The following is a 142,730-nucleotide window of genomic DNA, read 5'->3' as shown; positions in this document are numbered from 1 at the left end:
AATTTTACCGCAGACCTCCTAAAACCACAGAAATGCAATAAATAAATAAATAACAATAAAAAAATAGAACAGGTTTTAGACATGCATTATTAGGCTACTGTATGACACTGCAATGCATACATGAGATTCATAATTGTACTTTAAAGTAATATACATAAACAGAGTAAGTACAAATTACATTATGCACAGTGAAATGGAATATATTTCAAACATACCACAAACATTGCCTTTTTTTATACTTTCAGGAAATAAATAAGTAGCCTAACATAGGTAAATGAACCAAAACAAGTCCAAAGTTCACATTATGGTAAATGGTAAATGTATCGCATTTGAGACAAGCATATCTGAACCTCATTGCAGTAAAAAATTTTTTTTTATTTTTTTCAAATCTTATTGTGTTCAATCTCACTTCAGTTATATTTATTTTACCACGAGAACTACATGTAATGTTTCATGTATTATTTATGATACAAATTAATGAAAATATGTGGCAATTTTTTTTTTTAATCGTTTAATTTTTTAAAATTAAATTAGGTTTAAGGACCACATAAAGCTTTCAAATTTAAAAATGTCTGTTTATTATTTCTGGGGTCAGGCATTATACGGTTAACATGATGTTCTTAAAGTGCCTATGACAGGATAAAAAAAAAGTCTTAAACAGCATTATTATGTGAATTAGAATCATATTTCGAGACGATTCGACAATATACAACAATTTGGCAAAGCGCAGATGACAAGAAATTAATCTTTTCATCTGCCGTTTTGCCCCTGCCCTTTCATTATAGCTCTCTAGCGTCCCCAACAGGAAGAGGGCGTCGGCAGGGTCATGGTTTCATCTGATTTAGAATCCAGCCCATTGAGGAGGAATTATTCAGAACGTGTAAAGCGCTTTGAGCGCCTTAAAGTGCCTGTGACACGAAAAAGAATGTTTATTTCATAATACACGCGGTATTTTATGCCCCTGAATGATATGGGCCGCTTGGATGTGTGTGGAAGCGATCGCTATTTTTATTTACTTTTTTGAATCCCGCACCATGAAAATGAGTGACTTCCAGCTTCGGTCTTGCATTGAGGAGGAGGGCGCTGTGACGTGTACGGTAGAAGACGTCCTCTTCACGCTACAGTGTACTGTTGTGTATGAGGACGAAGGATTCAGCTGATTTTGCGGATTAATACGTTTATTTTTCGCATCACGCCAGCCAAACGGCTGCAGAAAAATCATTCTGTATGAGGGAGAGGCGTATGCGCCTTTTTGGAGTTTCAAAAGGTTCCCATTCACCGTGGATATTTACTGTGGGACCATTGGATTTATGAGGAGGTGAGTAAACATCTTGTTTTGTATTATGTCAAATACGAATACAGCGATTACAAAGTAAACACTACAAACTTCCTTTAAATGAAGGACTACTTACGTTTGATCATTGATAGGCAAAAAGCTCTCCTAATGCTCATTAGCAGCAGCACGTTAGCTGCACAACAACTCCAGCCACCCTCCTCCAGGGAACGAACTGTAAATTGCTCTCCGCCAGGCGGTTTGCCGATCCACAAAGACAATCGACAACCGGGTCGTCATGTCAAATAATCCAGGATAGTTATGTGTGATTTTCCGCTTCGAAGACTTTGAAACATCACTCGGTTCGGGTTAGCATGTTGGCTAGCTGTCACGCCTTCTGGTTTGTTTACATTCTCCGAAGCCGGGGAAGGGAAATGACATATGTCCAATTTAGGTGTCATAAAATATCGTTCGGGAGGTGCGACAGTAAAGGTGAAGTCGACAGTTTTGACCATTATGGAGTAATTTTGCCATGTCGTCCTGAATAAATGCATTTTTATTATTTCATATTCCATTCAGCACAAGACTGTTATTTGTCTTGACCGTGCCATTTATTTAGCAATTGGGGGAAAATACTTGGATAAAAAGAATATCCTGTAAAAATATTGGAGTAGAGAGACTGAAACAATGACATTTTGCGGCTCTCTTCGTCGCGTTTTCCTCGTTCTGAATAATTCCCCCTCAATGGGCTGAATAGTAAAACCGATGAGCCCAGTCTACCGCTGTCGTCATCCACCTGTTGGGGACGCTAAAGCCCTATAATGGTAGGCGTGGCTAAAAGGCAGATTAAAAGACTAATTTCTCGTCATCTGCGCTTTGCTTTTTTTCTCGTGTCATATGCTCTTTAAGGTGGAAAAGCGCTATATAAGTATAACACCATAACCATAACGAGGAAAATGCAACAAAGAGAGCTGCAAAATGTCATTGTTTCAATCTCTGTATTCCAATATTTTACAGGATATTCTTTTTATCCAAGTATTTTCCCCCAGTTGCTAAATAAATGGTATGGTCATGACAAATAACAGTCTTGTGCTAAATTGAATATGAAATACTAAAAATGCATTCATTCAGTACGACATGGCAAAATTACTCCATAATGGTCAAAACTGTCGACTTCTTGCACCTCCCGAAAGATATTTTATGCTACCGTAGTTAGTCTGGCTTTTGTCATTTCCCTTTGGAGAGCGTGAACAAACCAGAAGGCGTGACAGTTAGCCGACATGCTAACCCGAACCGAGTGACGTTTCAAAGTCTTATTGTTGCCTTTCGAAACAAAAAGTCACACAAAACTACCCAGATCATGTCACACGGCGGCAGGGCTGTCGATTGTCTTCACCGATCGGCAACTCGCCCGGCAGTGAGCAAGTTACAGCTCGTCGTTCCCCTGCTGCGGGCAGGAGAGCTCGTTTGCTGGGGAAGCTGCTGGAGAATGACCGAAGGACAAACCGGCCTAACGTCAGAGGAGCGCCTGGCTGCCACATGGTCAACACGAATATGGTGTAAATTAATGCTTAACTACACGGCAAAGACGTAAACAGTGAGAGAGCGAGGTGCAGTTGCTGTGCAGCTAACATGGCAGGATGTGTCTGAGGAGAACTTTTCTACATGTCTGTCCATGATCGAACGTAAGTAAATAGTCCTTTATTTAAAGAACACCGGGCACAAGAAGAGGGCAATAAGCCGAGTATAGCGCTCTCCCAGTTGGCGCGCAAAGAACGTGGGTGGGGGAGGGGGGCCGGGGGGTCGTCGGCCGAGTGGCATTCTCAATGGACAAGGAGCATTGTCAGCCACAATCTGGAAGCCACCTCCGTATTAAAACCTGTGCCATGATCCCAGTATTTGACATAATACAAAATACGATGTTTACTCACTTCCTCGTAAGTCCAATGGTCCCATACTTGTCGGACTTGTTTTAGCCATTCTCCAAGGGTGAACGGGACCTTTTTGAAACCCAAAATGGCTCACACACCCCTCCCTGGTGCAGCAACAAATCCCTGTAGCACATTTAGCTGGTGTGATGCGAAAAATAAACAAATTAATCCGCAAAATCAGCTGAATCCGCAGTCCATCTGCATGCTATAAAGCAATGACTTACTGTGAGATGCTGACCCGGGTGACGTCACATTCGCATTCCTCCTCAAAACAGGAAGTTATTCATTTTCATGGCACGGGATAAAAAAATTAATAAATAAAACAATCGCTTCCACACACATCCAAGCGGTCCATTTAATTCTGGAGCATAAAATACTGTGTGAAATAAGAAATAAACATGCATTATGGTGTCATAGGCACTTTAAGCTCCCCATCAGAGAAAATAAAATAAGTCACTTCAACTTTTTCCTTTCTCGTAAAGATCTGATTAATTTTACGTTGCGTTGCCCTTTTAATTCAACAAGCTTGTTCTTTTTTGTTGTCCCAAAAAACATGTGCATTTGAACCATTTAGAGCTAGCTATCCATACTGATCACATGTCAGTATGTCAGCCAATTGAACGGATAACTGATGTCCAGGCCTGGGAAGGTGGTTAGCTAAGCACATGCGCAAATCGGCGCGACTCATCAGACTCAGATATCTGCTGCAGCTGTGGAGTTCCGTGCCGTCCGTGGAATAAATAATAAATATCGGTGGAAACGGATGATGCTACACAAGCACTTTATTAGGCTTGTTGTTAACACTTGTGTATGTAAATCTGATGTTAGTAAATTGTTTTCTTCTTGGAGATCCGTGTGGCAGCCTGGGAGTTTTTTTTAACACGGAGATTTGACATTTGCCGTCATATTTTCGGGATCAAAGCACTGTTCCTCCCCCAAATTTATGCCAGAACTTTGTACCATCCAGTTCGGACCCACTTTCACCCCTGTATAACATTGAGAAGCTAGATAAGACAATGGCAATACAGTCCAACGCAAAGGTTCTGCCAGTATGTAACATTAAAAATATTCAATTCATAGACAAAATAAATGGGAAATTCACAATCATTAAAAGACTAAAATATTTATAACAGTCAATAATGACATTTGAAATGACTAGGTTCTAAAACCATCAGTTTGTTATAAGCCAAACCGTTTGATATTTCGTGACCTTAAGTGACTTAAGAATGTCCCCAAATGAATAGGAAGTGACCCAAAATCAACATTTGCTGTTTGATTTGTGGTCACTTCGTTTTCCAAGCATTTACGGATCACTACAGTTCCTGACAAAAGTCTTGTTGCTTATCTATTTTGTAGAAACAATTGCTAATAACCTGACGTTTAATTATTCATTTGGTTTCAGAAATGGCTAATATGAAAGCTAAGACCCTCCCAAATTATGTTGAATGTACAAAAATATATTTATTTCACTGAAAAAAGATTTATCATTTAATGAAGACATAAACAGGGGTGCACATAATTTTTTGCCCAGGTTCTCAGAGGAGGACCTGGAGATGTGACTTGGTCCTCATTGAGCTTGAGAGCCGACCCGCCTGATGCGATAAATTTATGACAAACTTCACTTAGAGCCAATTAACTTTAATTAATTATATTAACAATTAATGCTTGATTAAAATCAACTGTCACAACAAAATTGCCATTACTTTGAAGTGAAATGTAAAGAAATAAAAAGCACCTATTCAAAATAAAGGGCATTATGCGGCTCCCACATTAACTCCAAGCCTTTTTAAAAGTGGGATGTCCTCCTTATAAGACCTCATTGAACGTGCATGTTTAGCTTTGTAAAATGCGAGCAAAAACACGTTTGTCAGTGCATTTCGCTGTTCATTACCTTTATTCCGCCACTTGTCCATAGGGCGAGCGGGGTCCTGTTTGACATCGATATTTTGCGTAATTGCCACATGCGCTCTGTTTTTTCGTGCTTTTCAAAGTTTGGATGGCTGAAATTCTTTGACCCAACATAAAATGCGCTGCTCCTATCGGCGACATTGGGATTCTCACGGCACATTTTGTACCGCATTTCCGTGCGGGCATCATTTGCTTCTAGCCATGGTACATCCTGTAGCCACTTTTCAGCAAAAGTCCTTTTTTTCGGTAGCTCCGGTGACGTCTCTGTCGTCTGTCTTTTGACGGGGGTGGGGGAACACGGAAGTAATTACTCAGTGTGGCCTGCCTCTTCAACATTTTGAGAACTTATTTTCTCGTGTCCGCTGCAAATACAGTGGTCAGCCATCGGTACGCAAAAGAGTATCTAAGCCGTTGAGGGCCAGCGCGTTTGTCTACGTCCAGTACGCATGCGCGCATGCGGACCACTTATGTGCACCCCTGAGACATAAAGGTCAAATTTTGGCAAGAAATAAGTTTTGGCGCCTACAGAAAGTAGTGTGAAAATTGAACAAAAAATGTACTTCAAATGCAAAAATATGTTACATAACATAAGCGAATTAAGTAGTGGTGCTGTGAGATCCAAATTTAATATTTTGTATGACTTCCATGGGCTTGAAGGACTGCATCCATGCGGTTCGGCAAGGATTCATACAATTTATTGATTAAGTCATCAGGAACATCAAAGAAAGCAATCTTGCATGCCTCCCAGAGTTCATCAACATTCTTGGGTTTCATCTTCCATGCTTCCTCTTTCATCCTGTTCATATCTGGTGACTGGGCTGGCCAGTCCTGGAGGATCTTGATCTTCTTTGCCTTGAGGAACTTTGAGGTAGATATTGAAGTATCCGATGGAGCACCATCCTGCTGCGTCAGTTTTCACATCAGAAACTTTATTCTTGAGGAAAGCGATTTAAACATTAATTTACAAGAATTTTCAACATAAAAAGCGCTTTGTTTTGTGACTGCAGAATTTCTATAGATATGAACATAAAAAAGTCTATACTCTTGGTTAAAAGCAAAAAATGCGCAGTTATCGTTCATTTTACGTAAATATTTCAAGCCAAAGTTACGGTATTGTGTAATCTACCATGGTGGCCGTCACAAAACCAAGAACTTTTTTTTCACGTTTCAAAGTGCATGCATGGTGCCTCGGTCGGCCCCCTACGGCAAGGCGTGGCGCAATGGCTGTGGGAGCTGTCTTGTCAACTGATGGTGGAGTCTATGATTTTTCTCAAAAAGCTACTCAAGTAAATGTAACGGACTACCGGTGATTGTAATGCGTTGCTACCCACTTCGGCATTGGACTGCTATCATTTTGAACATAACTGTCAGTGGCGCAGGAAGTTGGGTGCTGCGGATGCTGAAGCAATCCCTTGGTGTTGGGGAGAAAAAAAAGTAAAATATAATTGAAATAGAAAAGTAAAACATCTTGAAACAATGATGTATTTAACTTTGGGAAATAAATATATATATGGCGGACAACACTCAAGTGACTTGAAGTTCCGCTCTGAGACCCCCAATTTGGCCAAATTTCAAAATTGTCTGATATGCATGTGTGGTACATCATTGGAAAGCTTAAAATCTCAATTTTCTGGGGGATGAAAAATTTTGAACAGGAGGGCATCTTAAAAAAAATTTTTTTAAACCCTAACTGGAGGTGAGGGCATGCGATAGTGTAATTAATAACGCCATTATTTTAACGAGATATTATTGCATATTTACCTCTTTTCGATCCAAAAACTCCATGTAGCATGTATCACCAAGTGTCAAGAAACAGCTGTGAATGGCCACAGCTGGATTTTTGGGGGATTTAATGGGTGAAACATGGTAATATTGCAAGTGTCGCGATGCAGAAATTGCAGACATCAAGGAGTGGTCGAGATTTTGTTTTTCATATATTTACCCTTTTAAACGCTTTGTGTTTGTTTGTTTGTTTGTTTGTTTGGCTGGATTATTTATCATCTATCATATCGGAGAAAATGCGACAGAAAAGAAAAAAAGAACCCACAACTAAACGATAGTTATGAGGTAGATATCCGTGACTTATTTGCAGACACCAATTTTTTTCATTGAAACGTAATTTGTTTATAAGTTTAAAATATGCGAGTGAATAATTTTTTAAAGTCGTTTTTTTTTTAACGGAATATTAGACAATGATTAATGATTCTAAGCTAAAAATAACAGATATTTTGAATAGATGTCCCGATCCGATATTTGGATCGGATCGGACGCCGATATGGACAAAAAAATGCGGATCGGTATCGGATCGGCCGACACGGAAAAATTCCGATCCAGACTTCCGATCCAGTTTTTTTTTAAAAATCCGGTCCGGGTTTTCCGGCGCACCGATATACATAATCCATTCCAGTTTTTGCTTCGGTTTCCCTAAAATGCGGTCCGCATTTTAAGTCACACCTTCAACACACTACATTATAGTGACGGGAAAAGTCGTTCACCTGAGGAAACGAATCAATTCCGGTTCGTTCAGTAAAAAGATTCGTTCAAACAAATTGTTCAACGAATCGTTCAACGAATCGTTCGCCCTCCTCATCCCCCCCACCCACAACCGGCCAAATGAATCATTCGGTCAGTGAACGGGAAGTGACGTTGCCAAACGAATCACCAAAAGACCGCTTAGGATATATAACTGAACAGGAAGGCTTGGTCCCTCCCCCTCTTGCACAGTACACAGGCTTTTCATTGGCCGCTCTCTTCGTAGATTCAGAAGTGAGTGACAGACTGTGTTTTCTTTCTTTTTTTTTCACTGCCTCGTCTTTGCAGCCCAGCCGCTTCAGCAATGAGAATTTCCGCGTCTATCATATTTCTATGGGATCAAAGCCATGGCTTGTGCTTGCTTCACTTTGATATAGAAAACGGTTAAACATTTCCCCTTTTTTTAAGCACAAACTTTTTCAATCATGCTAAATTACGTGTACGCTCCATTCCGTATTCGTAGTTTAAATGCGTGTTTACGTGAGCTGGCTGCTCGTGAAAGCCATTTGATACACCACCAAATCATTTCGGCTGAAGAACAAATAAATGTGGAATTTAAATAAACTGTCTTCGGCTATTTTTTCCGGTTGAGTGGGATTTATTGCACACAAATAAGAAAATATAAAAAATATTAATAAATAATCAATTTATTATGTATATTAATAAATATTAAATCAGCGTTATAAATAAAATGTATTATTATTATTATTATTATTTGGCTTCTCTGACACGAAAATAAATAAATAAAACAACACTCGAAAAAATATTACCTAAAAATCGTGTTGAAATGTCATTTTTGCACTGGTATTAATATACAAATAATCCCATCAACTCCACGCAGTCATCCCCTCCCGATCTCAGATCACCAAATGCTGACGAAAAGAGAATCGTTTGTTCTTTACAATGTAACCATTCCACTCTCATTGGTATGTTAAGAAAATGGAGACATACATGTATATATACATCCTACGTCCCCGCGTTTAATTTTTGGACGCTTTAGTCACACAGGATGGACTGATGGACTTAACGTTAATTAATTTGCGCCCCAACCCGACAAGCTGTGACACGGAAAAAAAAAAAAAAGAAACTCGGAAAAATATGTCATGAAACTACCGTTTCATAGCAAATCAGTATTATGGTGATCATACTAAATAGTCATTTTCCATGGGCACAGATTAGATAAATTTAGCTGCCATGAAGTCCAGCTAGTCTCTTGACAGCTTTCTCGCCCGCCCCCGCGACGTATCCATAGCTCAGCCTTATCGCCTTGTAGCTACTGGCAAAAGTTTTAACGTACTGTAAAGTGGATACAATGTCGTCATATGTAGTCTCGAGTCTGTCGAGAAAAGCACAGTAAACTTTGCTCACTGTGTTTATGTGGTGATTTTTGTGCATTTGAGTAGCATATGGTAGGCTCAACATGAAAGAATATGTGATAAAGCCCTTTCCTTTCAGTCCTTAGCTCGTACACTGCCGCAGCGCTGCTGCGTGACTGCCGGTGTAGGCTGACTATAAATTAGCGTAGCAGTCTAGCAGAACGAATCATCTAAGCATTCTCGGTAGGACGGAGAGTCAGTGAACGGGAAGTGACATAACTCAGTCTTGCCCCCTGCCTGCATGCTGGCTGCTTATTGGCCACACGTGGAAGTGAGTGACAGACGCCCTGATTCTGTTTCCGCTCCCTCCCCTGCCCGCGATGAGGCTGGCGTCTGATTGGTCGTGTGCTATGTCAGTAGACGCTGCCGCTTGCTCAACGCCCTCTCACGCAGATAACAAGGGACCCAACTTCATAGAACAAATCAGTGCAGAAGATGATTAGTTTGGTCTCGTTCACCCAAACAATTCGTTCAAAAAGAACGAATCGTTCACGACCGATACAACACTACTACATTACTGTCTCCCAATTTACCGAGAGACTTTATCTGTAAAAACTGTCAGCTGTGTGGGATCATTTCACCTTAAAGGACGACAAAGACAAAAAGGCAGAGTGCAACATATGCCACAATAAAGTCAAGCGTGGTGGTAAAGCTATAAGAAGTTTTAATACAACCAACCTAATCAAGCATTTAGCGACATACACATGCATTGAAAACTAGGTGCGTTAGTAAACAGCCGCCATCTTAAAACAGGAGACTTCCCTTGTAGGCTGTTGTAGTGAACCTTCCAAGCGAACCTAATAAACTTTTTATCTAAAATACTCCTTGTTCTGCCCTTCATTTCGCGATGTGCATTTTTCGTTCCTGCTTTTATTTTGACAGCCGTCCGACAGGAAGGAAGTAGCGCGGCGGCCATGTTTGTAGTCGTTTCGTCAGTCCGCCGCTTGACGAGAGCTGGGCAGCATTGTTTACTGTGCTCACACTATCCTAAACTTGTCGTGTTGTTTGCGCCTTCGAAGGCATCGTCTGTAAGTACTACATTTTTTATATATAGTATTTAGCGATTTATGTGCCATATTTAGAGCGTTTTAACCACTTTGTAAACTTTGGCACCTGCTGAATGCTTCATTTGCATATTAGAATATAGGGAATGGGACGTACTACGTCATTTTTTGGACGCGCCTCCATGCTGGCAATATGATTCACTTCCGGGCCGGCAGAGTCAATGCGGATTGTTACGTGTGGTAGTGCTAAGCTAACTCTTTCGGTGTTTTAGAAAGAAAATATGGGTGCTTATTGTTGCGTTACCGGGTGCAACAGCGTCTCCTACGACAAAAAAAAGGGGTTAGGAAAAATGGACTCACTTTTCACCGTTTTCCTGCACGGAGGACCAAATATCAGATCACGAAGGTACGACGGATGGCTGGATTGCAGCGGTTCGTCGGAAAAGCATTTATGATCATATTTCTGCTGGAATGAGAGTGTGTTCCTGTCATCTCTACTCTTGTAAGTTGAACGCTTTATCCACTTTTGGTTTCAATACGTTTTTGTTTTTTTACACCGTTGTGTAAATCTGCCTCGGTAGCAATGCTCACCTACTACGACTCACCTACCTGTTGTGTTCCTAGGTAAACCTGCTGACAACACATCCCGATTGGTCACCATCTCTCTTCTTGGATCATTTGACAAAGAAAATTTGTTCAATGGAGTGGTTCCATTTGTCCTGTGTCGGACTCAAACAAGCCCCTGCAGCAGACGCCACCTGGGTCTGCCCTTCTCGTCGATGAACTGCGGGCTTTTAACTTGTGAAAATGCAAGAACTTTAATGCACATATTTATTCTGCCTGGCTATTTAACTATGGCCAGTGACGTTTTTTTTTTTTTTTTTTTTTTTTTTTTTTTTTTTTAAACCACTTTGACAAAGACACGTTTCATTGTAATGTTGAATTTATATATTCTATTATTATTTTTAAATTATAATATTCTTATTTGCACTTATGGAGACTTTAGACTGTCAATTCAAATAGTGTTGGAAAAGTTGCAATACCTAAAATAGAAATGCAAGAACTGTAAAGTACATATTTATACACCTTTATTTACCTAAGGCCACTGGATGTTTAACTGCTTTGAAAAAATACAGGTTTTGTTGTGATCTTGTATTTATATAGTATATAGCTATTTATAATGTATTATGTATTATAATATTTGCTGCCCCCTGCCAGAGTGTGGGCCATTTTGTACTAAAAGGATTTTAAACTGTCAGTTCAAATACTGTGTTGGAGACTAGTACTTGCAATACTTAAAATGGAAATGCAAGAACTTTAAAGCACATATTTATCCTGTCTGGCAATTTACCCAAGGCCAGTAAATAGTGTTTTAAACTGCTTTGACAAAGACACGTTTATTGTGATCTTGTATTTGTGTATTACTTATAATTATATAATATTTGCTGCCACCGTCGGAGGGTGGGCCTTGTTTGCACTAATTTAAAGATTTTAAACTGTCAATTCAAATATCGTATTGGAGAAATTGCATTACTTGAAATAAATCTATTGCAACTTATCAGTCCCAGTTCTTGTCTACAACACTGTCCAAAAATTGTCAATGCATATTCCAAATAGAAAAACAAAATTAAGTCACCTGACTTTGTAATTATTACACCTGTTTATTATGAAGACCTGAAGTAAACAACAAGCAGTTACAGTTTGTCAAGAAGTTGTTCAAGTCATGTTTTGGTATTCATATTTTATTGACTTTTCACAACAACACTTGGGATCGTGTTTGTAAGAGCAGAGCAAACTGAAGTTTCAGCGTGCACTCTTCGCCTTTCCAACCTCTCATAACGCTCCGATGTGGTGCGCTTGACCTCAGAATAACCCAAGAAGAGATATGGTGACCAATTGGGATGTGTTGTCAGCATTTCATTGGCAGGTTTTCCTAGTAACACAACAGGTAGGTGAGGAGGAGGAGAAGGTTAGCATTGCTACCGAGGCAGATTTACACAACAGTAAAAAAAACAAAAAAAAAACGTATTGAAACCAAAACGGATAAATCGTTCAACTTACAAGAGTAGAGATGAGGGGAATACACTCTCATTCCAGCAGAAATATGATCAAGAGAAATGCTTTTCCAACGAACCGCTGCGCCCCAGCCATCCGTCGTGCCTTCGTGATCTGATATTTGGTCCTCCATGCAGGAAAACGGTGAAAAGTGAGTCCAGTTTTCCTTGCCCTTTTTTTAGTCGTAGGAGAAGCTGTTGCACCCGGTAACACAACAATACACACCCATAATTTCTTTCTAAAACACCGAAAGAATTAGCTTAGCACGACCACACGTTACAATCCGCATTGAGTCTGCCGGCCCGGAAGTGAATCATATTGCCAGCATGGAGGCGCGTCCAAACAATGACGTAGTACGTCCCATTCCCTATTGTATGGGAATTGGCTTCGTATATATTTGACATATATAGCATATGGATAGTCAAACTTGTTAATCATTTTCGTTCTGTACATTCTATTTCTTTTAGTTTCACCTGGGTTCATTTTTGGATGTGACAGTGCAGCTAAATAAAAGTACCTGGAGCTTGGATGCTACTTCCTGGCTCCCGCGTTCATTTTTGAATGGAGTTTGGCTTGCTGCGAACTTGTGTCCGCTTACACACACAAGGGGAGCAGTATACTCCTATATCGGCAAAATCTTGACTTGAATCTATCTTCAAAACAGTTTTAAAACTTTCACATGTCAATAGTAGACAGAAGGGAAATTATGGAATAACGGGAACAATTTTAACAACTTAAACAGTTGATTCGCAAAATTAAATTAATAGGGAATGGGACGTACTACGTCATTGTTTGGACGCGCCTCCATGCTGGCAATATGATTCACTTCCGGGCCGGCAGAGTCAATGCGGATTGTAACGTGTGGTAGTGCTAAGCTAACTCTTTCGGTGTTTTAGAAAGAAAATATGGGTGCTTATTGTTGTGTTACCGGGTGCAACAGCTTCTCCTACGACTAAAAAAAGGGCGAGGAAAACTGGACTCACTTTTCACCGTTTTCCTGCATGGAGGACCAAATATCAGCTCATGAAGGCACGACGGATGGCTGGGGCGCAGCGGTTCGTTGGAAAAGCATTTCTCTTGATCATATTTCTGCTGGAATGAGAGTGTATTCCCCTCATCTCTACTCTTGTAAGTTGAACGATTTATCCGTTTTGGTTTCAATACGTTTTTTTTTTTTTTCTTTTACTGTTGTGTAAATCTGCCTCGGTAGCAATGCTAACCTTCTCCTCCTCCTCACCTACCTGTTGTGTTACTAGGAAAACCTGCATATGAAATGCTGACAACACATCCCGATTGGTCACCATATCTCTTCTTGGGTTATTCTGAGGTCAAGCGCACCACATCGGAGCGTTATGAGAGGTTGGAAAGGCGAAGAGTGCACGCTGAAACTTCAGTTTGCTCTGCTCTTACAAACACGATCCCAAGTGTTGTTGTGAAAAGTCAATAAAATATGAATACCAAAACATGACTTGAACAACTTCTTGACAAACTGTAACTGCTTGTTGTTTACTTCAGGTCTTCATAATAAACAGGTGTAATAATTACAAAGTCAGGTGACTTAATTTTGTTTTTCTATTTGGAATATGCATTGACAATTTTTGGACAGTGTTGTAGACAAGAACTGGGACTGATAAGTTGCAATAGATTTATTTCAAGTAATGCAATTTCTCAAATACGATATTTGAATTGACAGTTTAAAATCTTTAAATTAGTGAAAACAAGGCCCACCCTCTGACGGTGGCAGCAAATATTATATAATTATAAATAATACACAAATACAAGATCACAATAAACGTGTTTTTGTCAAAGCAATTTAAAACACTATTTACTGGCCTTGGGTAAATTGCCAGACAGGATAAATATGTGCTTTAAAGTTCTTGCATTTCCATTTTAAGTATTGCAAGTACTAGTCTCCAACACAGTATTTGAACTGACAGTTTAAAATCCTTTTAGTACAAAATGGCCCACACTCTGGCAGGGGGCAGCAAATATTATAATACATAATACATTATAAAAAGCTATATACTATATAAATACAAGATCACAACAAAACCTGTATTTTTCAAAGCAGTTAAAAAACATCCAGTGGCCTTAGGTAAATAAAGGTGTATAAATATGTACTTTACAGTTCTTGCATTTCTATTTTAGGTATTGCAACTTTTCCGACACTATTTGAATTGACAGTCTAAAGTCTACATAAGTGCAAATAAGAATATTATAATTTAAAAATAATAATAGAATATATAAATTCAACATTACAATGAAACGTGTCTTTGTCAAAGTGGTTAAAAAAAAAAAAAAAAAAAAAAACGTCACTGGCCATAGTTAAATAGCCAGGCAGAATAAATATGTGCATTAAAATTCTTGCATTTTCACAAGTTAAAAGCCCGCAGTTCATCGACGAGAAGGGCAGACCCAGATGGCGTCTGCTGCAGGGGCTTGTTTGAGTCCGACACAGGACAAATGGAACCACTCCATTGAACAAATTTTCTTTGTCAAATGATCCAAGAAGAGAGATGGTGACCAATCGGGATGTGTTGTCAGCAGGTTTACCTAGGAACACAACAGGTAGGTGAGTCGTAGTAGGCGAGCATTGCTACCGAGGCAGATTTACACAACGGTGTAAAAAAACAAAAACGTATTGAAACCAAAAGTGGATAAAGCGTTCAACTTACAAGAGTAGAGATGACAGGAACACACTCTCATTCCAGCAGAAATATGATCATAAATGCTTTTCCGACGAACCGCTGCAATCCAGCCATCCGTCGTACCTTCGTGATCTGATATTTGGTCCTCCGTGCAGGAAAACGGTGAAAAGTGAGTCCATTTTTCCTAACCCCTTTTTTTGTCGTAGGAGACGCTGTTGCACCCGGTAACGCAGCAATAAGCACCCATATTTTCTTTCTAAAACACCGAAAGAGTTAGCTTAGCACTACCACACGTTACAATCCGCATTGACTCTGCCGGCCCGGAAGTGAATCATATTGCCAGCATGGAGGCGCGTCCAAACAATGACGTAGTACGTCCCATTCCCTATTGAATGTAGGCAAAGCTGCTGATACAGAATGGGGACTGGAGTATTTTATTTACTGTTTTAAAATGTAAACTTGATACTGAAATAGTCGTTTATTTAAACCTGAGAGGCTTTTAATACAATTTTTGTAACTAATGCACGAAACATTAAAAGCATCTCATAGCTTGGGGGGTTTGTGGGATTTTCCACTGACAGTTTACAATATTATTTGCACGTTTTACTGACTGACTATGCCATTTCTGTTTGTCATTTATAATGTTTTGTGTTTGTCACTGAATAAACAGGTCAATTTCTTGTTACCAACCATTGTGTGTTATTCAAACTCACCTAATTCAGCTGGCTAGTTGTTATCAAGAGTACTAAAACCCTTTTCAACATGAGTCTGACAACTAAGTAAGGAGGCTAAATAACTTTAAATTTTAATACATGCTCAGATAGGCCGGTATCGGTATCGGCCAGTATCGGTATCGGATCGGAAGTGCAAAACAATATCTGTATCGGATCGGAAGTGCAAAAACCTGGATCGGGACAGCCCTAATTTTGAACAATAAATATAATTACTTACCTTCTTTTTATGGCTGGGTTGAAACAAAAGCGGTTGCGAGACATCTGTAAACGGAGGTTTCCAGGGTAAAATGGACAAATCAAAAATAGTTCGGGGGCTTAATGCACCATGAATCTGCTATGGCAGCATACAGACATATTGTCCTATCAAACACAACACTTATGCAGCTTAAAAACAGCAGTTTTTTTTTTTTTTAAGAGGGGTGCAAGAGCAGAAGAATAGAGTAATCAGTTACAATGTTACTCAATACTTGAGTATTCTTTTCAACAAATACTTTTTACTTGTACTTGAGAACATTTTTGGCTGACTACTTTTACTTGAGTTATTTTATCTAGAAGTAACGCCTTTCTTACTTAATTAACAATTTTGGCTACTCTACCCCCCTCTGAATATCAGGATAAAATATGAAATGTACATTTAAATGTAGTGGACTGAATAAAAACCAGGTATTAATTATGAATAAAAATAAACAAGGGTGGTGAGGTACAAGCATTTTAAAGTTCGAAGCAGAGTCGAGAGATTTTCATCGGCGGGGGCTGGTACGGGGCGCTGGAAGTCACTCACAGTAGGGGGTGCTGAGGATGTGTTTTAGTTTTTTTCCATCCAAAAACAGCCGTTGCGGTCAAAATTTGTCATACTTGCACGTTTTCTCCATAGAAGGCGTGCACAAAGGCAAGTAAACACGCATGCTGGATAGTTTACATACTACTACTAGGCTATTACAAAGACAGCGTGATAATATAATATTATGGCTAAAAAACATATCGGTTCTATTTGAAGACACCAAAGATAGATTTCCTTTCTGGACTCCACAGTCTGCTATAATAGTGCCCACTGGGCACTATTATAGCATTATTATAGAACTATCAACATAATCATGTTCATTTTCGACCTCAAATTGAATTTTAGAAAATATCACTGTTTTTGTATAGTTTTAAAAAAAAATTGTTTTTGGGCCATTGTAACGCCTCCTCTGTGAACTTCTCCGTTCCAGTAGCGCCTTACACAACGTGACCCTTGTAGGTGTCAGGTGGTGACCATGTTATTAACAAACAAAAACATTTTCAACACATATTTAATCTGCAAAGTTAAATACACAAATGTTTCAGTGTTTTATTTAGATATTTATTTTTAACAAAATGATATACCAAAACTTTAACTTACGAGAAAAAAAAAATATTGTAGTAAGAATTCTTGACTGTCAGTCCTTTTTTTCTTCTTTTTGTATTTTTAAAAATGATTTATCCATTAATTCCCCCACAAAAAAAACTCATTTGTGAGCCAGATTTTTTTTTAATGATAATTTTTGCAATTTTGAATATATTTTAATTTTCCATATTTATTGAATGACATTATTTATGAATGATTTAGAATTTTTGGAATTTAGGGTCTGATGTTTCAAATATTAAATGTGAAAAATGTAGTTTGAAAGAGTAAGTATTATATAAATAATGCCACTTAACTTTATAATGAAACGGCGAGCCGTATAATGTGGTTGCAACACAGAGGAGGATGCTTGTGTAGAATTTATTACAAAAAACCAAGGGAGCACGCAAGAACACGCGAGAAAAAATACAAACAAAAAGAGGCACGGACCGAGTCGGTGAGAGAACCAAGGGAAAGGCATCGATGGCCAGAAAAGGGAGAAAACAAAGTAAACAAGTCAGGTGAAACAAACTAAGCAATAGTCTGACACTTATTCATTAACGTAAAACACTTAATTCATTAACATCCATGATAATGTCATGCCATCATTATGACGGTCTTACGGCAGTCGAATAAAGTGTTTCTTATTAACCCAATAAATCAACAAATAAGCCGCACTAGACTACAAGACTCAGGATTGAAAATGAGGGAAAAAAGTAGTGGCTTATATTTGTAAAAACACAGTACCTAAATTGTGATATCTACCTACCGTCGTTACCCTAACACTGCTGATTTACAGTCTATTATTGTGCTACAAATCTTAAAATATGACCCAGACCAGTGAGAGTACTCAATGTTTTTTAATGACAAGTTTACAAAATTCTTGATGAAAAATGCCATGAGCGGCAATACAGGTCAGGTGGTTAAAATTAAGACCTCCTAATGAGTAAAAGTGATCAATTTTCTGCACTTTTGACTTTCTTGATAAAATTAATTAAATTCTACTGTTTTTTTTTTTTTTTTTTTTTCTTCACAAAACTGATTAACATGCAGTTAATAAATTATTCAAATTTGGTCAAGTTCAGCTCAGTTCTGTTCCAAATGGCACAGTCTTTTTTATTATGTATCGTAAACTCATATTTATTTTGTAAATATTACTTAACCCTGATCACAGTTTTTACAATGCATTGCGCGTAATATATATTTACATAATGTATTTACTTCAAACAAAGCAAATCATTTACATAGAAGGTAATCTTTCAATTTGTCGATGCAGTGGTGCAACCTTAATGTCGGCTAATGAGTCCAATGCACGGCTACTAAGTAAGCAACACAACGATATAAAAGGAATGAAAACTACTATATTAGACTGAAAAACATGTTTGTACTTATGAGGAAAAAGCAATGACCTTTAATGTGTATGAACTCTTCCTTGATGGATGGCGACTCTTCCTCCTCCTCTTTGATGCCTGCTGGTGACTCCTGGTGCCCAGGATAATGGGCTTTGCTGACATATAGATCTCCAAGACCACAAACAAATCTTATTTCTTTATTTGCAAACTTGTGTTCCCAAAGTGGATTTCTGTTGAAAATTCATCCTTGCCATATTTTTTCTCTATTTGTCTTTTGTTGTCTTCCAAACCAGCGCAAAAGTCATTCAAAGTGCTTGACATCACATTAAATGCGATTAAATCCCCTGACAGCACTACTGTTAACATTAAAAATGAAGAGGAAGTCGGTGTGATGTCACGATGAGGTCACCTCGCTTAGCAACGTGTCACCATTTTGCAAAAGGGGCAAGCACAGCTTAACGTTCCGTAGACAAATGTCTGAAATTCATATATTTCAGGTGTGTTTTGCGTCTTTTTTTCATAAAAACGTCTCAAACATGGCTTACTATTGTCACGAGTTACTGCCGACAGACGCGAGGAGGCGATACAATTTAAAATTACCGTGTATTGGCTTGCAAATTTGCCGATACAAAGTCGCAGCTGATAGCTGGATAAACAAAGGAACGGCCTGCAGTGGAGTTTGGAAACATCGACAACTACCTCATAAAGTCACCCAGTAAGTTGACCTTTATCAATTATGTGGAATATGTACTGTGCGGAACTGAGAAAATTGGTAGTATATACAAAGTGATTATTTCTGCCGTAACCGGTAATTCACCTCCAAGCGTTATTTAGCCGTGAACACGTCACGGCAAAATAACCAATTCCCACCAGGCCAATAATATACCCATTGACTAATCAGAGCAGTTCACGGCAAAAGAAAAATAACGCTTTGCGAGTTGCCGGTTACGGTAATAATAACCACTGCCTAGTCTATTGAATCGTAGCAGCTAATTGGGGCAAAAATTAATCGATTAAACTCACTAGTAATAAAATGTGGCTGCAAACGTAATTGTGCTTGGATTCAGGGTCCAACAGGCGAAAATAGTCCACGGAACGTCTTCTTTACTGTTCCTCGATTAATTGCTTTCAGCCATTTGTTTCTTTTCTTCTCACGAGGAAGAATGAAGAACTTCAAATGCTGCTCCTAACTCTTCCTTGTGTGACAACCCGCAACACAGCAACTTTTAGTCATTCCGACAGAAAAAAGACCGGAAATAAGACGAAAGTTCAACGCGTTTGTATTACAATGCACGACAGAGCAACTGCTTGTGAGTCTTCTTTTACCCCATGTTCAATATGGCGACGCTTCGTTGTTGCTGGGGACGTCATCAAATGCCCGGATGTCCGACTTCCTCTAATAGGCTCCACTTTCACTCCACGAAGATGCTGTCCTTACCCGATCGTGACGGGCGTGTCATTACCCGATAGTGACGGGTTCATCAATTGTGACGGTTTGCTACTGCGCACGCGCAGATCGACGCCATTTTCTCCCGAGAGATGATGGGAGATATAGATTTATGCGTTAGGCTTGGACATTGAGGGTTTTTTATGCGTGTGTGTACGCCGCGATCTTCGATTCGGTTCCTACGAACTTTGATTCGAGTAGTGGATACATCGAATTGTGTGGTAAGTTTAATTCTTAGAGTGGCATGAAATGCTTGAATTTGTCTTAATAGATACTTCGAGTGATCCGAGAAGATGAATGTGCATCTTCTAACATACCTGGTCGACGGAACTCTTCCAACTACTCAAGTAAGGTTCGACGAATGGTGAGTGATTTCATTGTTAAAGGTAAGTAAAACTGATGTTATACTGGCAATTTGTGTTATAAGTCTGAAAAGAGGGTCATGAATATATGAGCCTCTACATTTTTAAAATCCTTTATAGGCCAAGTGACTATTTTTGGTCATTTAAAAAATGCAGCTCCATTAGCTATTTATAAAGATATTTAAATAATTGAAAAAAAAGAGGCACTTTTTCTATTTTTGTTTTTTAAGTAAAAATTAGAAAGATATGAGATGTTAAAATAAAAATAAGAGAAACTGTTGTGAATCTCAGGTGGGAGAAGGTCCTGAGCTGAGTTTTATTTATTTATTTATTGTTATTATTAATCTCTGTCAGGTGGTGGTCATTTTAATCTACTGCATTTTAAGATTCTCTTTGCTTTTTTAATTTTCGACCAAAAGATAAAAGACCCCCCAATAAAATATATGCGCCTGGTCATCAAGTCAAAGGAGAAGCAGACTATCCTCATGGAGTGTCACAATAACTCTGGTACTGGGAACTAGAGCGGCGTCGAGGGCACCCGCAACAGAGCCATTTCGAGCTTCTATTGGCCAACAATGATGCAGGACATCAATGAATGGGTAAATGCCTTAATTAAGCAACTAAGTTAAATCAGAAGCGTTACATGAAATTTATTTCATCTAAAGTAATGATTTATATTGAAGCCCAAATGGATTGTTTTCACTTCTCAACAGACATTACAGTATTAGGCCATCCTGCTTTTCAGAATTGTAGAAATATTGTAAATAAATTTGGTTTTTAATTTCTGAGAAATTATCAAACATTGTCACATTTTTAAACCCTTTTGGTGGTCTGTTTTTCATTTTGTGACACTAAGGTCAAAGAACATTGGGATGTATTGGGCATGGATTTCTTTGCTTTTCTTTTTAAAGGCATGGGCATAGATTTGCCTTCTGGACAGAGAAAGTGTCCCCTCTCCTTCAGGGAACTCTACAGCCTGTCTTCAAGGTTCCAAAGGCAACCCCCTCTATATCTTAGATAATCAATCAATGTTGATAAGGGGAATGGTCATCATTGCAATTGATTGCTTACGTTCACCTACATGTCATGTGTAAATTATGTTTTCTTTGAAAGGTTGAGGATGACACTGACAGTTGCCTAACCCTGACATAATTTCCTTTGATTTAAGTTGAGGAAATAACTGCTATACTAGTAATTATAATTAGAGGCAGGGCTAAATCAGGCAGTATTGCGCAGGGAGTTTAGTACTTGTCATGAGAAGCCAATTACATTTTAAACGTTTGTTGTTTAATAAATTTGATACTTTTTCATTGTCGGCTCACCTATATTTTACAGTTGCCAGAAGTTTTGACTGCCAACATACATGAAGAAGTTGTCCTTTGGGGAGGTGACCGTGCTATATGCACATTGGCTCTTGTGTGCTACAGAATCAGAGACCTTGGTTCTCCAGAGTCCTTCAGGAGACGGGCACATTTTAAATAGCTTAACAGTAAGTACTTCAGGAAAATGCAATGACATGTACTTTTTTTGTGCTGTTGTCACATTTGTCTACAAGCTATATATGTGAATGTGTGTTGTTGTTTTTTAAATCCCACAGGTGTCTGGACATGGGGCAGGTTATCTGCAGAATTCAGGAGAGAGTATTACAACATGTACACCATTGAGATCTGCCATGGGTATGGGGAGCAGTTCAAACAATCTCCACGAGGTGAGTTGCACTGTGTAAGCTTATCTTGATGTCATTAGAGACACTTAAAATCTCAACATAGCATGACATGGTGGAAAAGCCACTGTGCTTGGAAACAGTATTTCTCAGTGTTTTTATGTTCTTTTATAGGATTTGTTGGAAGAGGGGAAAAGGGGTAAAGTAACGGCGTTTTACTGCGAGGAGGAAACACCTACAGGATATTGCAGTCGTTCCTGCTGTCCAATGCATTAAACTTTAATGTTTTTGTTTGAGTTTGTTCTACACATGTACGTTAAAACTGTTTCAGCTTGAGGCATTTTGTTTTCTTCAATCTACGGCGTAATCATTGGATGCTTTCCTATGAAACTTTATATTTTTCCTAAATTTAATACAGCAATAAATGTCACCTTACAGCTTTTGTTTATTCACCTTCTCTACTGTTTATCCTCAAGAGTATTTCTAATTATATTTATGCATTTGTAGGTTTGTATTATGTATTTCTGACTATAAAATGACTGCCACATAGTTTTCAGTGTTATCATAAATTTTCCGTTCTTCTTCCCTAAAGCTGTCAGACTGTTGAACTCTAGCCATGCTCAGTAGACCCCCCCCCCCCCCCCCCCCCCAATATTCCTGGACTCACTTTAATCACTGAAATCACTATAAAAGACAATCTCATCACTTATGATCATATCTATATACCTCACGCACATCTTAGCCCCTAACAAGCCCAAGTCAGCCAACTGCTAAATTGTTTTAGTAGTTACATACTACTACTTGGATGCATTTGGATGATCCAGAAGAGGACTGGGAGAATGTGTTATGGTCAGATGAAACCAAAATAGAACTTTTTGGTAAAAACACAGGTTCTCGTGTTTGGAGGAAAAAGAATACTGAATTGCACCATACCCACTGTGAAGCATGGGGGTGGACACATCATACGTTGGGGCTGTTTTTCTGCAAAGGGACCAGGACGACTGATCTGTGTAAAGGAAAAGAATGAATGGGGCCATGTCTCGAGAGATTTTGAGTGAAAATCTCCTTCCATCAGCAAGGGCATTGAAGATGAGACGTGGCTGGGTCTTTCAGCAAGACAATGATCCCAAACACACAGCCAGGGCAACAAAAGAGTGGCTTCGTATGAAGCATTTCAAGGTCCTGGGTTGGCCTAGCCAGTCTCCAGATCTCAACCCCATAGAAAATCTGTGGAGGGAGTTGAAAGTTCGTGTTGCCCAACAACAGCCCCAAAACATCACTGCTCTAAAGGAGATCTGCATGGAAGAACGGGCCAAAATACCAGCAACAGTGAGTTACAGAAAACGTTTGGCCTCCGTTATTGCCAACAAAGGGTACAGTGCCTTGCAAAAGTATTCGGCCCCCTTGAACCTTGCAACCTTTCGCCACATTTCAGGCTTCAAACATAAAGATATAAAATTTTATTTTTTTTGTCAAGAATCAACAACAAGTGGGACACAGTCGTGAAGTGGAACAAAATCTATTGGATAATTTAAACTTTTTTAACAAATAAAAAACTGAAAAGTGGGGCGTGCAATATTATTCGGCCCCCTTGCGTTAATACTTTGTAGCGCCACCTTTTGCTCCAATTACAGCTGCAAGCCGCTTGGGGTATGTTTCTATCAGTTTTGCACATCGAGAGACTGACATTCTTGCCCATTCTTCCATGCAAAACAGCTCGAGCTCAGTGAGGTAGGATGGAGAGTGTTTGTGAACAGCAGTCTTCAGCTCTTTCCACAGATTCTCGATTGGATTCAGGTCTGGACTTTGACTTGGCCATTCTAACACCTGGATACGTTTATTTTTGAACCATTCCATTGTAGATTTGGCTTCATGTTTTGGATCATTGTCCTGTTGGAAGATAAATCTCCGTCCCAGTCTCAGGTCTTGTGCAGATTACAAAAGGTTTTCTTCTAGAATGTTCCTGTATTTGGCTGCATCCATCTTCCCGTCAATTTTAACCATCTTCCCTGTCCCTGCTGAAGAAAAGCAGGCCCAAACCATGATGCTGCCACCACCATGTTTGACAGTGGGGATGGTGTGTTCAGGGTGATGAGCTGTGTTGCTTTTACGCCAAACATATCGTTTTGCATTGTGGCCAAAAAGTTAAATTTTGGTTTCATCTGACCAGAGCACCTTCTTCCACATGTTTGGTGTGTCTCCCAGGTGGCTTGTGGCAAACTTTAAACGAGACTTTTTATGGATATCTTTGAGAAATGGCTTTCTTTTTGCCACTCTTCCATAAAGGCCAGATTTGCGCAGTGTACGACTGATTGTTGTCCTATGGACAGAGTCTCCCACCTCAGCTGTAGATCTCTGCAGTTCATCCAGAGTGATCATGGGCCTCGTGGCTGCATCTCTGATCAGTTTTTTCCTTGTTTGAGAAGAAAGTTTGGAAGGACGGCCAGGTCTTGGTAGATTTGCAGTAGTCTGATGCTCCTTCCATTTCAATATGATGGCTTGCACAGTGCTCCTTGAGATGTTTAAAGCTTGGAAAATCTTTTTGTATCCAAATCCGGCTTTAAACTTCTCCACAACAGTATCTCGGACCTGCCTGGTGTGTCCTTGGTTTTCATAATGCTCTCTGCACTTTAAACAGAACCCTGAGACTATCACAGAGCAGGTGCATTTATACGGAGACTTGATTACACACAGGTGGATTCTATTTATCATCATCGGTCAATTAGGGCAACATTGGATCATTCAGAGATCCTCACTGAACTTCTGGAGTGAGTTTGCTGCACTGAAAGTAAAGGGGCTGAATAATATTGCACGCCCCACTTTTCAGTTTTTTATTTGTTAAAAAAGTTTAAATTATCCAATAAATGTTGTTCCACTTCACGATTGTGTCCCACTTGTTGTTGATTCTTGACAAAAAAATTGAATTTCATATCTTTATGTTTGAAGCCTGAAATGTGGCGAAAGGTTGCAAGATTCAGGGGGGCCGAATACTTTTGCAAGGCACTGTACCTAACAAAGTATTAAGATGAACTTTTGGTATTGACCAAATACTTATTTTCCACCATGATTTGCAAATAAATTCTTTAAAAATCAAATAATGTGATTTTTTTTTTTTTTTTCCCACATTCTTTCTCTCATGGTTGAGGTTCAGCCATGTTGACAATTACAGGGCTCTCTCATATTTTCAAGTGGGAGAACTTGCACAATTAGTGGTTGACTAAATACTTATTTGCCCCACTGTAAGTACGCGATAATATCTCGTTTAAATCGTGGCATCTTTAATTCTGCTCTCGCGTGTTCTCGCTTCCAATTAGGGTTTTGCTGTTTAATATATATATTTTTTTAAATGCCTTCCTGTTCAAAATTTTTGTTCCCCCAGAAAATTGAGATTTTAAGCTTTATGATGTATCACACAAGCATTTCGGACAATTTTGAAATATGGCCAAATTGAGGGTCTCAGAGCAGAACTTCAAGTGTGTGTTTTCCGCCATATACATGTATGTATATACATTTTTAAATGTATATTCACCTGAGTTTGAATATTTGTTAAAAAATACTACTGGTGGATTCAGCGTAGATTTGCCTTTGACCTAACCAGGATTTTCATGATGACATGAACATTATTATAATGGACAAAACAAAGACAAGAACAGTTTGACTTCAAATAAAGTGTCCACATTTATTTTTTCAAATAAATATAATTTGAGTCAATCACAATCAATCAGTCAATATCACTGACAATGTGTTTCACTGAACAATGAGCACTGAACTAAAACAAATAAAACCCAACAGGTATTGTGCTTTATCAGCACATAAAACATTTGGTGCAACAGGAGAAGAGACTGTTGTGGTCTTGGTCCATGAAACAACTTTCATAACCTGGCAATTATAGGACAGCAAGTCTATCAATAACCAAAAAGCCTCCCAAGAACTTGTTAACATAACACTGTAAAATTTAAACATTTGCTAACTGCCATAGTAAGGTATATCAATCAGTGATGGAAAAATACAGCCTCTAGAACAGTAACAAAACTATGCGCACTGGCATAACAGCAGTGGAAACAAACGCACACATCCCAATCCACCGACACCGTGCCAAAAATATTATACATTATCAGGCCTATTAATGATGTTATCGGATTTATTGGGATGACGTCATAATTCCTATAATCAAACCGATAATTATCGTGCAACTCTAGGTCTTTGTATTGGAAATAAAAGCGCCCGTGTATTATAATGCAAATTCCCGCAGCTAAACGGCGCAATGACACACAAACACTTTTGAAAACTAAAAGGTCCAATAAGCCTCAGTTTCATGCCTCATTTTCACAACACTAAAATAAATTGCACACGAATAACCGACAGCGCTCTGAACCGCGGAAGCAACAGCAACAACAAATAATATTATGGCTACAAAACATATCCTACCTATTTGAAGACACTGAAGATTTCCTTTCTGGACTCCACTCTAAATCTGCAGCTAACTTTCCCACACTGGGCACGATAATAGTCATATCATAATCATCTTCATTTTCGACCTCAAAATTTCACTGTTTTTGTCTTGTAAAAAATCGTTTTTGCTCCACGGTAATGCCTCCTCTGTCAACAGTGAACTTTTCCGTTCCAATAGCGCCTTATTCAATGTGACCCTTGTAGCAAGCAAGGTGTCAGGTGGTGACCATGTTATTAACAAACAAAACGCATTTTTAACATATAAGATATTTAATCTGCAAAGTTAAATGCACAAATGTTTGTGTGTGTTTTTTTTTTTTTAACAAAAATGATATACCGAAGCTTTAACTTACGAGAAAAAAAAATCTTGTCGTAAAAATACGTCTTTACTGTCATACTTTTTTTCTTCATTTTTCTTTATTTAATAATAATAATAATAATAATACATTTTATTTATAGAGCGCTTTTACCGGTGCTCAAAGGCGCTTTACAGTTGAGGGAAAAAATAAATAACGCTCACACAACGTGAGCAGTACAGAACAATAGAGGAAAGAATTACACATTAAAAGCTAGTTTAAAAAGGTGAGTTTTTAAGAATTTTTTGAATGTGGGAAGATCGGAACAGGTGCGGATGGTTTTAGGGAGTGCGTTCCAAAGTGAGGGGGCAGCAATGGAGAAGGCTCGCCAACGGGCTTTCACTCATAAGAGATTCACACGATTACTGGGTTCTAGATCACAGAACTGATTTGTGTACACTCTACCCCTTTCAATCACTTAGTTTATAGTCTTATAGACACCCCCACCCCCATTCTCCTCTTTCACTGGCCAATAGGCCCCCACATGGTGTAAACCGGAAATACATCTCGCTGACGATAGCACCAGCATATTAGTAACTAGTTTAGATGTTCAATGTATTTCTTGTTGTTGTTTGTGTATGTGTTTCTTTTCTTTCTTCTCTTGTATTTCTTTTCTTCTGTCCCCCCATAATCCCTTCCTGTTCGCTGCTTTGTCATAATAAAAAGGTATTTTGAATCATCACAATGGGAGTATGTCAGACTCTCAATGTGAAACATTAAAACTGTTCAGAATCCGGGCACTTAGACTTCCATTCTCTGTGTCAAACAGCTGAACAGGACAGGTTTAAAAAAAAAAAAGAAAAAAAAAAAAAAAAAAGGAGAAGGCTCTGTCCCCCCAAGTACGGTGTGTTATTTGTGGGGGCAGTGCGAGAATGTTTCCATTTGATGAGCGGAGGTGACGGGAGGGGGTGTGGGGACAGAGAAGGTCCGTGAGGTAAGGAGGAGCCAAGTTAGTGAGTGCTTTGTATGTGAGAAGGATGATTTTGAAATTTATCCTGTGTGAGATGGGAAGCCAGTGCAGTTTGTGAAGGACAGGGGTAATGTGATTCCTGTAGGGGGTACGGGTGAGAAGGCGTGCAGCGGAGTTCTGGATATATTGTAGTTTATTGAGGAGTTTGGCTGGAGATCTGAAAAGAATGCTGTTACAATAATCGAGTCTGGAGGTGACGAATGCATGTATGAGGGTTTCTGCAGCAGAGTAGGTGAGGGAGGGGGCGGAGGCGGGCTATGTTCTTAAGGTGGAAGAAGGCGGTTCTGGTGATGTGGTTGATGTGCTGATCGAATCTTAGTTTATTGTCGAAAATGATACCTAAGTTGCGGGAGTGTGTTGAGAGAGGGAGGGTGCAGTTGTCGATGGTAAGGGAGAATTGACTGTTTTTGATGTGAGCTGTAGGGTCTATGATGATTATGTCAGATTTATTGCTGTTGAGTTGAAGGTAGTTAAGTTGCATCCAGGATTTGATTTCGCTGAGGCAGTTGTGAAGTGTAGTTTTGGTGCTGTGTGAGATGGTTTTAGTGGAGATGTATATTTGGATGTCATCGGCGTAGCAGTGAAATTGCAGTCCAAATTTACGGATGATCTGACCAAGGGGGAGGATGTAAAGAATGAAGAGGAGGGGGCCAAGAACGGAACCTTGGGGGACACCATGTGGTAGGGAAACAGCAGGGGACGTGCAGTTGTTAATGCTGATGAATTGTTGTCGGCCAGTGAGGTAGGAGTGGAACCAGGAAAGTGCAGTGCCAGTGATATGTAGTGATTCTAGTCGGGAGAGCAGGATGGTGTGGTTGATTGTGTCAAAAGCAGCAGTGAGGTCCAGGAGGATGAGGATGGTGAGTTGTCCGGAGTCTGAGGAGAGGAGGATGTCGTTGGTTACTTTGAGAAGTGCTGTTTCGGTGCTATGTTGTGAGCGGAAGCCAGATTGGAAAAGTTCAAATAGCTTATTGTCGGTAAGGTGGGTTCGGAGTTGTGACGCAACTGCCCTTTCCAGTATTTTTGATAGAAAAGGCAGATTTGAAATGGGCCGGTAGTTGGTCGGGATGTCGGGGTCTAAACCAGTTTTCTTTATGATCGGCGTGATGGCAGCCAGTTTGAGAAGTTTGGGGACAGAGCCAGAGCGTAGGGAGGTGTTAATGATATCAGTAATAAGTGAGGAGATGACGGGAAGACAGTCTTTTATTAGACCAGAGGGAATGGGATCTAGGGTGCAGGTGGCAGTTTTCATTCCAGACATAATGGTTGCAAGTTGAGTGGATGTTATTGGAGAAAGCTCAGTGAGTTCTTGGATAGTTGTGGGCGTAGAGGCAGATGGTAAAAAAGATGGAGGGGAAGGTGGAGCAGTAGACTGGATCCTGGAGGTGTTTAGGTTACTGTAAATGTTGTCTATTTTTGTTTGGAAAGATGAGAGAAATAATAAACACTTTTCAGGAGTGAATGAAGTAGAGGTGTTGTTATGCGGTTTGAACAATGAGTTGATGGTGGAAAAGAGAACCTTAGAATTGTTGGAGGCAGAACGAATAATGTTGGCATAGTGGGTGGTTCTGGCAGTGTTGATCGCTTCTTTGTATTGCAGTAAGTGGTCTTTGTATGCTAGTAGATGAACTGTTAAGCCGGTTTTCTTATGGAGTCTTTCAAGTTGTCTTTTCCTGGTCTTCATCAGGCGGAGAGTGGGTGTATACCAAGGGTTAGAGTGAGTAAAGGAGACTGTTTTTGTTTTAAGGGGGGCAAGCTGATTTAAGCAGGAAGAAAGTATGGTGTCATAGTATTTTACCAGGATAGTGGGGTCATTAGTTGACGGGGGGGGGGGGGGGGGGGGGGGGGGGGCGAGGTGGATAGATAGTTGGTGAGTGAGGCTGTTAAAGCTGTGGGAGAGATGGATTTAAGATTCCGGAAAATTATCGTGCGGTTTTGTTTGGTAATGGGAATAGGAGTGTCTATGTCCATAGTGATAGCTAAGTGATCAGAGATGTGAAGGTTATAGCTGTTTAACTGCTGGATATTAAGATTAGTGGAGCAGACTAAATCGAGTATGTGACCATGACTGTGTGTGGGGAAATTAATATGCTGAGTGAAATTCAGGCATTGTAGCAGATCAAGAAATTCAGTGGCCAGTTTATTGTTAGTGCTGCCAATGTGCAGATTAAAGTCACCGAGGAGAAGAATTGAGGGAGAGATGGCAAACAACTGGGTTAGTAGATCAGTAAGGTCAGAGATAAAGGAGGGGTGTGGTTTGGGGGGACGGTAAATAGTAGCAGCAACCAGGGGACTAGGGCCGGAGAGTTTGAAGATCAGGTGTTCAAATGAGGGGACGGATGGAATAGAGATGGCAGTTGTCTTGATAGTCTTCCGGTATATGACAGCAATGCCTCCACCTCGGCCAACAGAGCGGGGTTTGTCCAAGTATGTGAATCCAGTGGGAGTGATTTGATTCAGAGAAAGATATTCTAACGGTTTTTGCCATGTTTCAGTAAGGCAGAGGAAGTCTAGGTTCCTATCTGTTATGAATTCATTGAGAATCATTGTTTTGTTATTGAATTATCGGGAGTTCAATAACGCCAATTTCAGAATGTTTTGTTTTATAAGGGGTAGTGGTGATATGCGAATTGGACAGAGGTTGGCTGAATTGATCTGTCTTGATTTGACTACATGGCGCCGCCTGTGGGTGATGACGGTTTTAATTTGATTTACAGGTAGAGATTGTAGCGACAGAGGGGGCCAAACAGGGGCGCTGATGGACGGAAACCGGTACTGTGATGTCATCGGATTTTGTGATGGGAGGGGTCGCAGGAGTTTAACAGTCATGCTGTGAGAACACGTGTGGATGTTTGGATAGCGTAATGGAGATTTCCTGTGAGCATTTCCGATCCCATCCTATTTGGGTGGATACGATCCCGATTGAAGAGGGAAGTGCGGTTCCAGAAGAGATTGAAGTTATCTATGAAGTTAATATTGCGGCTGATACAGGTTGACTGGAGCCAGGTGTGAAGACTGAGAATTCTGCTGAAGCGCTCTACACCACGTGACATGGTAGGAATCGGGCCAGAGATAAAAACGAGTTTTCCACAGTTAGTTAAAAAGTCAAAAAGGGCTAAAAAGTGTTGTTTTGTCACTTCTGAATTTTTGTGGGAAGTATCATTTGAGCCAATGTGAACAACAATCCTGTTGACAGTGGATGGGAGAGAGCATAACAGTGGCGGGAGTTTATTTAGTAGTTCAGGGACTGTGGCGCCAGGATAACATTTTGTGATTGAATTGTAAAACCGTACATTTCGGATTATTGAATCTCCCACTATTAAGGTGTTCGGGGGGAAAAGGGGACGAGGGGGAGTTTGCACGTGGGTCATTTTGGAGGCGGCTGAGTTGGCGTTGTGAGGAGAAGACGTGATGGTGGTGGGGGAGGGTTCCGTGACGTGGATAGGCTTCCCTGCCGTCGACTGTAGGCAGGGGGGTGTTGTAGAGAGGCGAAGCGGAGGTGTTCTCAGGTGTTTCTGGGAGGGAGGATGAGTGGGTAGCTTCGGCTTTGACGTAGGGGGCGGGCAGCCATTTTGAAACACAGTGCCGTTATCCTCGTCGAGAATCTATTATATAGTGTGATTGCGGTGGGTAGCAGAGTACTTTTATGACGAGGTGGAGGTGTATTTTTATGGTGAGTATGTTCCGATTCGTTTCGCCTGTATCCGGAAGCAGGAGTGAAGCTGGCCAGTGTTTTGGGCTTTGCGCCAAGGTGGGACCAGTGAGCAGCTGCTGCAGTGGACGGACTTTTCGGTGAGGTGATTGGAACAGTTGAGTCGAGTTCTGCAGTAGGCGATGAATTTTTTGCGGGGCCTAGAGCGACGACCATCGAATCAAGAAGTTGCTCGTCTTCCCTCAGAAGGTGGAGCAAGGAGATCCTTCCTTCCAACTCTGTAATCTTTTGGCTGAGTCGATGGCAACTATCACAGCCAGGCGAGGTCAGTGGAGCCATTTTTACGTTGTTTAAGAGCTAGTTAGCCCAGCTCCTGGCTAGCTAGCTCTAGCGGTTTGGCAGTTGCGGTGGTGTTTGAGTCCACGTTCTTTTTTTTATCGCGGGTAGAGAGAAAAGCGGAGGCTAGGATAAAAGTTCCAATAGGCAATATCAGCAACAATCTTTGAAAAGGAGAAAAGCCGACAGACGGTGTCAAATGAGAGGACAGCAGTCTGTGGTAGCGACGTGCCTACGCGGCGGCGGCCATTATCTGGCCCTCATACTCTGTTGTAACATGTCTCCGTCAATCACGAGTAGCAATAGTAGTTTTTACAAATTATTTATACATTAATTACCCCAGAAAAAAAATCATATTTAAGATTTTTGTTTTAATTTTTATTTTTGCCATTTTGAACAATATATTCTAATTTCCCATATTTATTGAATGACATTATTTATGAATGATTTAGAATTTTTGAAATTTGGGATGTGCCGTTTTAAATAGTCAATGTAAATTCAATTTCAAATTCAATATAAAATTATAATCTCAATCCTCAACAAGATTTAAGGAAGCTCTACGGAATACAATCATCCTGCGTGCAAAACATCTGATGAAGCCTGCATGGATGACAGGCAAAACAGTCATTGGCCACTGCTTTTTACATCAACACACACGTGTCTCTTCACCCGATCCTTCCAGGCGAATCTTTGACCACAAACGCAGCAGGAAAATGGTTTTTCGCCAGTGTGGGTTCTTGTGTGTCCTTCTAAGGTGCTCTTTTGACTGAATCTTTGACCACAAACTGAGCAGGAAAAAGGTTTTTCGCCAGTGTGGGTTCTTGTGTGTCTTCTCAAGTTTTGCTTTTCAGTGAATCCTTGACCACAAACTGAGCAGATAAAAGGTTTTTCGCCTGTGTGGGTTCTTGTGTGTTCTTTTAATCTGCCCTTGTGACTGAATGTTTGATCACAAACTGAGCAGGAAAAGGGTTTTTCACCAGTGTGAGTTCTAATGTGCGCAGTTAAAGCGCTCTTTTGACTGAATCTTTGACCACAAACAGAGCAGGAAAATGGTTTTTCGCCAGTGTGGGTTCTTGTGTGTTGTTTTAGGGCGTTCTGTTGACTGAATCTTTGTCCACAAATGGAGCAGGAAAACGGTTTTTCGCCAGTGTGGGTTCTGGTGTGTATTTTTAAGCTTTGATTTCCAGTGAATCTTTGACCACAAACTGAGCAGACAAAAGGTTTTTCACCAGTGTGGGTTCTTGTGTGTCTTTTTAAGTTTGGCTTTTCAGTGAATCTTTGACCACAAACGGAGCAGACAAAAGGTTTTTCACCAGTGTGGGTTCTTGTGTGTTGTTTTAAGGTACTTTTTCGACTGAATCTTTTACCACAAACGGTGCAGGAAAAAGGTTTTTCGCCAGTGTGGTTTGTTGTGTGTATATTCAAGTATTGCTTTTGTGTGAATCCTTGACCACAAACTGAGCAGACAAAGGGTTTTTCACCAGTGTGGGTTTTTGTGTGTCTTTTTAAGCCTTTCTTTTCAGTGAATCTTTGACCACAAACTGAGCAAGAAAAAGGTTTTTCGCCAGTGTGCTTCCTCATATGCATACGAAGAGTTTGCTTATGAGCAAAAGTTTTTCCACACTGAGAGCATTTGCAGAGTTTGTCGTCACGGTGAGATTTCTTATGACCATAATCATTGAAAAGTGAGTGTGACGTGGCACCATTTCTGTCTGACAGAACGATGAAAATGTCTGTTTGCAATCCTTCTGTTGAGCTGCTGCTGCCCCTCAGAGGCTCCTCTCCTTTGCTGGCCTCACTCAGACCATCTTCACTCTTTAAGGGCTCACCAGTCAACCTGGTGATATGCTCCTCCTCTTCAACGCATGGCAGCTCTTCCTCCTCCTTTTTGATTGCAAGTTGCATCTGTCGACAGGGCTTTTGCTCCTCCTCTTTGATTTGGGGGCTCTCTTTAACGCAGGGAGATTCTGGCTCCTGCCCGTCAGCACCAAGATATTTTCTGAAACCTGCAAGACACAAGAAAAGCATTGATATATTTTAGTGAGTACCAACGCGTCTTTCCTTTGTGCAAAACTTGGAAAAGACAAGTGCTAGTACGATTTAAAAAAGTAGCCATACAAAAAAATATTGGGGAAAAAATATGCGTTTTCATTTTGAGCCGCAAGAGACATTGTTCCGCTTAGAGATGCGTCTGAAAATTTGGGCCTGAATACGATCAGCCAAAAATAGCTAAAAATGCAATATTCAGCTGAAACTAGGGCTGTAAAAATTATTGCGTTAACGGGCGTTAATTAATTTTTAAAATTAATCACGTTAAAATATTTGACGCATTTAATGCACATGCCCCGCTCAAACATTAAAATGACAGCAAAGTGTCATTTCCACTTGTTACTTGTGTTTTTTGGTGTTTTGCCGCCCTCTGCTGGCGCTTGGGTGCGACTGATTTTATGGGTTTCAGCACCATAATTATTATTGACATCAACAATGGCGAGCTACTAGTTTATTTTTTGATTGAAAATTTTACAAACTTTATTAAAACATTTAGAGGGGTTTTAATATAAAATTTCTATAACTTGTACAAACTTTTATCTTTTAAGAACTACAAGTCTTTCTATCCATGGATCGCTTTGACAGAATGTTAATAATGTTAATGCAATCTTGTTGATTTATTGTTATAATACAGTACTTATGTACAGTTTGTTGAATGTATATATCCGTCTTGTGTCTTATCTTTCCATCCCAACAATAATTTACAGAAAAATATGGCATATTTTATAGATGGTTTGAATTGCGATTAATTACAATTAATTTTTAAACTGTGATTAACTCGATTAAAAATTTTAATCGTTTGACAGCCCTAGTTGAAATGTCTTTGAAGACCGAAAGTTTACCACCGAATTGTGCGAAGAACTTTAGTCCTCTTGTGATGATGTCATTAAAACACATCCTCCGGAAGCTTTGTACTTGTTTACTAGAGATGCAACAATACTTGATTTTGTATTGAACTGTTCGACAGCCCTGTTCGCTTCAATACGCAAAAACATTTGATCCAAATGAAAAGCAACCAAAAATGTATTTTCCGAGCATTTTCTTGTGTGCGCTCGCTCCTCAGCCTTGAAAAAAAGCTTGGAGAAAGCTCCTCCCCGCAAGCAGCCCTTCTCCCATGCTCCCCCAAACTGCCTCGAGGGTGGGATCAACCATGCTGCTTCGCTCCCTTTTGTTTGTGACAGAGAAGATGATCATGGCTAGCGAGAAACGTCGTACAGATCAGCTGTGTGGCAGCATTTTGGGTTAGCTGCTGATTACAATGATCAGGGGAGGAAAATGCTGATTAGAAAAAAAACTATTGCCTCACAACAATATCGTACATCCCGGGCAACACGACTATTATGACCACTCATCCCCGCCGCCATCACCCAGACAGGTCATTTGCAAGTGGGGCAGAGGAAAAGCCGGTAACGCGACACAAGTCTCTGAGAAACATAGCGGACGCCTTTCAAACAAAGTACACTTTTACCTCCAAGAACATAAGAAAATCACATGTGCTGTTGGAACATTTGTTGCCAAACCTTTGCAGCCTAATTCTGTGGTGTAACTTTGTTTCCGACTTGGCTTCTATGAATAACTTCTCTTTGACAACAGACAGCTGGCCACTCCGGGACACTGAGAGCTACCTCACGGTAAGGTTACATTACGTGATGAACATTGAGTGGCAAATTAAGAGCGCTGTACCATAGACTTCCTAATATATTGACATGACACGGGGCGCAGGGCCGATCCGTAGGGGGCCTTTTTTTTTTTTTTTTAAACTTAAAATTCAAGTATTTTCAAAACCAAAGTTGCTACTGACCTAAAACCAAAACAGGCATACAGTGTATCACAAGAGTGAGTACATTCCTCGCATTTCTGCAGATATATAAGTATATCTTTTCATGGGACAACACTGTCAAAATGACACTTTGACACAATGAAAAGTAGTCTGAGTGCAGCTTATATAATAAATTTATTTTCCCCTCAAAATATAGCCATTAATATCTAAACCCCTGGCAACAAAAGTGAGTACATCCCTTAGAAACTACATCCCTAAATGTCCAAATTAAGTACTGTTTGTGGGGGGATCAGTCTGTTAGTGCTCAGACCATACGCCGTACTCTACATCAAAATAGTGTGCTTGGCTATCACCCCAGGAGGAAGCCTCTTCTGAAGACGCAAACAGTTTGCTGCATACATGTCAACAAAGCACATGGATTACTGGAACCATGTCTTATAGTCTGATGAGTAGGGATGGGAATCGAGAACCAGTTCTTATAGAGAACCGGTCCCGCGTGTATCAATTCCATGGAATCGTTTGGCAGATTATCTAACGATTCTCTTACAGGTTCCTAGCTGTACAATCAATGTCACGGAATTGACGCATGATACACACCAACATGCCAGCAAGTATCACAACAAGAATGCTCACAGTGTAACCACCTACCTAAGGTACCAGGAGGTGTCACCACCGAGTGATAAAGCAGTGGTATTCACAGGCCAAGTCATTATTCATGAGACTACTTAAAGAAAGGGTGATTTTTCCCAAAAATTATTAATGGGTCTATCATATTTTCGTCGAATACTCTATAATAAAAGTATAACACATATGCATCTAAAATAATCCTGAACGATTTTATTAGCAATTTTAACACTCCTGTTAGAAAGATTCAATGGGTATGCGTTCGTTCTAATAGCAGCCAGTCAGTTTCCTGTTATTGTCCTACGTCTTGCGCGCAGCATATTCTGGGACCGAGAATAGGCGTAAGGTGCGCATTTTGAGCAGACGGCCACCTGTTAGTGGAATTATTAATTTTTGTGCGTCCATGAACGAATGTAAGTATTTCCTCTTCATGCCATAAAGTTCTTATGATAAATTAGAGCCGTTATCAGCACGACCGTTTCGTGTTTTTACTGTCGGCTGGTCGCTTCGCTCATCCTTGCTGCGTGGAGGACAGGAGAGCGTTGTTTACATTACATTCGTGTTGCACATTTGTGTTAAGAGGGAATGTGTTAGTTTAGCATCTTAAGATGATGTTGTACATCCATGAATGTACAGTGCTTAGTTTTCGCCACTTTTATGGCCAAGATGACCAAACGTGCACGCAGCGTGCTTCCTGCTTGTGTGCGCGTACTCGCCCCCCCATGTTCATTACACTGCGAGTCATGTATGTGTGTTATTAACTGCTTTACAGTCAATTTGCATTGTTTATTGCATCAGCACTAATTTTCTTTCCTTTCAGAACCACACATACTAGTATATCCACACATTCCAGTCTTTCACACACAAATACATCAACATCTTTTCCACGCATTCTCCCACCTGCTCATTGAGTGATTCTCATATCAAGTGCCATTGCCTGTATATATTGTACATGTTGCCAAGTTGTATTAAAAGTGCCAAAGACCAACTCCACTCTCCGCTCCTTGTGTTCTAACCAACACCCTGAGGCGAATGAACCATAAAACATATTGAACCCAGAACCTCATACAGTCCATTAGTCCAAATTAGAATCGATAAGAAAATCAATAAAGAATCGAATCATTAAGCAGTATCGATAATGGAATCGGAATTGTAAAAATCTTATCAATTCCCATCCCTACTGATGAGACGAAGATGAATTTGTTTGGTTCTAATGGTCTCAAGCATGTGTGGCGGCAATCAGGTGAGGAGTACAAAGATAAGTGTGTCATGCCTACAGACAAGAATGGTGGTGAGAATGACCCCCCCCCCCACACACACCTCTTCAATCTCTGTAGCAATGCTGACAGCACTCCTGTAATGAGTCACATGACATTTTGGAGGGAAAATGACAAGCAGTACTCAATTTGAACATTTAGGGATGTACGTAGTTCCCATGCGGTGTACTCACTTTTGTTGCCAGGGGTTTCGATATTAATGGCTATATTTTGAGTTATTTTGAGGGGTAAATAAATTAACTCTATTATATAAGCTGCACACAGACTACTTTTCAATTTGTCGAAGTGTTATTTTGTCAGTGTTGTCCCAAGAAAAGATATACTTAAATATCTGCAGAAATGCGAGGGGTGTACTCACTTTTGTGATACAGTGTATATGAGTCTCCATGAGCAGAAGCATCAAAAAATTAATAGTTTCTCCCTCATAAAATCCTGTTTATCTTTCAATAGCATTATAACAAAACTTAAAATGGCTATAAAATTCTCAGATTTTACACTAGATGCACAAAAATTACCAAATGCAGAGATAATCACCTGTTTTCAGGATCAATAGCAATATTTAACATATTAAAAAAAAAAAAATTGCAACTTATTTTTCATTTAGCACAAATTTGATATGTTTTCAAGTGCTAATAAATTACTCAATTTTCACATCAGAAATGTAATACTTGAGGAAAGCATGCAGAATCAATTATAAATAATATTCAAATAAATTATAAATTCGATATAAAATCACAACCTATTATTTATTGAATTCCGATGGCACTATGGGTCTTGGGGAGAGATGGCCGCTTGAGGACAGCCCAGCTCTCCCCTGTCCACCAGCTCGACCAGCTGGGAATGGGACATTAATATGACCAAAAAGATTGATTGAACGGGGCAAAGGGCCACATTTCTCATGAAAATGAACCTAATTAATTGATAGGCTAACCGCTAAATGATCAATGCAAAATAAATCCGTATCGACTGATACAAACTAGAGATGTCCCGATCGATCGGGTCCGATCACGTCATTTTCAAAGTATCGGAATCTGCAAAAAAATATCGGCCATGCCTTTGTTTAAAAAATATATATTTTAAATAAATCGTTTTCTAATTGTATTTAACGTTACAGACATAATATGTTACACTTATCCAGAGTCTTTGGTTTAGGCTTCATGTAGGGTTATCAAAAACATCCCAATGACGGCGTCAATTAATTGAAAAATTGTCACGTTAAACTTTAACGCTATTAATATCTGCGCTGCACGACCCTTTCACTCATTGACGCACGCGCAATCTGTTGAGACGCCATTTAACCTACATAGAGAAATTAACGGCAGCTCTAAATAAGTGGAGTGAATTTTGGCAGCCTTTGAAGCCAATCCTCGTTTGGCTTAAACCTTGCAGACCCTCTCCCTATGATTACAATTGTCATGGGGAGCAATGTGGGGAAGCAAGGTGGCAATAGACCCTACCCACCGACGTCACAAAATCACGTGATCGCTGTACTGTTCTGCCCCCTTGTCCGTCATTTTGTGTCTGTATTATCAATGGTCTCAATTGATCGAGCAATTTATAATGCATTTCATGGAAGACCCGGTGCTTTCGGATGCCGTAAACTCACTGGATGCGTTGCATAAAAGACATTATGTGGAAAAGCTTCAGTTTATCCATTCGCCAGATCCATATTTGATGCCTAAATCGATGTTTTTCGACCCGCTGTCTTCGCCGTATTTGCCTGACATCTGCTAGCTACCCTGATATTTACAACTATCTTGTCCACACAAAATCAGCCTATTCTCACGAAAGTTTGAAAAACTTTAAGAGCTTGGAGGCTTATAAATACTTCGTTGCTGGTTGGGTGAAACAGGTCCTCGTCCACGAAAATTCGGCAGGAATCTATCTTGTGCTTGGAAAGGTGAGTTACGAAATTTTCAATTCAAAATCTTTTGTTCTTGCTAACATCCACTGTCAAGTCTAATGTATTTCATGTCATTTGTCAATGGAGCTAGGGCTTTTAATGTTTATATGGTTTAGCGATAGCACTCTCACTACATACATACGTGTATGTTGTCGGCGATTAGCCTAGCAGTGATCTTAATTGTGGTTGTCAGCCCAAAACCCTCTAAATATATATTAAATGCATCTTACCAGATATAAAATGACTACTACATAATCTGTGGTAATCGTTTGGAGCCCAGTTTTCTCGTCGAATTGCAGTAGCCCATCTCGCTCTCTCCTCTCCGGGTCTCTTGGAATCCGGTAGAACTTCAAGTCTCTCCGTCTACCTTCTCTGTTATTGCAACCGACCGCCACACACGCCTTCACCATTTTGATTATTAATGTTAACGAGCAGAAAAACACGCCGTAAATAGGAGGAATGTACGTAGCCGTAACAGGTAAACATGATGTGTTGACGGACAATTGGGTGGCACCAGTCAGGAGGGCGGAGTGGTGACGTCACGTGGGTAGGGTCTATAGATTTTTGTCATTACACCTTAACCCTTTAAGGTCTGGGCCTATTTTGTCTGATTTTGCATGCCTTTGAAGTTGCCTTTATATTTCAAAGAAAGAATTGTTTACGATGGCCTGGTTTGGTCCCTTTTTTTGTGACACCTTGAACTTCATGTCCAAACTGTTGTTTCCGTCACTGACCAATTATAAATCATCATTTTGGGCCCAAAAAGACCAAAAATTCCACAATCGTTTTGTCAAAATTTTTAATTTTGATGTCCAATTGACAACCAAACATGCGTAACGAACCGTTTTGAAACTTTGTAATATTTATTCAACATGTTAGGATGAACATTCAACCAAAAAAATTTAGAATAAATAGTCTTATATTTGACAATTCAACATAAACAACAGGTATAGCATAGGCGTTTTTTGCCTTTATACATGCTCTAGTCAAAACAGGTTATATACAGCAGACCGAACAGTGAAAAAATATATACCATCTAACACAAAAAGTGTTTAGAGGCCATCTCTTTATGAGTTTAGGTATTGCGGCCCATCACCTCATGAAAACTATGTACACACAATCAAGCTTCTTGAACACACATTTATATACACAAATTGAGAAGACTGATTGTGGGAAAAAATGTATATATATATAACATTGGGGGGAAAAAAAGTATTTTCAAAAATATTTACAATAAACAAGTTAAATTTTTTTTCAGGCATGCCACTCCGAAAAGCAGTTTCGTCCTGGAATTCGAAACAGGGCGACATCACACAGCCTACACTTCCATGGGGTGTTGGTCCTCTTTCCACCCTTCCATTTTCATTTCACTTTACTTTCATTGTCACTATAAATGTACATGAAAAAAAGTCAGTATTTATGAAAATAATAAAGTATAAAATAAAAATATATACAGCAATAAATAATAATGGAAATCTATATGTATGACAATAGAAAGAATACCATAGCTGAATATGTGCTACATCCCTAATCTTCATATAGAAAGAAGATCACCACAATTATAAATTCCTGCCTTGGATACACACAGTTCGATCTGCTATGCACATTTTATTATTATATACACAAACACACACTTATATTGCATCAAAATTAACTTTGTCATGCAATATCAAAAGAAACTTTCAAAAGAAACTTTTTCCAGCCTAAAAAAAAAAAAAGTGAGTTTGCTTACCTCTGCTCGTCGATGGCGTCACCCACGTGTTCAAATACGTCACTATCTTCACTCGAGGACTCTTCCGAAGAAGACGATGATGACGAATTTGGACCATCCTCTTCCTCAAGTTGATCAAATAGCACAATTGCTTGCGCTAAATTTAGTTTTCCGTTCATTCTCAAAGTCACACAAAGTCGCTGCTTGATCCAAACGGCCGTCGGCTCGCCACCTCGCTGCTTCAGAACACTCCTCCCTCTCGTTCGGTGGAACCTCGCATGGCAGTTATATTTATTTAAAAAACGCATTTTGTGCTTCCACTGTGACTTCGAAAGGGTTCATTTGATTTGTGGTTTTTTCATGGAGCTTCCGTTTTGAAAAAGGACAAGAAATGATGGAAATATAGACACAAACAAGTGATCCATGCAGCGTTTTAATGTTTTTTTGAGAGGACAATAAAACTATAAAACTTAAATGACAATATCTCACGTTTTAATTGGTCGATTGACTTCAAATAATAACGAGAGTAAACCGCAACTTCCGCACTTTAAAACGAGACCAACCAACGGCATGTGGGTGACGTATTTAAAACGTGAGGGCGCTTCAAAGACGACGTGCGCTGAGGACGCGCCGGCGCGTCCTTCGACTCTCAAGGTTAACTTAATTCCCAAAGCAGAGAAGATATATCCATTGTTAGCGCGACAAACAGTTATGGTTTTACTTCCCATCATGGTTCCACTTTCCCATCATGCATTTGGGCAGAACAGTTAAATGGCTGCAGTATCATTGACTGAAAGCTCAACAAATACACTAGATGGCAGTATTTAGTCACAATACACAAAGTCCCAAGTCTTTCTATCCGTGGATCCCTCTCACAGAAAGAATGTTAATAATGTCAGTGCCATCTTGAGGATTTATTGTCATGACAAACAAATACAGTACTTATGTACTGTATGTTGAATGTATATATTCGTCCGAGTTTTATTCATTTTTTTCTTAATGCATTGCCAAAATGTATATGATCGGGAAAAATTATCGGGAATGATTGGAATTGAATCGGGAGCCAAAAAAAGCAATCGGATCGGAAAATATCGGGATCGGCAGTTACTCAAACTAAAACAATCGGGATGGGATCGGGAGCAAAAAAACATGATCGGAACAACCCTAATACAAACTTTTACGTGCATTGGTTCAGGTGATACACTGTTTGGTTCAAACCTTTGTTTTCAAAAACTACTAAAGAAACATTTTGAAAACTTCCAGAATAAATGTCTGTTTTTTTTTATCAACAAACATACACATAATGAAAATAATTCACTTAACAATGTTAGGGTCAATTCTATCCTTACAACATATGGAAAGACAATCTAAATTCCCTATATAACCAAACTCATTATATAATGCAAATAAGGTTGCTTAAAAGTTGGTGGGAACAATTTGAGCATCCTGAAAAGTTGGTAGTGTTATGTCCCGCCGTCCCTATGCAAACCTACGTCCTTGATCTAAACATATCTACCTAAATGAACACGATCAACATTAAATATAAATGAAATGTACCACTCACATAATGCATATAATTACTCATCATGGACAATAATCAGCAAACACATTAAGCATGAAATTAAAATAACAACCTAGATTGACAAGTGAATTGAAAACATAAACCTTTAGCCTTAACAATGTTGTCAACGATTAGCGTTAGCAATTAGAACAGGGCGGCTAGCGATTAGCTCGCGGCAGCTAGCGAATGCAACTGATTATAAAGAGAGGAACTGTCATCAACCAAACGTGTTTATACATTGTTGAGGTGCACTTTAACACTATACTTCTCTCATTTACACACAACTTTCGGGTGGTAAGAAAACATGACGGTAGCTTGGGGACAATCTACACTGCTGTGAAGGGGGGATTGGGGCAAGCTTGGCTCTTCTTAAAAGGCCAGCATCGCAACAATTAAACCAGTGGCTCTTAACCTGGGTTTGAGCGAACCCCAGGGGTTTGGTGAGCAGTGAAGGTTAAGACACGCAGGGGCCTATTTTTGGACGTTGAAATCCAAGCAAAGTGGCGTTTTAGACCAGGTTTTGGAGTGGTCAGACCCTAATTTACAGGCTTCATTCCAATTATTTCAACTGCTAGTCCTCTATCTGATGGGAGAAGAAACTGGTTTGCTCAGTGGAAGTTGACTCTCACATGGGATGAGAAAGTACAGTGGGGCAAATAAGTATTTAGTCAACCACTCATTGTGCAAGTTCTCCCACTTGAAAATATTAGAGAGGCCTGTAATTGTCAGCATGGTTAAACCTCAACCATGAGAGACAGAATGTGGAAAAAAAAACTGAAAATCACATTGTTTGATTTTTAAAGAATTTATTTGCAAATCATGGTGGAAACTAAGTATTTGGTCAATACCAAAAGTTCATCTAAATACAGTGGTACCTCTACATACGATCACTTCGACACACGATCTTTTCGACATCCGACGTAAAATTTGAGCCGCCATTTGTTTCTACATCCGACGAGTTGCTCGAAATACGACGACATGACAGCACTGCAAACGAACGCACGGTGGATTTTCTTGTGTGAGAAATCAACACAGTTTTCAAAAAAAGTTGATACAGTTGGAGAAACAAGGAAAAAAGTGATGCTTACCTTTGAAATGAAGATGCAAGTTATAGAAAAATATGAGCTTGGGGTGCGCGTCCCTGAACTGGCTCAACAATACAGCTCCATGGTCCTCTTCCGACCACCGTTCGCCACTATTTATAAGTTAAGGTGACAATTATTATTGTGGTAACATTGTCAAGGAAATCGCCAGCTTCGTCACGTTTTTATCATTTATTTAAGAACTTATCCAACACAAAACGCCCATTGTCTTAAGCAGTTGACCGCTCTCAAGAAAACGAAAGTATTATCTCTACCGCACCGACCTATCTCACTGAGACGTCACCTTCGCGGTGCGTTCAGGGACAGTAAAAAGTGTCCGCCATATTAGAATCCGATTCGTTACATTATTTACAGGAATAATTATTAATTATTCTTCTTATTATTATATTATTCTGAATTATTTATTTATAACTTATTTGTTTTTCTATGTTTAATTGCCATTTGTAACAGTGCCAGCAGTATTTATTAAGAATTTAGTGTATGTTTTTAGGCTTTGGAACGAATTAATGGAATTATAATGTATTCCTATGGGAAAATCCTGCTCGACATACGACCATTTCGACTTACAAACAAGGTCCTGGAACGAATTAAATTCGTATGTAGAGGTACCACTGTACTTTGTTATGTACCCTTTGTTGACAATAACGGAGGCCAAACATTTTCTGTAACTCTTCACAAGCTTTTCACACACTGTTGCTGGTATTTTGGCCCATTCCTCCATGCAGATGTCCTCTAGAGCACTGATGTTTTGGGGCTGCTGTCTACACGCCAACAAGCTGTTTGGGAGGCATGGACGGAGAAAACCTTTCTTCACTCACAATCATAAACGTAAACGTCTGGAGTTCGCCAAGCGGTATTGGGGCTTCAACTGGGACCGTGTGCTTTGGACAGATGAGACCAAGATTGAGCTTTTTGGCAACAAATACTCTAAGTGGGTCTGGCGTGCCACGAAAGATGCGCATGCTGAAAAGCACCTCATACCCACTGTGAAGTATGGAGATGGGTCAGTGATGCTGTGGGGCTGTTTCGCTTCCAAAGGCCCTGGGAACCTTGTTAGGGTGCATGGCATCATGAATGCTTTGAAATACCAGGACATTTTAAATCAAAATCTGTTGCCCTCTGCCCGAAAGCTGAAGATGGGTCGTCACTGGGTCTTTCAGCAAGACAATGACCCTAAACATATGGCCGAATCTACACAGAAATGGTTCACCTGACACAAAATCAAGCTCCTCCCATGGCCATCTCAGTCCCCAGACCTCAACCCCATTGAAAACCTGTGGGGTGAGCTGAAGAGGAGAGTACAGAGGAGAGGACCCAGGTCTCTGGATGATTTAGAGAGATTCTGCAAAGAGGAATGGCTGAAGATCCCTCTTTCTGTCTTTTCCCATCTTGTGAAACATTATAGGAGAAGATTAGGTGCTGTTTTGTTGGCAAAAGGGGGTTGTACAAAGTATTAAGACCAGGGGTGCTAATAATTGTGACACACATTATTTGATGTCAAATAATTATTTCTTTATGTGGGATTTTTCCCCCCACTGAATAAATGCACTTGTATTGAAGGTTGGATTTTTCTTTTTTTTTTTCATTACGGTCCCATATTATTTAGGAAAAAAAATTATTAGAAGCTAAAAAACACATAATTATTATAAATCCAATAATTATTGAGGGCACTGTAGCTGCTAGGATTCAATAGACTAGGCAGTGGTTATTATTACCGGAACCGACAACTCGCAAAGCGTTTTTTTCTTTTACCGTGAACTGCTCTGATCGGTCAATCGGTATATTATTGGCCTGGTGGGAATTGGTTATTTTGCCATGACATGTTCATGGCTAAATAACGCTTGGAGGCGAATTAAGTTATGGCAGAAGTAATCACTCCGTATATACTACCAGTTTTCTTAGTTCCACACAGTACATATCCCACGTAATTGATAAAGGTTAACTTACTGGGGGACTTTATGAGGTAGTTGTAGATGTTTCCGAACTCCACTGCAGCCAGTTACTTTGGATTGTTTATCCAGCTATCAGCTGTGACTTTGTATGGGCAGATTTGCACTTTTGCAGGCCAATAAACGCTAATTTTAAGTTGTATTGCCTCCTCCCGTCTGTCGGCAGTGACTCGTGATAATAATAAGTCATGTTTAAGACGTTTTTATGATAAAAAAAGACGCAAAACACAGCTGAAATATATACATTTCATACAACGTTTGTCTACGGATGTTTACCTGTGCATGCCCCCCCCTCTCAAAATGGCAACACGTTGCTATGCGAGATGACGTCATCGCGACATCACACCGACTGCGAGAATTTGTCGATGCAGTCCAATGCACGGCTACTAAGTTAGCAATACCACGATATAAAAGGATGGAAAAATACTATATTAGACTGAAAAACATTTCTGTACTTATGAGGAAAAAGCAAGGCTTTGGATGACCTTTAATGTGCACGAACTCTTCTTCTTCCTCTTCCTCCTCGATGCATGCAGACTCCTGGTGCTCAGGACTAGGGGCTCGGTTGACATCTGCAAGACCAAGACCACAAACAAATCTAATTCCTTCATTTGCAAACTTGTGTCCCCAAAGTTGATTTCTTTTGGAGAAAATTCTTTTTTTTTTTTTTTGTTAATTCGTGTATTGTTGTCATTCAAACCAGCACAAAAGTCATCCAAAGTGCCTTGACATGACATTAACTGCGATTAAATCCCCTGACAGCACTACTGTTAACATTAAAAATGAATTCTGCGATCTGTCATGTACAGTGTATTTATCATCGCAAGTGAACCAACCTTCTTGTCTGCGAAAAACAACCTTAGCGTGCATGAGTTTGCACACAGTCGAGTGTCGGTGACGTAGGGGCTCCTCTTTCACTCCACGAAGATGCTCCTGGAAGTCTGCTGAAGCCGGTCTTGCGGACATTTTCCCCACTTGATTTCTGAATGCTGAGACGAAGATTGGCTCATGACTTTTTAGACTATAATGTTGGACACGTCTCTACAAGACAAGGTGCTAAGAGAACCAAGTGGAAATAATGGTGAGTCTTCTTCTTGTTGGTTTTATTGGCAGTTTACCCTTTGTATCGTGGGGCATTACCGCCACCTACTGGGTCGATGGTTTGGCACGAGATCAGAGAAACTTCATTAGTTGCCTTTGAATTTTGGCCGTTTTTACCAGAATATTTTCCATCCTAAATGCCTCTTTTGCCTGTTCCAGCACGGTTTTCAAACGCCCCCCCCATATTTCATACACACCATTAACACATGTTCAACTGTTTCACATACTCGACAAACAGGACCCTAACTAAATGGTGGTTTTTAAGGACAGGACCAATTTTGACGGAAACGTGGTTTGTAGGGTCTTTTTTTTTTTTTTTTTTTAAATTTATGGGGACTTTAAAGGTACAGCTCATTAACATAAATTAACATAAATATTTATTGTAGAATTTAAGTCTTATACATATACTCTTCACCATACAGGGTTCTTGCACCCTTTTAAAAGTCAAATTTAAGGATTTTAAAGACATTTTTATGATCTTAAAAATATCATTAATTACCAAAACATGTCACAACAATTTCTCAAGAAGAAAAGGATTTTTTCTTTTCTCCTCTAATGTGCAATTCGACGGCTTTGACTCCGATCGTCCCAAACAAAAAGTCTTTTTGTAGATTTCACACTAGGGATGGGAACCTCTGATCTAACGAAATGGTGGTGTCCGGCCTTTTCCTTAGAGATTGGGTGAGAAGCTCGGTCATCCTGGAGGGACTCTGTGTCGAGCCGCTACTCCTCCGCGTTGAGAGGAGTCAGTTGAGGTGGCTCGGGCATTTGGTTCGGATCCCTCCTGGACGCCTCACTAGAGAGGTTTTCCAGGCATGTCCCACCGGCGGGAGGCCCCGGGATGACCCATGACACGCTGGAGAGACTATATGTCTCGGCTGGCCTGGAAACGCCTTGGGATCCCACCAGAGGAGCTGGTTGAAGTGGTTGGAGAGAGGTAAGTCTGGGCTTCCTTGCTAAAGCTGCTGCCCCCGTGACCAGACCCCGGATAAAGCGGTAGATAATAGCTGGATGGAGAATCACATACAATATATCAGTAAACCATCTTGCATCCATTTTTGATTCAATTCACTCCTCACCATCTCTGCATATTTCCGCTCACTTCTACAACCACAAATAACCAGGAAATAGCATCATAGCGTCAAGTACCTGACATATACTGAGGTTGCGGACAATGTACTGTATAACATACAGTGCATCACAAAAGTGAGTACACCCCTCACATTTCTGCAGATATTTAAGTATATCTTTTAATAGGACAACACTCACAAAATGACACTTTGACACAATGAAAAGTAGTCTGTGTGCAACTTATATGAGTTAACTTATTTTCCCTTCAAAAGAACTCAGAATATAGCCATTAATATCTTAACCCCTGGCAACAAAAGTGAGTACACCCCTGAGAAACTACATACATCCCTAAATGTCCAAATTGAGTACTGCTTGTCATTTTCCTTCCAAAATGTCATGTCACTCATTACAGGGGTGCTGTCAGCATTGCTGCAGAGATTGACAGGCTTTTGTCATCGAGGAATTGAATCAGTTCAGCGTAGGCTTCGGCATTTTTCTCCTCATCAGGCTTGTTTAAAATTGTGTCTTTAAGCCCCTGCAGGCGGAGGTGGCCGAAAAGCTTCACTTCCCAAAGTTCATAATTTTTCTCGTCTCCATCAAAGACGAGCCTCGCCTAGCGGCTGCTTGTCACCGCTTCTTTCTCCTTTGTACTCATGTTGCCACTTACTTTACAGTCAGTTCACAGGTGCACGCAGTGATCGTCACGACTTTCACCTGGCTTGTCGATGAAACATCTCACTGTGCGTCACAGGCACGGCTTTGATCTGGGCCATAACCTGTTGGCAGGTTCATTTGCACAGCGGATAGATCAGCACAGCAGTGATCCTTTCTTTTTGTCGTGCACTCGACAGCAGGCGTAAATGCATTTTATTCTGTCCAACACAGGTGAAATTCAGTTGTACGTTTGAACATGTGACACAGGCCAAATTGGTTCCCATAGTGATTAATCAACACATTTAACAATGTGAGCACCACACTCAAGCGCTTACACACAATGAGTTGCCACAGCAACTGTTTAACAAGGCAAACAATGATTGACGTATGCGGTGCATTTAGTCTGTTTCCCAGCGTTTCTGGCCAGATCAAACCTTAACGTCTGTCAATCATCGTTAACTTTAATAAGCAACTCCAGTGCACTGTCTGACCAAGAAAATCGGCAGGAGCGAGAGACATGATCGGATCGGGACAGCTCTATAAAAAAACCAGCATTTATTTATTTATTGGAAAAAAAAACTCAGCGATGGACTGAGGGCGCAAAGTTTGAAGTAGCGAGAAATCACTGTACACGGGGGCTTTTATTTCCTCTACAAAAACTCCCAACACACACTGTAGGTGAAATACAACGCTGTCTTAGTAGTAGTACGTAAACTATCCAGCATGCGTGTGTACTGTCATTGTGCACGTCTTGTAGGGAGAAAATGCGCAATCATGACAAATTTTGACCGAATCGTTTTCTGTTTGGGGATGGGAAAAACCGAAACAGATCCTCAGCACCCCCTGCAGTGAGTGACTACCACCGCCCCTGACTGCTGTTTTACAACGTGACCCTGCCACATCGAGGCAAATCATATCAGTGTTGTATTGTCCCATCCCTATAGTAAATTAGCTGCTAAAGCGTTAACATTTAAATACAAATGGTTAATAACTATATCGCATAATATCAGCAGAGGTGGGTAGTAACACGTTACATTTACTCTGTTACAATGAGTAATTAGCAGGAAGCTGCTGCTGGCCTTCTACCACTCATCCATTGAGAGCCTGCTGACATACTTTATTTCCACCTGGTACGGAAGCTGCACTGCCTTCACTGTCAAATCGCTGCTACTTCACTTCCATTATTTGCACTGCCTGAACATAGGACTATTCATACACATTTTATATTCATATTTATTTAGATTTTATACTTTTGTACTTCAAGTCACTTTTGAAATGTTATCCGTTATCTTATCCTGCCTGCACTGTGAAGGGAGATGTTCCACAATTTCACTGTACAACTGCATAATGAAAATAAAGGGCTATTGTACAGTGGAATGAAAAAGTATCTGTACCTTTTGGAATTTCTCACATTTCTGCATAAAGTCACCATTAAATTTGATCTGATGTTTGTCAAAATCACACAGATGTAAAAACAGTGTTTGTTTTAACTAAAAACACCCAAACATTTATTGGCTTTCATATTTTAATGAGGATAGAATGCAAACAATGACAAAAGGGGGAAACATAAGTAAGTGAACCGTCTGCTTAAGGAGACGTATAGAGCAATTGAAACCAATTTTTACCAAACAATTTAATGTAATATGGCAAGGGGATTAGCCCTGAATTCGCCCCCAAAATGGTTCACAAAATTCACAAGAAAGGACTGGTGTAGTAAAAATAACAATTTGTTGAACAAAATAAAATTAAACAAGCGGCTTTAAAGTAATGGCTTCCACAAAAGTCGTCCTGGACCCCCAATAATAGCCCATTCTAGGGCTCAACTTGTCTTTCACAATGTAGGCAAAGATCACTTTACATCAATTAAAACACCTAACTTCAATAAAGTAATTCACTGCACTCCAATAAAACGATTCACGGCACAGCAAACTCAAAACAATGATGTAAACGAAATGATCCGCCACGGAGCCCCCCTTTTTGTAGGCTCTATCGGACACAGACGGTAGGGGCGACCATCGTTTTACCAATACCGTAATTCCCGCTGCCGTACCTATTATAAAAAAATATAAAACCCACAAACGACTTTATAAACTGCTAATCTGGCTTGGAGGTGTGTAATGGAGAAGCAGGAGGAAAAAGCGGCACATACACTCGAGAAAACAGCTGAAATAAACCACAGCAATCCATTAACAAACATTACAAAATAAAACATTAACGTACAAACGTCCTCCAAATTATGGGTTGTTCATCATATGATTTAGCTCAAACGCTATATAGCATTTTTTGTTGTCAGTCATTAAAGGGGAACTTTGAAGTAAGGTTGGCCAACCATATTTTTGAATAATATCAATGGCTAAACAATTATAAGCATATTTTCATTATTTTTTTTAACGCAACCCTTCCAGACTCTTCGTTTAACCCATAGCAACGCCCTTGACAACGAAAATGCTTTTCTTCGGCAATCTTCGGAAATTACGTCACACCTAGACGTGCGAGGGAAGTCCACCATAGAACAGTATTGTTTGTTGCATTGCTTCTCGGTAAGATGCCACAGCGGTGTGTGGCGATGTTTTGTTCTCGCTCAAATGAAAAGTTGTATGAGTGGCCAAAGGATAGCAGAGCACGTGAATGGACATCTTTCGTTCGCACGAAGCGAATGAATTTCACGCCATCATGGAGTAGTGTTCTCTGCTGCAAACACTTCGAATGGTAAATGATGTTATATTATATAGCGCTAAGATGCCTGCTTCCTTAACTAGTCTGCTTATGATCAAGGATTTGCCAAAAAGTAAGTGTAATTTTTGGATAGATGACTGATGACTTTGTCAAAGCATAGCTGCCTACTGTAGCTTATATGAACAGTATAAGCTAGCGACGTTAGCCGAAAGTTAACTCGTGGCGATCCACGATCATAGTTGTTGTTGCGTTCACTAGGTTAAGCGTGTTTAAATTGTGCGTCATCTACGATCGTGTCCGAAAGGGTTAATCCACTGTCAATCGGGAAACGGGTGTGGATGTGCATATAAACAGGTCGGCGTCACGGTAATTCACGGTCACGTTGCAGTAAGAGACAGACACCGCCGGTGAGTTTGTGCACATTTATTTGATTTGTATTATGTATTTCCACCTTCATGCTTCAAGCATTGCATTGCTTTTGGACGGTTCAGCGTTCACGGTGATCGCATGACAGGCTTCTAGTTTGTGTTTTATGAGAGCCGCTGACAGGTGACAGCTGACAAATAGCGTGTTGGTTTAGCGTAGCCATTGAGTCAATCTTGCAGCGAATCAGCGAGCGCGCAGGTCACGCAGTGAATCATGGGAAATGTAGTCTCGGGACAACACTGAAGTGGTGCTATGTAATCTGTTCACTTGTGTGAAAAAACTACATTTCCTCACGCCATTAGACACCAATTCCTGCGGAGAGCTGTGCCAAGCTGTGTTCTAACTTTTCCATAAGAACTGCTCCATGTGTTAATAAAGAGACAAGGTTGTCAGCACGTCGTGTGTACATTTGTAAACAAAAAGCTCATAACAAGACACTATGCGCAATCCGTTTAAGAGACGCTGGAGATGGAGGCGAGGAGGAGATCGGCGAGAAGTAAAACTTCGCGGTCGAATGTGGCGGCAGTCCGCTATTATTTTGTTTTGTTATTGTTGCCACAATAAAGTGGAGAAAGCCATCGACGACTCATCTCCTTCTTTCCCCCCAACGTTTTTATATTATTATTTTATATGCACGAGAGCTGCCGGATCTGCCAAAATGAACATGAAGTCTGATTATTATTTTTTTTAACAATGTCATCAGATAGACAAAAACATAAAATTATGTGAAAATGCCTGCATCTTCAAATCATGAAAATAATAACAGCCTATATTTTACCAATCTTGTAATCTCGATGGGTCTTGTCTCCATTCGATGTCAGGTAGTCTGGGCACATTGTTTGCATTCTGATTAGCGTCTGGCTAATACATGTACGATCCAACATAAAATCCAACCTCCTCCTCCTCTTCCTCCAACTCTTCAAAAACTTGGGTCTCCTCACTTGCACTTGATCTATCACTTATATCACTGTTTGAAGCATTGTTTGAAGGGCTTTGTAGGGCGGCCGTATGGAGCGCTCCCATCGCTGTTCTCGTTGTGACGTATCACTTCCGGGTTCGTCCCCTTTCAGGCTCGAACTTCAGAAACGCGATTATTTTGTCAAATATAGAACATATAAATTATTTTTTCATGCTTTATTTGTTGTTATTTGTTGTTTAATTACTTTAATTGTGACCTTATTTGGCATGAAAGTACTTCACAGTACAGCTTTAAGTATCAGGTGTATCTGATTGTGATGAGTGAGTAGCTTATACGTTGAGCAGTATATTCCTGTTCGTCGTGCTTTGTGATAGTTTGACAACAGACTGCCGTCGCGGACACGGAGATCTGTATCATAAAAAGTAGTGCAACATGGATCACATATAACTGACAAATTGTCACACCTGCCGACCCATTTAAATATGTGCTTACCATTGATTAAACTTGTAATCACACACTCGATGAGTCATCTGCATCCACAGCTCTCACTTAAAATTTACGCGACCGGCGTTGCTGCCAAGATCGCCGTCTTTAATGTCTCTGCACTGCCGTGCACGCAACTTTTCCAAAGCACGCGTCCATTTAAACTCGTGGCATGCTCTTTAATACACTTCCCTTTCTCACCACTCACACACGCTTCCACGGGGGTACTAAATTCAGTCCAAATGGGCTTCTAGCTCCTCCTGTTGGCAGGAGTCAACACTACGCCCCATCACATTAAGTCAGGTGTTAGCCCAATCACTGATTAGAGATTTAAAGCTGTGCTGCCCACTATAAAACACACATCCGGTAAAAAAAAAATGGTCTTGATGAGAAGCATTGTCTGATGTGCATCATGGCGCGATCAAAAGAGCTGTCTGAAGACCTGCGATCAAGGATTATTGATTTGTACAAATCTGGGAAAGGATTCAAAACCATCTCTAAATGTATGGATGTTCATCAATTGACAGTCACAGAAAATGTATACAAATGGAGAGTTTGGCACTGTTGCTAATCTCCCAAGGAGTGGCCATCCACCAAAGACGACGCCCAGAGTTCAGCACAGAATACTCAGAGAGGTAAAAAAGAACCCTAGAGTGTTTGCTAAAGACTTACAGAAATCACTAGCAGAGTCCAATATCTCTGTGCACAGATCAACTATATGTAAAACTATGGCTAAGAATGGTGTACATGGGAGGTCTCCACGGAGAAAGCCACTGCTGTCTAAAAAAAAAGATTGTTGCTCGTTTAATGGTCCTAAAAAGGCACTTGGACACTCCACAGAAGTTTTGGCAAAATGTGTTGTGGACTGATAAAACCAAAGTTTAATTGTTTGGAAGTAACACACAATGTGTGGAGGAAAAATGGAACATCTCACCAATATCAACACCTCATCCCCACCGTCAAGGATGGTGGAGGGAGCATCATGATTTGGGACTGTTTTTCTGCCTCAGAGCCTGGACAAAATGCAATCATTAATGGAAGAATGAACTCAAAGGTTTATCAGCATGTTTTGCAGGAAAACCTGAAGCCGTCTGTCAGACTGTTGAAGCTAAAAAGAGAATGGATGCTGCAACAAAACAATGATCCAAAACACAGACGTACATCAACTTCAGATTGGTTTCGTAAGAACAAAATACACGTTCTGCAGTGGCCAAGTCAAAGTCCAGACTTGAACCCCATTGACATGCTGTGGCATGACCTAAAGACAGTGATTAATGGCAGACATCTCAGACAGTACTACAGCAGTTTGTAGAGAAGAATGGGCCAAGACTAGTCCTGATTGATGTGCCAGACTGATCTGCGCTACAGGAAGCGTTTGGTTGAAGTTACTGCTGCCTAAGGAGGGGGCCACAAAATATTTAAATGTGATGGTTCACTTACTTAATATTTTTCCCCTTTCTGTCATTGTTTGCATACTACCCTCATGAAAGTATGTAAACCTATAAATGTTTGGGTGGTTTTAGTTAAAGCAGACAGTTTTTCCATGTGTGACCAAGATCAGATCACATTTGATCGTGATTCTATGCAGAAATGTGAATAATTCCAAAAGATACTTTTTCATACCACTGCATTCCATTCTAGTTTTTAGAAAAATCTTAAGAGTACTTTAACCATACAGTGCTTTTTACTCGTACTTGAGTAGGTTTGTAAAGAAGCAACACTACTCTTACTCCGCGACTTCGGGCTAAAATAGTCGTTACATTTTTTCTTTATTCTTTATGTTGACTTTATTTTTAGCAGCGATGCCGATGGCTGTCTCAGTTTCACCAATGAGATGTCGCAACAGTACCCACAAGACACCATTATACCAATCAGAAGTATCACAGGTAACAATGTTTTTTCTCCACTAGAGGACACGGGCCAAATTTCATAGTGTTGTTATGTGGTTTGAATTTGATGGTTTTTGTGTTATATTTTTGGACTAATATGGTCATGTATTATTGTTATAGTTTTGTATAAGAATAACAGTACGTGTAAATGAACTTGTGCTGAGACAAAAAAAAAAAAAAAAACATTTACGAGATACCATAAATAAATCGATAAATACCATTATTTACAAAAAAAAAAAAAAAAAAAAAATCTGACATTGAAAGCAGTTAAAATGTTACTCATTACTTGAGTATTTTCAACGAATACTTTTTTACTTGAGTACATTTTTGGATGAGTACTTTTACTTGAGTTATATCATTTAGGAGCAACGCTTCTCTCACTTGATTAAAACATTTTGGCTACTCTACCCTCCTCTGAATATCAGGATAAAATATGAAATGTACATTTAAATGTAGTGGACTGAATAAAAACAAGGTATTAATTATGAATGAAAATTAACAAGGGCGGTGAGGTACAAGCACTTTAAGTACGAAGCAGAGTCGAGAGATTTTCATCGGCGGGGGCTGGTACAAGGCGATGGCAGTCACTCACAGTAGGGGTTGCTGAGGATGTTTTAGTTTTTTTCCCATCCAAAAACAGCCGTTTTGGTCAAAGTTTGTCCACCTTGCGCGTTTTTTCCATACAAGGCGTGCAGGAAGGCAGTACACACGCAAGCCGGATAGTTTCTATTTCACCTACAGTGTGTGTTGGAGTCTTTGTATTTGAAATAAAAGCGCACCTGTGTTATAATGCAAATCCCCACAGCTAGATGGCGCAATGACATACAAACACTTTAGAAAACTAAAAGGGCCAATGAGCCTCGGTTTCATGCCCCCTTTTCACAACACAAAGAAATTGCACACGAATAACCGACAGCAGTCTGCACGGCAGAAGCTCAACAGCAACAACAAATAACATGATGACTACATAACATATCCGACCTATTTGAAGACACAAAAGATTTCCTTTCTGGACTCTACTTTAAATCTACAGCTAACTTTCACTGGGCACTAATATAGAACTATCATGATAATCATCGTCACTTTCGACCTCGAATTGGATTTTAGAAAATTTTACTGTTCTTTTACATCGTAAAAAAATCGCGCCATGGTAACGCCTCCTCTGTCAACAGTGAACTTTCCTGTTCTAATAGCACCCTATTCAACGTGACCCTTGTAGCAAGCAAGGTGGTAGGTGGTGACAATGTTATTAACAAAAACATTTTCAACACAAAGCATATTCTGCAAAGTGAAATACACAAATGTTTCAGTGTTTTATTTATTTAGCAAAAATAAAAAAAATTAAAAAGCAAGAGTAGTTTTTAAAAATTATTGATACATTAATTCCCCCACAAAAATCTCAGAATTTTAGATTTTTTTTTTAATTATAATTTTTGCAGTTTTGAACAATATATTCAAATTTTCCATATTTATTGAATGACATTTATGAATGATCTAATAGTTTCAAATATTCAATACACATTCAGTTTCAAATTCAATATAAAATTATAATATCAAACCTCAACAAATTTAAGGAAGCTCTACGGAATACAAACATCCCGTGTGCAAAACATCTGATGAAGCCAGCATGGATGACAGGCAAACAGTCATTTGTCACTGCTTCTCACATCAACACACACGTGTCTCTTCACCCGTTCCTTCCAGGCGAATCTTTGACCACAAACGCAGCAGGAAAATGGTTTTTCGCCAGTGTGGGTTCTTGTGTGTCCTACTAAGGTGGTCTTTTGACTGAATCTTTGACCACAAACTGAGCAGGAAAAAGGTTTTTCGCCAGTGTGGGTTCTTGTGTGTCTTCTTAAGTTTTGCTTTTCAGTGAATCCTTGACCACAAACTGAGCAGACAAAAGCTTTTTCGCCAGTGTGGGTTCCTGTGTGTTCTTTTAATCTGCCCTTGTGACTGAATCTTTGATCACAAACTGAGCAGGAAAAAGGTTTTTCACCAGTGTGGGTTCTTGTGTGTACATTCAAGGCGCTCTTGTGACTGAATCTTTGGCCACAAACAGAGCAGGAAAATGGTTTTTCGCCAGTGTGGGTTCTTGTGTGTCCTTGTAAGGTGCTCTTTTGACTGAATCCTTGACCACAAACGGAACAGGAAAAAGGTTTTTCACCAGTGTGGGTTCTTGTGTGTCTTCTTAAGTTTTGCTTTTCAGTGAATCCTTGACCACAAACTGCGCAGACAAAAGGGTTTTCGCCAGTGTGGGTTCCTGTGTGTTCTTTTAATCTGCCCTTGTGACTGAATCTTTGATCACAAACCAAGCAGGAAAAAGGTTTTTCACCAGTGTGTGTTCTTGTGTGTACATTTAAGGCGCTCTTGTGACTGAATCTTTGACCACAAACAGAGCAGGAAAATGGTTTTTCGCCAGTGTGGGTTCTTGTGTGTTGTTTTAAGGCGTTCTGTTGTCTGAATCTTTGACCACAAACAGAGCAGGAAAATGGTTTTTCACCAGTGTGGATTCTGGTGTGTATTTTTAAGCTTTGATTTTCAGTGAATCTTTGGCCACAAACAGAGCAGACAAAAGGTTTTTCGCCAGTGTGGGTTCTTATGTGTTGTTTTAAAGTGCTATTTCGACTGAATCTTTTACCACAAACAGAGCAGGAAAAAGGTTTTTCGCCAGTGTGGTTTGTTGCGTGTTGTTTTAAGGCGTTCTGTTGACTGAATCTTTGACCACAAACAGAGCAGACAAAAGGTTTTTCACCAGTGTGGGTTCTTGTGTGTTGTTTTAAGGCGTTCTGTTGACTGAATCTTTGACCACAAACAGTGCAGACAAAAGGTTTTTCGCCAGTGTGGGTTCTTGTGTGTTCTTTTAAGGTGGTATTTCGACTGAATCTTTTACCACAAACAGAGCAGGAAAAAGGTTTTTCGCCAGTGTGCTTCCTCATATGCATACGAAGACTTTGCTTATGAGCAAAGGTTTTCCCACACTGAGAGCATTTGCAGAGTTTGTCGTCACAGTGAGATTTCTTATGACCATCATCATTGCAAGGTGAGTGTGATGTGGCACCATTTCTGTCGGACAGAGCGATGAAAATGTCTGCTTGCAATCCTTCTGTTGAGCTGCTGCTGCTCCCCAGGGGCTCTGCTTCTCTGCTGGCGTCACTTGGACCATCTTCACTCTTTAAGGGCTCACCAGTCGACCTGGTGATATGCTCCTCCTCTTCAACGTATGGCAGCTCTTCCTCCTCCTTTTTGATTTGAAGTTGCATCTGTTGACAGGGCATTGGCTCCTCCGCTTTGATTTGGGGGCGCTCAACATCCTCATTAACGCCAGGAGATTCTGGCTCCTGCCCGTCAGCACCAAGATATATTCTGAAACCTGCAAGACACAAGAAAACCATATTGTACGGACTACCACCACGTCTTTCCTTTGTGCAAAACTTGGAAAAGTTGAGTGGATGGTGCAGGTTTAAAAAGCAGCCATACAAAAAATATTGGGAAAAAGTATGCAGTTTCATTTTGAGCCGCAATAGACATTGCTCCGCGTAGAGATGTGTCTGAAAATTTGGGCCCGAAAACTATCGTCCAAAAATAGCTAAAGATGCTATATTCAGTTGAAATGTTTTGAAGACCGAAGGTTTACCACCGAATTGTGTGAAGAACCTTAGTCGTCTTGTGAGGACGTCATGAAACACGTCGTACGGAAGCTTTGTGCTTCTATTTACTAGGGATGCAACAATACTCGATTTTGTATTGAACCGTGTAAAATGATAATGATTTAATTTTTTTCATTCTCTTTTGTGTTTTTTCATTGCAAGCAAAATAAATAAAGGTATAACTACCAAAGCATCAGTAATTGCAACCATTTTCTGGAAGAAATTGAGCATTATCTGATTAAGAATTGCAGGGGTGCCAATACTTTTGGCCAGCAGTGTAGTAACTTCAATGTGCTACGTTAGACCCCCCCCCCCAAATCCCATGCAATTGACTGCGTGAGCCCAGGGTGATCATGTACACTGCTTAATTTGTAAATCATATGGTGCCGGAACGCAAAGTACATATGACAGCGCAGGGATCACGAGACGGGCAGTGGTCCCGGAACATACGCAGAAAATGGTGGTAAAACAACACGCAAATGCCCACTTGCCATGCTGTGGGACTTAAAAGCCTCAATTTCAGAAAATATCCGTGGTATCAATGTTATGACAATAATTATTTAGGCTATACGCACGGGCAATTGCCCACATAACCACAGGTGGGACTTACAGTACACGGTCAGCAATTAGTTTCTCAACAGGTCTAACTTGTAAAACATAAAAAAAATTCTGAGATTAAAATAACACAAATCTCCCATTATTATTATTTATTATAATAACGGGTGGGTTTGAGGAAGCTCTCTGATTGGTCAGATGCCGTGTATTAATCACAATATACCATGGCTAGATGATTAATACATTGCGAGGGCCTCATCAGCAAATGTATAACTATGCCATTATATTTGTGCCATGAGTCTGTGGTTTACAAACATATTTATCATATCATATTTATGAACACATTTTATGCTGATTTAAATGTGGTGGTCTGTTATATAATCGCAATAGTACACTTGATGCTGTTGTTTAACGTAGTTGGTGGAACTCGAGTACAGCGTACGCAGCACTCTCGTACCACTGAAGACGTTAAACAACAGCATCAAGTGTACTATTGCTTAAAAGATTGGCACAGTTGCCTATTAAGTATGCTTACCATATTAAGTTGTCAAAAAACATTCCACACCGCTAGCATGTCCGGATTCTCTTCTCCGTTTTGGGTTATACTGCGTGTGTCAGTGGCAGTTCTGTGTCCTTTGGTCACCCGCAAACCCACGTAACCGACTGAAATGAATTTCGCCAGTGGAAGTCCAACAAGTTTGAGGAAGACTATATATGATTTGACGGATGTGAGCAGATACGCACGGTTGAAAGTGCAAATCAAGTTCATTTGAGAAAATCCGCGTTCACATTCAGCATTTGCAATGGGAATACTGGTAACAGCCACATGTAACCCCAATTAGTTCAACAGGCGTGTTGTTTCCTTCTGAAGCTCTGTACTTTCTTTAGGCTACAGCGACTCAACCTCCGTCTCTCCATACAGCGCATCTGCATCCTCGGGCCAATACTGTGCGTAAAGCACCTTCAACTCCTCAATAAACTTGTTGTATCCAGTTTTATCTGGCAACCGACCTCCTTAAGGTAACACATGATTTGTTGTTCCAGTTTTTCAGTGCATCAATAAATCTCAGACTCTTTCAAATGACGTTAAATTTTTATAAACAACATGCAATTCTTGGGATTTGTGCCGTAAATGAATTTATACTTCATTTTTACTGTAATGTGCAAAACTATTGTTGCAAATGCTGCCTTGGAACCGACAGGCTCTGTGTGCGCATGCGCTGGCGGGGAGAGAAGGAAGCGCGCGCTGTAGAGAGTGTGTGTGTGTGTGCGTGGGGCGACGTTCGAGGCGGCCAGACGTGTTTGTGTGCTCGAAAATAAACGCACAAGTTAAAAAGTGATCCTGAGCAGTTGTGATTTCCACATGTCACTCCAAGAGTCACATAAGGGAGGTAACTCCCTTTAAAGCCTGAGTTATACTCCCGCGTTGCGGTGACGGCGCAGCGACTACGGCGTCATTCGACATTCGATAGTTCTGCGGTGAGGGAACGCGTTGCTCTGTAATTCACCGCCAAGCCATTACAGGGATGTGGCGTTATGTTTGTACGGTTTTGGGGCATGCTTGTTGATTTCCGCTAGTCGGAGAAAAAATAAACAATGCAAGATGGAACTCTTGAAAGTAAATATTCTGCTCATCAACACTGAATAAATATTGAACATACAAATGTTGAGGAGCAGGCGACGCAGAAGACTGTTTCGAGGCGGTCTGGCCGACTTTTGATGCCACACAGAGAGTTTTAGACTCGGGTGGAGAGAGCTAGCTGTGGCGGCTAGCTTCAAACTGGCGTCAAACACTGCGTTCAAGGTCCGCAAAGCCCTCCAGCCCGATTTGATTGCCGTGTCCTACAACCAGCCAGTGGGAAGCCATAGCAGATTTCTGGCGTCTATGGAACTTCCCAAACTGCGTTGGGAGCCTTGATTTTAACGTTATCATAAATAGCACCGAGGCACTCTCAATCAGTGATGATGTATCGTGTGTCAACTGTGTTATTGAAAATTAAAGATCAAAACAACTCTTTTGACACCAAATCTGTGCTTTATTCTTCATATACTTGAAATGTGACACGTAAATAAGTCACAGACTCACAGAAAACATATGTACACAATAAATGATGAAGTGCACCAACCAAAAATACGACATAAAGTGATAAAAAGTCGGCAGTTTTTGGCCGACTGGGTCACCGCTTCGTGTGGCCACTCAATTCCGAACACACGTCTCGGTGGTTCTTCCATTTTTTTTTTTTTTTCAATCGCCGACCTTGCCATTTGGCAATCACAATAATGTCTTGACGAGACTTGCTCTTCGATGATACTCCCGTCGGCTTGGTCCATTTTTGCGTGTAGAAAATAATTTTTGATTCTATTCTACAATGGCGGTGATTTGGCGCTAAACCGGAAACAACAGTCTGAGCGGACCAATCACAGTCCGTTTTCGCCACGTCATACACGTCTATGGGACGCGAAGGTTAGAAAATTCGAGAGGCGCGCGTCAGGCTACGGCGTAGGGTCGTAACTTGGTTCTTCCTTGACGGCGTAGGTCTGACATGGAAGTATAACTCGGCCTTAAGAGACGCTAGGACTGGAAAGCTGTGAGGTAGTCGGAAGCGAGGGGAAGACTACAGTGGCCGAGAGGTATCAGGCGAAATGCAAAGTCCAAACACGTTTCAAATAGAAAAAAGCATGAACCCCAATTGCAAACGCTTTGCAAAAGAAAAAAGCACGAACGCAAACTACTATAACACGATCCCCAATTACTAAAGCGCGATTGCAAATTGGCAAAAGCAAGAACCCCAATTCCCACAACTAGGGATGGGAATCGAAATCCGATTCCAATTCGGAACCGGTTCCGAGTGTTTCGAGGCCTCGACATCACAATGAAAAAGCCTTAACGATCCCTTTAACGATTCCTAAAGACGCGTATTGCGTCGTGACGTGTATTGTTGTCCTGACGCATCAAACTAGCATGGCGCCAAGAACCACTCGCTCCAAAGTTTGACTACACTTCACCAGGAAAGAGTGTGAAAATGAAAGGTTACGACGGGTAAGCACGAGCATTGCAGCCATAAACATAACAATGACAGCACGTAGGCTCGGAAGTGTATCTTCACTTCACGAGGAAAAATTACAACAAAGCGACTTGCAGTCATTGCAAGGTGGAGATAACTGCATCGGGAGGGAATACGATTGCGCTGTCCTCACAGAGAGGCTAAGGCTCATTCCTGGCTATTAAAAAAAAAAAAAAAAAGTCCCGGCTATACAGCTAGCTAAACTCCCAAATGACGACGCAGAGGACGTTGGTATAATTTGCTGACTTTATTCAACCATCACTTGAAGAGTGAAACTAAGAATAGAAATGAAACAAATCCATTTCGTCCCCAATAACAAACAGGTTTGCATCAAAGTAAATCAGCGATGATTAGCTGCTAATAACAGTATGGTTAGCATTTGTTCGCTAGCATTAGGACATCGTTCAAACCACTACACAACTGGATTTAAGTGTCCGATCGCGAGTGGAAACACAACAACAACAACACAAAAGATGATACATACAGGCGTTGCCTCTGTAGATATTAACATTAACAAAGAACGTAGGCTCGTAGAAGTGTTTCCCTCTCTCACTCACTTGGATGCGGCATTTCTTCTTTGGGTGTATGCGCGCTCCAGTAGTCCTCAAACTGCGGCCCGCGGCCCAAATACGGCCCGCCTCCACATTTGGTCCGGCCATTTTGATTTTTTTTTTTTTTTTTCTCAATCGTGTTATTTATTTTCTGGCCTTTTCCTTGAAGAATTCAGAGAGGGTTATTTGGTTATTATCTATTTAATTAATAGTGTTTTTATTATTAATTATTATTATTATTATTATTATAAAGAATCCAGAAAGGGTTATTTGATTGTGGCTTTCTGAAAAACAATAATTTTTTACATTTATGCACTTCTGCAATCGTCACACTTTTTCTGTAACAAACTGACCCCGGCCCCTCATCAGAGAAGGGAAAAGTTATGTGGCCCTCACAGGAAAAAGTTTGGGGACCCCTGCTTTAACACATATTGCCAAAGGCAGAACAAAAACCTATCTGCCTATATATACCATATTTTTTATTTCTATTAGATAAATGTTTCAGTAAAATGTTACACATTCTTGTGTATTTGCCACTTATTGCCACAGTTAACATTGAGGCTTTGGGCCTCTTTTGATCTCGTTGTGAGTTTGTAAGGTTGTGACTTCTGATTAAACAAACACGATGCCAATCAAAACGTTTGTTCTTTTTCCCCAAATTAGAATCGATAAGAGAATCGATAAAGAATCGAATCGTTAAGCAATATCGATAATGGAATCAGAATCGTTAAAATCCCATCAATTCCCATCCCTACCCACAACACGACAGCAACTAAACAGCTGACTAAGGTAGGTGCCTGTTTTGGTTTTAGGTCGGTAGCAGCTTTGGTTTTGAAAATATTTGAATTTGAAGTTTTTGAAAATAGGCCCCCTACGGATCGGCCCCGTATCCCGTGTCCTGTCAAGTATTATGAAATCCATGGGTAAACCTAGCTGCTAAGAGAGCTGTAGGAATCAACAGTGTGCCCTGCCTCATTTTACAAACAGTAAAGATTGTTCTCAGCACTTTTATACAAAATTTCTTCAAATCAGTAAGAAGTAAGCAAATAAATAGTATGCACTATAATGCATATTTATATGATGGCATCGTTATTTTTGCTTGTTAGCAAAATAAAAAAAAAAAAAAAATTTTTATTGTATTTTTTGTTTCAGAGCATTAAATGTATTGAATCGAATCGTGTCCCTCGTATCGAAATCGAACCGTGACTTAACTGTATGGTTGCATCCCTACTAGTGACTATAGATAATGGTGCAAATATTGTTAATTCAGTACGTGACACAGATGGACTTGGACCACAAATAAGATGTTTTGCTCATGTGGTAAACCTAGCTGCTAAGAGAGCTGTAGCAATCAACAGTGTGCCCTGCTTCACTTTACAAACTGTAAGATTGTTCCCAGCAATTTTATACAAAATTTCTTCAGAGCAGTAAGAAGTAAGCAAATAAATATTATGCACTAAAATGCATGCTTATTTGATGGCATTGTTATTATTGTTTGGTAGCAAAATAAAAATATACATTGAAAAAAAAAAAAAACACTTGTATTTTTTGTTTTAGAGCATTAAATGTATTGAACGGAAAATCGTGTCCCTCGTATCGGAAATCGCACCGAACCGGGACTTACTGTAACTGTATCGTTGCCTCCTTAGTATTTAGACATTCGTGTTTGTATTTAGGCATTTGTATCTGTAAGCACCAAATGCTGACGTCGGATTTTTTTTTGCGGGTGCGTGAATACAATTTCCTTTTTCACGACTAGGAATCCTGTCTGTGGACGAATTCAAGTTTAAGGCTATTAATCAAAATCGTTGAAATGACGTCACGTTGGGTAAACTACTCGATCCTCTAACGGCGCATGCGGCGAAACAACAAAACTGGCTGACTGCTGTGTTGTGCGCGGCGCTAATCTGTCAGTTGGAAGCAGAGGTTGCGCTAGACTTTTTCGTTGTCTGTCATTTTGACTGACAGGGTCATAAAAATCCGGTCATAATCTAGTTTTACCCGTCACTTAAATTTTTTAAAATGATGATAATGACATTGTGGTGACCCTTTGTTTGGCATAATTCACCTTCCGTACTTGTGTGTCCATTTGGCTGAGCGCGTTAGCGGCTACGACACAGTCACGTGACAGAGACACTTAAAGTGATCCTCGATTTTAAAGACATGTAGGCTCTAATAAACCACAATTGTTCTCTTATATTAAAATATGTCGTTAGAAACACATAAAATGTTAAATCAATGGAAATATTTTATAATATTTAGTGCATATTTTGACCGATAGTTGGCGCCATGTTCTGCGGGTGCGGAGTGATGACGTAGATGATATTTTTCCAATCATGTAGCGTGTGTACAACAACTGTGTATTACTGGCTTAACTCGCGAAGTAAAATGCCACGATGTGCTGCTTATGGATGCAATTTCGAGTCAAATGGAAACAATGAGAGTGATGAGAGTCTCCACAAATTTCCTGTTGACAAGAAGAGGAGAAAGGTTTGGGAAAATGCCTGTAGACAAGCAAATCTTCTCAAACAACCAAGGCTTTGTTGTCGCCATTTTTCTCCTACCGCGTTTGAGGATTTTAGTAGATGACAACTAATGAAAGATCTCACCGGAGCGGCTAGATATAAGCGCAGACTAAAACCAAATGCTGTTCCAACTATTTTCCCGCACAAGAAGCCTCAGCCTGCTCGGATATCGAGTGAAATGCGCGCAATGAAGCGAGACGGACGAGACACTCTGGCCGCCCTCTTAAGCACCCAAGCCGCTCCTGTCGCTACAGCGGGAGGCGAACCTTCGGGCGTACCGCTAGTCACAGAGGAAGCTAATAATTCACCTCTACTGTCATTTCATCAGGCAGTAAGTGTGTGTGTTCAGTATTCAGCTAATATGAGTGATGCTGCCACTCAAACTGATCAAAGCACGTCCAATGCAATTTATTCAATGCAACACAAATGTCCCAACCCCATTGATAAAGCAATAAATTCTCATCGCCGGAATGGCATACATGTGAAGTCAAAATCCATTTTAGGGGACTCCTCTGAAAGCTCATCGCGAGAATTATGTTGGCACGTTGTGTGGTTGGGGGGGGGGGTACTTTGTGAAGGGAACAGCTGGAAATAACGCTACCTTCCGCGGGTCGCATGCCAGACAGACATTGCTATTTCTTGCAGCCTAAATGTCAATAAAACAACGCGGATTAGCTCCGTGGTTTGATACTCCGCCTCCTTCCCTAGCTCGCCACACATTCATAGTTTTATTGCCTTTAGTGAGAGTTTATAATGTCAATGGTCAAGAAAATAAAAAGGCACGAATGCCAAGGTGTTTTGGCCTGTACTGTATGTAAAGCATACGACAGCTCTGGATGCTAACAATCTACACAATTATATTGGAATGAGTTTGATGACGCAATAACTCACCTTGAAGATCTGCTGACAAAAACCTGAGGTCTCGACAACATACGCTCTCTCGCTCCGTTGTCATCGAGATGCACTTGCCCAAAGTACACCAGAAGTTTAGCCCAACTCTTGCCTCATCAGGTATTTCTTGCTCTGCATTTCGCCTTTGCTGCTCGTCTTGTGAACGACCGACAGTGCTGTTCTGCTCTTCACTTTTCCGCTCTGGTTCAAATTGGAAGGGACGAACCGACGACATGTTGGGATAGCTAATGAATGACACGCTGAAGTCCAGCAGCGGGATTTGTGACGTCACAGCACTGCGACGTCAACAACCATGGCGAACAATCAGTTAAAATAATTTTACAAATTTTATTAAAACGAAAAGATTAAGAGGGATTTAATGTCAAATTATTATAACTCATACTAAGATGTATCTTTTAAGAATTACTTGTCTTAAAACCAGAGGATCACTTTAAGAGCCGCGCGCGTTCCGGCTTGAACAGAGAGTTCACAGAGAGCAGCAGAGCTACAGCGGCTGGACACAGCAATTCAAGCTAACAAGACTCTTAACATTGCATACCGCTTCAACATATTCAATAGTATTTAGTTTTCATTCATTTTAAATTAATATTCTGTCCGAACAAGCTTAACAGAGAATCCACACCGTGCCATCACACATCAAGCAGATGAATATGTAACTTTTTCTCCGCAGTGACAAAAACAGCTGACTGTGGCCCCAGTAGGTAGGCTAGTGACGGGATCTGTCGTTCACTTGAGTAAACGAATCCATTCCGGATCGTTCAGTAAAAAGATTCGTTCAAACGAATCGTTCAACAAATCGTTCGCCCCCCTCATCTCCCTCCCCGCCCAAATGAATCGTTCGGTTAGTGAACGGGAAGTGACGTTGCCGAACGAATCACCAAAGACCGCTTCGCAGTATAACTGAACGGGAAGTGACATTCTTGGTCCCTCCCTCTCTCTTGCACACAGGCTCCTCATTGACCGCTCGTCGTAGTTTCAGTAATGAGTGACAGGCAATATCATTCTGCTTTCACAGACAGCCTCGTCTCCCTCCCTCCCGCTGCTGCAAAAGCGAGGGAGAACTTCCGCGTCGTCTGTCCTAGTTCTATGGGCTCAAAGTCATGGCTCGTGCTTGCATTTCGATTGAGGACACGGTTAAACATTTTCCTTTTGTGGGGGGAGCAGGGGGTTGGGGTCGGGGGCGCACGGACTTTCCTTAGCATGTTCTTGATCACATTTACAATGCTTGCTGTCACGAAAATAAAAATAAATCGAAAGTTTAATTTCAAAATATGGAACGACCAACACATCATATTTACCTCTCGCTCTGTTGTATTTTTGTTTTTATGCTCATCACTATTATTTTTAGTTACTATTGTTAAAACTATAAGTGTAAATAGCTAGTTGTCGAATGTGCTGCTCTGAAATAAAGACAATACTACATTTTGATATTTGACAGTTTAATTGCAAATCAGTATTAAGATGATCGTATTGAATTTTTGCACTGGTATTAATAAATAAAATAATCCGGTCAACTCCCCTGTCGTTCCCGCATCTCAGATCGTCAAATGCTGACGAGAAATGATTGTTTGCTCTTTACGATGTCGCCTTTCTACCCTCATTAGTCTGTTAAGAAAAATGTAGACATATTGCGACATCTCCCATGTCCGCGTGCGTTGTTTTGGGGCGCTTGAGTAGCGCATGATGGACGGATTGAAATAATTTGTCAAACCAACCGACACGCTCTGACACGAAAAAAAAAAAAAAAAAACACTCGGAAAAAATTGACATGTATATACAGTTTCATTGCAAATCAGTATTATGGTGATCGCATTTAATTTTTGCACTGGTATTAATAAATAAAATAATCCGGTCAGCTCCCCTGTCGACCTCGCATCTCAGATCGTCAAATGCTGATAAGAAATAATTGTTTGCTCTTTACGATATCGCCTTTCTACTCTCATTAGTCTGTTAAGAAAAATGTAGACATATTGCGACATCTCCCGTGTCCATGTGCGTTGTTTTGGGGTGCTTGGGTAGCACATGATGGACGGATTGACATAATTTGTCAAACCAACCAACACCTGACACGGAAAAAAAATAATAAAACACTTGGAAAAAATGGACATGTATATACCGTTTCATTGCAAATCAGTATTATGGTGATCATACTAAATATTTTTTTCTGTGCACATATGAGGTAAATATCGCTGCCATGAAGCCTCCTTATAGTGACAGTTCTTTGCCCCCTTCATTGCCGTCACGCGACCGCAGCTCAGCTTTTGCTTGCCTCGTAGCTACCCGTGTTTTAAATTACTGTAAATTTGATAGTATGTGGTAATAGGTAGTCGCGAGTCTTTTGAGAAAAGTAGTACACTAAACCATGCTCGCTAGATTTGTGTGGTGTTTTTGTCTTTTTGAGCTGCATTTGATAGGCTCCACGTTAACAAATATGTGACAAAGTCCTTTCCTTTCATTTTTTGATTCGTTCACCGCATATTCATTACTGGAAAGTCAAGTTAGCAGCAAGCTAGGTCAGGAACCGGAGGACCGAGTCACTGAACGGGAAGTGACAAAACTCAGTCTTGCCCCCCTGCCTGCACGCTGGCTGCTCATTGGCCACACGTGGAAGTGAGTGACATACGCCCTGATTCTGTTTCCGGTCCCTCCCCTGCCCGCGATGAGGCTGGCGTCTGATTGGTCGTGTGCGATGTCAGAAGACGCTGCCGCTTGCTCAACGCCCTCCCACGCAGTGAACAAGCAACAACTTCATAGAACGAATCAGTGCAGATGGTGATTAGTTCGGTCTCGTTCACCCAAACAATTCGTTCAAAAAGAACGAATCGTTCGCGACCGATACAACACTAAGGTAGGCTACATTATGGAACAATGAAATTAACAGTTCACCTGCTGTGGCCTGAACGGAGTTTTACACCTTCCTCCTGGTGCGCATGGACTTGAATTGCGTGCTCGCTTGTACAGTCCCTGTTTTTTCACCTCTTTTATCAACTCCATCGTCGTTTTGGGGCTTTTTGAAGAAACTTCGGACACTCAGTTGCTTTGACATTTTTCAGAATAAGGCCAACGACGTCATGCATCAAGAGAGACAATAGCTAATTAATATGCTCACTCGCCACCCTGTGGTCTGGGGTGTGAATTGCAACCTGTCAAAATGACAGGTGGACTTCAGTTTTTTTCCGTCACCGTTTTAAAAAAATCGGTCAACGACGGAAAATACTCGGTTAACGTGACCCCTGGTTGGAATCAATGAATCAGGTAAAGTCAATAACGTGTTTGTCCCATATTTTTTTGGTTGATTGTGACTAGATGTTTTCTATTGTCACTGCAATATGCCTGTGTTTGTCAGTGTACTTGTATATTTATAAAATATTTCTAAATGATTAGACTCATAACCCAATTACCGTGATTTACGGATGATAAGGCGCACCTGACTATAAGCTGCCACCCACCAAATATGACACTAAAATGGCATTTGTTCATAGAGAAGCCGCACTGGACAATAAGCCACAGCTGTCCTTGTTGTAGTATGGGGTATTTGCACCAAAAGATATTAATCGATAACACTAAATTTGACAGCGGCATAATAAAGACCAAATGAACTACCATGAACCTTTGAATCAATTGGCTGCAAAGCTTCATTGCTTCAAGAAGCTTCATTTAGCCATCACTGCTCCCTTGAGGGAGGCAGTCAACCTCTGCTGCCACCTACTGTCAACACTGTTGTCGACCAACATGCCTCCTAGCATGCATTGCAGCGCTACAGATGTAAACGACAATCAAAATTCATGTTCTGTGATAACAGGGTCCCCCCAGGATTGATAAATCTAAATTCAAGACTTTTAAGACCTTTTCTAATGCCATTTCAACTGAAAATTAATACTTTTCTCGCACCCATTATTTAGATAATATTGAATCATATTAAAAAAATAAAGCACTGAACATCAAATTTAACCTCAATTACTAAGTGTGTTTGACAAAAGAATGCACATTTATTGAAGATACAATTAAAACACATTTAAATATAAGGTCTTTCAGAATTTTTTTCCCAGGATAAAATGGATTTTACACTATTTTTGTAAAGCAACTTCAGAAATTACATTTGCAATACAATAGGTTTCTCTTTTAAGAGGACCTATTTAAGGTGGTAGGTAGGTGATTGTCAAGTTGGCCACCTTAACTGTAAAGTGCTTGCAATTGGCAGTGAAAGTTTAAAAAACAGCCACTAAATGGCAGTAGTTTACCATTAATTACCACAAAATAAAAAAGCTACACATGACCATTTCCTTGGTAGTTGTTTTTTTCTAATCACATTACAAGTATACAAAACACATGTTAATCCTTTGTTAGCTACTGAAGACATTTCCTTTAATCAGATAGAGAATATCCATACTCTTATTTAATCATTTAAATATACCAGGAGGTGTTTTACTATCACCTACATTATAATTTGCCTATCACCATGCCATGTTATTCAGATCAACGTTACCCCGCACTCGTTCCAATAATAGACAGTGTCAACCCTGTTGTGTATCTGAGAGTGATGGTGAATCTACTGCTGCATTCCAGAGAAGTGAGAAGTCGGATTTATCCCACTCGGATGGTACCAGTTCCGACCTCACAGCGTTCCAAGCAAATGTAAACAACAAAGATGGCTGATCGCGACGAGGTGTTTTTTATTTTGGCCATCCAAAGACATTTTGACCTCCAGCAAACCTGCCTTCCTATAAGCCAGGGGTGGGCAAACCGGTCCTCGAGGGCCGCAGTGGGTCCTGGTCTTTGTTCCAACTGATTCAGTACACACAGTATAACCAATGAGGTTTCAGTGGAAACAAGGAGCACCTGACTGCAATCAACTGATTGCACTTGTAAGAAACCAGATTGGTGAAAGGCTGTCCTCATGATGGGTATGAACAAAAACCCGCACCCACTGCGGCCCTTTGTGGAATTAATTGCCCACCCCTGCTATAAGCGATCAAATAGTAGAGGAAAAACGACGGCTGCGTTATAGCCCACACTGTAAACTGCCTTTTTTTAGTTACATCCTTTGCTGATCGTCAATATAAAAACATAGCATAACAAAGATAATTCACTGTATGAGAAAAAAATACATGGCGTCTCAAATAAACTTGATTTACTTCATCATTGTGTTATCATTCAATACGTTTTGTTGAGCGCCGTTTTGTCCAGTGACGTCAGATTGAAACAACTTGGAAGTCGGGGTAGTTATTTTTTCTCCGACTTCGCGACTTGAACCTCCCAGTTCGAGTGGCGTACCAATGATATTTTCCTAGTCGGAGGTCGGAAAAGTCCGACACTTTTCTGGAACGCAGCATACGACTCCGGTTTATCCATACTAAGGCTAGTGCACCTGCCAATACCCCATAGAACATGGCTAACTCTTTGAGTTAAAACTGCGAAATTCACATTCATTCGAAAGGCAAACCGTGCAGAAATACATTATTGCATCTAACACATTTTAATTGGAGAAATTGGCAACTTACTTTGAAATATTAAGCAGGTCCACTGCCTTCGCATGACCCATAAACTGCGACCCAAAGTATCTGGATGCGACTTGGTTGCCGATCCAATACCTCACATGGCACATGCTGGTCCAACTGTTTGGACTTGGTTGTCTTGTTGAGGCTTTCGTCGAACATAACAACTGATAACATCTGACCAGTTCCTTGCGTTAGCACACAGTACTGTGCGATTGCCTACTGTTGTGATGTTGGTGCTAATGATGCTAACGGCGCGCATGCACGAGGTGCATTGCATCGTAAAAATTCTACGCGTCATCTTCGTTATGGATAAAAAAAATAAAAAAAAACTTCGTCACGGATATAATTTAGGTTGCACTGAGATGTTCTTAAAAATTAAAACCACAGTGAAAAAATTCCAGACTTACGACAGCTAATTTAATACTTTTAATACCTTTAATAATGGAAAACTAAATTCAATGCTTTTTTAATACTTTTAATAACCCGCGGGTACCCTGGATAATTATTTCTTCAGTTGGTGTTCCAGTTGTTTCATTTATTGCTACTACAGGTACACGTTAATTATTGGTCCGATAATTATCGGTCCGATAATAGGAATTATGACATCATCCCAATAAATCCAATAACATTATTAATAGGACCGATAATATACCTATAATATTTTTGGCACGGTGTTGGTGGATTGGGATGTGTGCGTTTGTTTCTACTCCTGTTTTGCCAGTACAACGTATCAGTGACTGTGTGCGGTTTGGAAATAGGGAGTTTTACAATAAATCAAACCCTTTTCCCTTGCATAAAACAAAGGATTCAGGCAGCTACGTCGTCATTTGGAGCACACGTTTATCACTCCAAGCCGCCGCCACTTTTCAGATGAATGTGTACCGGCAAAGTATGATGAGATTGCCACTAGGCCTGAACGATATTGAAAAAAACTATTGCTGCGATTTTTTTGGGGTTTGCGATATATTGCGATATTATATTGCGATATTAAAAAAAATGTATATATTTTTTTTTCAAGAAATTTTCACAAGATGACTTAAATAGCTGTTTGGAAAGCCTTTAGATGACTCACCATCACCACAGTGTACAGTCATCCCTTGTTTTTCGCGGTTAATGGGGACCAGAACCCGCCGCGATAGGTGAAAAACTGCGAAGTAGCCCCCCCCCCCCATTTAAAAAAAAAAAAAAATTGTGTGTGTTTTTTGTGCCCAATGTATTTATTCAGATTTAGCATTGGAAAGAGATACATATAAGAATGTCCATGTTTTTTTCTCACTTTCCCCCCCAAAGTGATTTTAAAAATGTATATACATAAATGGTTTTTAAGCACTTCAAATTTCATAATTATGATAAGTTTTAAACATAACTGTCCAACCAAATCATTTTTTAACAAGAATAAAGAGGTGCAAATAAGTGACTCGGACAGCAGCTCTGCAGGTGATGGCTTTCCTTGCATCAAGAAACATACACGTGGATACCAATTCGATTGAAGCGTGCCATCCTCTTCCCATGAAAGTGAACAATCTACCAGCAGTGATCATGAGATTCACAAACAGGAAGAACAAAGTAGCTCTGATGAAACAAGGAAAAAAGCTCAAAGGTACTAATGTCTATTTAAATGACCATCTAATCAAAAGAAATGCTGATATCGCCAAAAAAGCAAGAATCTTAAGGAAGCAAAACAAAATTCAGAATACTTGGGTTATGAACTGTAAAGTATATATCAAACTTAATGGCCCACCCGAAAATGCTAAAATACTAGTTATTGGAATATTGAAGAACTGAACAAGTATGAAGGAGTGCAATAGTGGGTCAATAAGGGTGAAACAGCTCACCAGATATTATACAGGTATGTTCGTATAATGTCACCACTCTGAATTAGTTATGTATGTCCTTCTAGAATCCTTGATTCAATGTTAAACACTCCAAACGAACAGATAGCAATTTAAGTACTGTAGCAGATAAATGCTTGGCTTTATTAAATGCTTCTGTTTATCTACTTTAGCTGTGACCGTTAAAGTGACATGTAGACATTTTAAACTCCTCATGATCACTTCTGGCATTTAAATGTCTCCAACGTCCCTACAGTACACACATTCATTCCAGCGCGGCTTCCTTTCAACTGTTTAACAAGTTAAACGATAATTGACAGATGCCCGTGTGAAGTCTGCTTCTTTGGCCAGATCAAAGCCAATGTTGTGCTGCAGTGACTGAGAGGATCAAAAGGCTGGGAGAGGGAGGGTAGGAGGCTGTGCGCAGACCAGAAAGTGAGGCGTATGTGGATCAAAAAAAAGAAAAACTATCGCACGTGCTTGCGATGGGACTATCGCGCACACGCACATCGCGATGGCGATGTTTAAACGATATATCGTTCAGGCTTAATTGCCACACACCTCCATACTTCGATGTGGCAAATACACCAGAATGTGCAATATTTTACTGAAACATTTTTCTAATAGAAATAAAAAATATTGGTATATATTGGCATATTAATCGTATTCCCTCCCGACGCAGTTATCTCCACCTTGCAATAACCAGGCATGAAAATGGGTCAGGGGTTAAAAAGGTGACAAGGGTGTGGAGGAAATATGTTCCGGTAGGGCTGACCCAAACGACTAATTTTCTCCCGATTAGTCAGCCGACTGTTTTTACAATTAGTCGATTAATAATATATTTTTGTTACTAATTTAGCAATGAAATTTTTGTTGACGCTTTTTAATTCACAAAAACATTTTGTACATTTAAATTTTTTATTGAAGTACCAATAAACATGTAAATAACAATAGTTAATCACACATAAACAATGAGGTCAAATGCTCATAGCATTAACTCATGCAAAAGAATGGAATGTAAACAGATTCAGAATCAGAACACTGACTTAGCCTTTCCAACATTATTCAAAACAATTGTTTAAAAAAAAATCTAGCATTATTATTATAGTATACTACTATGTACAGTATAATAGTTTTATAATAATTATAATATTAATTGCAAATCATATTTTTCAAAAAGGGTGTCATTTTAAAGCTATTCTTAGTGTAGAATCTGAATTCTGTAGTATTATAGTATTAATTCTGAAGTATGTGGGAATAACTCCAGAAATTGTTATTTATATGAACGTGGCGTGCTTTTATTTTGAAATATACACCGGAAGTACGTTCGCTAAACCACTAACAGCTTCACACTCCGCAAAAAAAAAAATCACTTTTCGTCATTGCTTGTGGCGTCACTGTCACTCATAGTTTTTTTCCCCTCAATTTTCTCGTTTGCAAATGATGTCAACCAGAGATTTTTCATGTTTGAAGTGTCACCTTTTAACCGCAAGTTTGCGTTTTGGAAAAGACTGCCAATGTTTTATAGCAGGCTAAAGTAGGTTGTCTTTTCTTTCCCCATTAGTCTCAATTTAGCAATGCTAACGCTTACAGTGTTTAATATACACGTGTTTCCTTATTTTGTATGTCTGAACTGTAATTCTACGGCATTTTGATTACTAGTAAACATCTGTGAAATGAACTGGAGTCTAATAGCAATCTACACGCACACACAAATGTATGCATGCACGCACGCGTTGATAAAATACAGCCGTGAAAATTACCGCCCTCATTTTTATTTATCTTGCGACAAATGGACTCATTTCATATCGCAACAGGCTTAGCAACTTTAATAAAACATGTCGTTAGTTAGTTAGATGGAATTACGACCCCCCTCTTAAAAATGTTCCCCTCGGATCTACACAATACAAGTATGTCCACCATCTTTGACATCAAAATGGCAAATTTAGCCGAAAGGTGAGTGATTTTCATGCCTGAATGACTGCAAGTCGCTTTTTTGTTATTTTTCCTCGTGAAGTAAAGACACACTTTCGAGCGTTTGAACCTACGTGTTGTCATTGTTATGTTTACGGCTGCAATGCTCGTGCTAAACCATCGTAACCTTTCATTTTCACCCTCTTTCCTGGTGAAGTGTAACCAAACTTTGTAGCAAGTGGTTCTTGGCGCCATGCTAGTCTGCCAGGATGCATCTGGACAACAAGACGTTTCACGTCACGTGATGACGCAGTACGCGTCTTTTAGGAATCGTTAAAGGGATCGTTAAAGCTTTTTCATTGTGATGTCGTGGCCTCGAAATAGGGCTGGGCGATATGGCCTTAAGTTCGTATCACGATAAATTGAGCAGATTTACCTCGATAACGATAAATGACGATAAATTCGCCCAAGCAAACTGTTATATAATTTGAAAATTTGAATCAATGCATGGAATACAAATAAACAGTTTCTCGTTAAATTTATTTACCAGCTTTCAATTTAACAATTGCACATGCAGTCTAAACATTAAGTATTAAAAAAAAATCTTGGAAAACAATAAGAATTCTTGTGTGAACATTTATAACAGCTTGTATGACTTGAAAAATATCATCATTTGAATTTCATTAAATTCATTCCGCATTGTTATACACTAGATAGTGGCATACGTTTAGATATTTAGAATAGATACAAATACGACACATTCACCCGCCCCCCAGAAATTATACTTAATTAAAAAATAAAATGTTTCACAAACCTTTCCTTTCTTTTATTCGGCTCAATTATTTACATCTTATGATTTTGGAAATCCTTACAGTATTCAATAAATAATATTCCTGTTCCCAAGCACTGTGCTTACTGTACTGTAATTTTTACAAAAAATAAACAATACATAGTTACTCCCCGTCATGTAGGACGAGCCACTTACAAGACTAGCACTGTCGTGTATTACAAATACTGCTTTGAACACATCTTCACAGATAAGCAATGACACAGGCTTAAAGAGGTCAACTTTAATTGTGTAAATCACACTTAATGACGACACGATCTCCTGGGAAATAGATGACATCCACTTAATTCCATTGAAGATACTGTATGTAATGCTGAGGCAATTTGTCAACTTTACTTTTAAAAAGAAACGTGCACTGTTTATCCAGTAGATGGGGCTCTTGCAGTGTGTCAAACAGTGATTCAATTTAGGGCAATTGTCTTAAAAGTGGTTCATTGTTTCAGAAAGCCTCGGTTTTTCCATCCCTATCTGGAAACTGTCAAGAGTTTACTTAATGTCGGGTGAAAGTTTGGCGAAGCTAACTTAAGCCCGACTTCATCCCGTTTACTTGTAGCGTTAGCCGCTAGCGTTAGCAGCTAGCGTTAGCCTACCGGGCTTCTGTTTGATTGGCTTCCTGAAAACCATGTGACTCCAAACGTAAGCACACTGTCTACTTTCTTAAAGGGGAATGAACATAGCCGAACAACAGAGTCAAAGCGGGATGAAAAGACTATATTTTCTTCTTTTATTAAATTACCGAATTTACCGACATGGTCAAAATTACGTTGGTCATCGTGAAGAATGTCGGTAACGGTAAATTTTCGGTTAACCGCCCTGCTCTACCTCGAAACACCAGGAACCAGTTCGGAATTGGAATTGGATTTCGATTCCCATCCATATTCTTAATGCACTTTTTGTTTCAGTTAAATTATAAATAAACATTTCTTTACTTGAATCTTAGCCTTGGCTAATGCAAAGTTTTGTTACTGTTCTAGAGGCCTTATTTTTCTATCATTGAGTGATGAACCTTACAATGGCAATCAGCAAATGTTTGCATTTTAAAGTGTCATTTTTATAAGTTATTGAGAGGCCTTTTGGTTATTGATAGGCTTGCTGTCCCGTAATTGCCAGGTTAAGAAAGTTGTTTCATGGACCAAAGACCACAAGTCTCCTCTCCTGTAGCACCAAATGTTTTTATCTGATGACAAAGCACAATACCTATTGGGTTTATGTTTTACTTCAATGCTTATTGTTCAGGGAACACCTCTTCAATGACATTGACTAATTGATTGTGATTGACTCCAATTATATTTGAAAAACATAAATATTGGCACTTTATTTGAAGTTCTTGTCTTTGTTTTGTTCATTATAATAATGTTCATGTTATCATGAAAAATCTGGTTAGGTCAAAAGCAAATCTATGTTGAATCCACCACTACTTTTTTTTAACCTCGAGGGGTTCAAAAACTGTGAATATACATTTAAAAATTATATATTTATTGTCGGTTATCGATATTGGTATCGGCTTTGAGGAGTAGGAAGTTATCGGTATCCGTTTCAAAAAATGTATATCGTGCACCCCTAATTTCTATTTATGGTATTTGGTGACACTTTATTTGACAGTGGCGCCATAAGACCATCCTAAGTACGACCTGACACTGCTATGAGCACTAATCAATGCTTATGACTGATATTATTTTGTGTCATTTAGCAAATGATCTCACTTTTGAATGGATGGAAGATCAGAGCTGGACATAAATAGAGTTAATTAACGCCATGATAGTGTCATGTCATAATTATGACGGTTTTACAGCAGTATTATGATGCTGCTGTCAAATTAAGTGTTACCTATTAACCCAATTAATCAACAAATAAGCTGAACTAGACTATAAGCTGCATGATTCAAAATGAGAGGGGAAAAGTAGTGGCTTATAGTTCGAAAATTACGGTACCTAAATCTATCTACCTACTGTCGTTACCCTAACACTGTGTGAAAGTACTAAATGTTGTTTAATGCAAAGTTTACCAAATTTTTGATGAAAATTGCCTTGGGCGGCAATGTAGGTCAGGTGGGTAAAATTAAGATCTCCTAATGAGTAAAATTGATCAACTTTCTGCACTTTTCACTTTCTTGATCAAATTAATTAAATTCTACTCAGTGATTCTTAACAGATTAAAAAAAATAATTTAATCAAAAAAAAAAAAAAAAAGGATTAAAATGCAGTTAATAAATTGTTCAAATTTGGTCAATTCAGCACAGTTCGGCTCCAAACGGCACACTCTTTTTAATTCTGTATAGTATAATACAGGACTGTCTCAGATAATTAGAATATTGTGATAAAGTTCTTTACTTTCTGTAATGCAATTAAAAAAACAAAAATGTCATACATTCTGGATTCATTACACATCAACTGAACTATATCAAGCCTTTTATTATTTTAATATTGCTGAATTTGGCTTACAGCTTAAGAAAACTCAAAAATCCTATCTCAAAATATTAGAATATCATGAAAAAGTATACAAGTAGGCTATTCAACTAATCACCTGAATCATCTAATTAACTCGAAACACCTGCGAGGGTTTCCTGAGCCTTAAAAACACTCAGCTTGGTTCAGTAAACTAAATCACAAGTATGGGGAAGACTGCTGATCTGACTGTTGTCCAGAGGACCATCATTGATACCCTCCATTAGGAGGGTAAGACACAAAAAGAAATTTCTCAAAGAGCAGGCTGTTCACAGAGTGCAGTTTCAAAGCATATCCACAAAAAGTCTGTTGGAAGGGAAAAATGTGGCTGGAAACGCTGCACAACCAAGAGAGATGACCGCAGCCTTAACAAAATTGTGAAGAAGAGCCGCTTCCAGAATTTGGGGGAGCTTCAAAGACAGTGGGCTGAAGCTGGAGTCCAGGTATCAAAAGCCACAGTTCACAGACGTGTCCGGGAAATGGGCTACAATAGCCGTATTCCCATGGTCAAGCCACTTCTGAACTCAAGACAACGGAAGAAACGTCTGACTTGGGCTATGGAGAAGAAGCACTGGACAGTTGCAGAGTGGTCCAAAGTCCTCTTTTCAGACGAAAGCAAGTTTTGCATTTCATTTGGAAGTCAAGGCGCCAGAGTCTGGAGAAAGGCCGGAGAGGAGCAAAATCCAAGTTGCTTGAAATCCAGTGTGAAGTTCCCACAGTCAGCAATAGTTTGGGGAGCCATGTCAGCTGCTGGTGTTGGTCCACTGTGTTTCATCAAGTCCAGAGTAAATGCAACTGTGTACCAAGAGATTTTAGAGCACTACATGCTTCCATCTGCTGAAAAGCTCTATGGAGATGAGGATTTCATTTTCCAGCATGATCTGGCACCTGCCCACAGTGCCAAAACCACCAGTAACTGGTGCACTGACCATGGCATCACTGTCCTTGATTGGCCTGCTAATTCCCCTGACCTGAACCCCATCGAGAATTTGTGGGGTATAGTTAAGAAGAAGATGAAAGACACCAGACCTACAAATGCAAATGAGCTGAAGGCCGCTATCGAAGCATCCTGGGCATCAATAACACCTCAGCAATGCCACAGGCTGATTGCCTCCATGCCACGCCGGATTGATGCAGTAATCCGTGCAAAAGGATTCCCAACCAAGTACTGAGTGCATCAATGGACATTTTCAAATGTTTGATTTAGTTTTGCTGTTATAAAATTATTTTTTTACTTGGTCTGAGGAAGTATTCTAATTTTTTGAGATAGGATTTTTGAGGTTTCTTAAGCTGTAAGCCAAAATCAGCAATATTCAAATAATAAAAGGCTTGAAATAGTTCAGTTGATGTGTAATGAATCCAGAATGTATGACATTTTTGTTTTTTTAATTGCATTACAGAGAGTAAAGAACTTTATCACAATATTCTAATTTCCTGAGACAGTCCTGTATATATTTACCTAATGTAATTACTTCAAACGAAGCGAATCCTTTACATGGAAGGAAATCTTTCAATTTGTCGATGCCACGGCGCAACCTTGATGTCAGCTAACGAGTCCAATACACGGCTACTAAGTAAGCAACACCAAGATAAAAAAGAAATGAAAAATACTGTCTTAGACTGAAAAACATTTCTGTACTTATGAGGAAAAAGGAAGGCTTTGGATGACCTTTAATGTGTATGAACTCTTCTCCATCTACTTCCTCCTTGATGCATGCAGACTCCTGGTGCTCAGCACTTGGGGCTCGGCTGACATCTGCAAGACCAAGAACACAAACAAATCTAATTTCTTCACTTGCACACTTTTGTTCCCAAATTTGATTTCTGTTGTCTTCCAATCCAGCACTAAAGTCATCCAAAGTGCCTTGACATCACATTAACATACAGTACCTGTCAAGTTGTACGGTTTTGGCGTAATTTGTACAAGTAAGCACAGATTTTTAAATGTGTACGCCGTACGTTCAAAATCTGTACGTTTTTTATGCATTAGGTTTTTTTTTCCCTACGAGACAATGTGCGTTACTACGCTGGCTGAACGACCTAAGTAACTTTTTATCTAAAATACTCCTAAATCGGCAAAATCTTCACTTGAATCTATCTTTAAATGATGAAACAGTTTTAAAATGTTCACATGTCGAAAGTAGACAGAAGGGAACTAATTAAAAAACGGGAGCAATTTAAACAACTTTCACGGTTGATTCACACCATTAAATGACTTCCAAACATAAGAAAGGTTACTATTAGGGCTGTCAAACGATTAAAATTTTTAATCGAGTTAATAACAGCTTAACAATTAATGAATCGTAATGAATCGCAATTCAAACCATCTCTAAAATATGCCCTATTTTTCTGTAAATTGTTGTTGGAATGGAAAGATAAGACAAGACGGATATACACATTCAACATATTGTACATAAGTACTGTATTTGTTTATTATAACAATAAATTCACAAGATGGCATTAATATTATTAACATTCTTTCTGTTAAAGGGATCCACGGATAGAAAGACTCGTAGTTTTCAAAAGATAAATGTTAGTACAAGTTATCGTAATTTTATATTAAAACTCCTCTTAATGTTTTCGTTTTAATAACATTTGTAAAATTTTCCATCAAAAAATAAACTACTAGCTCGCCATTGTTGGCATCGCCGAGCGGGAAGTCACATGGGCTCCCTGCCGTTCTTCCACAGTGTCTTTAACTACGTAAAGTAGTGATTGAAATATACCACAAGGTGTCAATGGTGAGTTTTAAATTAGAGATCTAGCCAAGTTTTTCTAGTGCGTTTTGCTCCTGGAGTAACGGCGTAGTTTCCAGGTTCATTGTACCTTACGTTCTTTTGAGTGTTGAACGTAAGAGACCTCTGATAGTTTGTATATTGTGACTAAATATTGCCATCTTGTGTATTTGAGCTAAACGAAATGTTTGAATAGAGTTTGACCAAAGTCTGAGTGTTTTATGTGCATTTTGCGTAGCTATTTTGATTAACTGTTCCGCCCAAATGCATGATGGGAAGTTGGCCAACCATGACTGTCAGTGGTGGCTGCAAATGGTATATTTTCTGCATTGTGTTCAATGAAGCATATTGAGAAAAAGATCATCCCGAGTCATTCTTCCCCACGTCGCCCGCCACAATAGTTATGATTGTTGTGACAGAAAGCTTATGCCAATAAATGGCGCGGCCTTAATGAATGCCAGTGTCCACTCGCTTTTCTCTGCATCTTAGCTCTCAATGTAGAAAAAACGGCGCCTTTGGTGTCTGTTTGCGCCAATGCAAGAGTGGGCTACCCCGCGCATGCATTAAATATTTTAAAGACCAAAAGTGAAGTAAGGTTGGCCAACCGTGTTTTTGAATAATATCAATGGCTAAATAATTATAAGCATATTTTCATTATTTTTTTTAACGCAACCCTTCCAGATTCTTTGTTTAACCCATAGAAACGCCCTTGACAACGAAAATGCTTTTCTTCGACAATCTTAAGAAATTACGTCACACAGAGAACTGCGAGGGAAGTCCGCCATAGAACAGTATTGTTGCATTGCTTCTCGGTAAGATGCCACGGCGGTGTGTGGCGATGCATTGTTCTCAATCCAAAGAAAAGTTGTATGAGTGGCCTAAGGATAGCAGGGCAAGTAAATGGACATCTTTCGTTCGCACGAAGCGAATTAATTTCACGCCATCATTGAGTAGTGTTCTGTGCTACAAACACTTCGAAGATGCCTGCTTCCTCAACCGGTTTGCTGATGATCAAGGATTTGCAAAAAAGTAAGTGTGATTTTTGGATAGATGTAGGGCTGTCCCAAACGACTAATTTTCTCCCGATTAGTCAGCCGACTATTTTTACGATTAGTCGACTAATCTAATAATTAAATTTATTTATTTATTTATTTATTTTTTTTTTTACCAATTTAGCAATGAAATTTTTGTTGGCGCTTATCAATTCACAAAAAACATATTGGAACACTCAAATTATTTATTAAAGTACAAATAAATACGTAAATAACAATAATAAATCACAAATAAACAATGAGTTCAAATGCTGATAGAATTAACTAGTGTAGCATCCCGATTGAAAAGATGGTCTCTTAAACTGATGGTTTACAACTTTTATTCCATCCTTGATGTAAACACACTGTAAGAGCTACGGTGCACACAAATAAAGCAACACAATTAGAAATTAACAAAAACTTTTCACCTTTTTCCTTTGAAACCTTATTTATATATCAATGAATTGCCTATATGAATTGCCTTTACCTTAACTTATTACCTTATCATTGACAATCTCTCCCTTGAGTGCAATCACTGTATATACTGTATATATTTATGACCTTTTAACCTTATATAATTTTCTATACCATAAAATAAACCATAACATGAAATAAACCTTTCAATTAGCATTAAGAACAATACTAATAGCACTAATAGGCCCATTGTCAATGAAACATTATTATTTAGTAAGGCGACAGCACCCTCTGGTGTACAAAAAATGAAAGAAAAAAAATTAAAAACTGCGTCAAGGCGCTTGAGGCGTTCATTCACGGCCGACGTGCAGCCACGCTTGGCGTTGAAGAGACAGGACAGAAGAGTGTACTCTCCTTTGTTTCTTTGAAATAAGGTAATGTTTTGGACACTCTGGTGCGCTTTTTTTGGCTTTGTGCCGCTTTCCCCGCTTGCAAACAGAGCATCCGACATTCTAACTTTCCACGCATATATTTTTTTAACCCTTCATTAACCGTCGACGGGATGTTGTGCTCGTCGACGGATTTACGTCATCGATGACGTCGACTATGTCGACTAGTCGGGACAGCTCTAGATAGATGACTGATGACTTTGTCAAAGCAGAGGTGCCAACTGTTGTGAAATGAACAGTAGAAGGTAGCGACGTTAGCCGAAAGGTAACTCGAGGCAAAACCCCAATCGTGTTGTGGAATGAACAGTAGAAGCTAGCGACGTTAGTCGAAAGCTAAATCGTGGCAATCCCCGATCATAGTTGTATTGAGTTCATTTTGCCTACACTTATAAATTCGTCAAAACTTTTCTTTTATCCCAGGCAATAGTAGGTGGTTTATTTACCTGACATGTTTCGGCGAACACTTCCGCCTTTGTCGGAGGGTCCGAAGGCGGAAGCGTTCGCAGAAACATGTCAGGTAAATAAAAGCCAACGTCGCTAGCTTCTACTGTTCATTACACAACATGATCGGGGATTCGTCAAAACTTTTCTTTTATCCAAGGCAATAGTAGGTGGTTTATTCACCTGACATGTTTCGGCGAACACTTCCGCCTTCATCAGAGGGTCCGAAGGTAGAGGTGTTCCCCTAAACATATCAGGTAAATAAAAGCTAACGTTGCTAGCTTCTACTGTTCATTCCACAACATGATCGGGGATTCGTCAAAACTTTTCTTTCATCCCAGGCAATAGTAGGTGGTTTATTTACCTGACATGCTTCAAATCGTAAAAATAATAACAGCCTATATCTTACCAATCTTGTAATCTCGATGGGTTTTGTCTCCATTCCATGTCATGTAGTCTGGGCACATTGTTTGCATCCTGATTAGCGTCTGGCTAATACATGTATGGTCCAACATAAAATTCCAACCTCCTCCTCTTCCTCCAACTCTTCAAAAACTTGGATCTCCTCTCTTGCGCTCGATCTATCGCTTATATCGGTCTTTGAATCATTGTTTGAAGGGCTTTGTAGGGCGGCCATATGGAGCGCTGCCATCGCTGTTCTCGGTGTGACGTATCACTTCCAGGCTCGAACTTCGGAAGCGCGATTATTTTGTCAAATATACAACATATAAATGATTTTTTTCATGCTTTATTTGTTGGACAATGTTTAATTACTTTAATTGTGACCCTATTTGGCATTTTATGAAATTACTTCACATTTGGTCTCTAACGTGATTAATTAGAAAATTCCATTACCACCCATTAACGCGATAAATTTGACAGCCCTAGTTACTATGGTTTTGGGGTTTTTTTTTGTTTTGTTTTTGTATGAAAAAAAAAAAACATGAAAGCTAACACCATTTACTTCGCCAGGTAACTAATTAGTCTTACATTAAGGTAACTGAGTTGCTAACGCAATTATTTTTGGGAGAAGTAATTTGTAACTAGTTAATTACTTTTTAAAAGTAAGATTAACAACACTGGTCATAAAGATGAAGTCTGCAGAATGAAAAGTGACAAAAGCGGATTTTTTATTCCGCCAATTTGTTGCCGAATACAATTTGCCCGCAACTATGGCTGATCACTTCTCAAAATTAGCAAAAGAAATGTTCCCTGACTCAAAGATTGCATCGGCAAGTTCATTTTATCAAATGACCTTTTTAATTTATAATTGGACACACTAACGAACTACCTTCAAGTCAAACTGAATTGCGAGATGAAGTGCAGCCATTAAAAGACATGATAGAAATTGCCAAAAGGCCAGGGGCGGACTGGTAATCTGTGGGTTCTGGAGGATCACAGAACGGCCGGTGCACTGGACGGCCGGCGGCTGCCATTCATTATTCATCACTGTTTTTATCCCCCCTAGCCTCTGATTATCTACAGTTCGCATCCAATCCGACAGGTGGCAGCAATGCGCCTGGCTGTTAGAAGAACGAAGAAAGCACTGAGTAGCCTTCATTGGTTCCTTCTGCAAGCAAAATAGCGACGAGCGTTAATGGTGGCAAAAAAGAAAAAGAGAAGGGTGGCGCGGAGAAGGTTAGGGAGAAAAAAAATTAAAGAAACTCGAGAGCGAAGCATTAAAATGTCATAAGTTGACAAATATTTTCGCAAGCAGCAGTCTGGCTGCAACGGCCAGGTCGGGTAAAAGCAGCCCAGCCCCCGGCGATGCGACTGCGATGGTGAGAGGGGGAGCGGGAGCCGCTCTGTGACGTGCAACCGGTACAGGGAGAGAGAAAAGAAGAGGAAGGGGGCAATGACAAGCTGGTGGAAGTTCCTCAGACAAGCGCAGGGCAAGTAAAAAGGGATGAAGAGGGTCACTTGCTCGGTGTACTGGCAATTGTTATCCACCAGGTAGCTACATTTTAAATGAAATAAATGACAATTAAAGGGTTAGTGCCAGTGAGTCCATGTACCCGTTTGCAATCGTGTCAAGTTAGCTAGTCCTACTATCATTCTCCTCAGAAAAAATATTTTAGATGTAAAACAACGTATGCACACGCAGCAGCAATATTAATGCAGAAGAAATATAACAAAATATTAATAAAATGAATGGTTTCACTTTAAAGTTTAGGTAGTTAAATTGATATGATATATATTTTTAATCATTCATATATCGTTTTGTTTTCTGGTTAATACTTTCCAATAAAGGTTATGTATACAGGATTTGTCTTGAAATGTTTATTGTATTTTCATTGAAATTTATTATTTGTATGGCAAGATTAATTATAGCAGGGGTCTCCAAACCGGTCCTCAAGGGCCGCTGTGGCCCTGGTTTTTGTTTCAACCATCGAGTACCAACAGTTTAACCAATGAAGTTTCTGCTGAAACAAGCAGCACCTGACTGCAATCAACTGATTACACTTTTAAGACACCAGATTGGTGCATAGGTGTTGTCTTGTTATGTAGGAATTAAATCCTAAGCGCTGCGGCCCTATGTGGAATAGTTTGGAGACCACTGAATTATGGCATAAACAATGAAATCATTTTATAGACAGAGATATATAGAGATATATTATAATTCATTGGATACATAAAACTTAAATTATACGAAATAAATTATTTCATTTGTTTATTCAGGTTGACCATAGAGCTAGACCAGAAAATTAACCCAACTCCAGTTCAGCCTTGCAGTACTTTAAGTGCCCCAAGTCAGAGAGTCACAGGCTAGACACATTTTCTTCATTTTCTCTCAAAGTGCACGAAATTGATGCATTTTACAATAAAATGTTTAAAAATTTTTTAAATCGCCCCTTGGGGGGCATGCCCCCGGACCCCCCTAGGGGGTCTGTGTTTCCCCTTCGTATAGTGATTCTTGTGGGCTGGGCTGAGTCAAAGTCCAGGGCTGCTTTTTAGTCCCAGTCCGCCCCTGCAAAAGGCTACATACAACTATAAGAAAAGTCACTGTTAAATTTTAGTAATCATGATGTACTGAATATATTGATTGTTCTCTGATTGCACCCGGTTATATGTTACAATATTACCAATAAATTCATATCATTTTAAAAATTGAGTTTTATTTTTGTTTCACCAATTTGTAAGGGCATGCGTCACAATTTGTAAGATTGCCAACGACTTCTGGTTGACAGGTATGCATTAACTGCGATTAAAACTGATAGCAATACTGTTAACATTAAAAATGATTTCTCATTACCGCGATTTGTCATGTACAGTGTATTTATCATGGAATGTCAACCAACCTTCTAGTCTGCTAAGAACAAGCTTATTGTGCATTAGTTTGCACACAGTCCAGTGTCGGTGACGTGGGGGCTCCTTTTTCACTCCACCAAGATGCTCCTGGAGGTTTGCTCCCGCCTGTCTCACGGACATTTTCAGCCACTTGATTTCTGAATGCTGAGACGAAGATTGGCTAAGGATTTTTAGACCATAATGCTGGACATGTCGTCGAAACAATGAGTACCAACTACCAGTGGGGGGAAAAAATGGCGAGTCTTCTTGATTTTGGTTTAATTGGCAGTATCCCTTGTATCGTGGGGCATTACCGCCATCTGCTGGGTTGATGGTTAAGCACGAGATCAGAGAAACTCCATTAGTTGTCTTTGAATTTTGTCCGTTTTGACCTTTTGAATATTTTCCATAATAAATGCCTCTTTTGCCTGTTCCAGCACGGTTTTCAAACGCCCCCCCCCCCCCCCCCATATTTCATACACACCATTAACACATGTTCAACTGTTTCATGATCCCCGCAGTGTTTACACTTCCCATCTGTGTGTCCCACCCCCACCTGTGTCTGTATTGAGAACAAATGTATCCTTGCCACCATTTTTTGTATGTGAATTTCCCTTCTGCTTTACTCATATCAACCCGCCTGTCTATTATCAGTGCTTTCAGTGCTTGTTTGGCGAGGATACTGATGAGATATATTTCCATTTATTCACAATAATCATATGTGGACATTGAATTCTCCATCATAAGACAGCATATGCCATTGAAAAGCGGCACATCTGGAAAATATTAGCTAGTCCTAGCAAGATGGAGGTGCGCAATGCACATTCCAAGCAATTTTGACCCTGCCCCCAAGTTAGAGGGAAGAAAAAGACTACGAGCAGATAGGTGGGAGAACTTTTTGTTCCTTTGTCTGATGGTACCAATGTCTTGTTTGTATTTGTTTGTCTTTCAGTGAAAATTCTTTGTTCTTTTTTATTCCCGAGTTCTGTGTCATCATCTCCTGTTCGTTATAAGAATAAAACAACCTGTAACAAGGAAAAATCGACTCTTTTCCTTCAATACCAACCTCCCTGTTCCCTTCAATCCCTACGTGTGCCAGGACCCGCACCAACTCCACCCCGAGCCCTCTTTTCTGTGTTTCATACAATAACTGGTGTGTCTCGAATATTAAGTTTAGTTTGCTCGACTTCATGGTTACTATGCTCGTGAGCGTCGACCAACTGTCTGACACAATTGCTGCCTTATTTAGAGAAATGTGAACAGCTGAACCTGGTCAAAAGAATGCAGGCCATCACAGTCAAGGCGCCAGCCACAAGGGAGGAGTTAGCGGACGCCTACCCTTCCATCTTCAGTGGTCTGGGTCAGTTTCCTGGGGTGCACCACATCCACACAGACCCACATGTGACCCCAGTAGTGCATGGATGCAAAAAAATTCCCATTGCTGTTATGGACAGGCTGAAAGCTACGCTGGAAGAACTTGTTGAAAGAGACGTTATCGCACCTGTCATAGAGCCCACAGAATGGGTAAATAGCCTTGTCATTACAGAGAAGAAAAAGGGGTCGCTCAGGGTGTGCTTGGACCCTCGTGACCTGAATGTGGCGATCAAGAGACAACACTTCTCCATATCGACCCCAGAAGAAGTTCTCCACAAATTGTCGGGGAAAACCATATTCTCCATTTTGGATGAAAAAGATTGTTACTGGCAGGTGAGACTGGACACGCCCTCCTTGATGCTATGCACATTCAGCACCCCGTGGGGCAGGTTTCGCTTCAAGAGGCTTCCTTTCGGTATCAAATCTGCCAGTGAAGTTTTCCAACAAAGAAACTGTGAGACTTTTGGCGACATTGAGGGTGTGCACATAATTGCTGATGACATTATCATTCCTGCTGCGTCAGAGGAGGAGCATGATGCAATTCCTCAGAAAGTCATGGACACTGCACATCAAAATAACATCAAATTCAACAAAGACAATTCAATAAAAAGTGCAGGCAGTCAGATACATGGGACATGTTGTCACTTCAAAAGGTGTGAAACCAGACGAGTATAAAGTTTTAGCCATCAGAGCCTGAGGGCAAGAAAGGACTACAGAGCTACTCTGGATGCCAAGGCACTTCTGGAGCCACGAACACACAGCTGCACTGGACAAGCTCAAGACAGCCCTCAATGCAAGCACCTGTACTCCAGTTCTACGACGAGAGCGCATGCTATTGCACCTCAAACGTTATCATCTGAGGATAATTTACACTCCAAGGAAGGACATGCATGTTGCAGATGCCCTGTCACGTGCTGTTATCCCTGACTGCAATGAAGACATGAAGGAGGATCTGTTTGAGGAGAGAGTAGTGTATGCCATGGAAGCAACTGATGCTCTCGACACAGGTACTCTGTCGAAACTCAAGGTTGCCATGACGACTGACAATGTACTAAAACAGGTGGTGGAGATGCACAACAAAGCCTGGCCGAGACGACGGAGCAGTGTTTCCAGCAGTCTGCACCAGTACTGGCCATTGAGAAACTCCATCAGCATCAGAGATGGCAAACTGATATCTGGTGACAGGATTGTTATCCCACAGGGTGTGAGGCAGCTGATGTTTGACAGACTACACCTAGCACACCAGGGGACACAGCGAATGAAAGCACAAGCAAGAAAAGTGATGTACTTGCCAGGTATGACACACGACATTGAACCAGAAAGAAAACCACGGAACCAGAAAGAACCGCTAATTTCACATGAAGTACCTGAACTGCCATGGCTGAAGACTGGTGCTGACATTTTTGAGCTAAATGGACAATCATATCTACTGATGGTAGATTACATGTCTAAATACCCAGAGGTGGTACACCTGCCTGACAAAACAGCATATACAGTGATAAGTAAAATGAACCCCATCTTCGCCAGACATGGAATCCCAAAAGAGCTGGTAAGTGATCATGTTCCTTTTGCAAGCGCTGACATGCTACAGTTTACATCTGCGTTGGGCATTAAGCTTATACACTCAAACCCTGGATATCCACAATCAAATGGACTTGCGGAGAGGATGGTGAAAACGGTCAAACATGCACTCAAAAAGGCGACACAGACTGGTACAGACCCACACCTAGCTCTCCTGTCACTACGTAACACTCCAGTGACTGGGACAGATTTTTCACCAGCACAGGTTCTGATGGGAAGAGTACTGAGGAGCACGTTGCCAAGCACCACAGCTGTCATGCAACCAGCTGTGCCACATGGATTTCACTCAAAACTGAAGCATGTACAAGCCAAGCAAGAGCATTACTACAACTACAACGCGAAGACGCTGCCGTAGTTTGCCCCTGGTACCACAGTTCACATGGAAACCTGTCATGGTTGGGAACCAGCCACTGTCCTAAACAAACGAGCAGAACCGCGTGCGTACAATGTGGAGACTCACACGTGAGCTGAACACTCCTACTTCAACTGCTTCTCAGCACCAGAAGTGGGAGACCTGTGAAGATGCCTACGAAGTTCAGGGACGATGAGTTAAATTGATACTTATGCCGTGCTCACATCTAAGTCACGTTCAGACTCAAAGTTACATGTGCATATTACGTACAGTATTTGTTCTTGTGTTAACATCAGTGTTTAAATTTTTTAAAAAAAGTGGAAAAAAAGGGAAAGTCATTTGAAAAGTTTGTTTATTCACTGTGCTTAAAAGGCTGTGTTAACAGAGCAAAGACATAATTTACAGCTGTGGTGTTTATGCAAGTGATTACTCTCAAGCTAAAAAGGGAGGATGTAATATATTGATAGGATGATCGATGTAATTCTAGATCGATTGGTTTGCCCTGAGAAGCACATCCTTATTTGACATGTAATGTCTGGGTGTGCGGGAATATATGTTTGTGTTTTGATGTGTGCGGCAGTGCAAAAAGTAGCGAGAATAAAGACGTGTGCTACATGGTGTTCACCCACAACGGCCTGAGCGTTCTAATTTAAAAGTACACAAATACACAACAATCTTCTTGGAGTAGTTTAACCACACAGTACTTTCTACTCTTACTTGAGTAGGTTTATAAAGAAGAAACACTACTCTTACTCTGCTGCTTTGGGCAAAACTCGTCATGACATTTGTCCCCCTTTATTCTACAGAATGACTTTTTGCCAGAGATGCCAACTATGGCTGTCTCAGTTTCACCAATGAGACGTCGCAACAATAACCACATGACTCCATTATACCACTCAGAAGTATCAGAGGTAACAATGTTTTTTTCCACTAGAGGGCACGCATGCTTTTTGGATGGGCCATATGTCATAGTGTTGTAATGTGGTTCGAATTCAATGGTTTTTGTGTCATCTTTTTGGACTAATATGGTCATGTATTACAGGATGTTATAGTTCACAGTTCATGTAAATGAAATTGTGCGGAGACAAAAAACATTTACCATATACCATAAATAAATTGATAAATATCATTATTTACACACACAAAAAAAACTGACATTGGAAGCAGTTACAATGTTACTCATTTCTTGAGTATTCTTTTTAACGAATACTTTTTCACTCGAGTACATTTTTGGATAAGTAGTTTTCCTTGGGTTATATTATTTAGAAGTAACGCTTCTCTTACTTGATTAAAAAATTTGGCCACTCTACCCTCCTCTGAATATCAGGATTAAATGTGAAATCTACATTTGAATGTAGTGGACTGAACAAAACCAATATATTCATTATGAATAAAAATAAAAAAGGTCTGTGAGGTACAAATATTTTAAAGTTCGAAGTAAAGTCGAGAGATTTTCATCGGCGGGGGCTGGTATGGTGCAATGGAAGTCACTCACAGCAGGGGGTGCCGAGGATCTGTTTTAAAATTTCCCATCCAAAAACAGCTGATTCGGTCAAAATTTGTCACGCTTGCGTGTTTTCTCCATGCAAGGCAGTACACACGACACGCATGCTGAATAGTTTACGTACTATTATCAGGCTACTACAAAGACAGTGCTCCATTTCACCGACAGTGTGTGTTGGAGTTTTTGTATTGGATATAAAAGCACCCATGTATTATAATGCAAATCCCCGCAGCTAGACGGCGCAATGATACACAAACACTTTTGAAAACTAAAAGGTCGAATAAGCCTCGGCCCCCTTTTCACAACACTAAATTGCACACGAATAGCCAACAGCGCTCTGCACGGCAGAAGCTCAACAGCAACAACAAATAATATGATAGCTACAAAACATATGCTACCTATTTGAAGACACTGAAGATTTCCTGTCTGGACCCCAAAGCCAAAATCTGCAGCCAAATTTCCCCACGGGGCACTATTATAGAACAATAATCATAAACATTTTCATTTTCGACCTCAAATTGGTTTTTAGAAAATTTCATTGCTTTTTTATGGTAAAAAATCGTTTTTACGCCATGGTAACTCCTCCTCTGTCAACAATGAACTTACAATACAATTTATTACAAAAAAACCCAAGAGAGCACGTCTGAACACACGAGAAAAAATACAAACAAAAAGAGGCACGCACCGAGTCGGCGAGACAACCAAGGGGAAGGTGTCGATAGTCAGAAAAGGCAAAAACAAAGTAAACTAGTAAGGTAAAACAAACTAAGCAATAGTGCAACACTTGCATATGGCGACAGGAGTCTTTAAATAATGAGTGCTTCTAATGCGCCACAGGTGTGTTGCACAGCCCCGCCCATCCAGTTGAATCATGTGCTGGAATGAAAGGGAAACAACTGAGAAGGCACATAAACTTGAGCGGGTTCAATCAGCTGAGGCTTAGGCAATAGGGTGGATATACATCATACAACTATTGGACAAAGCAAGGCACCAAAAGTGCCAATCCTCAACAGGATTTAAGGAAGCTCTACAGAATTCAATCATCCTGTGTGCAAAATATCTGATGAAGCCAGCATGGATGACAGGCAAACCAATCATTGGCTACTGCTTATCACATCAACACACACGTGTCTCTTAACCCGATTCTTCCAGGCGAATCTGTAACCACAAACAGAGCAGGAAAATGGTTTTTCGCCAGTGTGGGTTCTTGTGTGTTGTTTTAAGGTGCACTTGTGACTGAATGTTTGACCACAAACTAAGCAGGAAAAAGGTTTTTCGCCAGTGTGGATTATTGTGTGTCTTCTTAAGTATTTCTTATCAGTGAATCCTTTACCACAAACTGAGCAGACAAAAGGTTTTTCGCCAGTGTGGGTTCTTGCGTGTATTTTTGAGCTCTGCTTTTCAGTGAATCTTTGACCACAAACGGAGCAGGAAAAAGGTTTTTCGCCAGTGTGGGTTTTTGTGTGTTGTTTTAAAGCGCTCCGTTGACTGAATCTTTGACCACAAACTGAGCAGGAAAAAGGTTTTTCGCCAGTGTGGGTTCTTGTGTGTATTTCTAAGCTTTGCTTTTCAGTGAATCTTTGACCACAAACTAAGCAGGAAAAAGGTTTTTCGCCTGTGTGGATTTTTGTGTGTCTTTTTAAGTTTTGCTTATCGGTGAATCCTCTACCACAAACTGAGCAGACAAAAGGTTTTTCGCCATTGTGGGTTCTTGTGTGTTGTTTTAAGTTGCTCTTATGAATGAATCTTTTACCACAAACAGAGCAGGAAAAAGGTTTTTCACCAGTGTGGGTTCTTGTGTGTACATTTAAGGTGCTCTTGTGACTGAATCTTTGACCACAAACAGAGCAGGAAAATGGTTTTTCGCCAGTGTGGGTTCTTGTGTGTTGTTTTAAGGCGTTCTGTTGTCTGAATCTTTGACCACAAACAGAGCAGAAAAAAGGTTTTTCACCAGTGTGCGTTTTTGTGTGTCTTTTTAAGCTTCCCTTTTCAGAGAAGCTTTCACCACAAACGGAGCAGACAAAAGGTTTTTCACCAGTGTGGGTTCTTGTGTGTTGTTTTAAGGTGCACTTGTGACTGAATCCTTTACCACAAACAGAGCAGGAAAAAGGTTTTTCACCAGTGTGGGTTCTTGTGTGTATTTTCAACTTTTCCTTTCCACTGAACCTTTTACCACAAACCGAGCAGACAAAAGGTTTTTCGCCAGTGTGGGTTCTTGTGTGTCTTTTTAAGCCTTGATTTTCAGTGAATCTTTGACCACAAACTGAGCAGACAAAAGGTTTTTCACCAGTGTGCCTCCTCATATGAGTACGACAAGTTTGCTTATTAGCAAAGGTTTTCCCACATTGAGAGCATTTGCAGAGTTTGTCCTCACGGTCAGATTTCTTATGACCATTAACATTGCAAGGTGTGTGTGACGTGGCACCATTTCGGTCTGACAGAGCGATGAAAATGTCTGCTTGCAATCCTTCTGTTGAGCAGCTGCCTCTCAGAGGCTCTGCTCCTCTGCTGGCATCACTCAGACCATCTTCACTCTTTAAGGGCTCACCAGTCGACCTGGTGATATGCCCCTTCTCTTCAATGTATGGCAGCTCTTCCTCCTCCTTTTTGATTGGAAGTTGCATCTGTTGACTGGACTTTGGCTCCTCCTCTTTAACTAGGGGGCGCTCAACATCCTCTTTAACGCCAGGAGATTCTGGCTCCTGCCCGTCAGCACCAAGATATTTTCTGAAACCTGCAAGACACAAGAAAACCATTGATATATTTTAGGCACTATCACCGCGTCTTTCCTTTGTGCAAAACTTGGAAAAGTTGAGTTGATGGTGCGGTTTTAAAAAGCCATACAAAAAAAATATTGTGAAAATATATGCGGTTTTATTTTGATACGCAAAAAACATTGTTCCGCCTAGAGATGCGTCCGAAAACTCGGGCCTGAAAACTATCAGCCAAAAATAGCAAAAAATGCAATATTCGGTTGAAATGTTTTGAAGACCAAAGGTTTACCACCAAACTTTAGTCCTCTTGTGATGACTTAGTTAAAACACATCGTACGGAAGCTTTGTACTCGTATTTACTAGGGATGCAACAATACTCAATTTTGTATTGAACCGTTCGAAACGCCCCCTTTGGTCGCCGTCATTTGCTATCTCTACAAGTTGACCCTCCTGTTGCACAGACATGCTCGAATCACTCGATTTATTCACAAACGGGTCACGAATCCACTCCTTCGCAGTTCGTGGGTCTTCGAGGTTGGAGGTTCGTCAGGTGCCCTTTTCGCCGTAAAAATATCTCCAAAGATGTCTGTTTTCCAGTCATCTTCGCTCGTGTGGGGGCTCATCATTTCCGGGAACAAATGTACTGCGCCCGCGGCCTTGTATTAATACGTTATTATCGAGGACAAGCGCACATAGATATATTATATACACAAACAAGATGTACTGCTAGCAGTCCAATCAATGGATTTCTATGACGACATTCTAATCTATCCCCTAGTATTATATCTAGAGTAGACAGGGATAGTGGTGTGTTAAGCAGGGGCACAGGGTTAATTCGGCCAGAATGCGGTCGTTATTAAATTATTATTTCTGTGCGGCCCGGTAGAAAATGCGCCACGGAACGGCACCAGTCCGCGGCCCGGCAGATCGGGACCCCTGGCTTAAAACATTGGCATGGCGGCCTATTAAGTACAGTGTATCACAAAAGTGAGAACACCCCTCACATTTCTGCAGATATTTAAGTATATCTTTTCATGGGACAACACTGACAAAATGACACTTTGACACAATGAAAAGTAGTTGTGTGCAGCTTATATACTAGTAATAGCGTTCATTTATTTTCATCTCAAAACAACTCAAAATATAGCCATTAATATCTAAACTCATGGCAACAAACGTGAGTACACCCCCTAAGGAAATACGTACATCCCTTAATGTCCAAATTGAGTACTGCTGGTCATTTTCCCTCCAAAATGTCACATGACTCGTTACAGGAGTGCTGTCAGCATTGCTGCAGATTGAAGAGGTGAGGGGTCAGCCTATTAGTGCTCAGACCATACGCCGCACTCTACATCAAATTGGTGTGCATGGCTGTCACCCCAGGAGGAAGCCTCTTCTGAAGACGGTACACAAGAAAGCCCGCAAACAGTTTGCTGAAGACATGACAACAAAGCACATGGATTACTGGAACCATGTTCTATGGACCAATGAGACGGGCCGGCTTTGACAGTGGCGCCATAAGACTGTCATAAGACCATGCTAAGTATGACATGACACTGCGATGAGCACTAATCAATGCTTATGACAGATATTATTTTGTGTCATTCGGCAAATGATCTCACTTTTGAATGGATGGAAAAGATCAGAGCTGGACATCAATAGAGTTCATCAACGCCCATGATAGTGTCATGTCATAATTATGACGGTCTTACGGCAGTATTATGACGCCGCTGTCAAATTAAGTGTTAGCTATTAACCCAATTAATCAACAAATAAGCCGAACTGGACAATAAACTGCAGGATTTAAAATGAGGGGAAAAAAGAAGTGGTTTATAGTTAGAAAATTAAGGTACCTAAATCTATCTACCTACTGTCGTGACCCTAACACTGTGTGAGAGTACTAAATGTTGTTTAATGCCAAGTTTACCAAATTTTTGATGAAAAATGCCTTGGGCGGCAATGTAGGTCAGGTGGGTAAAATTAAGATCTTCTAATGAGTAAAATTGATCAATTTTCTGCACTTTTGACTGTCTTGATAAAATTAATGAAATTCGACTTAGTGGTTCTTAACCGATTTTATTTATTTATTTTTTAAACGGATTAAAATGCAGTTAATAAATTATTCAAATTTGGTCAATTCAGCTCAGTTCGGTTCCAAACCGCACACTCTTTTTTATTCTGTAGACTATAATATTTATTTACTTAATGTAACTACTTTAAACAAAGCAAATCATTTACATAGAAGGAAATCTTTCAATTTGTCGATGCCGTGGTGCAACCTTGATGTCGGCTAACAAGTCCAATGCACGGCTACTAAGAAAGCAACACCACGATAAAAAAGGAATGAAAAATACTATATTAGACTGAAAAACATTTCTGTACTTAAGAGGAAAAAGCAAGGCTTATGATGACCTTTAATGTGTACGAACTTTTCTTCTTCCTCTTCCTCCTCGATGCATGCAGACTCCTGGTGCTCAGGACGAGGGGCTCGGCTGACATCTGCAAGACCAAGACCACAAGCAAATCTTATTTCTTCATTTGCAAACTTTTGTTCCCAAAGTTGATTTCTGTTGGAGAAAATTCATCCTTGCCATTTTTTGTTTATTCGTGTTTTGTTGTCTTCCAATCCAGCACAAAAGTCATCCAAAGTGCCTTGACATCACATTAACATACCTGTCAAGTTGTACGGTTTCAGCGTAATTTGTACAAGTGAGCATTGATTTTTAAATGTGTACGCTGTATGTTTAAAATCTGTATGTTTTCAGTACATTAGGATTTTTCTTCTCTGTTCGGATTTTGTCACTGTTTCGGCAACAAGACAATATGCGTTACTATTCGATACTACATCGGTTAAATGACGCGAGAAAAGTCAGAGACGCGGAGAGACAAGAGTGTTTGTTGTGACGCTGTAGCAAACGCGATGCTAGGCTAGATGGCTCCAATATTTCCTGACTGTAGCCGACAGCCTACAATCTACGCCTAGATATCACATGCATATAGAACTACATGCGAAATGAGACTCGGCGGCATTAGTAAACAGCTAGTAGACTTTTCAGAAAGGCTCTGTTGTAGTGAACCCTCCTAGCGAACCTAAGTAACTTTTTATCTAAAATACTCCTAAATCGGCAAAATCTTGACTTGAATCTATCTTTAAATGATGAAACAGTTTTAAAATGTTCACATGTCGAAAGTGGACAGAAGGGAACTAATGCAAAAACGGGAGCAATTTTACCAATTTTAACAGTTGATTCACAACATTAAATGACTTCCAAACATAGCAAAGGTTACTACTTTTTTTTTTTTTTTTTTTTAATTAAAAAACAAAAACATGATAGGTCACACCAGTTACTTTGCCAAGTAACTAATTTCTCTTATATTCAGGTAACCGAGTTTCATTTGTAACTGTAATTAATTACTTTTTTAAAGTAAGATTAACAACACTGGTCATAAAAATGAAGTCTGCAGAATGAAAAGTGATAAAAGCGGAGATTTCATTCTGCCAATTTGTTGCCAAACACAATTTGCCCGCAACTACTGCTGATCACTTCTCAGAATTAGCAAAAGAAATGTTCCCAGACTCAAAGATTGCACCGGGAAGTTCATTTTATCAATTGACCTTTTTAATTTATAATTGGACACACTAACGAACTACCTTCAAGTCAAACTGAATTGCAAGCTGAAGTGCCATGAAGTGCAGCCATCAAGACATGATAGAAATTGTCAAAAGTGCTACATACAATTATAAGAAAAGTCACTGTCAAATTTTAGTAATCATGATGTAGCTGAAGATATTGTTCTTTGATTGCACCAGGTTATATGTTACAATATTACCAATAAACTCACATTATTTTAAAAATTGAGTTTTGTTTCATATTACACGCCATATACAACGTTGTAAGATTAGTCACCAATTTGTAAAGGCATGCGTCACTATTTGTAAGATTGCCAACGGCCTCGGGTTGACAGATATGCATTAACTGTGATTAAATCCCCCGACAACACTACTGTTAACATTAAAAATGAATTAACATCGCGATCTGTCATGTACAGTGTCCTTATCATGGAAAGTGAACCAACCTTCTACTCTGCTAAGAACAAGCTTATTGTGCATTAGTTTGCACACAGTCCAGTGTCGGTGACGTGGGGGCTCCTCTTTAGCTCCACCTAGATGCTCCTAGAAGTTTGCTCCAGCCGGTCTCACGGACATTTTCCCCACTTGATTTCCGAATGCTGAGACGAAGATCGGCTAAGGACTTTTTAGACCATAATGCTGGACACGTCGTCGAGATAAGAAGCAAAGAGGACCAAGTGGATAATAGTGTTGTATCGGTCGCGAACGATTCGTTCTTTTTGAACGAATTGTTTGGGTGAACGAGACCGAACTAATCACCATCTGCACTGATTCGTTCTATGAAGTTGGTGCTTGTTCACTGCGTGGGAGGGCGTTGAGCAAGCGGCAGCATCTTCTGACATCGCACACGACCAATCAGTCGCCAGCCTCATCGCGGGCAGGGGAGGGACCGGAAACAGAATCAGGGCGTATGTCACTCACTTCCATGTGTGGCCAATAAGCAGCCAGCGTGCAGGCAAGGGGGCAAGACTGAGTTTTGTCACTTCCCGTTCAGTGACTCGGTCCTCCGGTTCCTGACCTAGCTTGCAGCTAACGTGACTTTCCAGTAATGACTATGCGGTGAACGAATCAAAAAATGAAAGGAAAGGACTTTGTCACATATTTGTTAACGTGGAGCCTATCAAATGCAGCTCAAAAAGACAAAAACACCACAGAAATCTAGCGAGCATGGTTTAGTGTACTACTTTTCTCAACAGACTCGGGACTACCTATTACGACATACTATCAAATTTACAGTAATTTAAAACACTGGTAGCTACGAGGCAAGCAAAAGCTGAGCTGCGGTCGCGTGACGGCAATGAAGGGGGCAAAGAACTGTCACTATATGGAGGCTTCATGGCAGCGATATTTACCTCATATGTGCACAGAAAAAAAGAATATTTAGTATGATCACCATAATACTGATTTGCAATGAAACTGTATATACATGTCAATTTTTTCCGAGTGTTTTATTTTTTTTTTCCGTGTCAGGTGTTGGTTGGTTTGACAAATTATGTCAATCCGTCCATCATGCGCTACTCAAGCGCCCCAAAACAACGCACGCGGACACGGGAGATGTCGCAATATGTCTACATTTTTCTTAACAGACTAATAAGGGTAGAAAGGCGACATCGTAAAGCGCAAACAATCATTTCTCGTCAGCATTTGACGATCTGAGATGCGGGGACGACAGGGGAGCTGACCGGATTATTTTATTTATTAATACCAGTGCAAAAATTCAATACGATCATCTTAATACTGATTTGCAATTAAACTGTCAAATATCAAAATGCAGTATTGTCTTTATTTCAGAGCAGCACATTCGACAACTAGCTATTTACACTTACAGTTTTAACAATAGTGACTAAAAATAATAGTGATGAGCATAAAAACAAAAATACAACAGAGCGAGAGGTAAATATGATGTGTTGGTTGTTCCATATTTAGAAATTAAACTTTCGATTTATTTTTATTTTCGTGACAGCAAGCATGCTGCGTTGGCTGGTAGCAGGCTAGCAGCAGCATTGTATATGTGATCAAGAACATGCTAAAGAAAGTCCGTGCGCCCCCGACCCCAAACCCCCACTCCTCCCACAAAAGGAGAATGTTTAACCGTGTCCTAAATCGAAATGCAAGCACAAGCCATGACTTTGAACCCATAGAACTAGGACAGACGACGCGGAAGTTCTCCCTCGCTTTTGCAGCAGCGGGAGGGAGGGAGACGAGGCTGTCTGTGAAAGCAGAATGATATTGCCTGCCACTCATTACTGAAACTACGACGAGCGGTCAATGAGGAGCCTGTCTTCAAGAGAGAGGGCGGGACCAAGAATGTCACTTCCCATTCAGTTATACTGCGAAGCGGTCTTTGGTGATTCGTTCGGCAACGTCACTTCCCGTTCAGTAACCGAACGATTCATTTGGGCGGGGAGGGAGATGAGGGGGCGAACGATTCGTTGAACGATTCGTTTGAACGAATCTTTTTACTGAACGATCCGGAATGGATTCGTTTACTCAAGTGAACGACAGATCCCGTCACTAATGAGAACCTGTGTTTCTACCAAAAAGTTGTATTTTGGTTTCATCTGACCATAACCCATTCTCCCAGTCCTCTTCTGGATCATCCAAATTCTCTCAGCAAACCGCAGACAGGCCTGGACGTGTACTGGCTTCAACAGGGGGACACGTCTGGCAGTGCAGGATTTGAGTTCCCGGCGCCGCATTGTGCTACTGATAGTAGCCTTTGTTACTGTGGTCCCAGCTCTCTGCAGGTCATTCACTTGGTCCCCCCGTGTGGTTCTGGGATTTTTGCTCACCATTCTTGTTATCATTCTGACACCACGGGGTGAGACCTTGCATGAAGCCCCAGATCGAGGGAGATTATCAGTGGTCTTGCAGGTCTTCCATTTTCTAATAATTGCTCCCACAGTTGATTTCTTTACACCAAGCATTTTACCTATTGCAGATTCAGTCTTCCCAGCCTGGTGCGCGTCTACAATTTTGTCTCTGGTGTCCTTCGACAGCTCTTTGGTCTTGGCCATAGTGGAGTTTGGAGTGTGACTGACTGAGATTTTGGACAGGTGTTTTTTATACCAATAATGAGTTAAAACAGGTCCCATTAATACAGGTAACGAGTGGAGCCTCGTTAGACCTCTTTAGACCTATTTGACAGCCAGAAATCTTGTTTGTCGTTGACCAAATACTTATTTTCCCCTCTAATTTGGAAATAAATTCTTTAAAAATCAAACAATGTGATTTTGTCCCCCCCCCCCCCACATTCCGTCTCTCATGGTTGAAGTTTACCCATGTTGACAATTACAGGCCTCTCTAATCTTTTCAAGTATGACAACTTGCACATTTGGTGGTTGACTAAATACTTATTTGCCCCACTGTATAGTTTTATATTCATAGTATGGTTATATAGTACTTTTGGGTATATTATTTAGAAGTAACGTTTCTCTTGATTAAAAAAAATTGGCTACTCCACCCTCCTCTGAATATAAGGATTAAATATGAAAAGTACATTTAAATGTAGTGGACAACGAAAACAAGGTATTAATTATTTTCATTCATAAACAACAGCGGTAAGGTACAAGCACTTTAAAGTTCGAAGCAGAGTCGAGAGATAGTCATCGCAGGGGCTGGTATGGGGCGGTGGCAGTCACTCACAGCAGAGGGTGCTGAGGATCTGTTTTAGATTTTCCCATCCAAAAACAGCCGTTTCGGTCAAAATTTGTCATGCTTGCACGTTTTCTCCATAGAAGGCGTGCACGAAGGCAGTACACACGACACACATGCTGGATAGTTTACGTACTACTACTAGGCCACTAGTACACAGTGTAGGAGTTTTTGTATCGGAAAGGAAAAAAAAAAAAAGCGCCCGTGTATTATCATGCAAGTTGCCGCAGCTAGACGGGGCAATGACACACGAACACTTTTGAAAACTAAAGGGGCCAATAAGCCTTGATTTAACACCCTCTTTTCACAACACTAAAAGAAATTGCACACCAATAACCAACAGCGCTCTGAACGGCAGAAGCAAGAGCAACAACAAATAATATGATGGCTACAAAACATATCCTACCAATTTGAAGACACTGAAGATTTCCTTACTGGACACCACAGTCTAAATCTGCAATTAACTTTCCCCCACTGGGCACTATTATAGAATTATAATAATCATAATCATCTTCATTTTCGACCTCGAATTGTTTTTTAGAAAATTTCATTGTTTTTTATCGTAAAAAAAGTCGTTTTTGCACAATGGTAACGCCTCCTCTGTAAACAATGAACTTAGAATAGAATTTATTACAAAAAAACAAACAAACAAGGGAGCACACCAGAACACGCGAGAAAAAAATACAAACAAAAAGAGGCACGAACCGAGTCGGCAAGACAACCAAGGCAAAGGCGTCGATGGTCAGAAAAGGCAAAAAAAAAAAAAAGTAAAGTTGTAAGGTAAAACAAACTACGCAATAGTCCGACACTCACATATGGTGACAGGAGTCTTTAAATAATGAGCGCTTCTAATGCGCCACTGCTGTGTTGCACAGCACCGCCCATCCAGCTGAATCATGTGCTGGAATGAAAAGGAAACAACGGAGAAGGCACACAAACATGACAAACTTGAGAGGGTTGAATCAGCTGAGATTTAATCAATAGGGTGGATGTACTTCATACAACTATTAGACAAAACAGGGCACCAAAAGTGCCAATCCTCAAGATTTAAGAAAGCTCTACAGAATATAATCATCCTGCGTGCAAAACATCAGATGAAGCCAGCATGGATGACAGGCAAAACAGTCATTGGCTACTGCTTCTCACATCAACACACACGTGCCTCTTAACCCGACCTTTCCAGGCGAATCTTTGACCACAAATGGAGCAGGAAAACGGTTTTTCGCCAGTGTGGGTTCTTGTGTGTCCTTCTAAGGTGGTCTTTTGACTGAATCTTTGACCACAAACTAAGCAGGAAAAAGGTTTTTCGCCAGTGTGGATTCTTTTGTGTCTTCTTAAGTTTTGCTTTTCAGTGAATCCTTTACCACAAACTGAGCAGACAAAAGGTTTTTCGCCAGTGTGGGTTCTTGTGTGTTGTTTTAATCCGACCTTGTGACTGAATCTTTGACCACAAACTGAGCAGGAAAAAGGTTTTTCACCAGTGTGGGTTCTTGTGTGTTCTATTAAGCTTTTTTTCCAAGCGAATCTTCGGTCACAAATGGAGCAGGAAAAATGTTTTTCGCCAGTGTGGGTTCTTGTGTGTTTTTTTAAGTTTTGCTTTTCAGTGAATCTTTGACCACAAAGTGAGCAGACAAAAGGTTTATCACCAGTGTGGATCCTTGTGTGTCCCTTTAAGTGTTGCTTTTGAGAGAATCCTTGACCACAAACTGAGCAAGAATAAGGTTTTTCGCCAGTGTGGGTTCTTGTGTGTATTTTTAAGTGTTGCATTCCAGTGAATCTTTGACCACAAACTGAGCAGACAAAAGGTTTTTCACCAGTGTGGGTTCTTGTGTGTCTTTTTAAGTTTCTCTTTTCAATGAAGCTTTGACCACAAACTGAGCAGACAAAAGGTTTTTCACCAGAGTGGGTTCTTGTGTGTTTTATTAAGTATTGCTTCCAAGCGAATCTTCGATCACAAATTGAGCAGGAAAAAGGTTTTTCGCCAGTGTGGGCTCTTGTGTGTATTTCCATGGATTTCTTTTGTGCAAATCCTTGACCACAAACTGAGCAGGCAAAAGGTTTTTCACCAGTGTGGGTTCTTGTGTGTTCTATTAAGCTTTTTTTCCAAGCGAATCTTCGGTCACAAATTGAGCAGGAAAATTGGTTATCGCCAGCGTGCCTCCTCATATGCATACGAAAAGTTTTCTTATGAGCAAAGGTTTTCCCACACTGAGAGCATTTGCAGAGTTTGTCGTCACAGTGAGATTTCTTATGACCATCATCATTGCAAGGTGAGTGTGACGTGGCACCATTTATGTCTGACAGAGCGATGAAAATGTGTGCTTGCAATCCTTCTGTTGAGCTGCTGCTGCCCCTTAGGGGCTCCACACCTCTGCTGGCCTCAATCGGACCATATTCACTCTGTAAGGGCTCGCCAGTCGACTTGGTGATATGCTCCTCCTCTTCAACATATAGCAGCTCTTCCTCCTCCTTTTTGATTAAAAGTTGCATCTGTTGACAGGGCTTTTGCTCCACCCCTTTGATATGGGGGCACTCAACATCCTCTTTAATGCCAGGAGATTCTGGCTGCTGCCCGTCAGCGCCAAGATATTTTCTGAAACCTGCAAAACACAAGAAAACCATTGATATGTTTTAGGGACTACCACCGCGTCTTTCCTTTGTGGAAAATTTGGAAAAGCATATTATTTATGCATGGTCCATCCATCCATTTTCTCCTGCTTATCTGAGGTAGAGTCATGGGGGCAGCAGCTTCAGAAGGAAAGCCCAGACTACCCTCTCCCCAGCAACTTCCGCTAGCACTTCTTGGGGGATCCGAAGGCGTTCACAGGCCAGCTGGGAGACATAGTCTCCCCAGCGTGTCCTGGCTTGGCCCTGTGGCCTCCTCCCTGTGGGACGTGCCCGGAACCCCTCACCAGGGAGGCTCACCGGAGGCATCCTAATCAGATGCCCGAGCCACCTCATCTGGCTTCTCTCGATGTGGAGGAGCAGCGGCTCCACTCCAAGCCCCTCCGGGATGACCAAGCTTCTCACCTTATCTCTAAGGGAGAGCCCGGACACCCTATGAAGGAAACTCATTTCGTCCGCTTATATCAGACCTACAGCACATAGGTGAGGGTAGGAACGTAAATCGACCGGTAAATCGGTCCGTCGTGGCAAAGACGGACCGATGCAGAAGCCGCATCACTGCAAATGCCGCACCGATCCGCCTGACGATCTCCAGTTCCATTTTTCCGTCACTCGTGAATAAGACCCCGAGATACTTGAACTCCTCCCCTTGGGGAAGGACCCCCTGACCTGGAAAGGGCATTCCACCTTTTTCCAACTGATGACCATAGTCTCGGATTTAGAGGTGCTGATTCTCATCCCGACCACTTCACACTCGGCTGTGAACTGCTCCAGTGAGAGCTGAAGGTCACGGCCCGATAAAGCCAACAACACCACATCATCCGCAAAAACCAGAGATGCAATATTGAGGCCACCAAACCGGACCCCCTCAGTGCCTCGGCTGCGCCTGGACATTCTGTCCATAAAGGTGATGAACAGAACCGGTGAATTAGGGCAGACATAGGGCAGCCTTGGAGGAGTCCAACTCTCACTGGGAATGGAGCAGACTTACAACCGGCTACACGAACCAAACTCTCACACCAGTCATACAGAGACCGGATCACCCGTATCAGGAATTCCGATACCCCATACTCCCAGAGCACCCCCCACAGGACTCTGCGGGGGACACGGTCGAACGCCTTCTCCAAGTCCACAACACACATGTGGACTGGTTGGGCGAACGCCGATGACCCTTTCGAGAACCCTGCTGAGGGTATAGAGCTGATCCACTCTTCCGCGGCCAGGACGAAAACCACACTGCTCCTCTTGAATCAGAGATTCGACTTCCAGACGGTTCTTCTCCAGTACCACTGAGTATGCAGTCCTAGGGAAGCTGAGCAGTGTGATCCCCCTATAGTTGGAACACATCCTCCGGTCCTCTCTTTTAAAAAGAGGTAACTTTTTTTAATGGTACGACATCACTCGCGCACTTCACACTAGATATCATCAAATAGCAACCTAGATGTGCTACATTAGATCCCCACCCAAGGTTACAAAATTTTCTGATGAAAAATGCCTTGGGAGGCAATGTACGTCAGGTGGTTAAAATTAAATCTCCTAATGAGTAAAACTGATCTATTTTCTGCACTTAAAAAAAAAACGGAATAAAATGCAGTTAAAAAATTATTCAAATTTGGTCAATTCAGCTCAGTTCAGTTCCAAACAGCTCACTCTTTTTTCATTCTGAATAGTATACTCATATTTATTTTGTAAATATCACTTAACCCTGATCAGTTTTTACAGTGCATTGCGCGTAGTATATAAAGTGGGGCAAATAGGTATTTAGTCAACCACTAATTGTTCAAGTTCTCCCACTTGAAAATATTACAGAGGCCTGTAATTATCAACATGGGTAAACCTCAACCATGAGAGCAAGAATGTGGAAAAAAAAACAGAAAATCACATTGTTTGATTTTTAAAGAATTTATTTGCAAATCAAGGTGGAAAATAAGTATGTGGTTAATGCCAAAAGTTAATCTCAATACTTTTTATGTACCCTTTGTTGGCAATAACTGAGGCCAAACATTTTCTGTAACCCTTCACAATCCTATCACACACTGTTGCTGGTATTTTGGCCCATTCCTCCATGCAGATCTCCTCTAGAGCAGTGATGTTTTGGGGCCATCGTTGGGCAACACGGGCTTTCAACTCCCTCCACAGATTTTCTATGGGGTTGAGATCTGGAGACTGGCTGGGCCACTCCAGGACCTTGAGATGCTACTTACGAAGCCACTCCTTTGTTGCCCTGGTTGTGTGTTTGGGATCATTGTCGTGCTGCCCGGCCACGTCTCATCTTCAATGCCCTTGCTGATGTAAGGAGATTTTCACTCAAAATCTCTCGATACATGGCCCCATTCATTCTTTCCTTTACATAGATCAGTCGTCCTGGTCCTTTTGCATAAAAACAGCCCCAAAGCATGATGTTTCCAACCCCATGCTTCACAGTGGGCATGGTGTTCTACGGATGCAATTCAGTATTCTTCCTCCTCCAAACACGAGAACCTGTGTTTCTACCAAAAAGTTCTATTTTGGTTTAATCTGACCATAACACATTATCCCAGTCCTCTTCTGGATCATCCAAATGCTTTCTAGCAAACCGCAGACGGGCCTGGACGTGTACTAGCTACAGCAGGGGGACACGTCTGGCAGTGCAGGATTTGAGTTCCTGGCGCCGCATAGTGTTACTGATAGTAGCCTTTGTTACTGTGGTCCCAGCTCTCTGTAGGTCATTCACTAGGTCCCCCGTGTAGGCATGTGCCGGTATGAGATTTTTACGGTACGATAACCGTGAGCAAAAATACCGCAGTTTCACAGTATCACGGTATTGCAATTATAGCTCCAAAATTTTGAGATGTATGGGTTTAAAAAAAAATTTTTTTTTTTAATTCCATTGTACAGGATTTTTTTTTCAAAACATATTTGCAAATTGGAACATGAATATAATGTGAAAATAGATAAATTAACAAAAAATAACAAATATTTTATATAAAATTAAAATAAGTAGAACCTAGACTATACCCACAGCCACAGCTCAAGTTGCTCAATATTAGAGTAAGAACAAAATAATTGCTATAAAAAAGTAAAAACACTTCTAAATAAGAATATATACTGTATGACTTTTTTTGAGGGGGGGAGCTCAAGTGAAGTTTCGCCATTTTCAGCCACTGTGTCAACTCTGGTCTACATGATGCCATGCCTTTGTGTTAAAAAGAACAAAGAATTCATAAGTTAATAAGTTAGTTAAAAATGTATAAGTTAGTTTTATAAATTAGTTAAAATGTAAATATTGTTGAGGAAAGGTTTCATCTAAAAAAAAAAAAAAAAGTGAGGAGTTAGACCTCCTTCCTCAATTAGCGATCTTTGACGCAATCCTTTTTCTTTCCCCCTTCATTCAAGCTTGTTTCTCACTCAGCGGCTGTGAGACATAAAACCTCGACGAAGCTGCTCTCCCAGCTTAGCCTCGCCTATCATTCGTCTTTGTAAGTTTTAGTTAGTTTGTATATTGAATTTGAAAGGAAAATGTGTGTTTTGTTTTTGGCGAACTTTTTAATGGTGCCACTGCTATCCTGTTGAACCTAATCACACGTGGAAAAATCGAATTGTACGTTTTAAATGTTTTCATTTGTATATTTTTCCACGATTTGAGAGCTCAATAAATTGAAGAAAAGTACGCCTTGTGTTTGGAGGGTGTGTTTTGGGGTTTGCTGGCTGTTTAGCAGAATAGCGTCACTGACACTGACGGCAACAAACAGGGGAAGGGTGAGCGCTGCCGCACCAATCCACTTCGGCTGCATTTTGGCACATGAAGAATAGCGAATACCGTACTAAGGTATGACGGAAAATTTTAGTGGTTTTGAAACCGCAACGTTTTCACACCACGGTAAACCGTGAAACCGGCACATGTCTACCCCCGTGTGGTTCTGGGATTTTTGCTCCCCATTCTTGTTATCATTTTGACGCCACGGGGTGAGATCTTGCATGGAGCCCCAGATCGAGGGAGATTATCAGTGGTCTTGTATGTCTTCCATTTTCTAATAATTGCTCCCACAGTTGATTTCTTTACACCAAGCATTTTACCTATTGCAGATTCAGTCTTCCCAGCCTGGTGCAGGTCTACAATTTAGTCTCTGGTGTCCTTCGACAGCTCTTTGGTCTTGGCCATAGTGGAGTTTGGAGTGTGACTGAGTGAGGTTGTAGACAGGTGTCTTTTATACCGATAATGAGTTAAAACAGGTGCCATTAATACAGGTAAATGGTAAATGGTGTTATACTTATATAGCGCTTTTCCACCTTTCAAGGCGCTCAAAGCGCTTTACACTATCTCGCCATCTACCTACTGGTGACGCAGCACCAGGAGCAACGTGGGGTTCAGTATCTTGCTCAAGGACACTTAGACGAGTTCATTAGGGCGGAGAATCGAACCCACAAACCTCTGGTTTGGGGGACAACTACTCTACCACTGAGCCACGCCACCCAGGTAACGAGTGGAGCCTCGTTAGAAGTTAGACCTCTTTCACAGCCACAAATCTTGGTTGTTTGTAGGTGACCAAATACCTATTTTCCACTCTAATTTGGAAAAAAATTATTTAAAATCAAACAATGTGATTTTCAGTTTATTTTCCCCACATTCTGTCTCTCATGGGTTGAGGTTTACCCATGTTGACAATTACAGGCCTCTCTAATCTTTTCAAGTAGGAGAACTTGCACAATTGGTGGTTGACTAAATACCTATTTGCCCCACTTTATTTACATAATGTGATTACTTCAAACAAAGCAAATCATTTACATAGAAGGAAATCTTTTAATTTTTTTGATGCAGTGGTGCAACCTTAATGTCGGCTAACGAGTCCAATGCACGGCTACTAAGTAAACAACACCATGATATAAAAGGAATGACTATATGAGACTGAAATACTTCTGTACTTATGAAGAAAAAGCAATGCTTAGGATGACCTTTAATGTGTACGAACTCTTCCTCCTCAATGCATGCTGACTCCTGGTGCTCAGGACGATGGGCTCGGCCGACATCTGCAAGACCAAGACCACAAACAAATCTTATTTCTTCATTTGCAAACTTGTGCCCCCAAAGTTGATCTATGTTGGAGAAAATTCATCTTTGCAATTTTGTTGTTTGTGTTTTGTTTGCTTCCAATCCAGCATAAAAGTCATCCAAAGTGCCTTGACTTCACATTAACTGCAATTAAAAATGGGGAATGGGACGTACCACATCATTGTTTTGATAAGCCGCCATGTTGGTAACATTGCTTACTTCCAGTCCGGCAGACTCAACACGGGTTGTAACCGGTCTTGCGGTTTACTTCACCGTGGGAGAGTTTTTTTTTGTTGTTGCAGGAATTATGTTTAAAAAAAATAAAAATAAAAACGAAGTCGTGGTGCGATTTACAGGGAAAGCTGTCAGTTGAGGCTCAAAACCGGTACCTTTCAAAAAATTACTTTAATCAACAGCGTCGACCCATACTTGCTGTCAAAGAAGGCATGGAGCAACAATTTGGAAGACCTGCCTTCATTGACTGTTTATGTAAATGTAAAGATTTTAAACGGTCAGTTCAAATATTGTATTTGAGAAGTTGCAATACTCAAAATGCAAATGCAAGAACTTAATGTACATATTTATTCTGCCTGGCTATCAGTGTTGTCAGTAACGCGTTAGTAACGACGGGCAGTCATCGCTCCAAGTTGGCAAGCTTTGTTTACATCATATGCGTGTTGCACATTTATGCCGTGAAGTGATGTGTTCGTTTAGCATCTGTGGGATGTGTTGTAAGTCCGATTGAGTGTAAAGTGCTTAGTTGCCGCCACCTTTTGATGCCAAATTGACCGCGTGTGTGTTGAGAGGAGTACTTCCGGGTTGTGCACGCGTATCCGTGCCCGCCACCACCTTTGTGTTTATTGCACTGTACAATCCACTTGTGTGTTGTTGATTATTGTGCAGTCAGCTTGCATTGTTTTACATTGGCACTGATATGCTGTTAAGCATAACCCGAAATTTAGAAGTTTTGACATTAGGCTTAATCTTAGAGTTAGCGGGGTTTAATTGGTCGGTGGAGTATATTTCAACAAATTCCAAGCAGTTTGTCAGATATTTGTTAGTTTCAGGGCACCGAATTGGCTGAGCTAGCGCCAGTCAACGGTGTTTATGTGAAAAATTCTGATATTCCCCTTTTAAATTCAATCATCAGAAAGTCAATTACATGTGATGACATTTTTCTGTTGTCATTCTAATGTTGAAGCGGCAAAGGGAGAAAACTGGGTAAAAAGTCACAGATTACTTTTAAAGTAACTTAGTTTGATAATGAAGTAATCAAGTAATAAAGTAACTAGATTACTTTTTTGAAGTGTAATCAGTAATTAAATTACTTTTTCAAGTAATCTGTGACAAAACTGCTGGCTATTGACGTAAAGCCAGTGAATAGTTTTTTTCTTTAAACTGCTTTGACAAAGACACGTTTTAGTGTAATCTTGTATTTATATTAGGGCTGCAGCTATCGAATATTTTAGTAATCGAGTAATCGACTGAAAATTAAATCGATTAATCGGAGTAATCGGATAAAACATCTTTTTAGGTAAAGAGCAATTATTAATATACATGAGAAAAAAAGATCTCCAATATCTCAAAAAAAAAAAATCCAATATTGAACCATTTTCAGTCAATGTCTTTATTTTCGATGTACATTGTTGAAAACAGCCAACAATTGCATCTCAGATGTGACTAGAAAAAAAATTCACTGCTTTCACTCAAAATACTTCTAGATCTTATTAAACATATTTCTTACCTAAAAATGTAGTTATGCTTGATAACACACATCACTTGAAAGCTACGTGTTTTTCCCATGTGTTTCAATTTAATTTCCATTTGTGTCAAGCTAATTTTAAGTTCTAGTTAAGTTTTAAGTAGTCTAAACTGTAAGTACTGATAAATTTTGCAGTGTTCAAAATAAATGTATGATACCTGCTGTATTGGAGCACATTAGGGACCAGTGCTACTTTGTGTTTTATTCAGCAATGACTACTGAGCTAAAACTGACAGTTAGCTTTATTATGTTTTAATTTTTAAAAAAGCCTGTATTTAAGACACGTTAGCCAAGCATCGACAGTGGTCATAATCAATAGAAACCTAGCCCTCCGAAGGGCTAACGTTACATCTACGTGAGTGAGTAACAGTAACGTTATATTTATTAGTTATGAGAAGTCTACTGCTTAAAGATGTTGGCTGTTTACTAACGCTGCCCAGACGCGGCCGAGTCTGTCATTTCGCATCTAGTCCTAAATGCATGCGATATCTATGGGACTTATCGGACACTACCTGCTACCACACTAGCATCATGCAGGCGTAGTTTTTAGCGGCTGTCGGCTGCAGTAAGTTTTTTTTTTTTTTTTAATTGCTTCTTCCTCTACGCACGTGACGTCAGTGCGTTGTCCCGCATTAAAAGTAGTCCGGGCAAAACGTGATGCTTAGAGCTGGCAAAATTAAACAATTCCTCGAGGTGAATAAAATTACTCTGATCAGTTTTAAAACTTGAGTTGCTCGAGTATTCGTTTCAGTTCTAATTTATATAGTACATTAGTATTTGTTATAATATTGTATATTATAATACTTGCTGCCCCTGTCAGAGTGTGGGCCTTATTAGCACTAATGTAAAGATTTTAAACTGTCAGTTCAAATATTGTATTGTAGAAGTTGCATTACTTGAAATTAATCTATTGCAACTTACCAGTCCCAGTTCTTGTCTACAACACTGTCCAAACATTGTCAGTGCATATTCCAAATAAAATAACATAACATTAATTCACCTCACCCTGTAAATGTTGCAACTGTTAATTATGAAGAGTTGAAGTAAGCAACAAGCAGTTACAGTTTGTCAAGAAGTTGTTAAAGTCATGTTATAGTATTTACACAACCACACTTGGTCTCATGTTTGTAAGAGCACAGCAAACGACCACAAACTTATCAAGGAAGGTAACACCCCCCCTTTTACACGGTAGCACAAAACTAATGGGAACCTTGTTTGACAAAATGGTGTACTTATTCCGAATGTTCCCAATTACCCGTTCCACATGAATTCGGAGGTGTGCAATTTTCCTAGTGCTCTCCACATCACTTGCATAAATCTGGCTCAGGGATCTTGACTTCTGCACACGAGCCCCACACTGTCTTATATATCAAACCCTCCATCTGCCAACACCATATCACCAAGAGGTAGTTTATCTAGAATCCCACTTGTTTCTATTCTGTGTTTATCACTTGCACGTCCACCCCATCCTTTGGAGATGAATGAAATGTAGTATTACCACTTATTCCAGCAGAAATATGGTCAAAAGATAAGCTTCTCCAATGAACCGCCGCGACCCAAGCCATCCGTCATGCCTTTGTGATGTCTGATATTTGGTCCCCTTTATTGGTCCTCCATGCAGGAAAGCGATGAAAAGTGAGTGCAGTTTTCTTCACCCCTTTTCCATCATAGGAGACGCTGTTTCACCAGGTGTTCGGCAATGGCGTACCGCAAGCAATACGCCACTTTTGCTCATTGATATTCGTGACGTTAGCAATGGTGGCTAGGCGGGTCAACCTCCCGTTTGTCCCTAATAGTAAATGAATGGAAATAGTGTACGAACGAGATGTTTACTGAGCTAAACCTACCGATTCTGTCCGAAAATGATGTCCCTGGTGCCAAATTCACTGGTAAAGATGTGGAAGAAAATACAAATGTTCAGTTAAAGAGATGGCTTGAGTGTCGAGGGCTGAAAAACACGAGCCAGCCTGATCCAGAGTTAGCTTTTTATCGACACCTTTTTCTTGTGTTCATTGCCTTACGCCATTCACAATGACATTCTCTTGCTTCAACAATCTGTCCTTTACCACCATATGCCCTCTCTTTCTTTTATATTTTATCCTCTGGTTGTCTTAAGTCTCTGAACGTTCTTGGGGCATTTTAGTTCAGTTCAGTTCAGTTTAAGTTTATTGTCCCCTATGAAGGGGAAACTTGTCTTACAGCAGGTAAGCATACAGATAAAAAATAACACAACCACTCATACACATACAATAAAATAACACAGACTACAAATTTAAAATGCCATAGACAGTTTTGCATCTAAGTGCAAGAATTGTGCAAATTTAGCAACCGAATTGCACTGGGTAGGAAGGAGTTCTTTGTCCTATTTAACCTAAAACCAGGGACTTTGAATCTCCTGCCTGAAGGGAGGACCTCAAACGAGCAATGAAGGGGATGTTGTACACAATTCAGGATGTGTTTTGCCTTCCTCATGACCTGCCTTTCATAATTATGTGCTAAGGAGACCTGTGGACAGCCTATTATCTTACTCGCGACCTTGACAATATGGTTGATGTTATTTTTCTCCTTCAGGCTAATTCCTCCATACCAGGCAATAAAAGCAAAAGTAAGAACCGATTCAATAAAAGACTTATAAAACAAGGACAAGATAGCCTTATCAACATTAAAAGAGTTAAGCTTCCTTAGGAAGTACAATCGTTGTTGGCCCTTTTTGCAGATATTCTCTGTATTTGCATCGAATTTGAGTTTACTGTCTATCACAGTACCCAAGTATTTATACTGATCCACCAGCTCTATACTGTTACCTTTTATACTAGTTGGTTGAGGAGGAGCAGGTTGTTTTTTCCTAAAATCTACCAACATATCCTTAGTTTTAGAGGTGTTAAGGTGGAGAAAAGATTTATCACACCAACTAACAAATTCGTCGACCACGGGGCCATGCTGGGATTCATGTTTCTGGAGTAGACTGACAATGACTGTATCATCAGCATATTTTAGGATATGTCTTGCTATTTTTGTGTAGCGATTGCAAATGCTACTCGTTGACAGCCAACGAACAGTTTTCATTTTTCCATTAATAACAAATCTTAAATTCTAAAATTTATTTACACTTGCCTTACTAAAGTTTTTTTTTTTTTTTTTTTTTTTTTACAACAGAAAAGGTAACAGTGACATGAATACCATTTTATTTTATTTCTGGTCATTCATTGTCAGACCGAAGCAGCACGGCAAAATGCCACGCAAAAAAATAAATAAAAAATATCAAAATGGCTTACCCCTTTGTCCTCTGAAGGTCCATGCCAACCCAACAAAATGTTTACTGCATATGAAATGTGAATGGCTTCCCCTTGCTGGCGTTAAACTGGTCTTTTGGACATCTGCGCAAGGTGATCCATTCTTTACATTTTTTCCTCCGAGTTTTTAGTTCCCAGAAACGTATGAAGAAAACATCCTTCATATGTTGCAATGTCTAGAGTCGTTTCTACAAGTTCCATAGCAGCAGTGTTTGATCGGCATGTTCTTTTTTGAAAGGTTACCGGAGAAAAAAAGCAGGAATAACAGGGTTTGTATGCGAGGGCGTGTTGATAATGTCCCACTTACGCATTACTATGGCGACGTCACGGTTTAAAAATTCACGCAGTACGCTATTCCTACCTACGCGGCGGAACGTCCTACACAACGCTCAGCGCGCTTGCGCAAGCATCCGCACATTGGTTAAAAGCGGCGAGAACTCACTATTTTTGTTTTTATTAAGTTTTTATTACCTTTTTATTGCCTCAAAAATACCTTTTGCATGCATTACCTGCTTATAGTTTTAACCATTGTTTTTTTTTTTTTTTTTTTTTGTGGTAGCTTTGAAGCAGTTGACCACATTAGTCACGTAGCGTATTTAAACCTTCCTTATTTGATTTAACTACAGTTAAGTATTTTCTTAAGGCATTTTTTAGTACGTTCTGCATGTATGCACCTAAACAACGCAAGTTGAGATCGCACTGTAGTACTTTGGGTGTCAAATTTGCCTCATGTAGAACGTTTCGCCGACATAGGACGTTTTGGCAGAACATGCGGTAACACAACAATGCACACCCATTTTTTCTTTTGAATACAACGAATGGCGTACCGCAAGCAACACGTCGCTTCCACTCATTAACATTCATGACATTAGCTACTGTTGCTAAGTAAGGACAAGCCACCGTTTGTCCCTAATAGGAAATGAATGGAAATCGTGTACGAAGGAGATGTTTACAGAGTTAAACCTACCAATTCTCTCTGAAAATGATGTGCCTGGTGCCAAATTCACTGGCAAAAATGTGGAAGAACATAAAAATGTTCAGTTAAAGAGATGGCTTTAGTGTCGAAGGCTGAAAAAGACGAAAAAAACGAGCCGACCTAAGCATAGCTTTAGCTTTTTTATCGACGCGACTGACAATGACATTCTCCTGTTTCAACAAGCTATCCTTTACCATCAGCCCTGTCTTTCTTATATATCCTCTGGTTGTCCTACGTCTCTTATCGTTCTTGGGGGTAATTTAGTTAGCTGTGTGTAGCGATCGCAAATGCTACTCGGTGACAGCCAACGAACACTTTTAATTTTTTCATTGATAACACATCTTAATCCTATAATTTATTTACACTTCCCCCTTACTAAAGTTGTTTTTTATATACAGTGGGGAGAACAAGTATTTGATACACTGCCAATGGGAAAACCCACTGGCAGTGTATCAAATATTTGTTCTCCCCACTGTATATAACAGAAACGGTAACAGTGGCAGTCAGATACCATTGTATTTCTTTTCAGGTCATTCATTGCCAGACAGAAGCAGTACGGCACAACGTTACGCTAAAAAATAAGTTAAAATATAAAAATGGCTTACCTCTTTGTCCTCTGAAAGACCATGACAACCCAACATAATGTTTACTGCATATGAAACGTGAATGGATTCGCCGAGCTGGTGTTAAAGTCCGAGCAAGTTGATTCGGTCTTCACATTTTTTCCTGTCGAGTTTTTGGTTTCCGGAAACGTATGAAGAAAACATCCTTCATGTGTCGTAATGTCTAGAGTCGTTTCTACAAGTTCCAAAAAAGCAATGCGTGATCGGCATGTTTGTTTTTGAAAGATTACCGGAGAAAAGTAGCACTTTTTACGTTGGGTCTATGCGAGGGCGGGTCTATAATGTCCCACTTCGGCTTTACGATGCGACGTCACGGTCTAAAAATAGCCTGCGTGCGGTACGCCATTAATTAGTTTAGCACTACTACAAATTACAATCCGCGTTGTGTCGGCCGGACCGGAAGTAAACAAACATGGCGGCGTATCCAAACAATGAACAATGTACGTCCCGTTCCCTATTGGAATCCCCTGACAGCACTACTGTTAACATTAAAAAATTAGTTCTCATCACCGCGATCCGTCATATACAGTGTACTTATGAGCGAAAGTGAACCAACCTTCTAGACTGCTAAGAACAAGCTTGTTGTGCATTAGTTTGTACCCTAGTTTGCACACAGTCCAGGGTCGGTGACGTGGGGGCTCCTCTTTCACTCCACGAAGATGCTCCTGGAAGTTTGCTCCAGCCGGTCTCGCGGACATTATCCCCACTTGATTTTTAAACGCTGAGACGAAGATTAGCTAATGATTTTTTAGACCATAATGCTGGACACGTCGAGACAAAATGGCGAGTCTTCTTCTTCTTCTTGGTTTTATTGGCAGTACCCCTTGTATTTTGGGGCATTATCGCCATCTACTGGGTCGATGGTTTGGCACGAGATCAGGCAGTTAATTTCCTGACGAACAGTTGAACACACCCATAGTGGAGAAAAAAACAAAGGGGATTGTTTTCTCCCAAAAATATGTTAACAGCAAAAGTGAATATCGGTGAAACTGGACAAATGTAAGTCCACATTATCAAGGTGATTATAAAGAGATGTTTCCATTTTTGGAAGAGTTTTGTTGACAAAAATGGAGGGCCTATCAAGAGTAATTTATCCCGCCTTTTCCTTAACGATATCGACAGTGGTGTTACCAGGATGCCAGGTGTGGTTGGGCAGTAGTTTTACCTGGGGGGAAGCTACAATGCTCAAGTAGGTCGAAATCCAGCGTAACATGTTTTGTTTTCTCCTTGAGATAACTTGTTGTGATTTGGTCTAAACAAATAAAAGTTGATTTGATTTTATTTGACTTAGAACACATCCATAACTGAACAGTATGGACATGCAGGTGACAATGTTTGATTTACGTAACCTATTGTGGTTCCTCGGTTTTATTATTATAGTTATTCTTTGTTCCACAGCCTCTTTGAGCTCAATTTGATCCCCTTAATGCACCAAAATCGGCAGGCAGGTGGGGTCGCAGAAGTCGGAGCTCGGAGCGTGCAACTGTAGACTGTGGACGAGCGTAGACGGCGCGCGGCCGTTGGCCGAAACGTAGACCGCGGCCCGCAAAACACGCAATCGGCGAAAAGACCCACGCACTCAATCGACAAGCTGAAAAGGTAAATATTGTGTGTGAAATTCGCCAAATATGATGCAAACCGAGTGTTCTTTTTCAATTATCGATTCGAGCTAACGCTAGCTAGGCTAGTTGGTGTGTAAATAAGCTGTGTTGTGCGCGTTGCGCCGCGCTAATAATAATAGGGAATGGGACGTACTACGTCACTGTTTGGCTACGCCTCCATGCTGGTAATATCCTTTACTTCCGGTCCGGCAGACTCAACGGGGATTGTAACGTGTGGTAGTGCTAAGCTAATTCCTTCGGTGTATTAGAAAGAAAATATGGGTGTGTATTGTTGTGTTACCGGGTGCAACAGTGTCTCCTGCGACAAAAAAAAGGCCGAGGAAAACTGGACTCACTTTTCACCGTTTTCCTGCATGGAGGACCAAATATCAGATCACGAAGGCACGACGGATGGCTGGGTTGCAGCGGTTCACGAAGGCACGACGGATGGCTGGGTTGCAGCGGTTCGTCGGAAAAGCATTTCTTTTGATCATATTTCTGCTGGAATGAGAGTGTGTTCCCGTCATCTCTACTCTTGTAAGTTTAACGATTTATCCACTGTTTTGGTTTCAATACGGTTTTTTTTTGGTTTTTTTTACCGTTGTGTAAATCTGCCTCGGTAGCAATGCTCACCTACTACGACTCACCTACCTGTTGTGTTCCTAGGTAAACCTGCTGACAAGACATCCCGATTGGTCACCATCTCTCTTCTTGGATTATTTGACAAAGAAAATTTGTTCAATTGAGTGGTTCCATTAGTCTTGTGTCGGAATCAAACAAGCCCCTGCAGCAGACGCCATCTGGGTCTGCCCTTCTTGCTGATAAACTGCGGGCTTTTAACTTGTGAAAATGCAAGAACTTTAATGCACATATTTATTCTGCCTGGCTATTGAACTAAGGCCAGTGAAGTGTTTTTTTTGTTTTTGTTTTTTTAACCACTTTGACAAAGACACGTTTCATTGTAATGTTGAATTTATATATTCTATTATTATTTATAATTTATAATATTCTTGTTTGCACTAATGTAGACTTTAGACTGTCAATTCAAATAGTGTTGGAAAAGTTGCAATACCTAAAATAGAAATGCAAGAAATGTAAAGTACATATTTATACACCTTTATTTACCTAAGGCTATGTTGTATGTTAACTGCTTTGAAAAATACAGGTTTTTTTGTGATCTTGTATTTGTATAGTATATAGCTTTTTTATAATGTATTATATTATGTATTATAATATTTGCTGCCCCCTGCCAGAGTGTGGGCCATTTTGTACTAAAAGGATTTAAAACTGTCAGTTCAAATACTGTGTTGGAGACTAGTACTTGCAATACTTAAAATGGAAATGCAAGAACTTTAAAGCACATATTTATTCTGTCTGGCAATTTACCCAAGGCCAGTAAATAGTTTTTAAACTGCTTTGACAAAGACACGTTTATGTTAATCTTGTATATATTACTTATAATTATATAATATTTGCTGACCCCGTCAGAGGGTGGGCCTTGTTTGCACTAATTTAAAGATTTTAAACTGTCAGCTCAAATATTGTATTGGAGAAGTTGCATTACTTGAGATAAATCTATTGCAATTTATCAGTCCCAGTTCTTGTCTACAACACTGTCCACACATTGTCAATGCATATTCCAAATAGAATAACAAAATTAAGTTACCTGACTTTGTAATTATTACACCTGTTTATTGTGAAAACCTGAAGTAAACAACAAGCAGTTACAGTTTGTCAAGAAGTTGTTCAAGTCATATTTTGGTATTCATATTTTATTGACTTTTCACAACAACACTTGGGCTCATGTTTGTAAGAGCACAGCAAACAGAAGTTTCAGCGTGCACTCTTCGCCTTTCCAACCTCTCATCACGCTCCGATTTGGTGCGCTTGACCTCAGAATAACCCAAGAAGAGATATGGTGACCGATCAGGATGTGTTGTCAGCATCATATAAGCAGGTTTTCCTAACAATCCTAGGAATAAACCGAGTGATTCGAGCATGTCTGTGCAACAGGAATATCAGCTTGTAGAGATCGCAAATCACGGCAACCTTAAACTTACATTTGAGACAACAACTCTATCGAGGTTCTGGATTAAAGTCATTTCAGAATATCCTGACATCGCTTGGAGAGCACTGAAACAAACGAAACAAGCTCAGGCCTCCCACTGATTCAGCGGGTGAGGTTTATTTTCCCTGCACTTTACATGACGGGGCTAAAAACAAATGTTATTTTATATTTGTTGTATTTTTCTGCCGCACATTGCCAGTGTTCTGACAAATTTGCCATGCTCGTAACGTTAAAAATGACCGCAAATGCAATGATTCCAAAGTACACACTACAATTTTTTTTAAGGAAAGGAATATTAACTTACGTTTGCCATGTTAGCTGCACACAACAACTGCACGCAGCTCTCTCACTTAACGACTTCACCGTGTCGTCAAGCATTAATTTACGCCATTTTCGTGTTGCAAATGTAGGTTTATGATGTAATTTTTTAAGCACCGTTGGATAACATTGAGACTCCAACTGAATATAAAAGAGGGATTTTTTCACCACCACAAAAGCTTTGAGAGCTGAAGAAAAATAGTCGTGTAAAAACTGTCAGACGATTTCTCTTTTCTCAGGTTCTTTTATTCTCGTGGAAAAACAGGAAGTGAACGGCACACAATTCTAGAGTAAAACAGAAAATGTTCAAGTACATTTATTGAGGAAATAACTGGCCGGCCAGGACATTCCACGGATACGACCTCCGTGAAAGTGTCTCAAAACCCCCTTATAGGGAATGGGACGTACTACGTCATTGTTTGGACGCGCCTCCATGCTGGCAATATGATTCACTTCCGGTTCGGCAGACTCAATGCGGATTGTAACGTGTGGTCATGCTAAGCTAACTCTTTCGGTGTTTTAGAAAGAAAATATGGGTGCTTATTGTTGCGTTACCGGGTGCAACAGCGTCTCCTACGACAAAAAAAGGGGTTAGGAAAAATGGACTCACTTTTCACCGTTTTCCTGCATGGAGGACCAAATATCAGATCACGAAGGTACGACAGATGGCTGGATTGCAGCGGTTCGTCGGAAAAGCATTTCTTATGATCATATTTCTGCTGGAATGAGAGTGTGTTCCCGTCATCTCTACCTGCATATGAAATGCTGACAACACATCCCGATTGGTCACCATATCTCTTCTTGGGTTATTCTGAGGTCAAGCGCACCACATCGGAGCGTTATGAGAGGTTGGAAAGGCGAAGAGTGCACGCTGAAACTTCAGTTTGCTCTGCTCTTACAAACACGAGCCCAAGTGTTGTTGTGAAAAGTCAATAAAATATGAATACCAAAACATGACTTGAACAATTTCTTGACAAACTGTAACTGCTTGTTGTTTACTTCAGGTCTTCATAATAAACAGGTGTAATAATTACAAAGTCAGGTGACTTAATTTTGTTATTCTATTTGGAGTATGCATTGACAATTTTTGGACAGTGTTGTAGACAAAAACTGGGACTGATAAATTGCAATAGATTTATTTCAAGTAATGCAATTTCTCCAATACAATATTTGAATTGACAGTTTAATATCTTTAAATTAGTGCAAACAAGGCCCACCCTCTGACGGTGGCAGCAAATATTATATAATAAATTATAAGTAATACACAAATACAAGATCACAATAAACGTGTCTTTGTCAAAGTAGTTTAAAACACTATTTACTGGCCTTGGGTAAATTGCCAGACAGGATAAATATGTGCTTTAAAGTTCTTGCATTTCCATTTTAAGTATTGCAAGTACTAGTCTCCAACACAGTATTTGAACTGACAGTTTAAAACCATTTTAGTACAAAATGGCCCACACTCTGGCAGGGGGCAGCAAATATTATAATACATAATATAATACATTATAAAAAGCTATATACTATATAAATACAAGATCACAACAAAACCTGTATTTTTCAAAGCACTTAAAAAACATCCAGTGGCCTTAGGTAAATAAAGGTGTATAAATATGTACTTTACAGTTCTTGCATTTCTATTTTAGGTATTGCAACTTTTCCAACACTATTTGAATTGACAGTCTAAAGTCTACATTAGAGCAAATAAGAATATTATAAATTAAAAATAATAATAGAATATATAAATTCAACATTACAATGAAACGTGTCTTTGTCAAAGTGGTTAAAAAAAACAAAAAAACACGTCCCTGGCCATAGTTAAATAGCCAGTCAGAATAAATATGTGCATTAAAGTTGTTGCATTTTCACAAGTTAAAAGCCCGCAGTTCATCGACAAGAAGGGCAGACCCAGATGGCGTCTGCTGCAGGGGCTTGTTTGAGTCCGACACAGGACAAATGGAACCACTCCATTGAACAAATTTTCTTTGTCAAATGATCCAAGAAGAGAGATGGTGACCAATCGGGATGTCTTGTCAGCAGGTTTACCTAGTAACACAACAGATAGGTGAGAAGGAGGAGTAGGTTAGCATTGTTAGTAACGCAACAGTAAGCACCCATATTTTCTTTCTAAAACACCGAAAGAGTTAGCTTAGCACGACCACACGTTACAATCCGCATTGAGTCTGCCGAACCGGAAGTGAATCATATTGCCAGCATGGGGGCGCGTCCAAACAATGACGTAGTACGTCCCATTCCCTATTGTCCCGTATATATTTGTGTTAACAGATGTGGTCAGAGCCAATAGGCAGCCTAGTCCTGCCTTCCTAGGAGAGTCAGATTACAATCATAGCATTATATGGACATAGGTAATGTGAAGCTGGCTGTTGGGGGTTAAAGAATTCTCTGACCAGCACACAGAGATAATTAAGTCCAGATGGTATGTGGTAGAACAAAGAACACTGTGTTTTAGGATATAAGAGAAGGAATATATTCTGGTTATTAACTATATGAGTAAATATGCATACAAGAGTATAATAATACGTAAATATATATGTGTATCCTTTCAGAGCAAAATATTATAAGGGTGAAAAGTTTGACAGAACACCGGTCCGTGGAAAAAAAAGACCCAAATCACACCGATCCGCGGTGCAAAAAAGGTTGGGGACCCCTGAAGTAGTACGTCCCGTTCCCTATTGGAATCCCCTAACAGCACTAAAAAAAATTAAAATGAATTCTCATCACCGCGATTTGTCGTGTACAGGGTACTTATGAGCGAAAGTGAACCAACCTTCTAGTCTGCTAAGAACAAGCTTATTGTCCATTAGTTTGGACACAGTCCAGTGTCGGTGACGTGGGGGCTCCTCTTTCACTCCACGAAGATGCTCCTGGAAGTTTGCTCCAGCCAGTCTCGCAGACATTTTCCCCACTTGATTTCTGAATGCTGAGACGAAGATTCTCTAATGATTTTTTAGACCCTAATGCTGGACACGTCGAGACAAAAAGCAAAAAGAACTAAGTTGGAAAACATGGCGAGTCCTCCTCTTCTTGGTTTTATTGGACGTATCCCTTGTATCGTGGGGCATTACCGCCATCTACTGGGTCGATGGTTTGGCACGAGATCAGTTGCCTGGCTCTGCCAGACTATTCTCCCTGTATTTTTCAAACACTGAGAGAATTTCACACACACCATTAAGACGTGTTCAACTGTTTCATGATCTCCGTAGTATTTCTTTCCATCTTTGTGTCCCACCCCCACCTGTGTCTGTATTGAGAACAAATGTATCATTGCCACCTTTTTTGTATGTGATTCCTAATAACGGATTTCCCTTCTGCTTTACTCATATCGAGCCGCCTGTCTATCCTCAGTGCTTTCAGTACTTGTTTGGCAAGTATACCAACTTCCTCCTTCCCCTCAATCCTCACGTGTGCTGGGACCCGCACAAACTCCACCCCGAGCCCTCTTTCTCTGTTTCATACAATAACTCGTGTGTCTCAATTATTAAGTTAAGTTTGTTCGACTTAATGTTTACTATGCTCATGAGCGTCGACCAACTGTCTGAAGCAAGTCCCAATTACTGCCTTATTTATCCCATTTGTTTTAACCCAATCTATTGCCATTATTATTGCTACTGCATAAACTGATAAGTGATCTGTAAACCTCTTTTTAACGTCTACTTTGGAACTCGGCACATGTACCGCCGCCCCTGTAAGTCCCGTTTCTGGATCCTTTGATCCATCAGTAAATATCAGAACATTATGCCAGTACTTCCTTTCCAAGTACTCCTCGACCACCTTCCCCTGGTTTTCCCTATCCTAGCGGAAGTTCAGGATTTTTGACATTAAGCTTAAAGTGCCTATGACAGAAAAAAGCATCTTTATTTCATATTTCACGCAGAAATTTATGCTCCTGAATGAATTGGACCGCTTGGATGTGCGTGTAAGCGATCGTTTTATTTATTTAATTTTTTTGAATCCCGCCCCATGAAAATGAATAACACCGAGGGCAGCATCTCACTTCCTTAATAGCAGGGGTCAGCAACCTTTTTGGTGCAGTGCCACTTTCAAATTTTCTTGTCAGTGTGCCACACCAAGATTAATGACGCACATCTGAATTTTTTTATCCAACAGAGCTGTAATTTTACTCCAAAGAAAACAATATGGACATACATGAAAATTCTATAACTACCATTCTTTATCAATTAACTAAAAAATAAATGCATATTGTAGAAAATATCAAAACTTGAAAATTAGTGCAACAGTAATAACAGCTGTACAGCAGCATCATCTTTTATAAACATATCACACACACGCACACCCACCCACCCCAGCAAGAAAAGGGGAACAGGTGTGATTTTCAGTGCAGGTCTCTCACAGTACAAAGTGGGCTGTTTTAACCTTCAAAGTCAGAACAGGCGACTCTTAAGGCTACGTTCATACCGCAGGTCTTAATGCTCAAATTCGATTTTTTTGTCATATAGTATCTGTTTTTTGGGCGTGCCCTTTCAGAATAGCTTTGTCCAATGAGACCGTTCAAGTATTAGCATGCGCAGAAGCATCAAAACAAATGACCACACATGCTGGCTGTCATCCGTCATTCCAGGGAGATCATATTTTGATTTCCAAAAGGAGGACACATATAACAGACATAAATAATCCCCGTTTAGGCTTATATTTAAAGTTTATATGGATAGATAGCATGCACGCACTGTCCATGCATGTCACACACACAGTTAACCCATTTCTATTTTTTTAATGACTATTCTCAAGTCCGACCCGTCCTAAAAAGCCGTGTTCAAGGCAAGCTAGGCGCTAACACACAGCTGCACCACTACTGTAGCGCGCTGTCTCTCTCGCTTTTTGATGGCGTAATTGCTGCATGAATTCCGATTTGGGAGACTTGACAGTTCAGACCATGCGCGACATTCTGGAAAAATGTGGCCCAGATCGGATTTAAACCACATTCGAAAGTGACACAGATCGGACTTGAAACGTCAAGTTAATGCCTCACTCGAGTCGGAAAAACACGAAAAAATCATATTCGTGCTTACTTAAAGAGTGAATTCTATGTACAATTTTAGATTTTATATTACAAATATATAAGATGCCTACCTTAAAGCGCCTGTGACACGAAAAAGCATTTTTATTTCATAATATGCGCGGTATTTTATGCCCCTGAATGATATGGGCCGCTTGGATGTGTGTGGAAGCGATCGCAATTTTTATTTAGTTTTTTGAATCCCGCGCCATGAAAATGAGTGACTTCCGGCTTCGGTCTTACATTGAGGAGGAGGGCGCTGTGACGTGTACGGTAGAAGACGTCCTCTTCACGCTACAGTGTACTGTTGTGTATGAGGACGAAGGATTCAGCTGATTTTGCGGATTAATACGTTTATTTTTCGCATCACGCCAGCCAAACGGCTGCAGAAAAATCATTCTGTATGAGGGAGAGGCGTATGCGCCTTTTTGGAGTTTCAAAAGGTTCCCATTCACCGTGGATATTTACTGTGGGACCATTGGACTGACGAGGAAGTGAGTAAACATCTTGTTTTGTATTATGTCAAATACGAATACAGCGATTACAAAGTAAACACTACAAACTTCCTTTAAATGAAGGACTACTTACGTTTGATCATTGATAGGCATGTAAAAAGCTCTCCTAAATGTCATTAGCAGCAGCACGTTAGCTGCGCAACAAATCCAGCCACCCTCCTCCGGGGAACGAACCGTAAATTGCTCTCCGCCGGGCGGTTTGCCGATCCACTAAGACAATTGACAACCGGGTCGTCATGTCAAATAATCCAGGATAGTTATGTGTGATTTTCCACTTCGAAGACTTTGAAACATCACTCGGTTCGGGTTTGCATGTCGGCTAGCTGTCACGGCTTCTGGTTTGTTTACATTCTCCGAAGCCGGGGAAGGGAAATGACATATGTCCGATTTAGGTGTCATAAAATATCGTTCGGGAGGTGCGACAGTAAAGGTGAAGTCGACATTTTTTACCATTATGGAGTAATTTTGCCATGTCGTCCTGAATAAATGCATTTTTATTATTTCATATTCCATTCAGCACAAGACTGTTATTTGTCATGAACATGCCATTTATTTAGCAATTAGGGAAAATACTTGGATAAAAACAATATCCTGTAAAAATATTGAAGTAAAGAGACAGAAACAATGACATTTTGCCGCTCTCTTCGTCGCGTTTTCCTCGTTGTGAATAGTTCCCCCTCGACGGGCTGACTGGTCCTTCTCAAGCCATTGATATAGCAATTGGGGAAAATACTTGGATAAAAAGAATATCCTGTAAAAATATTGAAGTAAAGAGACAGAAACAATGGCATTTTGCCGCTCTCTTCGCCGCGTTTTCCTCGTTGTGAATAGTTCCCCCTCGACGGGCTGACTGGTCCTTCTCAAGCCATTTATATGGCTATTGGGGAAAAATACTTGGATGAAAAGAATATCCTGTAAAAATATTGGAGTAGAGAGACTGAAACAATGACATTTTGCAGCTCTCTTCATCGCGTTTTCCTCGTTCTGAATAATTCCTCCTCAATGCGCTGAATAGTAAAACCGATTAGCCCAGTCTACCGCTGACGTCATCCACCTGTTGGGGACGCTAAAGCCCTATAATGGTAGGCGTGGCTAACCGGCAGAGTAAAAGACTAATTTCTCGTCATCTGTGCTTTTCTAAATTGTTGTATATAGTCGAATCGTCTCAAAATATGATTCTAATTCACATAATAATGCCATTTAAGACTTTTTTTCTCGTGTCATATGCTCTTTAAGGTTGATCCCTGGTCCTCTTTTCCATGAATTTTCATGTTTTGTCTTGTAGTGGCGTTTGACACTTGTTGTGCGACACGCAACGCTATCGAGGCATAATGCACAAACAGAGCTAGCGGAAGTAACCAGCCAACCAGTTGTTACTGGCATCCCCAAGGGGCCACTGTCCCCTATAAGATGACCGGCTTACTAGTTAAGCGTAGAAGAAGTGGACGTCTGGGTGAGAAAAAGAGTGCAGATTGGTAATACTGTGTACTTCCGCCAGCTCTGTGATTGGTTGGCTTCATTACACGTTAGTCGCGTGGGCTGAATTGAGCGCGCAGAGAAAAAAATCCGACGAGCGCAGGAGTTCAGAAATTGAGAAAGATCTGGAGGTGTGCTCAAAATCCATTATTGCTCGCATATAACGTCATAGGCAGAGGGGGTGGGAGGGGCGCTCCGATAAAGCCCCTAAATAACAGGGCGCGCAACTGAAAAAGCCTTAATTTCTGGTAAAAAAGGCGCTTTTTAAAATTAATTTTGCCATGCAATCGCGTGTCACTGGTTAACCCTTCGCATGCCAGTGCTGACACGCGTGTCATAGGTTGCCGACCCCTGCTTTATAGCATGCAGATGGACTGCGGATTCAGCTGATTTTGCAGATTAATTTGTGTATTTTTCACATCCCGCCAGCCAAATATGCTGCAGAGTTTTGTTTTTCAAAAACCCCCATCCCCAGATAGGCCAAAACAAGTCCGACAACTGTGGGACCATTGGACTTACGAGGAAGCGAGTCAATATCGTATTTTGTATTATGTCAAATACTGGGATCATGGCACACGTTTTAATTCGCAGGTGGCTTGCATTTTGCACAACCCCCTCTTGTCCTCTTCACTTGCCCGCCGGGAGAGCGCTATACTTATTGCCCTCTTCGTGTGCCCGGTATTCTGTCAAATTTTGTACCCCATCAGAAATTGCGACTGTGTTAAAATGGCCGTGAATACAGTGATTACAAAGTAAACACTACAAACTTTCTTTAAATAAAGTAATATTTTTTTACGTTTGATCAGGGACGGACATGTAGAAAAGTTCTCCTCAGACACACCCTGCCATGTTAGCTGCACAGAACAACTTCATACCGCTCTCTCACTGTTTACGTCTTCGCTGTGTCGCTAAGCATTAATTTACATCATATTCGTGTTGAATATGTATGCTTATGATGTTAGTTGTTTATTTAGCACCTGTGGATAACATTGAGAGTCCAACTGAATGTAAAAGAGGTCTTATTCACAGCCACAACAGCTTTGGGAGCGAAATATCATAAGGGTGAAAAATTTGGCAGAACTCAGGCAATAGACCACTACCCTTGAGTTGGGCTCGGGCAGCTACGCGCTCCTCCGACGTCGGCCGGTTTGTCCGGCGGTCATTCTCCAGCTGCTTCCCCGACAATTGAGCTCTCCTGCCCACAGTAGGGGAATGATGAGCTGTCACTTGCTTGCCGCCAAGGGGTTGCCGATCGATGAAGACAATCGAGAACCCCGCCGCCGTGTGACATGACCCGGGGTAGTTTTATGTGATTTTTCGCTTCGAAAGGCGAGAATAAGACCTTAATACACTGCTTGTTTCTGGTTAGCATGTCAGCTAGCTGTCTCGCCTTCTGATTTGCTTATGCTCTCCAAAGTCAGGGCAGGGAAATAACAAAAGCCGGACTAACTTACAGTGGGGCAAATAAGTATTTAGTCAACCACCAATTGTGCAAGTTCTCCTACTTGAAAAGATTAGAGAGGCCTGTAATTGTCAACATGGGTAAACCTCAACCATGTGAGACAGAATGTGGGGGGAAAAAACAAAAAAATCACATTATTTGATTTTTAAAGAATTTATTTCCAAATTAGAGTGGAAAATAAGTATTTGGTCACCTACAAACAAGCAAGATTTCTGTCTGTCAAAGAGTTCTAACTTCTTCTAACGAGGTCTAACGAGGCTCCACTCGTTACATGTATTAATGGCACCTGTTTTAACTCATTATCGGTATAAAAGACACCTGTCCAAAACCTCAGTCAGTCACACTCCAAACTCCACTATGGCCAAGACCAAAGAGCTGTTGAAGGACACCAGAGACAAAATTGTAGACCTGCACCAGGCTGGGAAGACTGAACCTGCAATAGGTAAAATGCTTGGTGTAAAGAAATCAACTGTGGGAGCAATTATTTGGAAATGGAAGAGATACAAGACCGCTGATTATCTTCCCCGATCTGGGGCTCCATGCAAGATCTCACCCCGTGGCGTCAAAATGATAACAAGAACAGTGAGCAAAAATCCCAGAACCGCACGGGGGGACCTAGTGAATTATCTACAGAGAGCTGGGACCACAGTAACAAAGGCTACTATCAGTAATACAATGCGCCGCCAGGGACTCAAATCCTGCACTGCCAGACATGTCCACCTGCTGAAGCCAGTACACGTCCAGGCCCGTCTGTGGTTCGCTAGAGAGCATTTGGATGATCCAGAAGAGGATTGGGGGAATGTGTTATGGTCAGATGAAACCAAAATAGAACTTGTTGGTAGAAACACAGTTTCTCGTGTTTGGAGGAAAAAGAATACTGAATTGCATCCGAAGAACACCATACCCACTGTGAAGCATGGAAGTGGAAACAGCATGCTTTCGGGTTGTTTTTCTGCAAAGGGACCAGGGCGACTGATCTGTGTAAAGGAAAGAATGAATGGGGCCATGTATCGAGAGATTTTGAGCGAAAATCTCCTTCCATCAGCAAGGGCATTGAAGATGAGACGTGGCTGGGTCTTTCATCATGACAATGATGCCAAACACACAACCAGGGCAACAAAGGAGTGGCTTCGTAAGAAGCATTTTAAGGTCCTGGAGTGGCCTAGCCAGTCTCCAGAACCTCGACCCCGTAGAAAATCTGTGGAGGGAGTTGAAAGTCCGTGTTGCCCAACAACAGCCCCGAAACATCACTGCTCTAGAGGAATTGGGCAAAATACTAGCAACAGTGTGTGAAAAGCTTGTGAAGAGTTACAGAAAACGTTTGGCCTCTGTTATTGCCAACAAAGGGTACATAACAAAGTATTGAGATTAACTTTTGGTATTGACCAAATACTTATTTTCCACCATGATTTGCAAATAAATTCTTTAAAAATCAAACAATGTGATTTTCAGTTTTTTTCCCACATTGTTTCTCATGGTTGAGGTTTACCCATGTTGACATTTACAGGCCTCTGTAATAATTTCAAGTGGTAGAACTTGCACAATTAGTGGTTGACTAAATACTTATTTGCCCCACTGTAATTTTGCATAAACTATTGTTTGGGAGGGTCAAGAAGTTGATAGCTTTGACCATTATGGAGAAGTTTTGCCATGTCATACTGAATAAATGCATTTTAATATTTCATATTCCATTTAGCACAAGACTGTTAACTGTCATTACCATACAATTTATCTAGCAGTTGGGAAAAAAATACTTATATAAAAGAGTATCCTATAAAAAATATTGATTGAAACAATGAAGACATTTTGCTGTTCTGTGTCATATTTTCCTTGTTCTGAATCTTCACTCTCAGTGGGCTGGAGCCTACATCAGCTGAAATCGTGACCCTGCCGCCGTCACCCACTAGCTGGGGACGCGAGAGCACTGTAATGAAAGGCGTGGCTAAACGGCTGATTAAAATTTCTCGTTATCTGCGCTTTGCCAAATTGTTGTATGAAGTCGAATCGTCTCAAAATATGATTCTAATTCATATAATCCAAAAAACAACAAAAACTTTTTTATCCTGACATGGGCACTTTAATCTTCGATTAAGCAGGGGTTTAGTCGGTGGGTGGAGTAGATTTCAACAAATTCCGTTTCGTTTGCAAGTTATTTGTTAGTTTCAGGGCTCCGGAGTGGCTAAGCTAGTATTTGTTCATAGATAAGCCAAACTGCACTATAGACCCTACTCACCTACGTCACAAAATGGGCGTGTCGCTGTTTCCGGCCGCCATACTGTCCGTCATTGTTTATCCGTATTCTCATTGTTTTCAATTAGTCGAGCAAGTTATAGAGCAATTCATGGAAGCCCCGGTGTTATCTGACGCTGTAAACTCATTGGATGCGTTGCATAAAAGGCATTACGTGGAAAAGCTTCCGTTTATCCATTCGCCAGATCCGTATTTGATGCCTAAATCGATGTTTTTCGACCCGCTGGCTTCGCCTGACATCTGATATCCTGATATTTACAACTATCTTGTCCACACAAAATCAGCCTATTCTCACGAAAGTTTGAAAAACTTTAAGAGCTTGGAGGCTTATAAATGCTACGTTGCTGGTTGGGTGAAACAGGTCCTCGTACACGAAAATTCGGCAGGAAGGTGAGTTACGAAATTTTCAATTCAAAATCTTTTGTTCTTGCTAACATCCACTGTCAAGTTTAATGTATTTCATATCATTTGTCAATGGAGCTAGGGCTTTTAATGTTTATATGGTTTAGCGATAGCACTCTCACTATACATACATATATAATACGTAATAAATATGAAGTGCGATAGCACTACTCCAGATTGTCCCTAGTTGAATTTATTTTTTGGCTTTTGACCTCAATAGTGAAATTGTAAATTAATTGTATGACAACTGTCTGATTATCCCCTTATAATTATATATTTTCAGGTAGTTCATTCACAACTTCTGAGTGTATGTTGTCGGCGATTAGCCTAGCAATGATCTTAATTGTGGTTGTCAGCCCAAAACCCTCTAAATATATATTACATGCATCTTACCAGATATAAAATGACTACTACATAATCTGTGGTAGTCGTTTGGAGCCCAGTTTTCTCGTCGAATTGCAGCAGTCAATCTCGGCCTCCTCTCCGGGTCTCTCGGAATACGGTAAAAATTCAAGTCCCTCCGTCTATCTTCTCTGTTTTTGCAACCGACCACCACACACAACTTCACCATTTTGATTATTAATGTTAACGAGCAGAAAAACACGCCATAATAGGAGGAATTTACGAAGCGCTAATGCATTAACATGACTAGTATCCGGACAACATGGCGCAGGGGCGTGGCTGTGACGTCATGTGAGTAGGGTCTATATGCGGCAGCTGACCTCACTGTATTATATGTGTCTGTCATTAGACCAAATGAATCACAATTATAATCGGGAAAGACAGTCAACCTCTGCTACCACCTCTCTGCCTGACATCTGCTACCCTGATATCTACAACTATCTTGTCCATACAAAATCAGCCTATTCTCACGAAACTTTGAAAAACTTTAAGAGCAGCACTCTAAGCAACATTACCCCGTGTGACCCTTTACTTCCAATTTTCTAAAATGGCGACAATCAATCAAAAAAAAAAAGTTGACTGCGATGGCCGACGCTTCAAGGATAGGTGGATATTGGACTATTTCTTCAATAAAACACGCAACAACTGTGTCTGCCTCATTTGCAAAGCGACAGTCGCTGTTTTCAAAGAGTTCGATGTGACGCGATAATGATATTACCGAACAAGACACGCTGACATGTACGACAACATTACAGGGAAGATACGCAGCGAGAAATTATAGCAACTTGAAGCTTGTTTAATTTCACAGCAGCAGTATTTCACAAGAGCCCGAGTGTCGAAAGAGAACGCCACAAAGACGAGACTGTTGAAATTATGAATAAAAAAAATAATAAAGCAAATGTGACACACAGAAGGGCTTGCTAAAATTTGTTTAAATATATTGTTCTATGTAAATCAGCCAAGGTAGCCCCCCGCATTTTACCACACCAAATCTGGCCCCCTTTGCAAAAGGTTTGGAAACACCTGTTTAACTGATGGTACTTAGGCGAGGCCAGCTTATTTCACTTGGTACCAGCTAAATATTATTCAAAATGTAATGATGGTGGAAGAAATAAGCATCTTGAATTTGAAACTGTATGTTGTCGGCGATTAGCCTCGCAATGATCTTAATTGTGGTTGTCAGCCCAAAACCCTCTAAATATATATTAAATGCATCTTACCAGATATAAAATGACTACTACATAATCCGTGGTAATCGTTTGGAGCCCAGTTTTCTCGTCGAATTGCAGCAGTCGCTCTCCTCGCTCTCCTCTCCGGGTCTCTCGGAATACGGTAGAACTTCAAGTCTCTCCGTCTATCTTCTCTGTTATTGCAACCAACCGACACACACGCCTTCACCATTTTGATTATTAATGTTAACGAGCAGAAAACCACGCCATAATAGGAGGAATTTATGTAGCGGTAATGCGTCAACACGACGAGTAGACGGACAATATGGCGCGGAGGCGTGGTTGTGACGTCATCATGAGTAGGGTCTATCAATACTGTTGTAGTCCAACATGCCTCCTAGCATGCATAGCATCGCTACAGATGTAAATATCAAAATTCATGTCCTGTGTTGATTATTTCTTCAGTTACTGTTCCAGTTGTTTCATAAATTGCTAGTTATGGTATTTAGTAACACTTTATTTAACAGTGGCACCAAAAGACTGTCATTCGACAATCATCATTATGACATGACACTGTCATGAACATTAATGAATGCTTATAACAGATGTAATTTGGTGTTATCCGGCAAATTATATCACCTTTGGATGTAAAAGATCTGAGCTGGACATAAATGGAGTTAGTGACATAATTTGCCAGATGACACTTAGGCTAGGTTCATACTACAGGTCTTAATGCACAAATCCGATTTTTTGTCATCTCCGTTTTTTTGGCGTGCCCGTTCAGACTGCCTTTGTCCATTGAGACCATTCAAGTATTACGCGTGCACACTAATTCGCAGTCCGACACTCACTGAGCATGATGACCCGCATGCGCAGAAGCATCAAAATAAATGACACACGTCATCCGCCATTCCAGGGATATTATATTTTGCTTTTCAAAAAGAGGGCACAAATAACAGACATAAATAATTCCCGTTAAGGCTTATAGTCAAAGTTTATACGGATCGATAGCATGCACGCACTGTCAGTGCATGTCACACACACATACGGGCAGTTTGCCCCGACTCTCGGCCGTGTAGGCAATGTTAAAATATTGCTCACATAGAGCAGAGAGAAAACCGATCATTCTCAGGCTTATCCTCAACCCATTTTTATTTTGTATGACTGCTGTCAAGCCTGGCCATTCCCCAAAAAGCCGCGTTCACTGCAAGCTAAACGCTAATAATGCACAGCTGCACCGCTACCTTAGCATCTCTCTCGCTATTTGATGACGTAATTGCTGCATGAATTCCGATTTGGGAGACTGGACAGTACAGACCGCCGCGACAGTGTGGAAAAATGTCGCTCAGATCGGATTTGAACCACATACGAAAGTGACCCAGATCGGATTTGAAATGGTCCAGTTCTATGCGACTTGTCACGTTCCGACCGTCAAGTTAATGCCTGACTCGAGTCGGAAAAACACAAAAAAAATCGGATTCGTGCATTAAGACCTGTAGTATGAACCTAGCCTTAATGACATCTGTCATAAGAAATCAGTAATGCTCATGATAGTGTCATGTCATATTTACGACGGTCTTATGACGCCGCTTTCAAATAGAGTGTTACCTGGTAACCCAAATAAATCAACAAATAAGCCGCACTGGACTATAAACCGCAGGATTCAAAATGAAGGAAAAAAGTAGCGGGTTATAGCCCCAAAATTACGGTAATGTATATCTTGAAGTCCAGTTCATTTTCTTGCAGGCTTTACCCTTAAAGTGACAACTGTATATTAGGGGTGGTACCCTCTTGGTACCTCCAGATGCGATTTACAGTACAAAGCTTGCGATAATAATGATCGTAATATGGCGATACAATGTTTATCGATACAGGAAATCATCCTAAAATATTCTACAGAATGACTAATAAACAGAAAAACAAGCTTCTGCTGTAAATTGAAATGAGTTCATCAATAGTAGACGTCCAATACATTTGAACTGAGAGGGTGGCAGCATATTTCTGGCTCATGACATCAAGACATTTTTTTGGCGGGGGTGCTGGGGGAGAGTGTAATTGTTGGGCACCAAAGCAAAAATAGCCATTGTATCCATTGCAATTTTTTTCCAGCAACCTCTGAAAAAGAGTAAACGGTTGAACAGGCCTCGCCCGCATGTCCTTGGAGCTGCAGTGTAACTTTGAAACTAACAAGTTGGACTCGGGAGGACGACTTCTTTGGAAACAGCCAATCAGTGTACTTCTGCCAGCTCTCTGATTGGTTGGCTTTGTAATATGTTAGTTGCGTGTGCTAAACAGAGCGCGCAGAGAAAACAAACTGACGAGCACAGGACTCGAGAAATTGAGCGAGAGCAGGAGGGGGGAATTGAGCAGCTAAGAGTAGATTTTTTTTTGCTCAATATTATTTTCTGTGTTCATATCTATGATTGCTTGCTCAAAATGCTCGCTCGTTATATATTTTTTGCTCTAAATCTAGTTTTCTGTGCTCAAAATCCATTATTGCTCACTCAGAATAGTGGCAACAATAAAACGCCATAAAACAGAAGCATCCATGTGGTGAGATTTGTTGATTTCAATCTTTTCACCTCAGAAGTTATATTTGATGTTTCGGCTGCCAAATTGGCAAATTGATTTAATATGACACGATGTCACTTGACTGAAGTCACTCTAAAAAAAACAATGCATATTTTACTTGGGATTGAAGAGAATTTGGGGGCAGATGCAGTCAAGCGCAACCATACTTTGACTTGATTGAAATGAAAGCTTGTATACGAATGACAGAAATGGGGGGTCGAGGGGGTATTGTTTGTTCTGTAATTCTATTTATTAGTTTTGCCAATATACGTACTTAATAAAAGGTGTGTATTTAGATGTTTCCCCTTACGATGTTGTTCATTCCCATGAGACTGCCATTGATGGTGAAAAATGGATAAAACATGTATCCACACTGCAAAAACACACTATTCCCTTATTTTACTCACACAAATACTGGGTTCTAGACCACATGGCTGATTTAGGTAAATTTCACCCCTCCCTATCACTTCTCTCTCAAACCCCCCGCCCCTCTTTCCTTGGTTATCAGGTCCCCCACATGGTGTCAACCGGAAATGCAACAAAGCTAACGATTGCACCAACATGTTCATAGTTAGCTAGAGTAGGCGTTTAATGTATTTCTTGTTGTTGTGCTTTTTCTGTCTCTCTCTCCCTCTTTTCTTCTGTTCCCCCATATCCCTTTCCTGTTCGCTGCTTTCTCCTAATAAACGAGGTACGTTGAATGATCACAACAGATGTGTGTCAAAAAAGATCCCATGTGACTCCCATGTGATACACTAAAACTGTTTAGATCAATCGGACACTCAGATCTCCATTGTCTGTGTCAAGCAGCTGAACAGGACAGGTTAAAAAGAGGGGAAAAAAGTTACTTTTTTCAGCCATTCTATCAAGCACCACATAATTTTCCACTGACATTAGAATACAGGTAGTCCCCGGGTTACAACGTACTCGACTTCCGCGATTTCTACTTTACAAAGCCGGAGTCTTGTCCGCCATTTTGTCTCCAGACTTTTTTTTTTTCTTTTTAAGTTTCATAAACAGTATCTTAGTGCACCTCACAGTATCTTATTTTTTTACTTTACTATACAGATGGCAGTGTATCCTCCATCATTAGACAAAACACAATACTTTGGGATTTTTTGGATAGTTATTTTGGGGGTACTCAAAGGGTTGATTCTGATGACTAATGCGGAAATTCGGGTAACGTAGCCAGCGTAGGAATGGAACTCGTTCGTAACCCTGGGATTACCTGTATCTTTCTCTGTTGTCATGAGCATAAATGCTTCTAGGGTTTTCTTGAATTTGTTTCTCAACCTGTTTTTGACAGTGAAATCGAATGTTAACTATTAAATTGCAAATACAGTACATTATTCAATATTATACTACAAGGGCGAAGGTTTGGTCCCAACATTGGTAGGGATTATATAAAAGCATGACGTGCATGTACACTTTTTGCTGGGGACGGGACATTGATAAGACCAAACAGTTTGTGAATGGGGTTCAGGGATACATTTCTCACGAATAAGAACCTAATTATTTGATAGGCTTAAAGATCAATGCAAAAATAAATCTGGATTGACTTATACTAATTTTAACATGTATTGGTTCAGGTGATACACCAGTTTTCAAAAACTACTAAAGTAACAGTTTGAAAACTTCCGGAACAAATGTCTGGATTATATTAGGAAATTGGAATCACAGTATTTGAAAAAAAAAAGTAAATTATACAGTGGGGCAAATAAGTATTTGGTCAACCACTAATTGTGCAAGTTCTCTCACTTGAAAATACTAGAGAGAATGTAATTGTCAACATGGGTAAACCTCAACCATGAGAGACAGAATGAGGAAAAAAAAAAACAGAAAATCACATTGTTTGATTTTTAAAGAATTTATTTGCAAATCACGGTGGAAAATAAGTATTTGGTCAATACCAAAAGTTCATCTCAATACTTTGTAATGTGCACTTTGTTGGCAATTGCGGAGGCCAAATATTTTCTGTAACTCTTCACAAGCTTTTCACACACTGTTGCTGGCATTTTGGCCGATTCCTCCATGCAGATCTCCTCTAGAGCAGTGATGTTTTGGGGCTGAAAGATGATGTTTCCAACCCCATGCTTCACAGTGGGTATGGTGCAATTCAGTATTCTTTTTCCTCCAAACAAGATAACCTGTGTTTCTTCCAAAAAGTTTTATTTTGGTTTCATCTGACCATAACACATCCTCCCAGTCCTCTTCTGGATCATCCAAATGCTCTCTACCGAACCGCAGACAGGCCTGGACGTGTACTGGCTTCAGCAGAGGGACACGTCTGGCAGTGCAGGATTTGAGTCCCTGGCGGCCCATTGTGTTACTGATAGTAGCCTTTGTTAATGTAGTCCCAGCTCTCTGTAGGTCATTCACTAGGTCCCCCCGTGTGGTTCTGGGATTTTTGCTCACTGTTCTTGATATCATTTTGACGCCACGGGGTGAGATCTTGCATGGAGCCCCAGATCGAGGGAGATTATGAGTGGTCTTGTATGTCTTCCATTTCATAATAATTGCTCCCACAGTTGATTTCTTTACACCAAGCGTTTTACCTATTGCAGATTCAGTCTTCCCAGCCTGGTGCGCGTCTACAATTTTGTCTCTGGTGTCCTTCGACAGCTCTTTGGTCTTGGCCATAGTGGAGTTTGGAGTGTGACTGAGTGAGATTGTGGACAGGTGTTTTTTATACCAATAATGAGTTAAAACAGGTGCCATTAATACAGGCAACGAGTGGAGCCTCGTTAGACCTCTTTAGACCTATTTGACAGCCAGAAATCTTGCTTGTTTGTCGTTGACCAAATACTTATTTTCCCCTCTAATTTGGAAATAAATTCTTTAAAAATCAAACAATGTGATTTTCTGTTTTCCCCCCCCCACATTCTGTCTCTCATGGTTGAAGTTTACCCATGTTGACAATTACAGGCCTCTCTAATCTTTTCAAGTAGAAGAACTTGCACAATTGGTGGTTGACTAAATACTTATTTACCCCACTGTATTAAAAAACACAAAAAAATACAAATTTGTTAATCATCTCTTGACTAATCAGAAATGAAAAACATTTTCCTTCTTTCTATCTTTGTTTGCGTACTATCTATCCTCATTAAAATATGAAAACCCTTTTAATGTTTTGGTGGTTTTAAAGCAGACAGTTTTTTTCATCTGTGTGATTTTAACAAAGATCAGATCACATTTGATGGCGATTTTATCAGGCATGAAAATGTCTCCCCTTTCGGCGAAATTCGCCGTTTTGAAGTCCAAAAGGGTGACCTACGTGAATTGTTTGGGGGGGGCGGTCCGGAAGAGTTTAGTTAATTATTATTATCATGTGATTAACTTTGTACGTAAATTGAGCACTTCAGAAATCAGTCTTTTAAAAAAGTGACACTTGGACAGTCAGCAAATTCTTCTGGCTGCTTCGCTGAGGCCCAAACTGCGTTCCATTATTCCAATCGCGCACACTCTTGGAGAGCATTTGGTTGCATTGCAAAGCTGCGAAAACAAAAAGCAGGCCTTATCCAACCCAGGGCAGACCAGAGCGCAGCATACACACTTGCCTGTATTTGCCAGCAGATTGAATTTGGTGAGTGATGGTTGCAATCGTTTTCATATTTTGCGATATAATAAAGTTACTGCCATTCGTTGCAACTTGGGTTGAACACTGACAGAGCTAGCCAAATCTCTCGTGAAAAAATAGCTACCGTTAAGTTAGCGTCAAGCTTGTGTATTTCGCGGTAAGATAAACGAAGAAACACTCTGATTAGTCAAATTAAGCGGTATGCTCTTGGATGGAGGGGGCACTCGCATCGATCCAATCGTCCGCTTGAGACGCTTTATTTTCGGCTGGGACTTGAGCTGACAGCCGTTGCCGGCACAACACCGGCCCGACGAGTGGGGGGAATGATTCTTGCTTCTTAAAGATTTTCAGAAATACAGCAATCCCTCGTTTTTCGCGGTTAATGGGGACCAGAACCCGCCGCAATAAGTGAAAACCGTGAAGTAGCCCCCCCCCATTTTTTTGTGCGTGATGAATGTATTTATTCAGATTTAACATTGGAAAAAGGATACATATAGAAGACACTTTTTTCCCCATAGTATCATAGAACAGTAAAGTACAGTATTTTTTGGGGTTAAAAAAATATATTTTGTTTAAGGCAAGGCAAGGCAAGGCAAATTTATTTATATAGCACAATTCAACACAAGGCAATTCAAAGTGCTTTACATCACATGAAAACCATAAAAATCACATTTAAATCAACACAACGTAAAAACCAAGACAAAAGATCGCATTTAATCACAGAATAAAAATAAATAAATAAAAATAAAACAAAAATAGAAATAAAGCAAAAACTACTACTAATAATAATCATTGAAATCAGCAATGGAGATAAGCACAAGAGGAATAGAAGGCAGGTAGATTGAAATATATAGACAGTTATGGATATGCAGTGCTAAACAAAAGCGTTTTTAGCCCTGATTTAAATGAGCTAACGGTTTGAGCATACTTCAGACCTTCGGGTAACTTGTTCCAGAGGTGAGGAGCATAATAACTAAATGCTGCCTCACCCTGCTTGGTTCTTGTTCTTGGAACATGCAGAAGACCCGTTCCAGACGACCTTAGGGGTCTAGATGTCTCATAGGAATCTAACAAGTCAAGCATGTATTTTGGTCCAAGGCCATTAAGTGTTTTGTAGACGAGCAGTAGTATTTTATAGTCTATCCTTTGACTCACTGGAAGCCAGTGTAGCGATTTCAAAACCGGTGTAATGTGGTCCAGCTTCCTTGTATTTGTGAGGACTCTGGCTGCAGCATTCTGTACTAGCTGCAGCTTCCTGACTGATTTTTTATCAAGACCTGTAAATATACCGTTGCAGTAGTCCAATCTGCTGAAAACGAATGCATGCATAAGTTTTTCCATGTCTTGTTGAGTCAGAAGCCCCTTAATTCTGGTTATATTTTTTAGGTGGTAATAAGCGGATTTAGTGACGGACTTTAGATGGCTATCAAATTTTAGGTCTGAGTCAATAATTACGCCAAGGTTTCTGACTTGATTTGTAGCTGTAAGTGACATTGTGCTAAGTTGGCTGCTTATCTTTGACCTTTCCTTTTTTGGCCCAAAAATGATCACCTCTGTTTTCTCCACATTTAACTGGAGAAAATTCTGGCACATCCATTCATTGATTTGATGAATGCATTTACTCAGGGAGACTAAGGGACTATAATCATGTGGGGACACAGAAATGTACAGTTGTGTGTCATCTGCATAGGCGTGATAGGAGATGTCATACTGTTCCATTATCTGAGCTAACGGAAGCATATAGATGTTAAATAAGAGTGGTCCAAGAATTGACCCTTGAGGGACTCCACACGTGAATTTGGTTCGTTCTGACTGATAATTTCCGATTGACACAAAGAAATCCCTATCATGTAAATAGGATGTGAACCACTGAAGAATAGTGTCAGTAAGCCCTACCCACTGTTCCAATCTGCTGAGTAGTATGTTGTGATCAACCGTGTCAAATGCGGCGCTGAGATCCAATAGTAGCAGAACAGATGATTTGCCTGCATCGGTATTCCGACGAATATCATTTAGGACTTTGATAAGCACGGTCTCGGTGCTGTGTTGTGGCCGAAATCCAGACTGAAATGAGTCAAAAAGATTGTTTTGGATCATAAAAGTCTGGATCTGTTCAAACACAACCCTTTCGATAATTTTCCCCAGGAATGTCAGATTTGATATTGGCCTGTAATTACTAATGGTTGAGGCATCCAGATTAGGTTTTTTTAGGAGAGGTTTTATTACTGCAGTTTTTAAAGTCTGAGGAAACTCTCCTGTTTGGAGGGAAGTATTTATAATCTGAAGTATGTCTGGGGCTATGCAATGAAAAACAGTTTTGAAAAAGTTTGAAGGAAGGATGTCAAGGCAGCATGTTGTGGGCTTTAGTTTCGACACAATTTCTGTTAAAGTGGCATAGTCCAAGAGGCTAAACTGTCTAAGATTGACGTGGGGGACATGTTGGGAGGCATTTAGTGTAACATTTGTTAATCCGGAGTTGCACACAGTCTGTCTAATCATTAGTACTTTGTGTGTAAAAAATGCTGCGAAATTATTACAGGACACCTCAGATGCCAATTCCTGAGGTATTGATGCTTGTGGGTTTGTCAGTTTGTCAACAACAGAAAATAGTGTGCGAGTATTGTTGGTGTTTCTACTAATGATCTCTGAAAAATATGATTGTCTAGCATTTTTCAGTTCCTGGTTGTATTTGCGAAGACTCTCTTTGTAGATATCATAAAAAACTAGGAGTTTGGTTTTTCGCCATCTGCGTTCTGCTCGTCTACAAACTTGCTTTTGTTTTATAGCTAGTATGGCATTTCTCCAGGGTGACCTCTTCTTTCTTGACAAGGTTTTTGTCTTAATCGGGGCAATAGTGTCCATTACAGTCATCACACCGGAACTGAAACTATTTACAAGTTCTTCCACTGGAGCTATTGTAGGGGTTAATAATGAGGCATAGGCCTGTGTGAATAACGCACATGTGTTATCACTTATGTAACGCTTCCTAATAAACTCTGTTTCCCTTTTCAGAGGATGGACAGGGGTGGTCATTTTAAACATAATGCAGTAGTGATCAGACAGAGCAACATCATTCACTGTGACCTCAGAGATGTTAAGACCTTTGGATATTATTAAGTCCAGTATGTGCCCTCTGTTATGTGTTGGAACTGTGACATGCTGAGATAAACCAAATGTATCCAAAATATTTAAAAGCTCTCTAGCACATCCTTCTTCAGGATTATCAACATGAATGTTAAAGTCACCCACTAAAACAACACAATCAAAGTCCATGCACACGGAAGACAGTATTTTGGTAAACTCATCAAAGAACATTGTGTTATACTTCGGTGGTCTGTAAATTGTTACCAAGGCAGCTCTGCAAGGGCTTTTTAGCTGAATGACAATATACTCAAAGGAATCAAACTGACCACATGAAATATTCGTGCATTGAAAACTGTCCCTGATCAGACTGGCAACCCCACCTCCTTTCTTATGGGTTCTTGGCGCACTAAAGAAATTGAAGTTTGCGGGGGTTGCCTCGATCAGAACTGTCGAACTCTTATCTTGATCTAACCAAGTTTCTGTTAGGAACAACATGTCAAGGTTATGTTTGCAGATAAAATCATTAATTAAGAAAGATTTGCCAGCTAAAGATCTAATATTTAGCAGAGCCAATTGGAGATGCCAGACTGGATTCACTGGTGAGCTTTGGGAATGACATACTATGGTTAACAGGTTGGCAGAATTTATTGAACGTTTTTTATTTCTCACCAGTCTAGCCCTTTTTTTGTTGTTTATCACCACTGGGATTGTTGAGCATACATACTGTACTCCATAAGGCCCCGGCTTTTGCTGGGACAGAAAAGTCTTTGTAATATTTTCACAGCCTGGACCCGGTGCACATCATATTGGTGTCGCAAACATGGCTTCCTCCATAGAAGGATAATACCGTGTAGTTCCAGAGTTGTAGTGCTTTGGCTTTGCCCCGAGAGAATTCCAGTGGAGGCTGGTTGGTTTGTTGCCATCTTCCCCTGGCACCTGTC

At 40.3% G+C, this 142,730-nt stretch overlaps 2 protein-coding genes and 1 long non-coding RNA gene across 11 annotated transcripts; 1 reads left to right on the top strand and 2 right to left on the bottom strand.

Annotated features, from left to right (window-relative positions):
* Positions 1-9,963: 9,963 nt before the first annotated feature.
* On the top strand, positions 9,964-20,531 carry LOC130904590 (uncharacterized). The gene is made up of 3 exons (XR_009060872.1): positions 9,964-10,048; positions 19,895-20,009; positions 20,405-20,531. It is a non-coding gene; the product is annotated as an uncharacterized LOC130904590 (long non-coding RNA).
* An 11,275-nt stretch (positions 20,532-31,806) lies between these two features.
* LOC130931938 (zinc finger protein OZF-like) lies at positions 31,807-87,116 on the bottom strand. Of its 4 annotated transcripts, none has more exons than XM_057861181.1 (3): positions 86,753-87,116; positions 80,053-80,139; positions 31,807-33,420 (listed from the first exon to the last, which is right to left on the bottom strand). In XM_057861181.1, the coding sequence occupies exons 1-3, from the start codon at positions 86,880-86,882 to the stop codon at positions 32,039-32,041; spliced, it is 1,599 nt and encodes a 532-aa protein (XP_057717164.1). In that variant the 5' UTR covers positions 86,883-87,116; the 3' UTR covers positions 31,807-32,038. The 4 variants fall into 4 exon arrangements, with proteins under 4 accessions (XP_057717164.1, XP_057717165.1, XP_057717162.1 ...); XM_057861182.1 differs by lacking the exons at positions 80,053-80,139; positions 86,753-87,116 and adding exons at positions 45,857-45,943; positions 46,208-46,494; XM_057861179.1 differs by lacking the exon at positions 31,807-33,420 and adding an exon at positions 55,946-57,963 and having other exon boundaries at positions 86,753-87,042.
* A 3,130-nt stretch (positions 87,117-90,246) lies between these two features.
* LOC130931937 (gastrula zinc finger protein XlCGF26.1-like) lies at positions 90,247-116,657 on the bottom strand. 6 transcript variants are annotated; one of them, XM_057861178.1, is made up of 5 exons: positions 116,416-116,657; positions 109,109-109,183; positions 96,679-96,765; positions 94,101-94,286; positions 90,247-92,428 (listed from the first exon to the last, which is right to left on the bottom strand). In XM_057861178.1, the coding sequence occupies exons 1-5, from the start codon at positions 116,555-116,557 to the stop codon at positions 92,376-92,378; spliced, it is 543 nt and encodes a 180-aa protein (XP_057717161.1). In that variant the 5' UTR covers positions 116,558-116,657; the 3' UTR covers positions 90,247-92,375. The 6 variants fall into 6 exon arrangements, with proteins under 6 accessions (XP_057717161.1, XP_057717155.1, XP_057717156.1 ...); XM_057861172.1 differs by having other exon boundaries at positions 90,247-94,286; XM_057861173.1 differs by lacking the exons at positions 109,109-109,183; positions 116,416-116,657 and adding an exon at positions 98,344-99,855 and having other exon boundaries at positions 90,247-94,286.
* Positions 116,658-142,730: the final 26,073 nt, after the last annotated feature.

This window comes from Corythoichthys intestinalis, chromosome 16, assembly GCF_030265065.1.
Source record: "Corythoichthys intestinalis isolate RoL2023-P3 chromosome 16, ASM3026506v1, whole genome shotgun sequence".
Taxonomy (NCBI): domain Eukaryota; kingdom Metazoa; phylum Chordata; class Actinopteri; order Syngnathiformes; family Syngnathidae; genus Corythoichthys; species Corythoichthys intestinalis.
The sequence above is the reverse complement of the archived record's forward strand: the minus strand, read 5'-3'. Positions and strand labels throughout refer to the sequence as shown.

Excerpts from the sequence above, each read along its gene's own strand:
- LOC130931937 (XM_057861172.1), bottom strand. The coding sequence starts at position 116,557 with ATGTCCGCGAGACCGGCTGGAGCAAACTTCCAGGAGCATCTTCGTGGA. Across the intron at positions 96,766-109,108 it reads AGAGTTCGTACACATTAAAG|ATGTCAGCCGAGCCCCTCGT; the intron begins GTCATCCTAAGC and ends TTGGTCTTGCAG. Across the intron at positions 94,287-96,678 it reads AAAGTTCGTACACATTAAAG|GTTTCAGAAAATATCTTGGT; the intron begins GTCATCATAAGC and ends TGTGTCTTGCAG.
- LOC130931938 (XM_057861179.1), bottom strand. The coding sequence starts at position 86,882 with ATGTCCGTGAGACAGGCGGGAGCAAACCTCCAGGAGCATCTTGGTGGA. Across the intron at positions 80,140-86,752 it reads TGTTCTTAGCAGACTAGAAG|ATGTCAGCCGAGCCCCAAGT; the intron begins GTTGGTTGACAT and ends TTGGTCTTGCAG. Across the intron at positions 57,964-80,052 it reads AGAGTTCATACACATTAAAG|GTTTCAGAATATATCTTGGT; the intron begins GTCATCCAAAGC and ends TGTGTCTTGCAG.